The sequence below is a fragment of the Pleurodeles waltl genome, chromosome 9 (assembly GCF_031143425.1).
Source record: "Pleurodeles waltl isolate 20211129_DDA chromosome 9, aPleWal1.hap1.20221129, whole genome shotgun sequence".
Classification (NCBI taxonomy): Eukaryota; Metazoa; Chordata; class Amphibia; order Caudata; family Salamandridae; genus Pleurodeles; species Pleurodeles waltl.
This window is the reverse complement of record NC_090448.1, coordinates 666,329,758-666,473,936: the sequence shown is the minus strand read 5'-3', so window position 1 is coordinate 666,473,936 and position 144,179 is coordinate 666,329,758.

The window sequence follows — 144,179 nt, the reverse complement described above, 5'->3', positions numbered from 1 at the left end:
CTTCTGAGCTTCTAGTGCAGAGAGGAGGCAGACTACCCCCACAGCATGCACCACCAGGAAAACAGTCAAGAAGGCGGCAGGATCAGCGTTACAGAGTTGCAGTAGTCGTCTTTGCTACTATGTTGCAGTTTTGCAGGCTTCCAGCGCGGTCAGCAGTCGATTCCTTGGCAGAAGGTGAAGAGAGAGATGCAGAGGAACTCGGATGAGCTCTTGCATTCGTTATCTAAGGAATCCCAAGAGACAGAGACCCTAAATAGCCAGAAAAGAGGGTTTGGCTACCTAGGAGAGAGGATAGGCTAGCAACACCTGAAGGAGCCTATCAGAAGGAGTCTCTGACGTCACCTGATGGCACTGGCCACTCAGAGCAGTCCAGTGTGCCAGCAGCACCTCTGTTTCCAAGATTGCAGAGGTCTGGAGCACACTGAAGGAGCTCTGGGCACCTCCCAGGGGAGGTACAGGTCAGGGGAGTGGTCACTCCCCTTCCCTTTGTCCAGTTTCGCGCCAGAGCAGGGCTAAGGGGTCCCTGAACCGGTGTAGACTGGCTTATGCAGAAATGGGCACCATGTGTGCCCATGAAAGCATTTCCAGAGGCTGGGGGAGGCTACTCCTCCCCTGCCTTCACACCATTTTCCAAAGGGAGAGGGTGTAACACCCTCTCTCAGAGGAAGTCCTTTGTTCTGCCAACCTGGGCCAGGCCTGGCTGGACCCCAGGAGGGCAGATGCCTGTCTGAGGGGTTGGCAGCAGCAGCAGCTGCAGTGAAAACCCGGGAAAGGCAGTTTGGCAGTACCAGGGTCTGTGCTACAGACCACTGGGATCATGGGATTGTGCCAACTATGCCAGGATGGTATAGAGGGGGCAATTCCATGATCATAGACATATTACATGGCCATATTCGGAGTTACCATTGTGAAGCTACATATAGCTAGTGACCTATATGTAGTGCACGTGTGTAATGGTGTCCCCGCACTCACAAAGTCCGGGGAATTGGCCCTGAACAATGTGGGGGCACCTTGGCTAGTGCCAGGGTGCCCACACACTAAGTAACTTAGCACCCAACCTTTACCAGGTAAAGGTTAGACATATAGGTGACTTATAAGTTACTTAAGTGCAGTGTAAAATGGCTGTGAAATAACGTGGACGTTATTTCACTCAGGCTGCAGTGGCAGGCCTGTGTAAGAATTGTCAGAGCTCCCTATGGGTGGCAAAAGAAATGCTGCAGCCCATAGGGATCTCCTGGAACCCCAATACCCTGGGTACCTCAGTACCATATACTAGGGAATTATAAGGGTGTTCCAGTAAGCCAATGTAAATTGGTAAAATTGGTCACTAGCCTGTTAGTGACAATTTGAAAGTAATGAGAGAGCATAACCACTGAGGTTCTGGTTAGCAGAGCCTCAGTGAGACAGTTAGTCATAACACAGGTAACACATTCAGGCACACTTATGAGCACTGGGGCCCTGACTAGCAGGGTCCCAGTGACACATACAACTAAAACAACATATATACAGTGAAAAATGGGGGTAACATGCCAGGCAAGATGGTACTTTCCTACAAGCACCATTTCAGAAATTACATAATAAAGAAACAATGTCGCTTTGCAATACTGAGAGAAGATAATCATCATCTTTTGAGAAAAGTGCCCATGACCAAAAAGAAAAGAAAACACACGTGTAAATTGAGAAAAGTTGACTTGGCAAAAATAAAAGAAAGTGAGCTCTAAAAAATAAACCTTTGCAATTTTTGTTGTCAGTCACAAGCCGCCTTTTTGCAGGGCATTAGAAGTTAAAAAGAACAAAATAGTATCTGAATCACGTCAGGAGCAGCGGAGGGGCACAGATTAAGTAGAATCAATCAGTGCTTGGTACCTGCTCCACACAGAGGAACGGAAATGATGCTTGGCTTACATTGACAAATTGCAAGACTGTAGAGAAGAGTGCCACGCAAGGTAACAAATAGTAAGTGACAGGCAGGCTCCAAGCCCTTTACTGTACACAACAGAGTCTCCCAAGCAAGACGCAGACACTAGCACATGCACTCACAGGCTCGACCCTAAAAATGTAATCAACAAAAAAATATAAGGAGTTGCAGTTCTTCTCCATTTCATGTGCACACCTTGTCATAATATAGTGAGTCAGGCCCACTGGAATGTTGTTGTATGGGAGGGACTAATTATATGCCGAAGATGAGGAAATTATGCAGCAAGAAAAGGCAAATTAGGCAACATAATGCAGCACATTTTGTGATAGCATTATAAGCCATAGAAAGATGACAAAAATTGCCTTCCACTGCGTGTCTTCATGTGGCGGTGCGTTTTAGTAACATTTGAACCATTTGAGCTATAAACAATGTATTTTGGTTGCAGATTTTCGGTTATGTGGCAAATCTATAACTATGCAAAAATGCTGCGGCCACTCAATTGCATACTTTTAGTGGCCCTGAATATAGTGCATTTTACAAACTGGAGCCACAGTGGGAGCTCATCAAACAGACTAAATTCAGGTGTGGTTTGCTTAGTTCCAGGATTACTAATGCAACAGTGACTTTAGCCCATCCATACCTCTGGGTATTCCTTACAATAACAAGCTACCTAATCTGTGACCTACAGTACAGAGTACAGCATTTGGCACTTATCCTTGTAGTGTTCTCCAGTCTTGCAGCATGTTATTAAGGCTAGGCATTTTGATTATTCACAGTGCAGTTCTAAATCGGTCAATTAAAAGGACAGTATATAAAAACAAATAACCCAGTTCAGAAAACACTGTAGTTAGAGAAGTGCAAACTTCTCTAAGAAAATATCTAAAAATGTATGAGCCAAAAGCATCTTTGCCTCCCAAACTGCAAGTACTTATGTTAATTGCCCTTTATTTATAGTCTTTAAATCATACGGTCCACACCGTGAGGGTCCCAGAGTCTTTAAGAAAGAAAACAATTGCTGTGCCATCTTAACAGCTGTGCACAAGTTAATACAAGCAGAAGGGGTCAAACACAACCAGGGAAATAAAGCATGAGTGACATTGAAAGAATGGAGAGACATCGTCCCCTTCTCCTTATAGTGACTTTTCCAGTTTGGGATAGCGGAAGTGACATCCTATTCTAGATGATCACACATGATGTTCAATTCCATTACATTTTTAAACACTTTGTCAAAGTTTGTATTCTGAAGAGGGTCCTCCTTTTGTGTTTTTGTTAATTACAGGGATTCGTCTGTAACTCTAATTTCATTGTCACCAACTCTGTTATCCTCTTTTCCTTGTTCTTTTGCTTATTATGCAATCCTTAATTCCCCCTTCATTTGATCTCGTGCTGCAAATTTCCCTTACTACACTGTTCAAGGAAAGGAAAGTTTTGTTTTCAACATGCTAGGAATCACCTGCACTCCAAAAATCACTGAATCACTGAAAGTGCGACGTTTGATATTTTTTAAAATCTTGTTTTAGTTTTCTGGAATGGCGTTTTTCACAGAATTGCAGAATAAGCAACCTATACTAGCCTGACAAAATGTAGGCCATCATCCACACTTAGCAAAATTGCAGCATGTAAGGATTGGGGAATTTTAATATAGTGTGCAACAGCTAGGCTTGCTGTTCTTTCACAAGATAAAACATTGAAAAGACAAGAAAAGAAGAATGCTACTAGGCTCCAGTGTAGCGTGTGATTTCTCTACAGCCGCCCACCTGCAGTACTTCCACATTATCTAAACTCTAGCACGGCTCCATCATACATGCCAACATTCTAGAAAAGGAAAGTGGAAGATTAAAAAAACATATAATCATGAGAATGTATTTCTCGCACTCATTTCTACGAAAGCAGAGGCAATTTCCCAGACGAGAGAGCCAATATAAAGCCATTTTATGCTTTGAAAACATGGAGCCTTCCGCCTGAATCGCAGTCTTTTGGCATGTATGTTCCATTCAGCCGTAACTAAGACTCAGGGTTGGAGGTTCAGTGTTAATCCTGCTGTGCAAAGCCTCAAGACTGGGCAAGGTTTAAGGAGGCAGCACAGCGTATGGTAGTAACTGCCACATCTGCATAAGAGCACACCAGTTGACATGTATTCCAGCAAAGCTTAAATCGTCACTTGTTCTGCCTTTCAAACATGTCCTTCAATAAGTTGCCTTGGTTTCCATAGTACAAGTGTCTTGCGCTGAAAACAAATATTGACAGTTTACCAAGGAGCTCCACAATAAAAATGTGTTTTTCAAATCTCCTAAATGCAGGACATAAGTCCTAAAAAAAAAAGAAGTGCGGGGACTAACCAAGTGGGGCAGTATTCAAGTGACATCATAGTGAATGACATCACAGCTTGTTGTTTCCGGTGCTGAAAGGGACTTTATTATACGTTTGTTTTAGCACTGCACTAAGCAAGTGCCAATACATACGTTTAAGGGCATGTAAGCCAAAAATACATTATGTTTTTTCGGGTGCTATTGTGGACTTGAAATTCAAATAAGATACATAACACTAAGAAATAATCTGTCGCAAAGTAAAATGACTGTGCCATTGTTCACTTAAAGGATTAAAAGGTTAAAGGCCAGATGTAATATTGTATTAGTTGCAAAAATTGGTCACAAATTACACATCAACTTTTTGCGATAAGGATCTGATTTTGTGAACTACCCCACATACTATTAGGTTAAATTGCAAAAACACAATATGCACAGTAGAAGAGCTGCCTAATGAAAAATAAGAAAACATGTCGCAATTTGTGATCCTCAGGGACAGCTGTCCACCATCCTGATGTTTGCACTTTCAAATCCATTCCCATAAAGAAGATGGCACTGATTCAAAGAGAAATGTTTTACTTGTTGTTTCCGGTGCAGAGCACCAGCACTTATTTTTTAGGCTGGCGCTTATTTTTCTTTCTAAAGCATTTACTGCGAGTAAAAGACACATATGGGACAGACGGAGGAAGAGAAAAACAAAAAAGTATCACAATGGGAGAAAACAGAAAGCTGCAAGAGTGAGCTGAAGGGACAGGGACTGAATGGATTGAAGAGTCCCGATATGGCTTTAGGAGTTTGGTGCCTTAGTATTCCGTGTTCGCACATTTAATTGCAGCAGCCGCATGCTTAAGAAGAGGGCTTTGGGCATGGCACTTTTTTTATTTACAAATTACACACTGGAGAGAACACAATGCGCACTTTAAAGGGAACATTGCCCTTGGTGGTTCATAGTAAATTACGACATCTGTTTTTGTAGAATTTGTAAGAAATTGCTCATTATTTTCATTACTGATTGTTGAAGTAGTTGTAAATGGAACCAATAAAAGCTCATTTTATACCCTCCCCAAGCTCGGAGAAGTATCAACGTTGCTGTTGTAGACTTGTAGCGGGACATCCTGGTCTGTAGAGGGAGGGATTCAAGCACTACTCAGGAGTCCCCGAGGAGTCCTCTAGGTCTGCTGTGCAGGACTGGCCACATGGTGCAACTTGACATTGTCGATGAAGACGAAGCAATTTTCTTTAGATCCGGGCAGCGATGGTAGAACCACAGTTCTGGTACAGTGTATTCACAGGACTGGAACTGGTGCACGATAAAAAGGACCAAACTCCTTTTTCACAGCAATCTTTTCACGTACTAGATCACAAAGTTTAGGAATCTAGCCTGTAGATGTTACTGGTACATCCCTAATTTCAGAGGAGGCAGCATTAGCAGATGTGTTGTCATCACAGAACTGTTGTAAGTCCTGCAAGACAGTGAGACATTCATTTATGCCAAAAGGTGCATCTGCCGCCTCCACACCAGGATCATCAAGATCTGGAACATACATTTGAGATCCAAAGAGGCATTCGTTTGATGTACGCCCCCCCCCCCCAGGACCTTCTAGACAGATTGTTAAGTGCTCTCCGGACTCCATATAGGTGTGTAAGCCAGCTAATTCCATGCCTAATACTCTAGCTGTTAAGGATTGCTTTAAATCTTGGTTTCGTCACTCCACAACACTATTTCCCTCAGGATGAAATGGAGACAAGTAATGCAGTTGGACCCCTAATGAAGCCATGGTGTCCCTGGACGCCTTTGAGGCAAAGGCAGGGCCCGGTCCGAGTGGAAAACCGCAACAGCATATGTGCTGATAAAGACTTGCAAATATTTAATAACAGTTTGAGCGTCAGCTGAGCATTGTGGCCATACCAACAGAAGTCTGAAGCATGAGTCAACAGTGACTAGGATGTATTTGTATGCACTATCTGGTGTCAGGGGACCACAATGGTTCAGTTACCAACATAGAAAAGTATTGTTGGAAATTAAGAGGGGTGTCTGCGGTGGTTGTTTCACAGTGGACCCTTTTATTTGCTGCCAGATGTCACAACAAAGGACATACTGCTTGGTCTGTTTGTAAAGACCTGGCCCCCAATAGCATGATTGTAAGATTGAAATTGTAGCCGCCACACCCGCATGAGCAGAAACAACTCCCTCATGCGCTGCCTTTATTAAATCAGGTCTTAGGTCTTTATTGGGAATTACTCAAACTCCCACACCTGTTATTGTTACTTGTGCATCAAACAAGCCTACCATCCGATAGGAATACTTAGCAGGATATGCTTTAGGTATAGGTGTGCCATCAGCTGAAGCTTTCACGGCTGCCAGTGTTTCATCATCCACCTTAAGATTAGAATGAGTTACTGCAGCAACAGAAGCCAGTACTACTATTTGGCTGCCAGAGTGTTGTCTTCAACATGTATTCCAACCTGCGGATGTCCTAGTCTATGCACAACATGGGCATTAGGTAGCGTTTCTTTCAGATCTGCTACTTTCTCCTACAGTAGTCTGTGTTTAACAGTGTTACCTTTTGAATCTCTGAACCCATTTTGGTGCCAGTAAAGCATATATTAATTGAAAGACTGGACACAATAGCACGAATCACAAACAATCAACATCATCTGTTAAGGATCCGTATGTTCCAGTGCCATCACCGGAGCCTTAAGCTCTGCAATTTGTGCAGTGCAATCTCCTAGAGTCTGTGTGTAAGTATTTTGTGGATGGAACTTGCCATCCTTCACGTAACCACTCACGACTGCGGAAGCAGTGGAGCATTGATGTTTTGATCCTATTGCTGGTTGGGCTGAACCATCATTATACAAAATTCTCTGATATTGTTCAATGGGCAATGTATTTTCTGGAACTGTATACTCAAGTTCATGTTGTAAGAATTCTTGGGTCTGTAATTTAGAGTCAAAAATATAATCAACATCAGTGGCTGTCAGAGATATGGCCCATTGGATCCAACGTGGATGTAATGCTTTAGCATTTGGAATGCTTACTTTGGTAACAGCCTCAAGGGCTGGAATCAGGGATGCGACAATAATGCTCTTCCCCTAGGCAAGAGGTTTCTCTTTAAGGACCGCCATCTGAACAGCAGTGAGGATTTATTTTTTCAGTGGGAGTAAAGCGTTGTTCAGCTGTGGTATAAAAGGGCGATTTGTATGTAATTGGGACGGTCTCAATTGAATGTCACATAGGTAAACCAATGGCTCCATCAATTACTTTGAAGACCAATTTTTTTTTATTGCCCCATTGTTGGACCTGGCTTTTTGACAGGGTCATCCCCAAACTTTTTGCCTCCTTCCTCCTATTTTTTCTGACCTGTTGTTGTTGGCTTTTGAACTCTGGGCACTTTACCACTGCTAACCAGTGCTAACGTGCATATGCTCTCTCTGTAAATTGTACTGTTGATTGGTTTATCCATGATTGGCTATTGATTTACTTGTAAGACCCTAGTAGAGTGCACTGTAGATTAAATGCTACTAGTGGCCCTGCAGCACTGGTTGTGCCACACACTTCAGTAGCCCCTTAACCTTGTCTCAGGCCTGCCATTGCAAGGCCTCTGTGTGCAGTTTCACTGCCACTTCGACCTGGCATTTAAATGTACTTGCCAAGCCTAAAACACCCCTTTTTCTACATATACGTCACCCCTAATGTGTGCCCGAGGTAACCCCTACAGCAGGGTGCTGTGTGGGTAAAAGGCAGGACATGTACCTGTGTAGTTTATATGTTCTGGTGGTGTAAAACTCCTAAATTCGTTTTTACACGACTGTGAGGCCAGCTCCCTTCATAGGCTAACATTGGGGCTGCCCTCATACATTATTGAAGTGCCAGCTGCTGATCTGAAAGGAGCAGGAAGGTCATATTTAGTATGGCCAGAATGGCAATACCAAATCCTGCTGACTGGTGAAGTCGGATTTAATATTACTATTCTAGAAATGCCACTTTTAGAAAGTGAGCATTTCTTTGCACTTAAATCTTTCTGTGCCTTACAATCCACGTCTGGCTAGGTTTAGTTGACAGCTCCTTGTGCATTCACTCAGACATACCCCAAACACAGGGTACTCAGCCTCACTTGCATACATCTGCATTTTGAATGGGTCTTCCTGGGCTGGGAGGGTGGAGGGCCTGCCCTCACATGAAGGACTGCCACAAACCCTACTGGGACCTTGGCAGACAGGATTGAACTGAAAGGGGACCTGGTGCATTTCTTAGCCACTCTTTGAAGTCACCCCCACTTCAAAGGCACAATTTAGTATAAAACAGGGCCTCTGCCCTACCTCATCAGACACTTGCTGGAGAAGAAACCTGAACCAGAACCTGCATCCAGCCAAGAAGAACTGCCTTGCTGCTCAAAGGACTCACCTGTCTACTTTCTACAAAGGACTGCTGCCTTGCTGTTCGCCTGCTGCCTTGCTGAACTCTTGTCTGGCTGTAAAAGTGCTCTCCAAGGGCTTGGATAGAGCTTGCCTCAGGACCAAAAAGACTTCTCTTTTTCATTTGGACTCTTCGTGCGCCGAAAATTTTGACGCACAGCTTGCTCCGCGGTGAGAAAATCGCTGCACACCGACGCTGATCGACGCGACGCCTTCGGGGCGACCGGAACTTCGACGCACGGCCTCGCAAGTACAACACCGCCCGACTTCTAGAGGGGAAATCGACGCGACGTCTGCCGTGAGAACGAAAATTCCACGCACAGCCTCCCGGAACGACGCGAAGCCGGAAAACAAGCCGAAGAATCCACGCACAGACCCCGGGACATCTGGTAATCCTGCGAACCACAGAAAGAGACTGTCCACGCGCCGGAAAATGACACACGACTTCCCCGCGTGAAAAATAACAACGCAAGTCTGTGTGTGCAGGGGAGAAATTGACGCACACACCATTTTTCCACTTATCTCTTCTTCTGCGGCCCTTTGCGGAGATTTTCCACTGTAAACCAGGTACTTTGTGCTTGAAAGAGACTTTATTTGCTTTTTAAAGACTTAAGACACTTATGGCCAGATGTAGCAAACTTTTGCGAGTCGCAAATGGCCTGAATCGCTATTTGCGACTATGCAAAATCGGAAATGGGATTCAAAAACCCAATTTCCGACTTGCAAAAAGCGATGCGAGCCGTTTGCAACTCGCAAAATTTGTGACCCCATTTTGCGACCCGCAATTAGCAAGTCGCATTTTGCGAGTCGCAAAGCTTATGCAATTGCAACTCGCAAATTGCGACTAGTCGCAAAAAGCCCATTTTGCACTTGCAATTTACCACTAACTCAGAGCAGGTGGTAACCATAACCAAAGTATAAAAGGAGACCCAGAAAGCATCTGGGTTACTCAAGATGGCGGAGATATACCTGATAGCAGTGAGGAGGAGAGTCCACGCCGCACAGCAGAGGTGGAGGAGGGGCCACAGACAGGAGAAGATATATAGAACAAGGCAGACTCTTTTTCAGCAAACTGAGGAAGAGATATACGATAAATATCGCCTTAGCAGCGCAGCCATACTAGAATTAATTGATTTACTGAAACCACAGCTAGAACACCAGACTCTGCGTGGCTTCGCCATCCCTACGCATGTGCAAGTGCTATGCTCACTGCACCTCTTGGCCTCAGGGAGCTATCAGGGGGTCATTGCTGTGGCAGGTGGGGTATCCCAAAGTGCAGTGTCAAGATTCCTCAGGGCCTTCCTAGATGCCTTAGTCACACACATGTCTCACTTCATATACCTACCAAGGAATGAGGCAGAAATAAACAGCACCAAGCTGGACTTTTACAGGATTGCAAACTTTCCCCATGTCATAGGATGTGTAGATGGGACACATATTCAAATATGCCCCCCTGGAAACCTGGAACATCTTTTCCGCAACAGAAAGTGTACCCACTCACTGAATATTCAGGTTGTTTGTGACGCCCATTATGTCATCACTGACATTGTAGCTAAGTTTCCAGGCAGTACCCATGACTCATACATTTTTAAGCATAGTGGGATACATCAACGCCTGGAACGTGGGGAATTTGGAGACGGATACCTCCTAGGTAGAGCTACAGACACCTTGCAGAAATACACACAGGTCACTGTGCACACCAACCAGGACTTCCTAACAGTGTTCTTTTTGTGCCCAACAGGTGACAGTGCATATGCTCTAAGGCCATGGATCATGACTCCGTTTTTAACACCCAGCAATAAATGTGAGAGGCGATACAACAATGCACATAAGAGGACCAGGAACCTTATCGAGCGCACCTTTGGACTCCTGAAAGCAAGATTCAGATGCCTCCACCGCAGTGGAGGTGCCCTCCAGTATACCCCCATTACAGCATTCACAATTGTGGTCGCATGCGCCATCCTCTACAACATAGCCACCCAACGTGGGCTACCTCTCACCCGTGCAGACCCAGATCCTGATGATGAAGAGCAAGAGCAACCACATCGCCATCATGGGGATCGGAGTATAGCTAATCAAGGCAGACTGAGACGGGAACACATCGCAAGCCAATACTTTGGAAGGTACGTGTCAACTCCAACCATACTCACCTATTGACCAAAAACACCATTTGTTAAGTGGAACAAAAAAACTATATAATTAGTGCAGAAATAGAACTATATACAAGTAATGAATGTTCATGGGCATGAAAATGCAAACCAGGCATGTGGCACATTGACGTCATGTGCCACTTCAACAGGACCAGGGTAATCTCTATGTCCTTCTGCGCCTCCTGCCAGCCTGGCTGGTCCCTGGTGCTTCTGCTGTGCTCTGCCTGGTACTCCTGAGCACCCTATTGTCAGTGGCAGAGACACTGCTCACTGTAGAGCCCTCCTCACTGTCCTGGGGTGTTTCCCCTGTGCCCCTGGACAGATGCCGTGCCTCCATTAAGTCTATGACGTGGGTGAGACGTCCCAGGCCCCTAGCCACATCCCCTGCGAAATGGCCCATTTCACCCTGGAGGCCAACTGTCCTCCTCGACAGGCCTGTGGTGTTCATCGCCAGCCTGCCGATGGATGTGGCCATCCTGTCTAGTCTGTGCAGGAGCTAATGGTCCCTGCGCCGCCCACCCTCGGCCTGGGCCAGTAGTCCTGCCGCCAGTCCCCTCATGGCTAGGGCAAGGTCCCCAGTGTTTGTCACTATCATGTCCATCCTGGAGTTCAGTTGCTGCATGCTGGCCTCGTTAGTGTTCACGAAGCGGTGCAGCACACCACTAATCCTCCCTAAAATGTTATTTTGTAGGCGCTGACCACGCAGCAGCTGTGCCTCACTGGTGCTGGGATGTAGTTGGCCGGATGCAGACTGCAGCCCTGGTGTCCTGGACCTGCGTCGCCTGCGCAGCGGTGGCTGTCCTGTGTGTTCCAATGTCTCACTCCTGCCTGTTGCTGGCGCAGCCTCTTGGGACACAGTTGCAGCAGGTGTGGATACTGCAGGGATGATGTTGGCCGTGCAGGTGTGAGTGCTGGCGGGTCCTGAGGTGTCCTCATGGGGCTGGCTGATTTGAGTTGTGGTGGTGTCTTGTGGGAGACCTGTGGGACATGGGGAACAGACTGTCAGTGTCTACTATCTGTTGCACACTTCCTAATAAACAATTGCCTATGAACTGCCTACTTGACTACATTTCCCATAATGCATCATTATGGTGTTTGCTACCCTGAAATGGAGCTATCTTGGTTGAGCATGCCCCTGTGTACATGGTGGGTGGGGGTATGGCATTGATAGGGGTACAGGCATGTCACATGGTACTCACCGGTTGATGTGCTGGGCTCTGAGGTGTCCAGGTCCCCAAATCCTGATACTGCCTCCTGCTCCAGGGTTTCCTCCACCCTTTCTTCCAGGGGTGTGGGTGGTAGCACTGACGATGGTCCCCCTCCTGTGCCTCTCATCTCCCAGAGCCTTTCAGCCACCCTCTCCTTGGTCCGGGAGCGGAGGTCATACCACCTTTTTTTGATGTCATCAATACTCCTGTGGCTCACCCCCAGGGAATTGATTTTGTCCTGGATGTCCTGCCACAGCTGCCTCTTGGTGGCTTCTGGCACATTTAGGGCTGCCTTCCCAAATAATTCGTCATAGTGCTGACAGCATTCGTCTGTCAGCACCTCCAGCTCCCTCTCTGAGAACTTCAGTTTTCTCTTCCTTGGAGTTCCTTCCATGGCAGCTGCTGTTTCTCCTGTGTGCAGTTCAGCAGTTATAAAAGGGTGTGGTCCTCCCTCCTCCCAGGTGTATTTGTAAACTTCCTGGCTGTGATGTCATCATCATGTGCCAGGAAGTGTTTCCAGAGTGTTCTGGAGTGGTTTCTGGAGTGTTCTGCAGCACCTGTAAGCAATTAACAAGCTAATCGCAATTTGCGACACCCACTCGCAAATTGCGAGTTCGTTTTTTGCACGGTCACAAAAAGCGACCTCGCAATCGGCGGACTCGCTCACTGCGTTGCGACTCCGGTTGCGAGTCGCTATTTCGGCCCTGTTATTTTACCTGCATTTCGATTAGCGACTCGCTTTTTGCGAGTCGCATCAACTCGCAAATTGCGAGTCGCAATTTTTTTGTTTCCTACATCTGGCCCTTAATATCACTTTTCAGTGATATCTCTACAATTTCACATTGCATCTTCATTCGTTTTGACCTACAATTATCCAGATAAATATTCTATATTTTTCCAAGCCCTGTGTGGTGTATTTTTGTGGTGCTATATGGTGTTATTGTATGATTTCTTGCACAAATACTTTACACATTGCCTTCTAAGTTAAACCTGACTGCTCGTGCCAAGCTACCAGAGGGTGGGCACAGGATAATTTGGATTGTGTGTGATTTACCCTGACTAGAGTGAGGGTTCTTGCTTGGACAGAGGGTAACCTGACTGCCAACCAAAAACCCAATTTCTAACACCCATGTATGCAAGTGTTTTGCTTAAAAGCATGTCTTTTTGCAAAGCTTTTAGAATAGTGAAATCAGGATGCATTAAGTCGTACAATGGTTTAATGCGTTGTGCATAATCTGGGATATATGTTCTGCCAAATTTTTAAAAGCCCAATACTGACTGGAGCTTTTTTATTGTGTTTCAAGGTTGTAGTTGCACGCATTTTTCAAAAAATTGGGGCACCATGCTCCTGCCTCCATCCCACAATTCGTACTCCAGAAACAGGGCACTAAGGATGGCCATTTTAGTATTTTTTAAATTTAATTGTAGCCAACTTCGGCAAATCCTTCAACAATGCGGGCTACCTGTTATAATGTTGCATGAGGTCATCGTCTGTGAGATACATGTCATCCACATATGACAATGCCACGGGTCAATGTTGTGTACAATAGATGTTACACGAGCTGAGAAGAGTCCTGGGCTGTTCTTGTAGTCTTGTGGAAGTCGGCAGAATTTTTCCTGAGAGCCAAGGGTGCTAAAACCTGTTAGGTCCCTACTTTCAGGCACTATGTTCTGGCAGAAAAACCCATTGGATATATCCAGAGTCATCTTATATTTTTTTGCACACTGTATTGTTCATAAGAGCTGTGATGTCTGCATTTTGTATGGCAAATGTTTTTGTATGACTGTTTAAATGTCTGAAGTTTAAGATTATTCTATATGAATGGTCGGGTTTAGCGACTGGAAATGATGGATTATTCATGGATGAGTCCGAGGTTTCAATGGCACCCCGGTACTCCAATTGGTTGAGGATTTCCCTCACAGGTGCTTTTGCATCCTACTTTATTGGGTATTGAGGTTCGGGTTGGGATTTTATTGGTATTACGTGGTAGGGTGAATCTTTGTCCTATCCTACATCATTGCAATATAACGCAGGTGCCTGCGCCACTGCCCAATCAATGGCGTACATTTTTACAAGCTTTCTGGGAACAAGTGGCAAGACTGATTTTTCAATTACATCCACTCCATAAGGGAGATTGGGGATTGATCTGGCGGCCAATTTTTTTCAGCCAGAAAAATATCATAAATAAAAAACGACACTGTCCCAAAAGATGACGTCTATCCTACGTTCATGTCTCCTGCTAACTGAATAGTCACTCTGTACACCCTATTGGGTGTGGAGTCACTCATGCCCGCAGCCTCAACTTGTAAGAAGTCATCAGTTGCTTTCACCTCCAGATGCTCTTGAAGATCCTGGCAAACTATTGTGACTTCTGCTGCACTGTCGAGCAGTGCCAGTGCCCACTTCCTGTTCTTCAGTAAAGCCCTCTTCTTGAGTGGCATGTTGGACTGTGACTGCTGCCACTTTTTTTTTTAATTGGGGTTTTCTTGCAGAAGTTTGTCTTTTTTTTTTAACTGAAACTTCAGATGAGCGTTGTGAGTGCTTTCTCGGTTTCACATACTCAGTTCGCTGCTCTGACCGTCCACCTCTCTCACTACGTTTTTTCTGTGAGTCCTGAAAGGAACAAGATTGACGTGTCAGTATACTGGTATCTGTCAGGCGTTTTTATGCTATCCCTATTTCTAAGGTTATACCTGTTTTGTGGGGTTTCCACATGCTGAGACTCTCCCCTTTCTTTTTTAAGTGTTTGTTGTGTATTATCCCAGCTTTTTTTGGAACCTTCAGGCACTTGCTTGGTATTGGTATCTTTATTAAAACTGCATTTAAATTGTGGTTTAATCAGTGTGGGCCCCAGAGTGTCTTGACCAATACTAGAATAGTCTCTGTGATAATCTTTGGTAGCTCACGTTCTTGATCCTGTACAGGAACGTCCAGGAGCCGCATTTGCACTGCTAATGGAACTGCTTTCCCTTTAAGGTTTCATAATACTTAATATGATTGAGGATACTGTGACAAAATTGCCCATTAATTGCATGCCCAAATCCAGGGCCGGGTCAGCCCAGTATTCATCTTGAATTTGTCTTAACACCTTATGGCAGTTATCAACTGTGGGAACCATCCCGAATGGCAAGCACAGAGAGAGAATTCTAAGTTTATCCTGAGGTCCCATATGAGGAAAAACTGCTTCCAGTGCATTTATTTTTTTGGGCTAACCAAAACAGAATTTCCTCCCACTTGGTGGGTACCTTACCTATTATCGAATGTCCAGTTGCAAGGTCAATGCCTGGCGTGACTGCATGTTGTTGCACTGGGGCAGCACGTGCTGTGTTAGTATTTAATGTTTGCATGACAAACTGTACTAATAGTCTATATATTGTTGTGAGCTCTATATATAGGCAGCAAACCTCAGCTACAGCTAAAGTTGCTGCATCAGGGTGTGGTGTATATGTGGCCAATAAAGGCCAGGTCAGGCCATTGTTGCTCAGAGGACCTAACCTAACATGTAATATTGTATGTGGTAGGGCGCCATCAAGCCAGGTATTATGGTTTTGATAAGATAAAGGAATTTCTAAATATGCATAAGCTCTGTATTGTGCAGGTATGATTGCAGGTGTGTAGTGTTGAAATGTATTTGTGCTCCCATCCACTTCTGGAAAGGTGGTCCAAGAGTAAACAAAATTCTGTTCTATAGGCTGGATAAGCCTCAACATTAAATGTAACCGGACCCCCCTGGGCCATTAGGCGGCCGTTAGCCAATAAATGTGAAGTGAGGGGTGGTCATGTTTACTGCAATTGCTACCCGTTGTTGGGTTCGCCATTTTAATGGTAGATGTATGTTCAGAGATGAGGACACCAAGTGGGGATGGTCCTTTTAAGGTTCAAGGTTAAACAATCTACAGCTCAGGATAGGTACTACCTATCTAGCTGAGGAGGAAATACTCAATACCACGGATGTCTCCATATATAGTATCTGGGTGTTTTTAGCCTTAAATGAGACAGGGATACTCAGGAGGATCTGAATATTAGTGCCTGACCAGATGTTGGGGGTGCCATGTCGCGTAGGTTCCCATTATGCTAATGAGGCTACAGGATTTGGGAGACAGAATCACATGGATTGTGGCTACTAAGTATGATCCCACACCACATGACACCTGTCGGACTAATCCGGGTTCTCTGGCTAACTAGCAGCACCGCAGCTCTGGCTGAGATGGTGGTGGCAACCGGGCGCATGACAAGAAAGACTGCTCAGGGGAATCGTAGTCAATCAGATCCCATCCCATTCTCTCGGTTACCAAAAAGTCTCATACAGGCAACAACAAAAGAGGCAGAATATAGTTCAATAAGGATTTATTGAAGTAACTGCATCTTAGGTAAAGAGACATGTATTGCAATAACTAAGATGATAAAACACAATAAAAGCAAACAGGTGACTGACAGAGTAAAACATAATAATCCCACCATACTGTCACTATCAGGGATCCATATATATTTTCCCTACCTACACTATGTTTGACCACAGCATAATAAGCCTAATCTGCCCTTCGGGTTTCCCCCAGGGGGTATATCATCCCTCATACCTGGCGGAAGAAGTCTGTGGTCTAGATAAACACCGTCCCCATATGGATCAGGGGTCCTGGTCATCTAAGCAAGTAGCTGCAGCAAAGCAATCAGCAATCAGCAATCAGCATGCAGTCGTGGTCATCTGGCCGGAATCTCCCTCTAGCATGTCTAGGACAAAGGAGTGTTTTTACATTAAAACAACTGACTCTAAGAAATGGTTCCCACGTATGAGTGCATGTTTTCTATGAATGTTGGAGACACATCGTACCACGTTTGTCGGCAACCCTAGCTGACTGTAGCCTTGGAGAAAGCACAAGGTGAAATAAATGTCCTGCTAAGAACGTGATGCTTTCCTAGGTGAAAGTACAATGAGATTAAGAAATAAAACAGCACTGCAAATGTGACTATTGCTAGAAAAATAAAGCAGTACTGAATACAATGTAACAGGGTTAAAGTGCACAGCAGCAGTCCTCATTAGCTTAAAACAACGTGTCTAAAATATGGCTAAAATAGCTATACAACAAGAGGAGATGGCCTTGGCCATCCTGCATCCTGAGGGCTTGACAGGAATTCCTGGGGGAGTGGCGTTGGTAATTCACAACATAAAAGACATGTCACCTAAATGTATTGTCATGCATGCACACTGATCACCGTTACTCACCTTCAATGTCCCCACAATCATCAGCCCAGTCACCACCTGTCCAAAGACCACTGTACACCATCTCACATGGACACTAGACTCACCTGGGGGAACCATATCTCTGTATACTGTGTGAAGCACAGGGAATGACAGCACCACAATTCCCAGCAAGCACTGATCTACTATTACAAAAACCAGAACAGTGTAGAAAACTCAAAATTACCTTGTTCTGCAAATCCAAGGAATGCCAAGGCCAGGGGGCAGTAGTAGTGTTCCCTCCTAAGCCAACACAGTGCACCCAGATACAAAACACCCTTATCCCCCTACTCACTCCTTGAACTGTACTCACATGAGAGGAGGACAACTGTACAGTGTGTGTGTGATACAGGGAGTGAACTGGATAGAACTCATAGGAGGATCCCTCATTCTCAGTCCAAGCAACAGTCCACTATGTAACTGCATTTTTTGTGAATTCACACTTGAAGTGCATACACCGGGGGGAATTACATCGAAAAACTGCATGTAGTACAGGGAGTCACATGATAACAGAGGGCTCTGTCTACCCAATCCAATTTCCCAGGCCACTCTGCATATGTTCAAATATCCTTGTTGGTATACTTGCAATGGAAGTATACTCACCTCAGAAGATTAACAATCTAAACTGTGAGTTGTGTTTTGAGTAATGTCAATGTAAATCCCAGGAGGGCAGGCCATGCAACCTCAAACACCAGGGCAGTGTCCCTATGACATTGTGCCACTCTCCGTGAACTCACTCATGAAGTTAATACCCTACGGGTAAGTAGCGTGCTCTAAAAATATGCGTTTGATTGATTGAACACACCTGGGAGGGACACGGATACAGGTCATGGTACACCCTGTTATGTGGAAACACACCCAGATCCATCTTGAGCAGCTATGCCAAGATGAAAATAGTGTGGACAGGAAGTACAGCTCAAAATGTTTGTAAAGAACATCTAAGACAGATCAAAGACCCCACGATGTGTCATCTGAATGACATTGGCAGCTGTCAAATCCACAATGCACTGACCACAGGATGACAACTATCACATATCATCCAAGGTTCTGCCATTGCCTGCATAACAGACAACTAGGTCTCAAGATGGCCCAAACAGCATCCTGCCCAGCCACTGTTTTGTCTGCACTGCTGGCAAGATATGAGTCCATGACTATCCCTCCAACAGCCAAACAATCCAGACAGTCTGAGGGTAGTTCACTAAAATGGAATTGGTATGTAACTCCAATGTCAGCGCTGTGCACATGATAATAGGTGTACCTGTCACATGAGGTAAATCAGCAAATCCAATATGAACATGGCCCTAGTCTAATGTCACTGTCAACTATTGGAGTTAGATGTCACAATACAACCTGTAACATTGTATCTCTCACATCAACAGGTTGAGCAGCCACTGCAAATACCGAATCCACTGAAGTACCCATCACTACACCCACTAATGAAGCCCTCAGTGAGGACACCGCTCCTGGACCGGTGGAAGTTGGGGATGGTTCTGGCCCATTTGGGCAACCTGGTCAGACAACACCAGTGAGCCGCAGCCTGACCACATTGACTCCTCCCAGACCTGTGGCCTCTACATCTCAGGCAGCTTAATCGGCCCCAAACCTGTGTCCTGAGGAAGTTCCAAACATCTTGTGTCCCCCAATCCAGGTTCCTGAGTCACAGCCAGCCAACTATGACAATGAAGGACTTGGAACCAGTGGAAGGGGGCAGGCTGCACTAAGCGCATAGACACATGGGGAAGGGTGCTTGAGGGAATGGTGTGGCTCAGCTGCAAGAGGCTTCTAGTGATGCCACTGGCCATGACACTATCAGCCAGGTCTTGGGAGCCTACCAACATTCCAGAGGTGTGATGGGCCAGGTACTAACCAAATACATGAAAAACAAGGAGCTGCAGAGGGTCTTCCATCTGGAAATGCATGAACAGTGGGAGGCCCACAATACCAACATGGTCTCCCTAACAGGGGTGTTGAGGGACATAAACACTACCCTGAGCACGGATCGACAACAACACTCCACCCCTTCCTTTGGCACATCTACACCAGGCCCTTCATTGGTGCCAGCCACTGAAAGGGAGGCCCTGCCAGGGGAAGCACCCGCCTCAGATACCCCTGCCTCTGTAATTACTGAACTCCACGCAAGCGGGGACGTCCACCCAAGACTCTAGGAGCTGCGGATGGCAAGATACCACCCACTGCCAGCAAGTGACCACTTCTTGATGCCACTCCTTTGTGTGCCACAGTTTCACTCTGTCGACTGTTTCCTAACCACTTTCCATTTTCCATGGTAGTAAGCCACTGGACTTTGGACTTCAAGTGTTGTGGTATCTACCCTATTAATTACATCCTCCATGACTGATACCTTCACCTTACTTCTTGTTTTTCACTACAACAATTATTTTATGTACATATGTAAATAAACACACCTATCATTAAACCACTGCCTACTACCTCTTCTTTTAACTTTCTGAAATGTTGAATGGTATTCATGTGTGAAGCACATAAGTAATACATAAGAAGGTAATGGAAGTAGGGAGATGTCTCAGGCAGTGTCATGCTGAGGATGACTAGCAACACAATGTCACAAGTGTCTGATCACACTGTTGCGTAGGCTCTCATTATTCTAATGGGACTACTGGATTTTGAGCTGCAGAATCACCTGCGGTGTGGGAGACTAAGGCGGTTATTATGAACATGGCGGGAAAGACCGCCGACCGCCATGTCGGCAGTGAACAGAATCCCGCCATTGGCGGCGAATGGAAACCTGCCATATAATGATTGAAAAACTCAACCACGCCAAAAATTCCCAGACCACCACTCCCCGCCAGGACCCTGTCAGCGGGAATCCCGGCCCACCCCACCCTGCCACCGCCAAGCACACCCACATCCCGCCCTCCAAATAATGATGCACAAATCACCTCGGCGGACAGTGGAGGACAGACGACCATTGGCGGCTGCGACCGCCACAGGCGGCAAGTGGACACAACAGCAACAAGAGCACACATTGGTTAGGCGTATCACCCACATACCTGACACACATCCAGAACCTTATAAAAGACCCCCAGACACACCCCACAATCCCTTGCAACGAAACCAGGACCAGAAGACGGAGAGAACCAGAGCCTTCGAGCAAACGCCAGCATACAGGACACGCATATCGACCCACACAGGAGCACCCATACCCCGTCCTCAGTTCCAACGCCATCCACCACACTCACCAATCCCCCCCCCAAAAAAAATCCACGCTTCACCAAAAGGGAGCTAAGGACCATGGTGGACAAGAGTCTGAAGGTGGAGCCACAAATATTCGGGTCCGAGGTGCAGCAAACACCCATTGCGTGGAAATTAAAGCTGTGGCAGACCATTGTCAACAGGGTGAATGCAGTGGGACACCATCCACACAAAAAGGACGACATCTGGAACAGATGGAACGACCTGCAAGTGGAAGGTCAGGGCCATGGCATCTAGGCACCACATGGCAGTGCAGAAGACTGGGGGAGGACCGCCACTAACACCACCGGACTACACCGACTGGGAGGAGAAGGTCCTCGCCATCCTGCACCCAGAGGGACTCACTGGACTCACTGGAGGAATGGACTCGGGTAAAGTCATCTACAATTACCCCATATACAACACATCTGCAATGCATGCACCACCCCACCCCACCCACACCCACCTCAACCTACACCCCACCCAGCCATTACCCACCACATCCACCACCCGCCATCACCCACAACCCACTAACAGGCCCACATCACTCCCGCTGTGCACAGCCACCCACCCCTGCACGTACCCACAATGGAATAATACCCTCCACCACAATGCAACCCCACCACTGCCACTAAATGTAATGTCTACCTCACAAAGGCACCCTGGAAGGCCACTGAGAGTAACACCAGCATAAAATAGCCCAGTTCCGTACACCTCAAACTTTCAGGCATATGTAACAGACATGTCTATGTCCCACAAAAGGCACCACCACCCATGCAACCCTAATGGAGGGGACAAGGAGTGCCACAGCACTCCAGGGAGAAGAGGCACATCACAAGGCTTTGGCGAGGGATCCCTGGACACTGATGAGCAGGCAGGCCCCTCACACAGTCCTGGATTCTCACCATGCAGCAGCCCCACCCAGGAAACCACTGTCACTCCTAACAACCAGTCAAGACAAGCAGGCTAGGTGAGGCATACCCACACCAGTGTACCCAGGGCACAGACTGGTGGAACACAGCTACAGAGGCCACAGTCTACCACTCCCAACATGCAGGAAGGAGTGGGCCCCAGTACAAGTGGCACGTCAAGACCTGCGTAGAGGACACAGTCACAGGGGGCTAGGGCAAGTTCAAGTGTCCCAGTGGGTCAGGGGGTAGGGCACCGGATGGATGCAGAAGCCCAGGACGTTATTGCAGAGGTATTGGGGGCCTACCAACATACCCAAGACAGGTTGGCACAGATTGTGTCCACCCTGGAGCAAAGTCAGAGGATGCAGCTGGAACAACACCAACAGGCCATGGAGCAGTGGAAAGAGCACAACGCCACAATGGCCACCATTGCTGGAGCACTGCTGCAGTTGGTAAACAAACAGTCTGACACCCACACCAGACAAGAAGCCCCCACAACAGCCCTGGACAATCAGCAACAGATGTCCCAAGCAGCAGAAACATCACAGGAAATTTCCTCCCAGGAATCACAAGGGCCAACCATGCCACCCAAAGAAGCACCACAGCAGGCACCCAAACGTAGTCTTAGGCCAAGGTATGGCACTGGAAACCCAGCCAAGAGCAAGCCCCCCTCCAACAATTGACTCTGCTACTAATACAAAGCAACCATCCCACCCATTCACCAACAACACTTAGCTGAGGGCAAATTAAAGTACAATTCTACAAAATGAACCCATCTAAGACAACCAACAGGACTGCCACCAAGTAGGTTTTGAGGACACCCAACCCTTACGTCTCCCATCAATGTATATAGCACAATTCACTCTATTCTACCAGTAAAACACATTTCACACCTGTAACACTGTCCTCTGTCTTCAATGTTGAACAAAGTGGAGTATGGATGCAACTGGCAGAGAACAACTTTATTGTCAATTTGTGCTTGATGGTGGTACTGTGTGTTTTAAATTAGGCAAGGAGGGAATGCATATATTGTCTGTCAGTACCATGCAGAAGCGGTCCATGTATCGCCTATCATGACCAATTCTCCCTTTATGACAGAGCACACTGACAGTATCAGTCACTAACCCCAATGACAGGCTTAAGTCCCACACAGGTATTGGAAGAAGAGTTGTATCAGTTGGTTCCTGGAATTCACATCTTCCCCTTCCTCATCCTCACCATCACTCTCCTCACCTCCCTGAGGGAGCTGATCAGGACCTATAGCACCCTCCACTTCCAAAAGGGGGATAGCATGTCTCACTGCCACGTTGTGCAGCATGCAGCAGGCCATCACTATTCTACACACCTTATCAGGCCCATAGGCCAGAGAACCCCCATGGATATGTAGACAACGGAATCTAGCCTCCAGGAGACCTATAGTACGCTCTATCACCCTCCTAGTGCGTCCATGGGCCTCATTGTATTTTCTCTCTGCTTCCGTCCTGGGATTCCTCACTGGTGTCAGGAGCCAATGCAAGTTTGGAAATCCAGAATCGCTTAGAAAATGGTTAAATACAGAGTCGTCATTGTAATGTCCCTTAGTCAGACAGGCTGGTTTTCTGCAATGTGTCAGTTAGTGACAGGCAAACTTACCTATGATCCACCCTCTGTCCTCTTGTAGTTGTTCCATCTTCTGTGGCACACTACTGTTCCTCAACACAAATGAATCATGGACTGAACCCGGAAACATGGCATTCACATGGTAAATGTACTGGTCTGCAGTACACACCAAATGGATGTTAATGGAGTGAAAGTTCTTCCTGTTTCTTCACACCTGTTCACTCACTCTTGGGGGGATGATGGGTATGTGTGTGCCATCAATGGCACCTATGACATGGGGAATGTTCGCAAAGGCATAGAAGTTAGACTTGATGGCAGGGAGGTCATCACTTTGGGGGAATCGCACATAGGATTGCAGATGTTGTACAAATGCATTCAGAAATCTTGTCAGTACCTTACTGAACATTGGCTGTGAGAAACCAGCGCCCATGCCCACTGTCACTTGAAAAGAGCCTGTGGCCAGGAAATGGAGTGCAGAGAGCACCTGCACCTCAGTTGGAATGGCATGCTGATTAGGATTTCCGGGAGTCAGTGCAGGATCCAGTAATGCACATAGGTCCTTAATAGTTGCAGGTGTGAGTCTGTAAGTGATAATGATCTGACGCTCCACCATGGTCCCCATATCCACAAGTGATCTGTACACCGATGGTGCCCTTCCTCGCCACAAGGGTCGGTACCTACGAGGGGTTACAAAAAGGAGTGATGTGCACACATACGTATGCTAAATTTGCAAAATACATGCACTGCATTGTTCATAGTAGTGTCTGTACAATAACTGCTACCTGACAGATGTACATGTATATCACTAGTAGGGAACAGAGTAATTCATGTGTGCTACTATACGGAATGGATAGAGGCCTAGGTGCTTCATGTGCCTAGTAGGCCCTGCATTGTGAGTAGTATGAATTTCAAGATGCGTAGGTGATGGCAAAATGTCTGCCCACTGTAGTTCTGCCTCTTCGTTGTGGAAGTGACCTAATACCGCTAGCGGTTGACGTACCAGCAAACGGCGGTGTTGACCGCTGTTCGTACCATCATTGGCTAACATGGATGCCAATGGGGAATCCTGGCGTATCATGATAGCCGCCGGCGGTGATGGTGCATACCGCAGCGGAACGTACGTGCGTTCGTCATCGTTTGATCACTTGACTCCCTGATCTGGTGCGGACAGGTACTTCACTCTGTGTACTGCTGTGGCCTGCCTCTGGCTATGGATGTTCCACGTGGTGCAGGGGAAAGGGCCCCGGCCTTCACCCAGGAAGAACTGGAGAAGCCAGTGGAAGGGGTCCTTCCCCTGTACGGCAGACTCTACGGACGGCCAGAGCTACAGGTGAGTCTGGGTTTGGGGGGCACTGTGTGAGTAATGGATGGTGTGGATTGCACCTATGTGTGCTCCTCTGAGCCTGGAGGGGCCATGGTGCATGGAATGCTGCGTGCCACTGTCCTGCATGTCTGAGAGTACTGTCAGTCTTCTAGGGCACATTGGCATACCATCTCCAAGGAGGTACGGACCCTGGGGGTCTACAACTGGCTGAGCACCCACTGTCGAAAGAGGTGGGAGGACCTGCAGCGCTGGGCGCGAAAGATCACTGAGGCCCAGCTGGGGAAGTCCTCCCAACGTGGAACGGGTGCCCGTCGGGCACTGGCCCCACTCATGCGACGGATCCTGGTAGTGGTGTACCCAGATCTGGATGGGCGCTTGAATGCTGCACAGCAGTCACAAGGGGGTGAGTACTCACTGACCATACTTCAGTCTGGAAGGATGACTGTGTGTACGATAGGGCTTACGCTGCTTAGAGCAGGGAATTTGACTGGTGTCCATCTACGGTATGTTCCCCAAAGGGTGTAGGGGTGTCCCTGTCAGGTTTCACCTACCTCAGCTCCAAAAGTATTTCATGGGATGGTTGTAGATCAGTATTCTGGTAAGTAGTCAGGGGCATTGCCATGGGCATAGTGCACAACGCTGCCTGTAGGGTGTGTTTGCTGGGTGGGTGTATGTCTGCCCATTGTGTAGCAGCATTCAGCTATTTACAAGTGTCTCTCCTGTTTTGTCTCCCCATCCCTGTTCTCTTGTTTTGGTTTGGTACAGCATCAACATCAGGCGAGGGAGCTGAGGCATCGGCAAGTGGGGAGGCAGCGGCCCACGGATCCTCCAAGGCAGAAACAAGGACGCCCAAGGGACCAGTGGGTGGGAGGGCGAGGGGACTTCCACGTGGAGGTTACTACCACAGAAGGTAGGGACTCTGAGACCTCCTCTGATGGGGGTCCTCCGGCGGTGGCGAACCCTAGTGCACACACCACTACCGTGAGATCTTCCGCCACCTCCCATACCATCACCACCCTCCCTTCTGCTCCCCACTGAGTTGCCCATGACCGCCCACCTTTCTGGGTCTCCTTCGCCCCAGGCACCTCCTCCCCTGCCCCAGTCAGCCCTGCTGCCCTCACAGAGGAGGCTATTGACCTCCTGAGAACCATCTCTGTAGGGCAGACAACCATGGTCAATGCCATCTAGGGTCTGGCATCAGAGGTGCAGCAGACCAATGCCTATCTGGTTGTTATTCACGGTGCCGTGTCTGCCCTACAGAGATCTTTTCAGGCTCTGGCCTCCCCTCGGATGGCAGCCAGTTTCCCTGGCCATTCTGTCCCCTCTATAACCTCCTCTACCCCTTACAGCACCCCACTCCCTTCACCTATCCAAAGCACACAATCAGACCCACTTACGGGCACATCAACACACAAGAAGCACACTTCAAAACACAAGCACCACACCTTCCACCACAAGCATTCACACAGCCAACAGACACCTGCACACACAACAACGTCCACTTCCCCCAGTGTGCCCACCTCTTCCCCCTCCCTGTCTGTCCCCTCTACATCCACACCCTCATGCACTGCACCTTCACTCACTGTTACTGCTCCTCTTCCTGCACTTACCACAATTGCAGACAGCCATACATGCACCCCATACACACCTGCACTCACCACCTCTACTGTAGTTGACACATGCAGCACACTCATCAGACTTGCAGACACTCACCCAACATACATCCACACTAGCTGTCTGTCTTCTCCCACTGTGTCCACCCCCACCTCCCAAGACACAGAAACGCATAAAGACACCCACCCATTGACATCCACCACACCACAGCATACTGAGCAGTCTCCTGCACCCACTACATGCACACCTACACCCCATACATCAATTCCCTCTGCCTCCACTCCCAGGCCCTCATCCATGCCCACACCAATTGCTCCCAAAAAACGTTTCCTCTCCCGTGCTGAACTATTCCAACCCACTGGCCCACCCCGTCTTGTCCCCAAATGTGCCCACCTCCTTGCCCTTTCTGCTCCATCCACGTCACAGCCCACCCCGGTCGAGCCTTCCCATTCCTGTGTACCTTCCCTGGTGAAGAAGAAGGCCTGGTCTCAGCCTAGCCCATCCAGCTCCACCCGAGCCAAACAGCCCCACCCCTTCAAAGGAGAAGCCCACCCCCCTCCAACCTCCACAAGGAAGTCAAAGTTCCACCCCCGGACCGCTCCTTTGTTGGCGGTTTCTACCGCCACCGCCGGCATAGCGGAGTGGACCGCCATGTTCATAATGAGGGCCTCAGTCTGACCCACTGTAGGTGACACCTGTCGCTTCAATCCGGGTTTTGCTCCAGCTAACTAGCAGTGCCTCATCTCTACCCAAGGGCAGGGATGACTGGGCAGCCGAGTGCATGACGTAATTGGTTTCTCAGGGAAGCCATGGTCACTCAGGTCTCATCCGTTTCTCTCAGTTTATTGGTCTCATATATACAATGACAAACAGAGGCAGTATATGTTTCAATAATGATTTTAATGAAGCGACTGCATCTTAGATAGCAAAGCATGAGCTGCAATAACTAGGACGACACAGCATGACAGTATTAAACGCTACCATATTGTCACCACAGTTAATAGACTAATTTGTATCCAGACTATGGGGGTCATTACAACCCTGGCGGACGGTGTTAAAGCTGCGGTAATACTGCAAACAGGCCGGCGAAAAAAAAAGGGAATTATGACCGTGGCGGAAACCGCCAACATAAATAGCCACTTTAACACTCCGACCGCCACGGCGGTACAGACAAGCAGCGCGGCGGTCACCGCCAACAGACAGGCGGAGGACAATGTACCGCCCACACTATTACAACCCACCAATCCGCCACCTTTTCCGGGGTAGATTCACTGTGGATAAAAACACAGCGGAAACAGCTTTTGCAATGGGAAAACGCTCACCTTAACACACTCCACGAGGAAGGAGGGCACCATGGAGCCGGAACTCCAAATGCTCCCTGCGCTTGTCTTCCTGCTCCTCTACGAACATCAGCAACGGCGGCGCCAAAGACAACGGTGAGTACTGCACCTACGACATAGGGGAGGGGGAGGAAAAAGTTAGGGACACACACACCAAACCCCCATCCCCAACCCGACCCTCGCACACTACAACACACACACCAATGCATTTCCAAACATCACAGTAACAACCCCCAACCCCCCCGGAAGAATGCAAAGACAAAAGGAAATCAGTACAACCATTGTAATGTATCAAAATACAGTAAGCTCATATATACAGAAATATATACACATTCCAAATATATACATCACTATTAGTAGTGCAGGTATGCACAATTCAATGTCCGTGGACCACTGGGCCCACAATGCATGGGCGAGGCCCACACATGATACCTGTCCACAAACGGAGAGAACACTGCAGGGGCATCAGATAGAAATACAACAGGCACCTCAGGGGGAAGGGAAGGGGGGGCACCTCAGCCGGATGACAGCACCACGCCAGATCCACGACGGGGCTCCATGCCCATTGATGTATCCTGGGGAGTGCAAAGCCACAGTCTCTCAAGTCTCACAAGTGGGAGGTTTGCCCACTGTACCATCCTGGGGAGTGCAAAGCCACAGTCTCTCAAGTCTCTACAGTGGGTGGTTTGCCCACTGCTTTAAACTGGGGAGTGCAAAGCCACAGTCTCTCAAGTCTCTACAGTGGGTGGTTTGCCCACTGTACCATCCTGGAGAGTGCAAAGCCACAGTCTCTCAAGTCTCTACAGTGGGTGGTTTGCCCACTGTACCATCCTGGGGAGTGCAAAGCCACAGTCTCTCAAGTCTCTACAGTGGGTGGTTTGCCCACGGCTTTATCCTGTGGAGTGCAAAGCCACAGTCTCTCAAGTCTCTCCAGTGGGTGGTTTGCCCACTGTACCATCCTGGGGAGTGCAAAGCCACAGACTCTCAAGTGGATAACAGTCTCCACTGGTTCTTGAGGGGGACTGGTGCCCAAAGTGCTTCATCCTGTGAAGGATTCAGGTAGTGGATGCAGTTCTCCACTGGTTCTGGAGGGGGACTGGTGCCCAGAGTGCATCACGCTCCCGTGACGGTCCCAGTTCCGTCACTGTCCCAGCCGCACATGGGCTAACGATGTTTGAGTTGGCGGTGCTTGCCCTGTTCAGTGGTGCTTGCCCTGTTCAGCAGTGCTTGCCATGGTGGTCTTTGCCCTGTTTAGCGGTGCTTGCCATGGCGGTCTTTGCCCTGTTCAGCGGTGCTTGCCATGGCGGTCTTTACCCTGTTCAGCAGTGCTTGCCCTGTTCAGCGGTGCTTGCTATGGCGGTCTTTGCCCTGTTCAGCGGTGCTTGCCATGGCAGTCTTTGCCCTGTTCAGCGGTGCTTGCCCTGTTCAGCGGGGCTTGACTTTGCTGTCTCTGACCTGTGCAGCGGTGTGTGGCATGACGGTCCCTCAGTGCCCAGCGGGGCTGTGGCTGCCGGGGCCCTCCAGGGCACTGACGCTGGCGGTGGTCTCCGGACTAGTGACGATAGTGCTGCCCTCCAGGGCACTGACTCTGGCGGTGGTCTCCGGACCAGTGACGATAGTGCTGCCCTCCAGGGCACTGACTCTGACGGTGGTCTCCGGACCAGTGACGATAGTGCTGCCCTCCAGGGCACTGACTCTGGCGGTGGTCTCCAGACCAGTGACGATAGTGCTGCCCTCCAGGGCACTGACTCTGGCAGTGGTCTCCGGACCAGTGACGATGGGGCTGGCGGTGGCGGTGGCGTCCTGGCCAGCGGGGAGGATGGCAGCCTTCTCTGCCGTGCTGCTCTTACCAGACTTTGGAAACTTCTTCTGCCCCTTCACCACCTTGGGAGGAGTCACAGCTGACTCGACACTCCACCTGGGACCCTTGTGAGCGGCTTTGCCGGCAGGAGTCTTCCCCCTCTCCTGTTGGGCACTGTCCAACTTCTGGTGCTTTACAGGGGGTGGACTGGTAGTGCTTTGGCTCCGTGTCACACTGGCTGCCCTAGTGCCCGGTGCACTCCACATGCCTCTAACATGCACCACTGGTACCAGACTTTTTTTGGCTGAGGTGCTACTACGGGACCTATGAATTGGAGGGGGGGTGGTGGGACAGAGGTCAAGGTTGCTCAGGAAAAGTTTCTGATGAACACTGGGACGGGTAGCTGGAGGGGGTCTGGGGGCGGAGGAAGAGGAGGTGGTTGTAGGAGGTGTAACTTTAGATGATTTGGGTGCAGGTGCATGTTCTGGAGGCTGTTGTGAGGTGGATGGATGTTGGGTGTGTGGGTGCCCGCGTTTGTGTACTTTGGGAGGGGGCATCACAGACACACTGGGAGAGGACACAGGGAACGTGTAAATGGTAGTGGAGGTGGTGAGTGCAGGTGAGCGGGGTGTGCTGCTGGGTGTTCTGGTGCGAGTCCTAGTGGCTGTAGTGGTAGTGCATGCAGGTGAGAGTGTAGACAACACTGGGAGGGAGGAAGGAGACAACGAGGAGGGGGACACAGTGGAGGCAGTGGATGTTGCTGTGTCTGTATGTGGGTGATGCTTGTGTGAGTGCCTGTGGGATGTGTGGTGCCTATGTTTGCCTGAGCTGCCCTTGTGTGTTGAGGTGTGTGCAGCCTGGTTTGATGGTGTGCTTGGGATAGGCTGGGGTACAGGGGATTGGGTCTGGGTGGAGGAAGTTGGAGGGGGGAGGCTAGAGACAGGGACAATGGCTGCCATCAGTGCTGAGGCCAGAGATTGCAGGGTTCGGTGATGGGCAGCCTGACCAGAATGAATGCCCTCCAGGAATGCATTAGTGTGTTGCAACTCCCTTTCTACACCCTGGATGGCATTCACAATGGTAGACTGCCCAACAGTGAGTGACCTGAGGAGGTCAATGGCCTCCTCACTGAGGGCAGCAGGGGTGACAGGGGCTGAGGTGCCTGGGGCGAAGGTGATGCCCACCCTCCTGGATGAGCGAGCACGGAGCGAAGGCTGAGGGGCTGCTGGGAGGGCGGTGCTGGTAGGGGGGGTGGCGGCTGTACCTGTGGAAGTGAGGGGCACAGATGGTGCCGCCACCACAAGGGAGCTCCCATCGGAGGACGAGTCTGTGTCGCTTGTTGCTGATCCGGTGACCGACGTGAAGCTCCCCTCGCCCTTCGTCCCACTGGTGTATTCTGAGTCCGTGGTGTGGCCCTCCATGGCCATGTGGGATGCAGCCCCCTCGTGCTCCGGTGCCACTGTAGCTCCGCCTGATGATGCTGATGCACAAAAGAACAGGGAAAGCACAAAAAGGGGTGGGGAAACAGAAGAAAGACAGGTTGAGTGCATGGCTTACCGCTACCGTTGGCGGACAATACAGACACAGCAGCCCACTGCACTACGCCGTGCTCTTGGCCTCTACAGATGCAGTTCCTGGGACATGGCCTACATGGCTATGAGTGTCATCTGCCCACATAGATGACACAGGGGCATGTATACCTGTACTTGGCACTCTACAGAGGTGGGGTGGAGTGGCACATGGCCTGCATTCCGGAGGGGCCTAGCCTACGGAACTCGCCCTGGCCTAGGGAAACCCACAGCCCTCCTCCCCCACCCAGACTCCTCCACTGCGCGCAAAGTCATCAGAATGTGAGTGTACTCACCCCATTGTGTCTGCTGTGATGCCCTCATGCGCCCATTCAACTCAGGGTAGGCCACCGCCAGGATCCGGAACATCAGGGGGGTCATGGTGCGACGGGCACCCCTCCCACGTTGGGAGGCCATCCCCAGCTGAGCCTCCGCTGTCTTCTTGCTCCAGCGGCGAATGTCCTCCCATCTTCTCCGGCAGTGGGTGCTCTGTATCTGGTGGACCCCCAGGGTCCGGACGTCCTTGGCGATGGCACGCCAAATATCCTTCTTCTGGTGGGCGCTGACCTACATGACATGTACAGGGGAAGAAGAGAAGTCATTAGCAACAGCACCGTCGAAGTGAGTGGCCCACATCCCTGCCCTTGCCATGTGTCACATGCAGTCACACTTCTTCATGCTTGCAGAACTCTGCCCCATTCCTACTGACATCCAGCCCTCTCCACCCATGCATAGCCCATACAACGTGCTCCCTGTGTACTTACCTGTTGGTCTGGAGGACCGTAGAGTAGCGTGTACTGGGGGAGGACCCCGTCCACAAGCTTCTCCAACTCCTGTGCAGTGACGGCAGGGGCCCTTTCCCCAGACGCACCAGCCATTGTCTCTTCCAGACCGAGGTCACAGCAGCACTTGCAGTGTAGGTCCTCTCCTGTCGAAGATCAGGTATCGAGTGATTGAACAGATAGAAAATGGCGGTCACATCCACGGCGGTGACGTCCGCGGCGGTGCGTATCATCACTGCCGGCGCACTTCACCATTGGCTCCTGGGACCCATAGGGTCCAATGTTAACCAATGCAGCATTGCGCCGCAGTCTACGACCGCCTACCGCGACGGTGTACAACGCCAGCGCAGTTACCTCACATCCCATTGTCCCAGTTTAGAGGTCAGGCAGCCGCCATTTCAGGGGCCCACATGGCTTCATTTACAACTGCGTCACACATACCTAGGCCTAGACTCAACACACATACAGGAAGAATTTTGTATTTAGTGTCGTGTTCTGTGTAGCTGTGGGTACATACCTCAGAATTGGTTGACTCTGTGGTCGCTGTTGTCCTTCTTAGGCACCGTCAGCTGGGACATGTGAGGAGATGGCGGAATCCTCCGGTGTACCGACCGCTGGTGGACCTGTTAACAATGGAGGAGCGACATTTAATCATCACCTACAGGTTTCACCGTGCCACAATCCAGGAACTGTGTACCCAGTTGGAGCCAGACCTGATGTCACCAATCCGCCATCCCACAGGAATCCCCCCTCAAGTGTAGGTGCTATCAGTGCTCCATTTCCTAGCAAGTGGGTCATTTCAAACAACAGTGGCCATGGCATCAGGGATGTCCCAGCCTATGTTTTCCAACGTGTTGTCCAGAGTGTTGTCTGCCCTGCTGAAACACGTGAGGAGCTACATCGTTTTCCCTCAGGTGGAGGATTTGGCTACAGTTAAAGGTGACTTCTATGCCCTGCGACATCCCTAACATCATAGGTGCCATTGATGGGACCCATGTGGCTTTGGTCCCCCCCCACAGGAGTGAACAGGTGTACAGAAACCGAAAAAGTTATCATTCGATGAATGTACAAATGGTATGTTTGGCAGACCAGTACATCTCGCAGGTAAATGCTATGTTCCCTGGCTCAGTGCATGACGCCTACATCCTGCGGAATAGCAGCATCTCGTATGTGATGGGTCAACTCCAGAGGCATCGTGTGTGGCTATTAGGAGACTCTGGTTACCCCAACCTGTCATGGCTTTTTACCCCAGTGAGGAATCCCAGGACCAGGGCAGAGGAACGCTACAATGAGGCCAATGGGCGGACTAGGAGGGTGATCGAACGCACCTTCGGCCTCCTGAAGGCCAGGTTCAGGTGCCTCCATATGACAGGTGGTTCCCTATTCTACTCACCAAGGAAGGTGTGCCAGATCATCATCGCCTGCTCTATGCTTCACAGCTTGGCTTTGAAACGCCAGGTGCCTTTTGTGCAGGAGGATGGTCCAGATGACGGTGTTGTGGCAGCTGTGAAGCCTCTGGACAGTGATGAGGTGGAAGCAGAGTAAGAAGACATTGACAACAGGGACTCTGTCATACAGCAATATTTCCAGTGACACACAGGTGAGAACAATTTTTTTACTATTACATTTACTTTCACACTTCTACCTCTATCCTATCTGTCAATTTGAGGTAGTATTTGCTAACTGAGTGATACATTTCCATTACGGTTTCACAGGTGTGGTTACCAACATGTGTCATCTGCTTGCATCCTTCATGGGCTTGTGATGTGTAACATAGGTATGTTGACATTACATTTTCGAACGTTTTTTGTCATTGTCATAGATAATACAAATTTTCAAAATCACAGACTGACTCCAGATTGTTTTGTGCTTCAAGGGTGTTTATTGAAGTGCTAATTATTGGAGGGGGTGGCAAAATGGTGATGGGTGATGGTGGAGGAATGTCCAAGGCAGAGTCCAGTCTATTAGTCTCACAGGTGCATTGCCCATATGGGCATAGGAAGTGGAGCTGGGGCAGTTCCAATCTGGCAGGGTAACAAAGTGGGAGGACAATCAGGGTGGTCTCATTTCCTGTCGGGGGTCTTGCCATCTTGCTCTGTCCTGTTCCTGGATCTCAGGGACCGCTTGCGGGGTGGTTCACCGTCTGCAAGGGGTGGGGTGGTGGTGTGGTGGTCCTGTGGCGGGGCGTCCTGTCCACTAGCGTCGGCGGAGGTGGTGGGCAGTTCATCGTCCAGGCTAGTGTCAGGGGCCCCTTGGAGTGCCACGGTGTCCCTCATGGTCTTTTGTATGTCCTTCAGCACCCCTACAATGGTGCCCAGGGCGGAGCTGATGGTTCTGAGCTCCTCCTTGAACCCCAAATACTGTTGCTCCTGCATGCGCTGGGTCTCCTGAAACTTGGCCAGGACCGTAGCCATCGTCTCCTGGGAGTGGTGGTATGCTCCCATGATGGAGGAGGGGGCCTCGTGGAGAGTGGGTTCCCTTGGCCTGTCCGCCCCCTGTCGCACAGCAGCCCTCCCAGATCCCCTGTGTTCCTGTGCCTCCATCCCCTGGACCGTGTGCCCACTACCACTGCCCCCAGGTCCCTGTTGTTGTTGGGGTGGTGGGTTATCCTGGGTTCCCTGTAGTGGTGAACACACAGCTGATTGACGTGTCCTGGGGACGGAGGTATGGGCCCGCTGGGTGGGTGCTGTGCTGGTGTTACCAGAGGGTGGAAGGTCAGTGTTGGGCTGTGCCTGTGCGTGGGGAATCGAAAGTCTTGAGGCCCACGATGGTCCGGGCTGGTCATTTGGATCCAGTTGGCCAGAGCTGCTGTCATCACTGTGGGCCTCTTCTGTGGGTGGCGTGGAGATGTCTGGACCCTCCTGTCTGGTGACGTTACATAGTGGTCCTGCAGGGGTATAAAAGCATGATTATTGCATCTGTGTGTGTCATGGTGTGCAATGTGTGGGTGTGCGTGTACCCCAGTGCAAGCATTCCTGTTTGGGGGCTTGTGTGATGATGGTTCGGGGGTGTTATGGGTATGTGCAGTGGGCATGCTTTAGTGATGGGTGTCCATGCTTTGTTGTGTCATGCAGGGCTTGGTGTTGGGATGGGTGGTTTGTGTTATTAGTACATTAGTGAGGAGTTGGAGTGATAGGGGAGGGGGTGAGGGTGGGGGTGTGTGATAGTATGCAAGTAGGGTGGGGGATATGATAGTTAAGATTTGACTTACCAGTGTCCATTCCTCCACCAACTCCTCCGCGGCCCTCTGGATGCATAATGGTCAAGACCTGCTCCTCCCATGTTGTTAGTTGTGGGGGAGGAGGTGGGGGTCTGCCGCCAGTCCGCTGAATCGCGATGTTGTGCCTGGAGACCACTGAACGCACCTTCCCCCATAGGTCGTTCCACCTCTTCCTGATGTCCTCCCGATTTCTTGGGTGCTGTCCCACTGCGTTGACCCTGTCCACGATTCTTTGCCATAGCTCCATCTTCCTAGCTATAGAGGTGTGCTGCACCTGTGATCCAAATAGCTGTGGCTCTACCCGTACGATTTCCTCCACCATAACCCTGAGCTCCTCCTCCGAAAACCTGGGGTGTCTTTGACGTGCCATGGGGTGGTGTAGGTGATGTGTGGGGTGGAGTATGTGTTGATGAGTGTGGTGATGTGTAGTGGTGTGGGGTGTTTTGTGCGTGGATGTTGTATGAGTGATGGTGTTGTGTGCCTCTGTGTGGTGGGGTTGTCTATTGCTGTGCTCTCTCTCTGTTGCCTTCGTCTCTAATTTGTGGTCGTAGGGGGTTTGTGAGTGATGTGGGTGTGTTTTATATTGAATTGGGTGTGTGGGAGTGGTGTTTGTATGTGTATCAGGTGTGTGTATTTCAAATTGCCCAATGTGGCGGTGTTTTGGAGATGTGTGTGTATTTTGAGGGCGGCGGTGTGTACTGCCAATGGAATACCGCGGTTGAATGACCGCCGCGTGGATTCGTGGGTTGTAATAGCATGGGCGTATTTCTGTTGGCGTGACGGTGGAGGTTTTGTTTTCGCCAGTTTATCACTGACCTTGGTGTGGCGGACTTGTGTGGGTGTCTGAATTTCAGCGGATTCCGAGCAGTGGGTTTTAATAGCTGTGGCGGAATTCCGCGGCGGTGTATTGGCGGTCTTCTGCACGGCGGTAAAGAGGCTTTTACCGCCAATGTTGTAATGAGGGCCTATAATAGAGCACAGCGTGTTAAGCTCTAGTTCTGCCCTTCAGATTCCCCTGGGAAGACATCATCCCCCATACCTGAGCAAAGGCCTGAAGTCTGCATTAGCATCTGTAGCGAAGCATTCAGCAATCAGCATACAGTTGTGGTTCTCTGGCTGGAATATCCCTCTAATGTGTAAGGGACAGGGAAGTGTTTTTATAATAAAACAGCTGATGTTCTGAGAAAATGTCCCTACATAAGGGTGTGTGTTTTCTACGAATGTCGGATACAAAACTTATACCACGTTCACCGGCAACCTATCTTGCTGCAGCCTTGGAAGAAGCACAGAGTAAGCAAGAATGTCTTGTTTGAGAAAAGAATGCTGGCCTAGGCAAAACAGTTAGATAGATAGAAAATAAAACAAGACTGTAAAAGTGGCTATTGCAACAATAATAAAATAAAGCCGAATAAAATATATCTAGGTTAAAGTGCACAGCTGCAGGCCTAGTATGCTAAAATAACCTGCATGGAGCTATATAGCTAAAATGGCTACACAACACCCTCCCCTTGTCGGTTGAAGTTGCTTCATAGTCTTATTACTTATAAAATGCTACTACAAGCTCAACCTAAGACATACATTTAAAAGAAAAATGTCAATCATGACAAGTTAAAAGGGAGCATATAAAAGGACAATTTAAACATAAACATGTGGCATAAAAAGGACCACATTTCAAGAGTAACAGTTATTTTTAGAATTTCTAAACGATTCCAGGAAATCTTCCACTTCGGCAGGTGATAAAATTGGAAAAGGGTCGCCGAGAAGGACGAAGGAGAAGTCGTGTTCCATAGCCTGAGCCTCAGCCAAGGCGGCATTCCGTGGTGTGCCCAATGATGAGTTAAGACCCACATTCCCCAGGAAGGGCAACTCATAAGTAGCTTCCCATAGCAGACGCACCCTCAACACGCATGCCTGGTAATGAGCCCTCACCGAGAACATCAACAGATCAGCGTCCAATGAAAGCAAGCGCTGTGTAGAAAGACAGACTTCCGGTGCTTGTTCGAAAAGGCACCAGAGGCACTGAAACACGAGCTGCACACAATGGAAAACCAGTCTGAATGTCAGGGACCAGTCACACTCCAATTGCTCCAGGAGTGCTGCTCCAAAATACTGCATCCTGCGTTCACGAAAGAGCTGTGCTGATGGAAGCGCTTTCATTACTTCTTGTTGTGGCAGGACAGTGATTGCGCATAAAAAATAGCAACAGCAAAACGCCAACTATTATAGCCAAAGTTATTGGAAATCCCCTGAAAATACTGGAGAATATTGAGTGGATGGCTGATGGTATTAAACCGAATAGATGTGAACAAAACCAGAACCAACAGCCTTAAGGAAATTTGCGATTCCAGTAGTACAGGACGCATTAAATATCTGTCCCATGAGTTCATCAAAGTGTCTCGGAAAGTTGGTACTAAAAGGGACTGTATCTCGGCTGACGACCTTGCCACATGAAGTGCGTAGGTCTTGCGTGCTCAACTTGTCAAAATTTACATTAGAAGTAGCAATATGAGTTCAAATGTCCGCTACCTCTGTTATTTTAGTGGGAGGAAACAGTATGTTCCTGCAGCATGTAACAATCTTAGAGACCGAAACAACATAGACTATTCCGGCTCGCATCCCACAACAGTCTTCACCATTGAGGAGGACGCAGCTTCCATTTGAAAGCACCTGGAATGTAGGCCCTATCAAGGGGACTGGAACTCCCTTCAGATAACAAGCCAAATTTTCTGCAGACGCGTTACACGCCCCATGCAAAGACAGCTGTTTACAAATGAATGACAGAAGTCTCGCACTCACTCCCACTAAGAAAGACCTCTTTCATGCCACTAATACATTTGTACGAGAAGGGAAGCTCTCACACCTCATGAATGTAACTATCTCCCAGCCTCTCATATCTGCCGACTGGAATGTGTTTAGGAGGTGAATTGAAGCGTAGAAATAGGCAGATTAATGACCCTGTGCATTAACCTCTCAGCAGATGGTATTTCAACCACAGTAAAAGGCAACTGTGACAGGCCGGCTTCTGATCGCCCGCACATGGACGGGACTAGTGCTGGCTCTGCCACTTGTGCTCCAGACATTCCCGGCCTCCCGTCCCGTGATTGGTGGAAAGGACAATGGGCGCAGGATGCCGGGAGGTCAAATACCCCAGTGTCAGAACCTACAGGACGAGGAGGAAGAAGAGACGGGACCGTTGAGCAGGAGGAAGACGGCGAAACCCAAGGAGAAGAGGAAAACAGAAGCTGGACCCGCGAGAGGAATTTTGGAGACGGGGAATCCAGTTCTTACCGCGGAGATAAGTCCAGAGAAATCCGACAGGATCCCTGACAACAGGCAACCGGGAAGACGGAACGCTGTGCCCCGCCCGGCCACGCTTCTGGAGAAGCGTGGCAGTTCCAGGTGCGTGGGCCACTGCCCGAAGCGAGAGAGAGGGAACGGGGGGGGGGAGAAGGGGGATTCACAGACAAGGGAACGTGAAGGAAAGGGGGGGGGAGAGTGTGAACTGGGGAGCACTATCACCAAAGCACACCAAATACAGTATCACCTATAGGTATCACCCAAGGCACCGCACGCATGATCTTAGAGCCACAGAAGACGATAGAACATGTATAGAACCAGATAAGAAGGAAAAGGAAAAGACGAAAGAGAGAAAAGAATAGCTTAGAAAGCACTTTTAACGAGAGAAACCAGAGAACGAGTATCAAAGAAGACAAAACCACAAGGGAGAGAAAGCAAAGGAAGCTCACCAAGAAAAGAGACAGGAAGAGAGAATAATAGGACTTACTGAGTGTCAAACCCTGACCACTTACCTCTGTTGTTCTGTTCTCTCCACATACGCTTCCCGGGGAAACCTGTGAGACTAGGAGACAAGAAAGAAGAGTGAAGAACAGACTACGAGAGTTAAACCCACCCTATCCATGTCTGGAGAAGAAAGACTTAAATCTACCTTGACTGTAACCTACAGAAACCTGCTAATAAAACACCTTATATATAGAACACGTGTTTCCTGATTGATTCAACCGCGCCAATATGTTTACAAGTGGTGTCAGAAGTGGAATTTTGAGGAACCGCTGCCATGGAAGAGAAGACATCAATGGCTGACATAATAGCACAGTTGGCAGAGGGGCAGCTACACCTCCAGTTAATTTGGGAGCAACAAATAAAAGAAGCCAAAGAGGAGTGTGAGGCGTTGCAGACAGCTCTTAAGAGTCAGGCAACAATTATGGCTAACAACCAGCTGGTACATGAAACAGCTCTGGGGAAGCTTACGGACACCATTGCCCATACAAAAGTACCCCCCAATGTACCAAGTAGTGTGCTGCAACGTTATCAGGAACAGGAGGACCCAGATTCTTTCTTCACAAACTTTGAGAGAGTTGCCAGCACAGCTAATTGGCCAGAGGACAAATGGGGCCAATATATCGCCCCCCTTCTCATCGGCCACTTGCAGTCAACTTACCAAGCCATTAATCCCAGTGGTACCCTACCCTACAGTGAAATCAAGAAAACCATTTTAGAAAGAGTTGGGTTAGACAGTGAATGTTACTGCATCAGGTTCCGACAAGTGAAATGGCAGCATCAGGAGAATCTTCGCACCTTATATTATAGAGTCCAGCACGCAGCAGGGAGGTGGTTACATCCCACGGAAAAAAACTGAGAGGAAATGTTTGACGTTGTAGTTTTACAACAATACTTGGATGCCTTACCATCTACCACACGAAACTGGGTAAGACAACATCCCGGGCTCAGTAATGAAACAGCAGTGGATCTGGCCTGCGCTTATCATAGGGGTCCAGACTTCCAGGCTACTGTTAGTTGAGCCCCTCCACCTCCTGTTCGACAGGTCATGACTAGAATTACCACCCATCGGCCAGTATTAATCCATGTCCCTGACCGGTCCCAACCAGCTGCCCCGGTGGCTTCCGGATACTCAGGCACCGGACCTCCGTGCTATAACTGCTCAGAGTGGGGACATATCGCCAGGTTTTGCCCCCATAAAAAAGACGCAGAAGAACCCATGGAGATTGGAGTGACCAGAGAGAGAATGTTCTGGTCTGGAGGGAAAAACCCCAAATATACCCTCCCCATAATCATCAATGAAGTGGAACGAACAGCCCTCATTGATTCCGGGTGTAGCCAGAGTGTGATCAGGAGGGATCTGGTATTGCCTGGTCAAGAGGATTCCGAAACACAGGTCCTAATCGCCTGTGTGCATTGCGATCAATGGTATTACCCCCTGGCCACCATAAGGTTGAAGTGGAGGGACAAAACCGAGACCCTACGGGTTGGGGTACTTTCCCGATTGGATGAGGACATAATCCTGGGTACTGATTATGAGGATTTTCCCTCTCTATTAGAGAAAGCCGGGCAAGAACATCTTTTGAGGACCTGGTGGAAGGAGGCAACCAGTGGATTGGATAAGGAAGAGCCCAAAGAAGCACGGGTTATCCTCAGTAAGCGACAGAAACGGGAACAATGACGTTATTATGCACAGAACCCTCTTCCACAAAACGGTTGCATAGTTACTGGGACAGTTTGTACGATTATAGGTGACTTCGGAAGGAATCAGAATGAGGATCCCACTTTGAAAAATGCATGGCAGCAGGCAGTATCCAGGGCAGCAGAAGGGGTAGGTCCCAGATTCCTGATTCGTAATAACCTTTTGTACCGGAAACCCACCGAAAAAGGGGGAAAAGAATTACAGTTAGTCGTACCTAGAAGTCACCGTCAACAGGTGTTACATTTAGCCCATGGGGACAACGGGGAAGGACATTTGGGGAGGGAGAAAACCGAGGAAGCAGTGCTTAGACGATTCTATTGGCCTGCGGTTTTTGGAGAAATTCGCAAACATTGTTCCGAGTGTCCCAAATGTCAACTGTATAACCCCTCTCCACATAAACCCGTTCCTCTCCAACCGCTTCTGGTTATAGATGTTCCATTTACCAGAGTTGGGATGGATATCATTGGCCCTCTCACCCCCTCTATTCGGGGCCGGCAATACATCTTAGTATTGGTGGATTATGCCACCCGGTATCCGGAAGCCATTCCCATACCCAGTATGCACACCAAAGCCATTTCACAGGCAATGATAGAGTTCTTTTCGAGGGTGGGTTTCCCGAAAGAAATATTGACGGACCAAGGGACCCCTACATGTCTAGACTGATTACTTTAGGTATGTCGATCGCTAGGGGTGAAGCAAATCCGTACTTCGGTATATCACCCACAAACAGATGGGCTAGTGGAAAGATACAATAAGACCATTAAATCCCTTCTAAGAAAAAGCATATCAGAGGCTGGTAAAGACTGGGAAAAAAAACTACCTTTAGTTTTATATGCTATCCGTACCCACGTGCAGGCCTCCTAGGACATAGCCCTTTTGAAATGTTATTTGGCCGACAGCCACGTACAATGCTGGATATGTTAGCCGAACAGTGGGAGGATACTGAGGAGGAAATAAAGGATCTCTTAACATATACACAAGACTTGAGAGAAAATCTTCATACAGTATGGGAAGAAGCCCACACTTCTTTACGTGAGGCACAGACCAAGCAGAAGCAAGTGTATGACGCCGGAAGCATAGTTTGTACTTTAGCTGTAGGAGATAAAGCGCTGGTCTTACTCCCTAGCACTGAAAACAAATTATTGGCTCATTGGCAGGGACCATTTGACGTTATTGCACAAATAAACCCCACCACTTATAAATTGGCCATACCCCACGGCAGTGGAAGGGAACAGATATACCATATCAATCTTCTTAAAAAATGGTTAGACCCCTCCGGTGGGCATTCCATCCATTACATCACCCATGATGTTACTGAAGACATCCCTTATCCCTTCCTCCCTACCCAAAATCTTTCCAACTGGGCCACACCTTGGATCAATCCCACTCTCACAGGAACTTGTCATAAACAATTAGTCACTTAGTAGATGTAAATCAGGATGTCTTCTCTAAGTACCCTGGGAGAACCACCCTAGTCCAACATCCCATTAGGCTCAAATTAGATAAAGTATCCTGACAGAGGCCATATCGCATCTCAGAAGCAAAACAAAAGATTATAGAAGAAGAAGTCCAGACCATGTTAGCAGCTGGTATTACATAACCCTCAGCCAGTCCTTGGTGCTCGCCGGTTGTATTGGTACCCAAACCGGACGGTAGTACCAGGTTTTGTATAGACTGTAGGGGGTCGATAACCTAACCCACTTTGATGCCTTTCCCATGCCTCAAATTGATGAACTTATTGAGAGATTGGGCCAAGCCAGATATTTATCCACACTGGATCTTACGAAGGGATATTGGCAAATCCCCTTGAGAATGGAGGACAAAGAGAAAACAGCATTTGCCACCCCTTCGGGATTATACCAATTCACTGTCCTTCCCTTTGGGCTCCACTGAGCCCCTGCCACTTTCCAAAGACTCATGGATGAAATCTTACGGCCCTATAGGCAATATGCTGTGGCCTATCTTGATGATATTGTTATATATGGCAAAACGTGGAATGATCACATGTCTCATCTAGATGCCATTCCGCGAGCCCTGAGAAAAGCCCAGTTAACCGCAAATCCGGAGAAATGTCGATTAGGACAGACCAGTATCAAATACCTGGGTTATATAGTAGGGGGTGGAAGGATTAGCCCACAAGTGGAGAAAATAGAAGCCATCACGCAAATTACTTTCCCAAAGAAAATAAAAGACATTAGGGCTTTTCTGGGTTTAATTGGCTATCATAGGCGTTTTATTCCCCATTTCTCCACGGTGGCAGAACCCCATTTCTCCACAGTGGCAGAATCCCTTACTAACCTGTTACCGAAGGCGTGTCCGAATACCCTTTGTGCGCATACGTTGTCTGAATTACGTAGCTTTGACAGCCTGCAATCGGCATTCACTTCAGAACCAGTGTTATGTTGCCCAGATTTCCGCAAACCCTCTGTTTTACTCACTGATGCCTCTGAGGTGGGCCTTGGGGCTGTACTGTCCCAGCCACAGGACGATGGAATGCTTCACCCCTTACTTTATATCAGCAGGAAACTCCTACCACAGGAAAAACATTATCCAGCTATAGAAAAGGAGTGTTTGGCGATTAAATGGGCTGTTGAATCTCTCAGGTATTATCTGTCTGGCAGGACTTTTACCCTGGTTACTGATCACGCTCCTCTCACCTGGCTCGCTCATAATAAGGACACTAATTTCTGTGTTCTGCACTGGTTCCTTTCCTTACAGCCTTTCTTGTTTCAGATTCAGCATCTCCTGGGAAAACTAATGGTGACTGCTGATTTTCTATCCAGTTTTGGAGCGTCCCGACCGGCCGCTCTCTAGGGGAAGTGTATGTGACTGGCCGGCTTCTGATCGCCCGGACATGGACGGGACTACTGCAGGCGCTGCCACTTGTGCTCCAGACATTCCCGGCCTCCCGGCCCGTGATTGGTGGAAAGGACTATGGGCGCGGGATGCCGGGAGGTCAAATACCCCGGTGTCAGAACCTACAGGACGAGGAGGAAGAAGAGACGGGACCGCTGAGAAGGAGGAAGACGGCGAAACCCAAGGAGAAGAGGAAAACAGAAGCTGGACCCGTGAGCGGAATTTTGGAGACGGGGAATCCAGTTCTTACTGCGGAGAGAAGTCCAGAGACGTCCGACGGGATCCCTGACAACAGGCAACCGGGAGGACGGAACGCTGCGCCCCGCCACACTTCTGGAAAAGCGTGGCAGTTCCAGGTGCGTGGGCCACTGCCCGAAGTGAGAGAGAGAGAGAGGGAAAGGGGGGAAAGAAGGGGGATTCACAGACAAGGGCACGTGAAGGAAAGGGGGGGAGAGAGTGTGAACTGGGGAGCACTATCACCAAAGCACACCAAATACAGTATCACCTATAGGTATCACCCAAGGCACCGCGGGCACGATCTTAGAGCCACAGAAGACGACAGAACATGTATAGAACCAGATAAGAAGGAAAAAGAAAAGACGAAAGGATAGAAAAGAATAGCCTAGAAAGCACCGTTAACGAGAGAAACCAGAGAACGAGTATCAGAGAAGACAAAACCACAAGGGAGAGAAAGCAAAGGAAGCTCACCAAGAAAAGAGACAGGAAGAGAGAATAATAGGACTTACTGAGTGTCAAACCCTGACCACTTACCTCTGTTGTTCTGTTCTCTCCACATACGCTTCCCGGGGAAACCTGTGAGACGAGGAGACAAGAAAGAAGATTGAAGAACAGACTACGAGAGTTAAACCCACCCTATCCACGTCTGGAGAAGAAAGACTTAAATCTACCTTAACTGTAACCTACAGAAACCTGCTAATAAAACACCTTATATATAGAACACGTGTTTCCTGATTGATTCAACCGCGCCAATAAGGTTACAGCAACTTTTCTAATTTCTTGATGTTTAGCATGACATAGGTTGCTTCTTTCTTAGACATTAGTTGTTGTTGTTGCGTTAAATTAAAGGAAGAAAATATTTCCCTCGTGCTGACATGTTGCCAGGGAATGCGACCTGACTTCAATGTTTGAAGTGTCCAACCCAACTGCATAATGGACCATAGATGACTCTGTTCATGGTGTAATGAAGACATATCGGTTTGTATAATGTCTATAGCAGAAGAGACAATGTTATTTAAGGTGTATATCCGGTCAGACAGGGTATTAATCCCATTATCTACAACAGCTAATGCTGGTCTAGTTGCCTTAACCGAGCAGCTGTTTCCTATTAGGAAAGCTTCCAAATTTCATTATATACTTCATATAAGAAACGCTTTCTGCAATGTTTTCTGGGGCCTAATAGGAAGTCCTGTACATCGGTGTTATTAGAGTGAGGTGTTCTCTAACCGCATCTAGTGAGGAAGTTCTCAATCATTGCTGGCATAGTTTCCCTACACTGTATGTTGTTACTATACTTGCATGTTCGGAAGAAATATAGCGAGGGTCCGGCCTATTAGTTCTAAAACCCCTGAGGAGTTGATAAAACATTTGTGACACCCATTAGTTTCTATTGGCCACAATAACCACCCACCAGGACGTGTCAGTGAAACATTAAATATACCATTCTGGGCCCATTCTTCGAGCTCATTTTCAGTTGCATTTGTAAATGTTTGCCATTTATAAAATGTTGCAGGGGCAGGTATACTGCGTGTGTTAACCGGTTCTGTGCCTTGGACGTGGTGACCTCATCCAAGGCACCAGTTCCCATGTGCCTTGGACGAGGTCACCTCGTTCATGTCACAGGAACTGGGGGGAGCGCTAGCTGTGCTCCCCACCCACCCCCTCAAGGCAGGGATGGAAGGGGAAGCCCTTCCCCTTCCACCCCCGACCCCCCCCACCCCCGTGACGCTGATTTGTCACAGGGCCTCCCCCATCGCGCTGGAAGCTCAGCTTCCAGCGCGATCGAAAGAGAAATGCTTTGCATTTCTCTTTCGATCACGTGGGGGAGGCACGGAGAGGCTTCAAAGGGAAGGAAATGTATTTCCTTCCCTTTGAAGTCTCTCCAAGCATTTCAAAAGCCGGATTGCTTGCAATGCGGCTTTTGAAACGCCCACGAGACACCAGGGATGTTTTTTTTTTTTTAAATAGACATAAGGGAGCGACCCCTTGGGCAATTTATTATTAGGCCGATCTGCCACCGGGGGGCAGAAACCTCTAGGGCACCAGGGATCTTTTTTTTTTTCTATTTGTTTTTTTTAGGTGGGGAGCGACCCCTTAGGCAAATTATATTTAGGCCATTTCTGCCCCCCCTTTGGGGCAGATTGGCCTATTTTGATGAGGCCAATCTGCCCCCAATGGGGGCAGAAACCACTAGACACCAGGGAATTTTTTTTGTTTTCGTGAATTTCATGCAAGTGGAGCGACCCCTTAGGCAAGGGTCGCTCCCCTGGGGGGGGGAATTATTTTAGGCCATTTCTGCCCCCCTGGGGGGTAGATCAGCCTATTTTGATTAGGCTGATCTGCCCCCAAGGTGGGCAGAAACCAGTAGGCATTGGGGATTTTTTGTTTTTTTTGTTTTACAGATGGGGAGCGACCCCTGGAACAAGGATCACTCCTGGGGGGAGGATTGGGGGGGCAAATTTAGTTTAGGCCATTTCTGCCCCCCTGGGGGCAGATCGGCCTATTGTTATTAGGCCGATCTGCCCCCGGGGGGGCAGAAACCACTAGGCACCAGGGCAAATTTTGTTTGTGTTTTTTTTTCGTTTATTTGTTTTTTTAGAGATGGGGAGCGACCCATTAGGCAAGGGTCGCTCCCCTGGGGGGCAAATTGTATTTAGACCATTTCTGCCCCCCCTTGGGGGCAGATTGGCCGATTTTAGGTCAATCTGCCCCCAAGGGGGCAGAAACCACTAGGCACAGGGGATTTTTTTTTTGGTGCCAATGTCACGCAGGGGGAGAGATCCCGTAGGCAAGGGTCGCTCCCGGGTGGGGGTTGGGAGGTCGGGGGCAGATTTATTTTAGGCCATTTCTGCCCCCCCGGGGGCAGATCGGCCTATTCTTATTAGGCCGATCTGCCCCCAGGGGGGGCAGAAACCTCTAGGCGCCAGGGCATTTGTTTTTTTTGTATGTTTGTTTTTTTAGAGATGGGGAGCGACCCATTATGCAAGGGTCGCTCCCCTGGGGGGCAAATTCTATTTAGACCATTTCTGCCCCCCTTGGGGGCAGATTGGCGGATTTTAGGTCAAACTGCCCCCAAGGGGACAGAAACCACTAGGCACCGGGGATTTTTTCTTTGGCGCCAATGTCACGCGGGGGAGCGATCCCGTAGGCAAGGGTCGCTCCCGGGGGGTAGGTTGGGGGGGCAAATTTATTTTAGGCCATTTCTGTCCCCCCGGGGCCGGCTGAGCTAGAGGCCAAAATCCACAGGTAGGCACTTTGCAAAAAACACCTCTGTTTTCTGTGAAAAAATGTGATGTGTCCACGTTGTGTTTTGGGCCATTTCCTTTCGTGGGCGCTAGGCCTACCCACACAAGTGAGGTACCATTTTTATCGGGAGACTTGGGGGAACGCTGGGTGGAAGGAAATTTGTGGCTCCTCTCAGTTTCCACAACTTTCTGTCACCGAAATGAGTGGAAAATGTGTTTTTTTAGCCAAATTTTGAGGTTTGCAAAGGATTCTGGGTAACAGAACCTTGTCAGAGCCCCACAAGTCACCCCATCTTGGATTCCCCTAGGTCTCTAGTTTTCAAACATGCACAGGTTTGGTAGGTTTCCCTTGGGGCTGGCTGAGCTAGAGGCCAGAATCTACAGGTAGGCACTTTGCAAAAAACACCTCTGTTTTCTTTTTAAAAATGTGATGTGTCCACGTTGTGTTTTGGGGCATTTCCTGTCGCGGGCGCTAGGTCTACCCACACAAGTGAGGTATCATTTTTATCGGGAGACTTGGGGGAACGCTGGGTGGAAGAAAATTTGTGGCTCCTCTCTGATTCCAGAACTTTCTGTCACCAAAATGTGAGGAAGATGTGTTTTTTTAGCCAAATTTTGAGATTTGCAAAGGATTCTGGGTAACAGAACCTGGTCAGAGCCCCACAAGTCACCCCATCTTGGATTCCCCTAGGTCTCTAGTTTTCAAAAATGCACAGGTTTGGTAGGTTTCCCTAGGTGCCGGCTGAGCTAGAGGCCAAAATCTACAGGTAGGCACTTTGCCAAAAACACCTCTGTTTTCTTTAAAAAAATGTGATGTGTCCACGTTGCGTTTTGGGGCATTTCCTGTCGCGGGCGCTAAGCCTACCCACACAAGTGAGGTATCATTTTTATTGGGAGACTTGGTGGAACGCTTGGTGGAAGGAAATTTGTAGCTCCTCTCTGATTCTAGAACTTTCTGTCACCAAAATGTGAGGAAAATGTGTTTTTTTAGCCAAATTTTGAGGTTTGCAAAGGATTCTGGGTAACAGAACCTGGTCAGAGCCCCAAAAGTCACCCCATCTTGGATTCCCATAGGTCTCTAGTTTTCAGAATTGCACAGGTTTGGTAGGTTTCCCTAGGTGCCGGCTGAGCTAGAGGCCAAAATCTACAGGTAGGCACTTTGCAAAAAACACCTCTGTTTTCTTTCAAAAATTGTGATGTGTCCACGTTTCGTTTTGGGGCATTTCCTGTCGCGGGCGCTAGGCCTACCCACACAAGTGAGGTATCATTTTTATCAGGAGACTTGGGGAAACGCTGGGTGGAAGGACATTTGTGGCTCCTCTCTGATTCCAGAACTTTCTGGCACCAAAATGTGAGGAAAATGTGTTTTTTTAGCCAAATTTTGAGGTTTGCAAAGGATTCTGGGTAACAGAACCTGGTCAGAGCCCCACAAGTCACCCCATCTTGGATTCCCCTAGGTTTCTAGTTTTCAGAAATGCATAAGTTTGGTAGGTTTCCCTAGCTCCCGGCTGAGCTAGAGGCCAGAATCTACTGGTAGGCACTTTGCAAAAAACACCTCTGTTTTCTTTTTAAAAATGTGATGTGTCCATGTTGCGTTTTGGGGCATTTCCTGTCACGGGCGCTAGGCCTACCCACACAAGTGAGGTATCATTTTTATCGGGAGACTTGGAGGAACGCTGGGTGGAAGGAAATTTGTGGCTCCTCTCTGATTCCAGAACTTTCTGTCACCAAAATGTAAGGAAAATGTGTTTTTTTAGCCAAATTTTGAGGTTTGCAAAGGATTCTGGGTAACAGAACCTGGTCAGAGCCCCACAAGTCACCCCATCTTGGATTCCCATAGGTCTCTAGTTTTCAAAAATGCACAGGTTTGGTAGGTTTCCCTAGGTGCCGGCTGAGCTAGAGGCCAAAATCTACAGGTAGGCACTTTGCCAAAAACACCTCTGTTTTCTTATAAAAAATGTGATGTGTCCACGTTGCGTTTTGGGGCATTTCATGCCGCGGGCGCTAGGCCTACCCACACAAGTGAGGTATCATTTTTATTGGGAGACTTGGGGGAACGCTGGGTGGAAGGAAATTTGTAGCTCCTCTCTGATTCCAGAACTTTCTGTCACCAAAATGTGAGGAAAATGTGTTTTTTTAGCCAAATTTTGAGGTTTGCAAAGGATTCTGGGTAACAGAACCTGGTAAGAGCCCCACAAGTCACCCCATCTTGGATTCCCATAGGTCTCTAGTTTTCAAAAATGCACAGGTTTGGTAGGTTTCCCTAGGTGCCGGCTGAGCTAGAGGCCAAAATCTACAGGTAGGCACTTTGCAAAAAACACCTCTGTTTTCTTTCAAAAAATGTGATGTGTCCACGTTGCGTTTTGGGGCATTTCCTGTCGCGGGCGCTAGGCCTACCCACACAAGTGAGGTATCATTTTTATCGGGAGACTTGGGGAAACGCTGGGTGGAAGGACATTTGTGGCTCCTCTCTGAGTCCAGAACTTTCTGTCACCAAAATGTGAGGAAAATGTGTTTTTTTAGCCAAATTTTGAGGTTTGCAAAGGATTCTGGGTAACAGAACCTGGTCAGAGCCCCACAAGTCACCCCATCTTGGATTCCCCTAGGTCTCTAGTTTTCAAAAATCCATAGGTTTGGTAGGTTTCCCTAGGTCCCGGCTGAGCTAGAGGCCAGAATCTACAGGTAGGCACTTTGCAAAAAACACCCCTGTTTTCTTTTTAAAAATATGATGTGTCCATGTTGCGTTTTGGGGAATTTCCTGTCACGGGCGCTAGGCCTACCCACACAAGTGAGGTATCAGTTTTATCGGGAGACTTGGAGGAACGCTGGGTGGAAGGAAATTTGTGGCTCCTCTCTGATTCCAGAACTTTCTGTCACCAAAATGTGAGGAAAATTTGTTTTTTTAGCCAAGTTTTAAGGTTTGCAAAGGATTCTGGGTAACAGAACCTGGACAGAGCCCCACAAGTCACCCCAACTTGGATTCCCCTAGGTCTCTAGTTTTCAAAAATGCACAGGTTTGGTAGGTTTCCCTAGGTGCCGGCTGAGCTAGAGGCCAAAATCTACAGGTAGGCACTTTACAAAAAACACCTCTGTTTTCTTTAAAAAAATGTGATGTGTCCACGTTGCGTTTTGGGGCATTTCCTGTCGCGGGCGCTAGGCCTACCCATACAAGTGAGGTATCATTTTTATCGGGAGACTGGGGGGAACATAGATTAGCAAAACAAGTGATATTGCCTCTTGTCTTTCTCTACATTTTTTCCTTCCAAATATAAGAGAGTGTGTAAAAAAGACATCTATTTGAGAAATGCTTGTAATTCACATGCTAGTATGGTCACCCCGGAATTCAGAGATGTGCAAATAACCACTGCTCCTCAACACCTTATCTTGTGCCCATTTTGGAAATACAAAGGTTTTCTTGATAGTTATTTTTCACTCTTTACATTTCAGCAAATGAATTGCTGTATACCCGGTATAGAATTAAAACGCACTGCAGGTTGCAGCTCATTTATTGGCTCTGGGTACCTAGGGTTCTTGATGAATCTACAAGCCCTATATATCTCCACAACCAGAGGAGTCCAGCAGACGTAGCGGTATATTGCTTTCGAAAATCTGACATTGCAGGAAAAAGTTACAGAGTAAAACGTAGAGAAAAATTGCTGTTTTTTTTCACCTCAATTTCAATATTTTTCTTTTTCAGTTGTTATTTTCTGTAGGAAACCCTTGTAGGATCTACACAAATGCCCCCTTGCAGAATTCAGAATTCTGTCTACTTTTCAGAAATGTTTAGGTTTCTGGGATCCAGCATTGGTTTCATGCCCATTTCTGTCACTGACTGGAAGGAGGCTGAAAGCACAAAAAATTGGAAAAATTGGGTATGTCCCAGTAAAATGCCAAATTTGTGTTGAAAAATTGGGTTTTCTGATTCAAGTCTGCCTGTTCCTGAAAGCTGGGACGCTGGTGATTTTAGCACCGCAAACTCTTTGTTGATGCCATTTTCAGGGAAAAACCACAAGCCTTCTTCTGCAGCCACTTTTTCAATTTTTTTTAAAAAAAATGGAATTTTCACTGTATTTTGGCTAATTTCTTGGCCTCTTTCAGGGGAACCCACAAAGTCTGGGTACCTCTAGAATCCCTAGGATGTTGGAAAAAAAGGACGCACATTTGGCTTGGCTAGCTTATGTGAACAAAAAGTTATGAGGGCTTAAGCGCAAACTGCCCCAAATAGCCAAAAAAAGGCCTGGCACAGGAGGGGGAAAAGGCCTATCAGCGAAGTGGTTAAATTCCTTAATCTTTGCAAAGCCTAAACAACTCGTTTGTTGTACAGTTTCATTTAAAAATATCATTTGAACAGGTATCAGGCATGCTCTAAATAAAGCTTCCTCCCCCGTATTTGCCAATGTCTAGTTCCCCACACACTTTTTAAGTCTTAAGTTAATCGACTTCAGCCAATATTCATAGCCTTCTACGCTCAACCGGGAAACAAAGGAATCCGAATATCTAAATTTCATATTTGTCAATAATATACATATGTTTTCCGTAGGTGGCAATTTAAATTAATACAACTCAGCATTTTTAACATCATGCCCAGAAAAATATGTAAACTTTTCAGAATACATTTTGGAACTCCCTTGTGGTGGAGTCGGACAATGTTCCTATTGTGTATAAATAAAAACAGTATTTGGACTGCTCGCTCTGTGTATGAAATGCTGCCCACAATAATTATAGCAAAACATATCACCATAACTTTCTTTATATTGATAAAAATCTTCGTATTCAAATACAGTATAATACTGCAATTCAGTCATCATAGAATCAACTGTTTTCACATCCCAATCATCAGAAACAATGCCTGGTATTATTATATCATTCATTGAAAGTTTGAACACATATGGTATTTGAATGACCTCCGTAGGGCCAAATATATCAAATGTTACTTTATCCCAAACAATCCCATCAGGAATTGGTATAGCGGAAATGTCCACACAAGACAAGTCTCTGCGGACTTTGTGTGATGAAAAATGTGGTTTTAGAACCTCATTCACCAGTTAAACTGTTGATTTTTCAGGAAGAAAATGACCATGTATTAATAAAAAGAAAGTGATGACAAACCTGATCCAAAGCAGGAAGGCTAGTACAGTCAAAGGAAGCCACAGATAGTTCCATGGAAGAATAAAGTAAGTTACTTTAAGCCAGTTTATCAGCTTTCGTGTTTTTGACAGTTCAGGTGTTGAAGAGGCGAATGAGTCTGAGATGTCATCATTGATGTCGGCAAAATATCCAAAAGCAGTTCCTGCAAAAACTGGAGCTGTGTTAGTTGGTGGAGTTGGTGTTTCCCGTGGTGGCACAGAATAAATAGCACCATCCGTCTGTGTTGAAGCTGTATCAAATCGATCAACTATTTCTGTATTCGTTGTTGTTAGTGGAGCCAATGCAAGATCATTTTCCACCTGCCCAAGCTCAGAGAGGTGTCGGTGTTGCTGCTTAGAACTTGTAGGGGAACTTCCTGGCCAGTAGTGAGAGGGATTTGGGAACTACTGGTTGTTCCTCTTGGTCTGCTGTGCAGGATCGGCCACATGGTGTAGTTTGACATTGTCGATGGAGACAAAACAATTTTCTTTGGCACCTGCCAACAGTGGCAGAATAACAATTCTAGTACCATATATTCCCAAGACTGGGACCGGTGCACAATAAGAAGGACCAAATTCCTTTTTCACAGCAACCTTTTCATTTACTAGATTCCCCACTCTGGGAATTAAGCCTGTAGGCATTACAGGTACATCCTTGATTCCTGTGGATGCAGCACTGATAGAAGAGTTGCTGTCACTGAATTGTTGTAATTCCTGTAAGACAGTGACACGTTCATTTATGTCAAAGGGTGTTTCTGCTGCCTCCACGCCAGGACCATCAAGATCTGGAACATGCATTTGAGTTCTGAACAGGCACTCATATGAAGTATGGCCCCCCAGGGACCTTCTAGGCAGATTGTTAAGAGCTCTCTGAACTCCATACAGGTGATTAAGCCAACTACGACCTGTACCTAAGACTCTGGCTGTTAAGGATTGCTTTAAATCACAGTTTAATCATTCCACAACACTATTTCCCTCAGGATGAAATGGATACAAGTCCTGGAGTTGGACCCCCAACGAAGCCATGATGTCCCTGAATGCCCTTGAGGTGAAATCAGGGCCCTGGTCCGAGTGGAAAGCCGCTACCGCATATGTACCGATAAAGACTCGCAAATCTGTAATAACAGTCTGAGCGTCAGCCGAGCGTTGTGGCCACACCCATAGAAATCTGGAGAAAGAGTCAACAGCAACTAGGATGTATTTGTATGCGCTGTCTGGTGTTAGGGGACCACAATGGTCCGAGTACACACATTGCAAAGGTTTATTTGAAATCAAGAGTGGTGTCTGCGGCGGGCGTGTTGCAGTTGAAACTTTAATTTGTTGGCAGATGTCAAAACAGAGGACATGCTCCTTGGTCTCCTTGTAGAGTCCTGGCCACCAATAGGCGGCTTGTAAAATAGATATTGTGGCCGCCACACCAGCCTGGGCAGATGCTACCCCTTCATGCGCTGCTTTAATCAATTGTGGTCTTATATCTTTGTTGGGAATATCTTTCACCCCTATGCCTGGTATTTTAACTTCAGCATTCAGGCAGCCTCCCATTCAGTAGGAATATTTGTCAGGAAATGCTTTTCTATAGAGCGTACCATCAACCGTAGCTTTTACTGCAGCCCATATGTCTGCGTCTGGTTTCATACTTAAACGAGTTACTGCAACAACAGCAGCCGTAACTACTGCTGACTTTGTGGCTTCATCAGCCAGTGTATTCCCAGCAACATGTATTCCAACATGCTGGTGTCCAAGTGTATGAACAACATGGATATTTGGTAGCGTTTCCTTCAGATCTGCTACTTTCCCCCCACAGAAGTCTGTGTTTAGTGGTGTTGCATTTAGAATTTCTGAACCCATTCTGGCGCCAGTAATGCAGGTATTCATTGAAGGACTGGACACAATAGTACGAATCACAAACAATCAGTGTGTACTGTGCAGGATCCGTATGTTCCAGTGCCATCACCAAAGCTTTCAGCTCTGCTAGTTGTGCTGTGCAATCCCCTAGGGTTTGCGTAAATGTATGACGGGACAGAATTTATTGTCCTCCATATAGCCGCTTACGACTGCGCAAGCAGCAGAGTATTGATGCTTTGTGCCAATTGCAGGTTGTGCAGAGCCATTAGTGGACATGACTCTATGATATTGTTCAATAGGCAGTGTGTTTGCTTGAACTGGGTACTCCAGTTCGTATTGCAAAAATTCTTGAGTTTGTGATTTTGGGTCAAAAATGTAGTCTACATCAGTGGCTGTCAAAAACGTGGCCCATTGTATCCAATGTGGATGTAATGGTTTAGAGTTAGGAACTCTTGCTTTTGTAACAGCCTATAGGGCAGGGATTGGAGAAACGACAATAATGTGTTGCCCTGGGCTAGAGTTCTTTCTTTAATGACAGCCATCTGAACAGCAGTGAGAATTTTCTCAGTGGGAGCAAAGCGTTGTTCTGCTACTGAGGACAAGTGTGATTTGTAGGCAATCCGGATGGTCTCACCCTCATTAAAGGTTACATAGGTGAAACCAATGGCCCCAGCAATTATTCTGATGACCAAATGTGTTTTGTTGTCCTTTGTGTGTAGGTGTTGTGCTGCAAGCATGTCTGTCTGCCGTTTTAGTTTTTTAAAAGTTGAATTTGTAGCCAAGTTCAGCAAATTCCATAACAATGGGGCTACCCGTCTTAAATGTTGTAGTAATTCCTCCTCTGTGAGATAGATATTATCTACATAGGACAATGTTTCATGATCAATTTCGTGCAAAATTGCAGTCACACAAGCTGCAAACAGTCCTGGGCTGTTCTTGTACCCCTGAGGTAAACTGCAGAATTGTTTCTGGGAGCCTAGTGCGCTGAAACTTGTTAGGTCTCTACTCTCAGGCGCTATATTGTGGCAGAAGAAACCATTGGAAATATCCAATGTTGTTTTGTATTTTTTGCGCACTATGTTGTTCAATAGTGCCGTGCTGGGTGAGTTTAGTATAGCATATGTGCGTGTATGACTGTTTAAATGTCTGTAGTCTAAGACTATTCTGTATGAATGGTCCGGTTTAGCTATGGGGAATTAAGGATTATTCACTGGGGAGTGACCCCTGACCTGTTTTAATGTTGGGATTCGCTCCCCACACCACGCAGCTCCACCTGACTGTGCCTGTGCCCTCTACTCCGCCCTCACTGCTGCTGCAAGTTCGAAGTCCTCCACCACCTGCAGGCTCCCGCCGGCACCTCATTCCTGGTATCTAGTGGTGCCGTAAGTATTGTGTGTCTGTCTTGTGACTGTCTGTTTATCTTCTATTTTTTCACTGCTTTTTGTCTTCTTTTTCTGCCTTTCCCTTCTTTTTTCTAAAGCCTTTTAGTCTTTTTAGATGTTTTTTGCCTCTTTTTAGCTGTTTCTTGCTTTCCCCAGCCTTCGCGCTCTGTCCCCCCTTCCCTAATCCCGCCGCTGCATCCCCTGTGGCCCGCCCCCTCCTTGCGCCCCCATTGGCCCACCGCTCCCGCCTCCCAGCTGCTCCTCCCTCCCACCTCCCCTTCTTAATGTCGGCCACTGCGCGGTGCAGAGAGTGACCCCTGACCTGTTTTAAGGTCGGGATTCACTCCCCACGCAGCGCAGCTCCACCTGACTGTGTCCGTGCCCTCTACCCCACCCTCGCTGCTGCTGTGAGTTCGAGGCCCTCCACCACCTGCAGGCTCCCGCCTTCGCCTCATCCCTGGTATCTAGTGATGCCGTAAGTATTGTGTGTCTGTCTTGTGACTGTCTGTTTATCTTGTATTTTTTCACTGCTTTTTGTCTCCTTTTTCTGCCTTTCCCTTCTTTTTTTCTAAAACCTTTTAGCCTTTTTAGCTGTTTTTTGCCTCTCTTCAGCTGTTTTTTGCTTTCCCCCACCTTGGCGCTCTGTCCCCCTTCCCTAATCCCACCGCTGCATCCCCTGTGGCCCCGCCACCCTCGCCTCCCCATTCGCCCACCGCTCCCGCCTCCCAGCTGCTCCTCCCTCCCACCTCCCCTTCTTAATGGTGGCCACTGCGCGGTCCAGCGAGTGACCCCTGACCTGTTTTAAGGTCGGGATTCCCTCCCCACGCAGCGCAGCTCCACCTGACTGAGTCCGTGCCTTCTACCCCACCCTCGCTGCTGCTGCGAGTTCGAGGCCCTCCACCACCTGCCGGCTCCCGCCGGCACCTCATTTCTGGTATCTAGTGGTGCCGTAAGTATTGTGTGTCTGTCTTGTGACTGTCTGTTTATCTTGTATTTTTTCACTGCTTTTTGTCTCCTTTTTCTGCCTTTCCCTTCTTTTTTCTAAAGCCTTTTAGTCTTTTTAGATGTTTTTGCCTCTTTTTAGCTGTTTTTTGCTTCTCCGCCTTCGCGCTCTGTCCCCCTTCCCTAATCCCGCCGCTGCATCCCCTGTGGCCCCGCCTCCTTGCATCCCCATTCGCCCACCACTCCCGCCTCCCAGCTGCTCCTCCCTCCCACCTCCCCTTCTTAATGGCGGCCACTGCGCGGTGCAAAGAATGACCCCTGACCTGTTTTAAGGTCGGGATTCGCTCCCCACACAGCGCAGCTCCACCTGACTGAATCCGTGCCCTCTACCCCACCCTCGCTGCTGCTGCGAGTTCGAGGCCCTCCACCACCTGCAGGCTTCCGCCTGCGCCTCATCCGTGGTGTCTAGTGGTGCCGTAAGTATTGTGTGTCTGTCTTGTGACTGTCTGTTTATCTTGTATTTTTTCACTGCTTTTTGTCTCCTTTTTCCACCTTTCCCTCCTTTTTTCTAAAGCCTTCCAGCCTTTTTAGCTGTTTTTGCCACTTTTTACCTGTTTTTTGCTTTCCCCAGCCTTCGTACTCTGTCCCCCTTCCCTAATCCTGCCGCTGCATCCCCTGTGGCCCCACCCCCCTCGCGCCCCTATTCACCCACTGCTCCTGCCTCCCAGTTGCTCCTCCCTCCCACCTCCGCTTCTTAATGGCGACCACTGCTGGGCTGCGCGCAGCGGTCACGCCCCTTGTGCACCAGAGGCAAACCTGTCTGTGCCCGTCAGCGCCTGGACCGCGTATACCACCAGACTCCCTGGCCCCCGCGATCCCCACACCACCCGATGCTGCTACAGTGCCAACGACCTCCAGGCCCTCAACACCAGCCGCTCATCCACCTGCTTCCAAGCCACTCCGAAGCTCACCCATGGACCCTTCTCTTGCCGGAACTGCAGCTTCACCTGCCCCCAAGCAGCTGAGAATCCCGCCAGAACCAAACGCAACCACCTCAGTTGGATCCTCCTCAACACCCGCTCTGTCCACAAGCACACCGTAGAACTTTGGGACCTACTCACCTCATCATCCCCGGACGTCACCTTCCTAACCGAAACCTGGATGAACTCCTCCTCGGAACCCGACATCGCCATATCCATCCCGGAAGACTCTAAGATCACCCACAGAGACCGCACCAACAGACCGGGAGGAGGGATCGCCATAGTCCACAAAAACACCATCAGAATCCCGACCAACACCGAAGACGCCCTCGACGCTGCCGAACACTTACATTTCCAGATTCACATCAATGCCAACACAACCCTCAGAGGAGCTCTCATCTACAGACTCCCCGGCCCCTGGCCGCAGTTCAGTCACTCCACTGCCGACGTAATCCGTGCATACGCCCTTGCTTTTACAGACTACATCCTCCTCGGCGACCTGAACCTTCACCTCGAGAACGCCAACAACAGCAACTCCACCGCCCTGCTCGACATCCTTAACAACCTTGGTCTCAAACAACTTATCACGACACCCACCCACTCTGCCGGCCACACACTCAACCCCGTATTCTCCGCCAGCAGCCAGGTCACCTTCAGCCACACCATCGAACTCCACTAGACCGACCACCTTTGCGTCCACTTCACCTTCAAGAAACCCACCACACACCACCACCCACAACAGATCCCCCGCCGCAGCTGAAACAAGATCACTGAAGACCAACTGATCCCAAGCCCCGCTACCCATCACCACCGACCCTAACACAGCCGCCCTGAACCTCAGACAATGGATACCCTCACCCCGCTCAAGAAACCCTCCAACAGCCGCACCAGCACTAAGGCCATCTGGTTCACTGTGGCCTTAGGCGTTGAATCGGTATGCCAAAACTTGAGAAGAAGTGGTGCCACGAACGAACAGAGAGCAACCACACCGCCCTCAAGAACTCCATCCACAAGCACCACCAGCTCATCAGGACCACCATGAGATCCTTCTACAAGGAACGCATTGACAACAACGCTCATGACAGCAAAGAGCTCTTCAACATCATTAAGGAACTTGCCAACCCCAGGTCCTGCTCCAACGACATCCCACCCTTGCAAGACCTCTGCGACTCCCTCTCCACCTTCTTTCACCGTAAGATCACAGACATCCATGACAGCTTCAACACCTCGACCCCCACGACAGCCGCTGTCACCACAAACCCTGAATTACCAGACCCCAGCCACACCAACCTCCTGCACTCATGGACCCACATCAACAACGAGGATACCATCAAAACGATGAGCGCCATCCACTCCGGCTTTCCCTCCGACCCCTGCCCCCACCATGTCTTCAACAAAGCAAGCTCCATCATCGCTCCCAAACTCATATGATCGTCAACAGCTCCTTCGAGACCGCCACCTTCCTGGAAAGCTGGAAGCACATCGAAGTCAACGCCCTGCTAAAGAAACCCAAAGCAGACCCAAGAGATCTCAAGAACTACCAGCCCATCTCCCTACTCCTCTTTCCGGCGAAGGTCATCGTAAAGATCGTCAACGGCTAACTGACCAGCTTCCTTGAAGACAACAACACACTGGACACTTCTCAATCCGGTTTCCGTAGCAACCACAGCACCGAGACTGCCCTCATCGCTACGACCGACCACATCAGGACAATGCTTGCCAAAGGCGAAACTGCGGCCCTTATCCTCGTAGACCTTTCTGCTGCCTTCGATACCGTCTGCCACCACACCCTTCGCACACTCCTCCAGGATGCAGGGATCTGCCACAAAGCCCTGGACTGGGTCACATCCTTCCTCTCCGGCAGAACCTAAAGAGTCCATCTCCCTCCCTTCCTTTCTGAAGCCACCGAGACCATCTGCAGCGTTCCCCAAGGATCCCCACTCAGCCCGACCCTTTTCAACATGTACATGGCATCGCTCGCCAACATCATCTGATCTCACAACCTCAACATCATCTCTTACACCGATGACACCCAGCTTATCCTTTCACTCACCAAGGACCCCGCCACCACCGAAACCAACCTCCACGACGGAATAAAGGTAATCGCTAACTGGATGGAGAGCAGCCACCTGAAACTGAACTCAGACAAGATGGAGATCCTCATCCTCGGCTCTACTCTCTCTGCCTGGGATGACTCCTGGTTGCCGGCCACCCTAGGAACCGCACCGACGTCCACCAACCACGCACGCAACCTAGGATTCATCCTGGACTCATCGCTCACCATGACCCAGCAAGTCAACGCCGTCTCATCTCCCTGTTTCAACACACCATTCTTTCCACCCGCCGGCCCACAGGAATGCCTGGCCGGGACATTGACCTGCACGATAGGGCACTGCACCGGGGCCCCTGCACTGCCCATGCCAAGTGCAGGGGTCCCCAGGGGTGCCCCGGTGCACCCCTTCCGCCAGCCTTGAAAGGCTGGTGGCTGAGGAATCATTATCCGAGGGGCAGCATCACTGCCCTGTCGTATAATGTTTCCTAATGCCGCCAGGCTGCCTGATTGCCTCGGTCAGGCAGCCTGGCAGTGAGTTAGGGCTGCCGATGGCGGCCCTCATGGGGTTCTTTATGTGGCGGTGTGGCCCGCCATGCCGGCTGGCGGTTTTACCCACCACTGCCGCCTTGGCAGGCCACACCGCCAACTTCATAATGACCACCTAAGTCTGACCCACTGCAGGTGACACCTGTCGCTTCAATCCAGGTTTTTGCTCCGGCTAACAAGTAGTGCCTCATCTCTACCCAAGGGTAGGGATGACTGGGCAGCCGAGCGCATTACATAATTGGTTTCTCAGGGAAGCCGTGGTCACTCAGGTCTCATCCGTTTCTCTCAGTTATACTGGTCTCATATATACAATGACAAACAGAGGCAGTATATGTTTCAATAATTATTTTAATTAAGTGACTGCATCTTAGATAGCAAAGCATGAGCTGTAATAACCAGGACTACACAGCGTGACAGTATTAAAATTGTGACAAGGAGAGATAAGCATAAGAATAACGCTACCATATTGTCACCACAGTCAATAGACTAATTCCTATCCAGACTATAATAGAGCATAGCCTGTTAAGCTCTAATTCTGCCCTTTAGGTTCCCCTGGGAAGACCTCATCCCCCATACCTGTGCAAAGGCCTGAAGTCTGCAATAGCATCTGTAGCGAAGCATTCAGCAATCAGCATACAGTCGTCGTTCTCTGGCTGGAATATCCCTCTAACGTGTAAGGGACCGGGAAGTGTTTTTGTAATAAAACAGCTGATGTTCTGAGAAAATGTCCCTACGTAAGGATGTGTGTTTTCTACGAATGTCGGAGACTAAACTTATACCACGTTCACCGGCAACCTATCTTGCTGCAGCCTTGGAAGAAGCACAGTGAGCAAGAATGTCTTGTTTGAGAACAGAGTGCTGGCCTAGGCAAAACAGTTAGATAGATAGAAAATAAAACAAGACTGTAAAGCTATTGTAACAATATTAAAATTAAGCCGAATAAAATATATCTAGGTTAAAGTGCACAGCGGCAGGCCTTTAGCTAAAATACACAACAACACCACAGGACAGATTTAAGAAAAGTGGTGCTGCACCCAGTGCAGTACCACTTTTCTTGCACCCCGTAGCGCCCCCCCCACAGCCGCAATGTGTGCGAGGTATTTGAAATACAGCCCACTATAGCACAGGGTAGGGGGCAATTGATGTACTATTGAGGATTAGCGCCAAAATGCATGCATTGCGCAAATTTGTAAATCAAATCTGGACTCATTAGGCCACAGTAGCGTCAAACAAATGATGCTAATGTGGTGCAAGGAGACGCTATGCCCTCTTAAATCTGGGCCCAAATATTTTATTGCACTGTACTGCACATAGGCTGTTAAAATATCTGGACAGTCATAGCCAAGAATGTCTGAGTAATATTGAGTCAGGCCAGATATCCCAAATGTACCGTCCCCCAGAAGACACATGAAAGGGCTTTGTGAGGTCCTGCTCAGTAGATTAGGCTAACAGAGGAGTGGATATTCTCACCAGCTTGACCCTTACCACATACCAAAAGCAGGTCAGCCAACTTAACATACGCCTTGGCACAGACAGAGGGAAGTACAACATTCCCTGATCCTAGGTTCTTCCCATTACAATGAGCAAGCATCTGGTAGAATGTTACAAACCTGTATCAGTGTTGGCACATTGGCCTGCTTTGAGGAAACACATCGACAGCCACAAAAAGATCTTACAGGATTAATGTCAACATAGTGTGACTGTAGAATGCATGGCTTGCACAGAATGACATGTTTCAAGGCCACATGATCACAGACATACGACCACTGGAGCAACACACCACAGCAAACAAGTGTATTGTGTATTTCAGATTCCTACTCACCCACCATCCAGGCTGCTTGGGCACAGGACTCATACACCCCATATATGTGACCACCATTACCAGGATTAATCCATGTCCACTTCACATGTCAGACCAGCAACAGCTACCTGCTAATGACACAACTCTGAAATGCCCACATGAGGATGGCATGGTGGAGACACCTGGAAGAAGGAATAAAATACAAGGAGTTCAGGCAGGTAAAGGCATTCATATGACCCAATTATCTTTTCAAACTTCAGTTGAACCACTGACAATGCAAGGAGACGGAGAATATCATCAAGGTAGTCACATGTTAAAGTCTGACTTAGCTAGCAAACCATGCCTGTATAATGATGAGCATGAGACACCCTGTCGCTTGGAAAAACAGATACCTCACTCACCAGGTCCTGACCCCTATAGTTCCCCATACAGTCACAGTAATCACATAACATCACATACTTACACTCAAGTGAAATAGTGATTGATGAGATCTGCCCGCGTGTCTCCACCTTCATCCTCATCACTGTCATCCTTACTTGGCATTTCAGGAGGCTCACCTGGTGGCACTGCAAACTCCCCCTCACCTAGAATATATGGGATATTTCTCCTCAGGGCAATGTTGTGGAGCATGCAACAGGCCACAATGATCTTACACACTTTTCTGGGTGAGTAGAGGAGGGCTCCACCTGTCTTGTCCATAGAACAAAATCTGGCTTTCAGGAGCCCAAAAGCCCGCTCCATGACATGCTGTGTCCTTCCATGAGCCTTGTTGAGGCGGACCTCCCCTGGCATAGTTGGGTTCCTTGCTGGTGTCAACAACCATGGACGGTTTGGGTATGCAGAGTCACTTGTAAGGGAATGTGACATATGTGCAACCATGAGTTCCAAGCATTGTCTCTCTAGAAGCAGACATAGCATACCAACAAACAGGATAAATGTGACTTACCAAACAGCCAGGCTCTCTCACAGTACAGTTGTGTCATCAGTTATGGACTAGCGCTGCTCCACATGATGAAGTCATCATGGACTGAACCCAGATAAATGGGCACAGACCTGGAAAATGTAGAGATCCGCCAAACAATCAACTTGGACATTGATGCAATGGAAGTTTTTCCTGTTCCGATAGACTTGTTCATTGCCATGCAGTGGAACCAAGGCTACGTGTGTACCATCAATGGCTCCCACCACATGTGGGATGTGTGTCAATCCATTGAAGACAGCCTTCACATGGGCAAAATCCTCACATTGACGAAACTGGGTTGTAGCTGTCCAGGTGTTTCAACATTGCTGAGAGTACATCCTTCAAGACCAGACTCAAAGAATATACGGGGACATCCCAGCAGATAGAACCACTGTATTTTGGAAGGACTCTGTGGTCAGGAAATGCAATACTGACTTGAGTGATAGGAGGTATGCTATTTGGATGACTGATAGCTGGCATCAGATCTGGCTCTTACTGACGACAAAGATCCATGATTGTCTGCCTATCCAGGCAGTATATCTGGATGATGTGTCTGTCCACCATTGCCTGAAGATCTGCCAGTGGACTGTACACAGGAGGTTGTCTAATCCTTCCCCTCCCAGAGTAACTATGTAGGACAAAAGGAGTGTATAGCCCTCATTCAATGTGTTGCTTGCAAGATACATAATGCATGTCATAGACGAACAGTGACATGGCATGTGAGCAGCAGAGGACATGATGCACAGTACACATCACCACTTCCAATTACACAGAAGTAACACATTTCCCCCTTGCATTTCCACAAATGTGTACACATCATCTATCTGGACAGCAACAATATGTGCATGTGACTTGCCACTCGGTCTGTGAGTTAATGCCCAAAAACCAGCATTGCCCTGGGGGGAGGGGGGGAGGCCTGTGCCCCTAATCATGTTGTCATAGGTGCTTGGTGTCATACCAAAATTATATCAAATTTGATTGACCTACTTCAAAGGACAATGCCAGCGCTCATAATTCGCCGAACATTTTCGGATTTGTGACACATCTAAAACAGCTAAAAATGGCATAGGATGCCTCTAAAATGACAGCTGTCTGGCCTACTCCACTGGACATTAGGAACCACCCGCGACCGCAGGTGAAAGCTGTTATGGTGGTAGGTGGATGCTACCACGGCAGCCACAGCCATAGGTTAACGTTGTTGCCAGTGGCGGTATTCGCCCATTGGCTGTGTCCGCCGGGAGTGATGGTCGCGTACGTGGTGGACGCGACTGCCATATTCTACAAAATCCATCACTTGACTCCTGAAACTGCTGCCAACAAGACCTTCACGAGCTGAGCTGATGTGTACTGCTTCTGGGAGCATCATGTCCAACAAGTGATAGGACCCCTGGGTTCTCCCCGGGGAAGCAGGAAAAGCTTGTGGAGGACATCCTGTCCCTGCATGAACAGCTCTATGGTGCACAAGAGGAGCAGGTAAGTGCCCCATGAGCACAGTTTTCTCTGTACTTCGACATGTCTTAACTTCAGACAGTCTAGAGTTTGGCCCAGTTTGTCAGGCTGTGTAGTCAAAGTCCTATAGGTGCTGTCAGTGTGCATCAATGGGTGAGTCAATGGGCATTTTTTTGTGTCAAGTGACAGGTACTGAGTTCTGAAACATTGTGGTGAGTGTGTATTGAGTGTTCCCTCACCCAGCTTGTGTTGGATGCATATATCTAGGTGTGGTGTCATGACAGCCATCCCCAGACATCTCTTACCAAAAGATGTCATCAATGTGCGATCACATGTGATTGCAAGACAGCAGGAGCGGAGAATGCATGTTGTGTGTGTCAGTTAATTGTAAGTTGAGCTCTGTGTATGTTCTCAAACCACATCTGGCCTTGTTATACTTTTGTTCTGAAGACAGTTTATTACTTACTATGGCCCTTAGCTCAGGACATAGGAACCACATGCCAATTGGCTGTTGGCAACATGATGTACTGTTATGCACGTGACTGTCAGATATGATCTTTCATGTAGGTCTGTATGCTCAGCCTACAGAGACTGGGGTCTGTCTAATGTTTCTCACAGAATCTGTCATAATCTAGATTGATATTTAATCCCTTCTGCTAAGCAAGTGTGACACTGTGCCCATGCCCTGTATCGCTGCACAGCGTGATCAGATGAACAATCATGCCTCAGTGCCCATATGCAGCTTATTGAGCCTATTTCCACTTATTAGAATGGAAATGGTATTAGGGGCAGACTGGTGATCTGTGACGGGTGTGCTGTTATCATCTTTGTCAATGTGTGTTACACAGCCTTGAGAGTTCCCTTGACCCCACATCACTGTTCTCTCCTTCATCCCGGTCACATGTGTACTGTGCAGGGTCATTGCATTTAGGTCATTGCATAAGTGGAAACAGTGTGTTGCTTAATGAGGAGCCATGAAATGTGACTCTGTCATTTGAGCACATAGCAGGACATGTACAATGCATGCCTATGTCTTTCCAAAGGTACCCTAGGTTAGGTGAACACACATGTGCAGAAGTGTGTTTTGTGTTGTTGATGACACACGACACACCCACCGATAATGTGTCATGTGCCTGCATCTGTATCTGCAAATGTCCACACATGGACTGGTTTGACTCTCTGTGTGCCTATAAAGCTACTCTCTTCATTGTGAGCCATGGGCAATAGTGGAGCTTGTAGGCTGACTGTGGCCTGTAGGGACTGTATGCTGTGGTTGATAATCTGGGATAGTGGATGTTTATGTGCATTCCTGGCTGAGGGGTTTACCTGTCAGTAGCCACTGGTGTGATGTGTCTCATATTGTTTCCGATCTCTGTCAGGTTCCTAAATCAGGTCCCACAGAAGTCACAGTTGACCTACCTAGTCAATGCAGGGCCTGAGCTAGGTGGTGTGTAGGGCAGCATATTGGGAAGTGCTTGTAGTCATATTCCTGTGTCCAATGACTGCTATGTGCCACACGTGGGCCGTATGGTCAGGACAGGATGTTCGTAGCTTGGCACACTGAAATGTATGTGACTCAGCCATCTTGTATGGGACTTTTTGACATAACTTCTTTTCTTGTCTTTTGCATTCATGCAGATCAACGCCCATCAGAAGAAGTGGATTTGGAGAGCCATTGCCAAGAAGGTGTGGACCCTGGGGGTCCACTGCCAGTGGAGTGCCCACTGTCGCAAGAGTTGAGAGGACCTGAGACGATGACCCCGGAAGATCGCAGAGGCCCAGCTGCGGCTGTCCTCCCAATGTGGACGGGGTGCCCGTCAGACAATGACCTCCCTAATGGCCTGCATTTTGTGCTGGCCTACCCAGAGTTGGATGGGTGTTTGAGGGCAGCACAGCAGCCACAGGAGGTTGAGTACAAGTCAAATTCCTGCTTCTCCCTTTGCCAGGTGATTGTGTGAAGTACTGACTGCTCTTCCTGACAGTGAGGGATGTGTCATTTGTCACAGATCATATTGGAGCTTATTTGTGCACACAGGTCATGTGTTTTCAACTGGTGTGCTTTTCCTTTTGGACCTGGGACTAAGGACAAAACTATGGGGAATCCTCAGACCTATTGCTTTGCAGGGACCACAAATGGCTGTGTGAAGTGAACACATATTTCCCATTTGTTCTTCTAGTTATCTCTAGCAGATCACACCTCCCAAATGTTACAGGCCAAAGGTAAGTAGGTTGTGGATCACTGTCCTCTGCCATGTGTCTAGGAATATGTGTAGGTTGACATCTGCCACCCAGGAGCTAGTTATCTTCAGTGTAAGATGGGTACTGGCGCCTCACTGCAGTTTGTGATGCATATGTGTCCATCATACATGTGACATGACTTAAGTGTCTAATTGTTGGCAGCTGTAGCTAACTACTTTCCCTGGGTATGTTGGGAATGTGCATTGACATGAGTGATGTGTCATCACTGTAGCCAACAGACCTTGTGCCTACAACTCAGCATGTGCTCCATTCTCCTCCCAAGTTCAAACCCAAATACCTCCTCCAAAACTCGATCCCCCCTGCCCCCACCCCCGGATAATCCCTGAGGTGCATGCCTGTCCCCTTGATGCCCCTTACAGTGGAGGTTACATGGCAGTTAGGAGTCAACTTTGGGCACAACAAAGTGCCATTATTTGGACAACATATGGACTGGCCTATGGCCTTGAACTTACAACCTTTTGTTTAATAAACCCAACCAGTTGTTGGCGCGTTGGGTACACCTTTGTCCTGCAATTCCTTTCCTAGATTTCTGTTGTTCCAGAGTGACTTTGGTTGTGTGCCTGTAGTTGTGTGAGTTTGTGCCTGCTTGCTGCTCCATGTGGTGTTGTTTGCAGTATGTGAGTTTGTGTGCAGTGCTGTTGTCCCCCAAGAGAAGGATATCTGTTGTGTGTGTAGATGCAATACTGGTGTCATGCCACTGTGTAGTGTTTGTTATGGAAAGTATTTATTTTTCTGTAGGCATGTATTGTGTTGGACGTGTTCCCCTGAAATGGCTATTGTATACATGTGATGTGTGTCTTCTTGGGTTTTGTTATTGCAGACATGGAGTGTGTTCAGTTGTGTTAGGTTGGTTTGCATTTGAGTATGCATGTGTCCATTTAGGTGGTGTCCCTTGCAGCTAGTTTGTGTAGAGGTATGTCCCATGGTGTAGAAGTTGTATGTGCTTGTATACTTTCCCTTCCCAATTGTGTAGCTGTGCATGGCAATTGAATTTGGCGTTGCTTGTACCTGGGATCCATGTAGGGACATTTTCTGAGTGCATGTTGTTTGAGGGCCCTGTTCAATGTGATATGTGTCCCAGTCCATCCTCCCCCCATCTATGCTTCTGATGCTCCCATCCCAACTCTGCAGGTATTGTTGTTCCGGTGCACTTCGCCTCTTTGTCTTTTTGTCTCTCTGTGTTTTGTGCATGCCATTGTGCTTCCATTGTGCTGTGTGTGTGTGTGATGTGTGTGTCCAATGCAGGGTTGTTTTCATGGTGGTGTTGTATGGTTTCCATAGATTTATATGCTAATTTTCCAACACTTTGAATGGGATAACATTACAGTATAAAACACTTTTCAAAATATATAAATATTAATAGCACAACATCATTAGAAGAGGTGTGCAAAGAAGGGTATAGAAAGTGGGATTCAGGTAGGGCAGAGAGGGCAGTGTGATGTTTAAATTGAAAGAGTAGGACTAGAAACAACAAAATATGGTGCCATTTGAAGACAAGTTGCATCACACAAGAAGTTAAGGGTAAGACCTTGTAAATACATGTATAGAATCAAAACAGAGCTGATGAACTGTTAGTAAAGAAGAAGAGGAGCGTTGGAAAAGAAGGTGGATCTTAGAATTAATGGTGGACTGAAGCAGACTTGGGCCTGATATACAGTCTTGATGGATGGGATACTCTGTCACAAAGGTGAAGGATATCCCCTCTGTCATATTACAAATGCCTTAGGACATCATACACTTGTAATACCACTGACCAGATATCCTTCAAGTTTGTGACAGAGTTTCTCATCTGCCAAACTCATAATCAGGCCTTTAGTATGGAAATACAAAGGTCAAGCAAAAAAGAGGAGTAGTAGGTTAGATAGCCATAACAAGTGTGATCATGAGGTATTCGGTGTGAGAAAGGTTTATCAAGTTGGCGTCTACACATGCATAGAAACAAAGAGATGAGAGCAGAGAAGGCAAGTGATCTCAAAGGTGACTTCAAGATGATGTGAAGAGCTAGACAGTGGGCTCGATTATAAAAGAAAATGAATAGACAACTGACATTTTTTTCACTGTTCTCGTACAGTAAGTGGTTCCAGGGCAATATTCCTAGTAGGTGCCTCATTTACCATTAGCGCCTCGGGGACTTGGATAATGGCGGGTTGGTCGATCAGTCAAGACGTACCCAGGAAGTGGTGTACTTTTTGTCCCAATGCATTATTGCCTAGCTGCGTTTTACAGGATTACACTTCTTTTGAATTCCATGCGTTTGATTAATCAATGCTACTGTTTATTTACTGTCTGGGCCAGATTACTCACCAGAAGAGTAGGGTTTCATGAAGGCAACTCAGCAAGTTTTCTAAATCCACCCCAAAGTGAAAGTCTAAAATAAAGCAAGCACTGACAAAGCCAACCGTGCTAACAGGTGCAAACAAAGGCACATACATTGCTGTTTGGATGCATTAGCACATTAAAGCCAGACCTATTAGCTTTGCCAATGCTTGTTCGAGAAGTAGCAGCAATTTAAAAAGCAATTTTTTTTTCCTGCGGAGAGAATATAAAACGCAAGGACACACCGGTTCCAAGTTAAAGCTCGAAAGGAGAGTTGCATAAGTCCCTAGGCTCCACAATCTTTGCAAAACTACGTGCTTACTGTAGGGTGCTAAATAATACTAGGCCTGGGCAACAGATCAGTGGTTTTCTCCCAAGTTGCACAACTAAGCGGTTAACATTTCAAATAAGAAGGGTCTTCCACAATTTAGTGTTTGCATTTGTTTATTTTTGTTAATAAACAACCAATAATTTAATATAGATGAGTTGCATCCCCAAAAGAAAACGTTTTCAGGTCAAGTCACTTTGAGGAGATTCAGTATTTTGAGTAAATACATCTAAGCTGCAGAACCAGGGCCACAAGAATGGGAATCTTAAATAATACCACTACTGGGGACACCATAGCTGCCCAGCTGATCGTGGGCTTGTTTGGAGCATGAGGAAGGCGAGCGGAGGGGCGGGGCTCCACAATTCAAGTGCGTAAAGTGCACAGCCGCCTCGCACTGCCCGGGACACCATTGCTGCCCAGCTGATCGTGGGCTTGTTATGAGAACGAGGAAGGCGAGCGGAGAGGCGGGGCTCCGCAATTCAAGCGCGAAAAGCGCACAGCCGCCTCCCGCTGCCTGGGACATCATTGCTGCCCAGCTGATCATGGGCTTGTTTGGAGAACGAGGAAGGCGAGCGGAGGGGCGGGGCTCCACAATTCAAGCGCATAAAGCGCACAGCCGCCTCCCTCAATGCGGGATGCGCATGGGCGCGCCGAGCGAAGCCCGGGCCAAGGGCGGGCCCGGCCTGTGCCCGTCAGGGACCGGAGGGGGCCGGGCCGGACCCCCCCCTCTTACGCCTGTAGTGAAAAGATTCTCCTATTGATATACATGATATTTATGAGGACCTAGACCGACTATCTTCACTGAAGCATATACATGGTTACTACTTCAACCCAGTCATTATTGTTCAGTCCTTATAGTCGTCTCCTTCAACAGGCTGATTCTGATATCTGAGCTGCTGCTAGTTGCTAAGTGGGACAGACGCCTGTTAACGCCCAGAAGAGGCCAGATAGGGCCCAATATTCCAGCTACAGGTTAACCAACACACAAGTAAGGGAACTTCCTTCCTTATTTCTTTTTGTATTTATTGTCTTGTCATTATTTGTTCACCATGGGAAAAAGGAAGGCCGTTGACATACCTGCGCAAACCAAGGGGACCAAAATAGCAAAAAATCGTTCATGTAAATCTTTAAATCCGGGACCCCTGAGCAGGTCAAATCCACTTGATGAAATAGACTGTTTACTTGAAGAAGTTGAGTCTATACTGGGTACACAATCAAAGGGAGTAAATCCCTTGAAGAAAGGTCCTAATAAGGATAGGAAAATCCCGGAAATATTTAATAAGAAGGGGACGAGGCACCCCTTGGATGTAAAAACAGAGGTTGATGGAAATGGGGGCCCACATACTTGTAGGAATCCTATTACAAGTTGCATATATAGCACAGAAAGTCCCCCAGTATCTGAGAACGGTTCTTTACCCATGTCGCATACACCGCCATTCTCTCCTCTAAGCCCAGTGATTAAGGTGGTCCCTAATTTACTGTGTACTAACCGTTTTGAACCACTGTTGGAAAAAGAGGAAATGCCTGTGCCCATGAGTGTACCTAAGTCTTTACCTAGAATTGCTACCCCTAGTACCAACGTATCAAATCCCCAGCTTGACCTGGTTTTAGAAAGAGTGGATGAAGTCAAGGGGTTGATTTCAGTATAAATAGATCTTTTGAAGGGAAATTCTGCGTACCAGCGTGAATGTATCCACACATGCCAAGGGGCTTGTCGGAAGACCAGGGGAAGTGAAGTAGTTTCCTTCATTGATCCAACTACGAGGGCTGGGATGAGGGGAATCTCCGATTTCCCCAACGGTGGGGGGGTCAATTATTTCAGGGAGTGAGGACCATCTTCTCAAATATACTAAAGCCAGCCAGAAACACAAAAGGGTGCCTGAAAATGCACCCAGTTGCAGAGAACGGCAAAGAAATTGGGCAAGTAATCCTGTCCACCACAATGATGATAATGATAGAGGTAATGATAGAGGTAGGGGCAGAGGAACTAACCCCCTGAAAATAGACCGCGAGGTCAGTCTTCGTTCCATCAGGCCATCTAAAACCTCCCATCCAAATAAATTCCCCCTTTGTGTCTTGGATCAAATAAAATCTATCTGACTGACGTTCCCAAATTGCCGTCAGGGTCGGTTGAAAATCGAGTCTCCTTGACCAACAAAGTAATACATTGGAAACGCTCCCGACAAAACTGCCTCTCTGTTATTTGTTCTGATATATCATCAGTTGAAAGAAGTAGTATACCGGGAACTAATTCCGAAATAATCACTATTCACTTTGGAGACAAGACGCTGGTGACTCAACTAATGGACCTTGACTCCTGTACCTGTTCGAATAGTGTGATACCCAAGGGGAGGATAAGACTTACACTGGATCCACTTAACTCTAGACAAGATGTGGGCTCTGATGGTCCAAATAGTCCTTGTGGAAGTGCCTTACCTACGGCAGTCACCAACCACTGTCTGATCCTCGACTCTGCATGACAGGTTACTGAACCTATGGAACATATGGTGACCTATCCTAAGTTCACTTACTATAAGGGGGAAGACAGGGTATTACCTCCAGATATTTGCAGTAATGATTTGGCCTTGAGGGACACAGGTTGTCCAACCCCGGCAAGCAACCCAGACAAATGTACACTGGAACTGATGTCCTGGAACATTGCAGGTTTGGCCAGAAAACTGGATGATGTACAATGGGTTAACTTTATTAAAGACATAGATATTTGCCTGTTCCAGGGAACTTGGGCAGAGGACGTTATAAACGTAGATGGATTTCTTTCATTTAGCGTTCCTGCCCTACCTCCAGTGAAGGGGTTGGGCCGGGCCAGAGGTGGGCTGCAACTGCTTTTAAACAAGAAATTGCAGTGTGACCATAATCATTTGGAAATTGATTCTGTTGATATAAAGGCTACACGCATTACGTCCAAGCAGGGTTTATCAATTGTTATTGTCAGTGTTTATATAAGATCAGTCTCACGTAGTTCTGAGTCCCACACTTTGGCTATACTGACTGAATTTGTAGGTAATCTTCACCCTTCGACTATTTTAATTATAGCTGGTGATTTTAACTGCACATTTGAACCCTCTACTCTACTTGGTGGCTTAACTGATGAAGAAGATGAGCTGTGGGGGGTCCCACAGTTATCTACCACTCGGCCCTGCACAAGTTCACGTGTGGCTATGCAATTAGTTACTTTATGTTTAAAACATAGCCTCAGGGCTTGTAATGGTAGAACATCATCTGATTTGAACATTGCACCAACATTCAAAAGGGGTATGTCTATAAGTACCATTGATTATTTTCTGGTAGATGTTAGGTTGTGGCCCTACTTGGAAGATATGAGAGTAGAAGTAAGATGTGATAGTGATCATTTCCCCTTGCTCCTTACCCTGTCTGGGGCAATGTTTAGGAAAACATTAAATAATCATGTCACAGTGGTCCCATCGCAATGTTGGAATAACAATTTTACTAAAGTTACTTGGCCTAAAGTGATGTCTAATCCCTATTTGATATGGGCAATATACCAAACCTTCTTAGACAACCTGACCGAATATGAAGACCAGGCTGTGGAAAATATTCCGATACTTGAAATACATGACAGCCTGGCCATCCAGCTGCAGAGCTTTTTTTACAAAGAGGGCCGGGCAAGGCCCGGTGAAGAGAAAAGGGCCCGTAAGGGATGGTTTGATGAAGCCTGCGCCAGGGCAAAGTCTGGACTAAAAGCTGCAGTAATGTCTGGTTCTCAGGAGGAGATCAAGCAAGCCAGGTGCATATATAAAGGAGCCTTAACCTCTGCGAAGAAGCAGTGGGAGGATTCCCTGTGGCAGGAACTGCTAGTTGCCTTCAGATCGAAGAATAACAAGCACTTATGGGAACTTTTGTCAAAAAGAGAAAATGGAGGCAGGAATCACCCTAATAATCACATACAACCTGAAAGTTGGGTAGAGCATTTCTCCAGTCTTTACGATTTACCAGAGGGGTTAACAGATGCTAACTTAGTTCTTCCTTCATCTGTGCCACATGAATTGAACACTGGTTTGTCCCCCCTAGAGGGGGACCATAGTGCTTACAAAGGTTGTATTATATTTACTATAGAAGAAACCCTTAAGGCCATAAATAGTTTAAAACCTGGTAAAGCACCTGGGCCTGATAAACTTCCTGGGGATCTCTACAGATCGGAACCAAACATTTGTTCTTGGTATATTAACGCTATTTTAAACAGCATTGCTGCAAGGGGACAAATTCCAGGCACATGGAAGGGGGCCAAAATCATACCAATCTATAAAAAAGGCAATGCAAATTCTCCAGCCAACTATAGGCCAATTAGCCTTATAGATAATCTACAAAAGACTTTTGCCAAACAAATTTTACAGAGGCTATTTAGTTGGGTTGAGGACCATCAAATTCTTTCTTCTCTTCAGGCAGGATTCCGTGCGAAAACCAGCACAGTTGACCAGGTCTTTAGGTTGGCTATACTGTATTGGAAATATGTCCTCATTGCAAAACAGTGCTTATATGTAGTATTCATAGATCTGCGATCTGCCTTTGATCTGGTCCCAAGAGCTAAGTTGTGGGAGGTGTTGGGTAAATTGGGAGTTCCAGGGGATTTATTACTCTTGTTAAAATGATTACATGAAAACACCTATGCGCAAGTGAGGTGGGGCAATCAAGGTGAACTGACTGAACAGATTCCAACCAGAAGGGGAGTTCGCCAAGGTTGTGTGTTAGCCCCTTTATTATTCACTTTATTCATTAATGAAGTGGTGAAGGCTATGACCACATGCCAGAATGATGCCCCTTCTTTGAACGTAGAATAAATTCCCATTCTCCTTTTCGCAGATGATTCACTTCTCATTTCAAAGACACCAATGGGGCTGCAAATTCTAGTTGACCAATTCAATTTATTTTGTAGTGAACATGGGCTGGAGGTCAACATCAATAAAACCAAAGTGATGGTGCTCTGCAAAGGCCCAAGCAAAAGATGCTCCATTCATTTGGTGGAGTCCCCTTGAAGAAAGTCAGCTCTATAGATTATCTGGGGGTTAGGATAACTAGCGAACTAACATGGGAAGACCAGATTATAAAGAGTGCAGGGTTGCTACAACATAGAGCTTCATCTATATTGCGTTTTTATCAAAGTTCTTGTACAAAAGTTGTATCCCCAGCAATTAAAGTCTATATAGCTAAGGCACAATGAGCAGCCTTGTACGGAGTGGAAGTATGGGGATTTTCTAATTGCAACAAGATAACAGTGGGCGAAAATAATTTCGCAAGGGCCTTGATTGCGTGTCCTCAGTCCACACCCCTGTTTCCATTATTTTCTGACTTGGGTTTTAGTCGAGTAGCTGACCTAGTCATTTTAAGACCTCTTCTTTACTGGATTAGGGTATGGACCACTCCTGAACTAGATATATATAAGACCTCATTACTTGATTTACTGAAACACCTAAATGCTAAAACACTCCCCTGGATTAAACACGTGTCCCACTGGTTTTATTTGTTAGGTTTGGGTGATGTATGGGAAAATCCTCACAACTTAGAGAGACGTCACAAAAATGTTTTAAAATCAACCTATTGGTCTTATGTTAGGGATAATGGTGTAACCTGCACAACACATGGCCGTTTAACCAATTCTTTTATTGATTTTAAATGGACTACGAAGTTTGAACTCTATTTGGATATTATACCAGATTTGCAAGGTAAAAGCTTGTACGCAAGGTTCCGGTTTGGATCCCTGCCCCTGATGTCATTGACCCATAGCTGGGGGCAGAGCAGTCTTTCCAATACATGTCCTGCCTGTGGTGACATTTCAGAAATCGTTGAACACTTCATGTTTTTCTGCCCAGCATTTGTGATCCCGCGGTCAAAATGGATCCGTAAAATTTGTAGGGCCTTGGGATTAAAAAATTGTTTCTTGGCCATACGGGTTCTAAAAAGCCATAATTCAACTGATGTAATTCTTGCAGTAAGCAAGTTCTTAGTGGCTGCATGGCACATACGTTGTCATTTTTTAAAGTAAACAAGGATCTATATCCCTGTTTTAGATGGGACCTTTTAGATTTTTATGTGCAAAAATTGATTTTATCTTATATTTTATGTTTATACTAACTTATAGATGTTGTATTTAAATGTGATTACCTATTTTATCTACTATTTATTGTTCTTGCTGCTTTCATGGTCAATTGATCGAATAAAGCTGATGATGATGAACTACCACTACTGATGACAAAATCTACCACTTTGTATCGTGTGAGGTCTACTAGAACTGAACGTACACAAAATGGCCTGAATTACAGATCAATCCACTGTCCCTTTCTGTGCTGGAAAGGCAGATCATATTGTTCAAGCTGGTGATTTTTCTTTCACTGCAGATCGTAGACCTGACCTCCTTTTCAGTGTGAATGCACTTGCAAAAGGCGGGATGCCTCGTGGTCTCTGGGACCACTGTGTCCATGTCACGGTGGTTGCCCTCGGTTCACTGACTTGCAGTATCACAACTCCTGGCAGATTTCTGGCTTCAACACACTCATCTGCAATATGGTACATACGCAGTTTCCTCTTTTGCACGCAGCTATGTCCCCACGTAAAAGAGGGAATTTCCTTTGTTATCTCGCCAATGCAAATTTTGTGCTGCACTATCTTTATTACAAAAGGGTCTGCAAAAGAAGCTGTGGCCCCTTCTGTAATACCAAAGTACTCTTGGGTGCAAAAAATGGGTGCAAACACCAGTTGTGACCCAGGCTACTTTGTTCAATATCACTCTTGTGGCAAATTGTTTGAATCTGCCCTATATTTTAGACATGCTACGGAATCTTGGACAAAGTAACTTTAAATAAATGTGCATGCAAATCGGGACACACTTACAGTGAAACCAATCAATTTAGTGTAAAAGGTCATTTATTTAGGACAGGATTTAACCAAAATACATCATATAACTTTCAACGTATACCCCAACATTAAAGAACCCCAACTCTTCAATATTACCTTGCTCACCTTGTCTCTTCCAAACCCGCTCTTCGCTTCCCCTCCCCTAGACACTCCCCTATTCCTTTCATGCCCTACTTGCTTCGTGCATCCCCCCCCCACTCTGCTCCTTCACCTCCTTGTTTTTCCCCTTGGAAGGGTGGTCAAGCCCGCATCTGGCTCTCCACCCTCCCCCATCTACTGCCTTATCGAATCTCACCATCTGCCCTAACTGACACCCAACAACCCCTCTTAGCCCCCTCTTGTAGCACTCCGTGCCGCCATTACCCCTCCTATCTCTTCCAAATGCCGGGTGGGTGGGTGACCAAATTCCGCCCCGTACAAAGGTCGGCGCGGAAAGAGGTCGATCCTTTCTCCCTCCCCCCTTTTAACCCCTTTGCCTAAAGCCCTCCCCCACTTACCTGTAACCAATCCTGTGCCTATGCGCCACTTCCTGTTTTCCGAACATGCCCGCGGAGAGACTAGAGTGGGTCTCTCTCTCTGCGGTTGCCTCCATCGGGACACACTTACACTGACACCAATCAATTTAGTGTAAAAGGTCATTTATTTAGGACAGGATTTAACCAAAATACATCATATAACTTTCAATGTATACCCCAACATTAAAGAACCCCAACTCTTCAATATTTCCTTGCTCATCTTGTCTCTTCCAAACCTGCTCTTCGCTTCCCCTCCCCTAGACACTCCCCTATTCCTTTCATGCCCTACTTGCTTCGTGCATCCCCCCCACTCTGCTCCTTCACCTCCTTGTTTTTCCCCTTGGAAGGGGATCAAGCCTGCATCTGGCTCTCCACTCTCCCCCATCTACTGCCAACCAGCAAAACCCGCTAGGCGTTTTGGTGCCCCACCTCGGGAAAAACAAACATTATTATTATTTTTTTTTTTTAAAGCCACTGCAGCTTGAACCATTTATGCCTGTTCCCTGAACCACAACTTTTCCCCCCATAACTCTCCTAACAACAACCTCAGCTCTGTTAAGTAGTATGCATTTCCCAACTGCGACAAGTGCACCCCGTCCGCTCTGAACAGTGCCTCATCTTGCTCTTTTATGTCTGCATGCTTCAAAACCTTAATCCCTTGTTCCCAGCAAAACACCCTCATCGCCCTGTTCAATTTTTTGCGAGCCCGCTCCACGGCTCCATGTTTGACTGCCCCTCTCCAGACTCTTCTGGCCACAAATTCCGTCCATACCAAACAGGTACCATGTAGTTTCTGTTTTAGCAGTTCAAGATGTCTCTGCATATGCTGTATTAGCGTCAGCCCTGATAACTTCACCGTGTCATTCTCCCCTAGGTGAATCAGCAGCAAATCAGGACATCCCCATTCTGGCAAGTTAGCAGTGATAAACGGAAGCAGACTTCCCCACCTCATAACGCTTTTGCCCCACCATACAACTTCATGACGTCTGCTAGGGAATCCCATCGCCCTGCTGTAAATTTGTTTCTCTGCAAACTTAGCCGCCCAGTGAATGAAGGAATGGCTGACCAGCCACGTCACCCTCTTGCCCTTCTGTGGCCCAGCCACACATCCTGCAAAGAAAAAACACTGTAAAGGCTGCCTCAGCACGACCATACCCCACCTCAATGTGCCTCAACATACAACGCTTCCTATTATCCATGCACTACCTTACTGCCTCACATAGCGCTTGCAGCATCTAGATTTCCATCTACCTATAGCCTTAATTCTGGCCCAGTCCCACCCCAAATGGGCAGCCGCTATAGCTGCCCCAATCCTAAATGAATGCGTGCCAAAATCCATCGGTCGGCGACCTATCCGTCTCAGAGCCATCCTCAAAACCTGTAAGAACTGGTAGCTGGTAAGCTTTGCCCCTATCTTATGTACAAACATGCCATTCTCCCCTGACCAAAGTAACCTTTTCTTAAAGGCCATCCATACTATCACTGGGCACGCCAATACATCCCCCCCAATCAAGCCATACCCATTTCCCTTTCCCCAACTGATCAGTCTTTGACCGCCTGAGCCAAATACCCAGCCTGTCCCCATGCATGCAAACCTCCTTGACCTTCACCCACACCGCTTTACCTACCCCCAACAATTCAGACACTCGGAACGCCCCAAAAAAATCCAAACCATACACAGGTGGAATAATGCCAACTCGTACTCATCCGTGCAGCACACCGGCAACACATGCAAGCGCTCTAGAAGTAGCTCAAAAGTGATGGGCTCCCTGGCTGCCTTACCCGAACTGGCCCTAACCCTACCCCAACCTTTCAACATCTTGCCCAACAGATCATTACGCGCTGGATCAGAACCAAAGAAAAGTTTCCCATAAAAGGAAACCCCAGCCAATTTACCTCCAATTGTCGCTGGGGATAAGCCCTCCTCAATCATAAAAAGCACGAAACGCAACGCGCGTGCCTCGAGATCCTGCGGTCCTTGTGACCAAAAACCGCCTAAACACAACTCAAAAGATTGAAATTCCAACCATGCAAGCCTGTAACTCCGCCGAGTGGATACCGCTAAGGACATCTCCACCAGCCCAGTGATCATCATGCCCCCCACTCCCAAATGCCTGCCGAGACCGCAGTCTTGCTCCATTCCGCTCCTGGGGTCAATTTGCAAAAACGTTGCCACTGTGAACGAGACAGGGAATCTGCAATCTCGTTGTACACCCCGGGTATGTGTGCAGCTTTGAAAATAACATTTAAAGATAAACAACGAAGCATAAATTGATGCAACAAGCGCAGTACCCTGAGGTCCCTTGCTCTCTGTCTGTTTACTAAATCGACAACTGTCATATTATCCACCTGAATAAGCACTGTCCTGTTGGCTAACTCTTGCCCCCAAACCACTAGCGCCACCAGTAGCGGAAAAAATTCCAGGAAGGCAATACTACTCCCTTGTTCCAGCCATTGCGGGGGCCATGTCTCCGCGCACCACCTCCCATCCCAGTACAGTCTGAAGCCAGAAGCTCCTGCTGCATCAGAAAGAATTTGGACTTGCCAAACCATGTCAGAGTCATTGAACATCATGGATACTCCACTGAAATCTGTCAGAAAGGCTTCCCACACCTTAATGTCCTCACTCAAGGCCACCGAGACTCGTATCCTGACATGGCTAACCCCAATTGCCTACAGAAAGTCCTTCCACCCCTCAGAACCCTGCACGCAAAATTAAGGTAGCCCAACAGCTTCTGCGCCGTCCGCAGGTCTATCTTGCGAAGCACCCGCACACTGGCCAGAAATTCCAGCATTTCCGTTACTTTAGTCGCCGGCAACCTAGCAACTAGAACGTTCGCGTCGAACTCTATTCCCAGAAAGGTTAATACCGACAAAGGCCCTTCCGTCTTTTCCTGAGCCAATGGCACCCCTGTACGTTGAGCTAGACCTTGAAAGGCTTCCAAAGCCCGCCCACAGTCCCCAGAAGCGGCTGTCCCTATGAAGAGGAAATCATCCAGGAAGTGAGTCACCGACCGGTGGCCACTTTGCTTGACAAAAACCCACTGTAAGAAAGTGCTGAAGGTTTCGAAAAGCGTGCAGGAGATAGCACAGCCCATCGGCAAAACCCTATCCACATAAATGGCCCCATCCAGCTGCATACCCAGGAGGTCAAAATCAACTGGATGTATCGGTAGAAGCCTAAAAGCTGACTGGATGTCACATTTTGCCATCTCCGCACCTCGCCCACACCTTCTGACCAACTTGATGGCATCATCCACCAAGGCGTAGACCACCTTAGTGTCCTCTGGTGCGATAAAATCATTAATAGACGCTCCTTCCGGCCATGACACATGGTGAATCAGCCGGAACTCACCTGGTGCTTTTTTGGGCATGACCCCTAGAGGCGATATCATCAGTTGCATGCTTGGCCAGTCATAAAATGGCCCTACAATTCTCCCCAGTGACACCTCTTTCGCCAATTTGTCTCGCACCACCTGTGGCTGTTCTTTTGCAGACCGCAAGTTGTCCGCCCATCTCCTACTCCGAGGACCTTGGTAGCCCACCCGAAAACCTTCTAGAAAACCCCACTCCAACTTCCTAGCCTTATCAGAATATGGATAAATGCGTAACTAAGGCAGCAGAGTCTCTAGCCTAATTGGCGTAGGACCCTTTTGGCGCAGTAGCACCTTGTGCGCCCCGTCCTCTAGATGCCCTCCATTGTTCCGCTGGACTGGAGAGGGAAAAACATTGTATGACTGGATGACGGCTCCGCACTTGGAGCAGTCATGTTTAAAACAATATTGTATTGTTATATATATTGAACAGAAGCCTTTGTTGAAATTCCAACAAGCCGCCGTGGTGGGGACCGGGGTCTTGTTACCCCCACCTGCCCCTCCTTGGGCGGGACACAACTGAAAAAGCTTATAGACAACCGGCAAACCGCTTGCCGTGAGTGTGGACGCCGAGGCCATCCATTGCAGCCATAGCTCTGGGTCTACATCCCCCCAAGGCTTGTCAGGATTGACGCTCACCCTAGCCCTGAATTCCTCGTCATAGCTCAGCCATGCAAAACCCCCAAAATGCATCTGCACCTTCCGTATGATGTCCATATATTTGAAAAGCGCTATGGCTCTGTCCGGGTATTTTTCGCATTATGTACTAGCAAAAATCAAAAATGCTGACGTCCAATTGTCCACTGTGATTGGGACCCTGGGCCTGTGTGCTAACTCCCACTCTTCTTCCTTTGACCCCTCCTTTGCCTGTATATCCCTCTGTAGGAGCTTAAAAACATCTACACACTCATACTTCCAAATTCTCGATTTAGTTTTGTCCGCCACATGTGACCCCAGTGGCATGGCCAGGCCCATGTAAGGGAGCCGCTTCCGATGGATTCCCCCTTCCTTATCCTCTGTCCCCCTGACTTCTCCTGACTTCTGCGTGACCGTCTCTGTATCTGTCGTGGAAGGGGCTTCCTTAGCCTTAGTCATGTCAACCTCCTGACCTGTCCCACCCATAGCTGTCTCCAACACTGACATGTCGCCCACCCCAATGGACTTGCGCGTGCATGAGCCTTTTCCGCCTGCCCCATCCCATCAAACCAACCACTAACTCCCTTTACCTCCCTCCACAGTCCCCAACGACCTAGCCGCCTTCTTCAATACACGACCATGCGCCGTCATGTGGCGCCTTCCAGTTGGCCCTTCAGCTGCCCCGGTATCCTGTAAAACAAGAACAGAAGAAGAGGTTGCGTCGCTCTTGTGCCCTCGCCCCCCCCATGTGACGCCGATCACCTTGTATTCCCGAATCTCTCCTTCTTCCCAATCATCCCCTTCTTCATCATAATCGAGTTCAATCTTGTCATCTCCCTCCCACTCACACCTATTCATGCCGTAGCTCTTTGATATCGCTGACATCACCGCTGTGGCTTACTGACCCACATGGCGCAAACCATCTGTGTGGTATCCACGATCCAGCGGTGTAGAGAAGGCCGCCGAAGACCCTCTAGTGCTTCAGACCAACGTGATGGGGCAGTGTTGCACCCCGTTGGCATCGCCTTCCGCCTGCCCGCCTCCACTGCTGGCATTGACCTGCTTCTCCCCCCGTGGCCGTGTGCACCACTGGGGCTTCCCGCACCGGCAGACCCTCCAGCCGCAAAAGCCTCCTGGCCTCTCCCTGTTTCTACCTGTGGCACCCAAACCCAACTCCCGGCACCTGAACTGGATGGCTGTGGCCCCCTGGCGTCAAAACCCTCCCTCGACCTCTTGCTCATCTCACCCCGGGCCCCTGACTCATCCCGGTCCCTGCACAGTTGTGCCCATCTGGCTTCAGTTTCTGCGACGACCCTGCGTTGCTCCCTGATCCTGGCCTCAAGGTCCCACGCCTCAGCGTGGTCCCAGCCATCTTGAACCAAGGGGCCCAGGGGCATGGGGCCCTTTGGCCCCTGCCCCCCTTGGACTTGGAAGTCTTGCCCAGCCTGGGCACTGGCTTGGGTTTGTTCGCCCCCCCCTCTGCCTTTTGTTGCATATTTTCCACGGTTTTTGGCTGTGGCCCCGGGGCCCCCAGTGGGGGAAGGGCCCCCCTTAGGGCAGGACAAATCTAAAGGTGCCCTAACACTGCTGGGCCCAGGAAGGGGTGCCCCTCTGCCACTATATGTAAATCAGGGCCCTCAGCCCTGTCAATGGCTGTTTGGTCATTTGGGGGCCCCTCTGGCCCTGTAACTTGGGCCACGTCCCCTGAGGTCCCAACCACACTCTGGCCCGTGCCCCTATCCTCATCTAAATGGGGCTGAGGGCTTGGAGCGCCTCGCGCTCGCCCCCCTGAGGTGCTGCCGTGCTCAAGGCCGCCCCCTCCTCTTCTGCATCTGTCCCTGGAGATCTACAAGCGGCAATGGCAGCCGCTACCCGGCTCGACGCGGCACGCGTCGGGCGCGTCATCCCGACCCAGGCCTGGTCCAAAACCCCAGGCCTGAGCAGGTTGGATCATCCGCCTTCGCCTAGAACGCGAAGCGCGGCCTTTACCGCTTCAGCGTCATGGCTGGTTGCCATGGCACTGAGCGGTGACAGCGACGGGAGCTGCGTCTATTCAAATCCAACGAAGCCACAAAGCCTTGCGGCCCCCTGCAGCACCCTTAAACATGTGCGCCCTCTAAATAAATAAAACTCTCCCTTACCGAAAAATAAATAAAACTCTCCCTTACCGCGACGTGCACTCGGTGGTGAAGACATCTGGAACTGCCTCAGCACCCCTAATAGGCCGGAATACCTAGAGGGCCCACCCTTAAAAGAACGCGTGCACACTCGCCTGCACTAAAAAGGACACACCAAATTCCGCCCCGTACAAAGGTCGGTGCGGAAAGAGGTCGATCCTTTCTCCCTCCCCCCTTTCAACCCCTTCGCCTAAAGCCCTCCCCCACTTACCTGTAACCAATCCTGTGCCTATGCGCCACTTCCTGTACCCGAACGTGCCCGCGGAGAGACTAAAGCGGGTCTCTCTCTCCGCAGGCCCCTCCATACTGGTGAAAGAAGAAATGTTTGAATACATTACTCTCCATTTAAATGATCTCTAAGAAAGGTGTCAGGGTGTGCTTAGATGTTGCCAAGTCTTTTGCTGTGATGCCAGTTCCTGTTTAAACCCTATATAAAGGACGTTTTATGAGAGGAAGATACATTGCAATACACTTTGTTCTTTGATTTTTTGTCATAATCTTTGCCCCTTTCTGCTACTTTTGTGGCTGATGTTTCACTTCTAGAAAGTTAGGTTGATTTCCTTCTAGATTCATATTTGGGATAGCTTGGCTGTTTTCTCCTTCATGATATCAGGAGAGGTGTTTTTTTGTCTTGCTGATTTTTCCAGAGCTATCTTCTTCATCAGTCAAAAAGTACAAGATTGCCAAAAAAGGTGTTTACTTCTTGTGTGTGTTATTGCCTAACTATGGCCCACTTCAGGAGACACTAGTCATCTTTCACATGTATTATCTATGTAGGTTGGCACTGTGGCTATTGGGAGGAGCTGCCTTTCCCTCTGGCATTCGTAGCGCCCTGTCCTTGGCAGATTGTACCACCACCTTGTCCTTAGGTTTTGTAATACTATGACTTCTTCAGTACAAGCAATACAGCAAATGTGCCTTGAGAATTCAGAGCTTAGAAAGACCCTGGTGCCACCTCTACTGACAAATCCAGTAGTCCTACTAAGTGCCCCAGGTTTTTCGGGGATCTACTTAAAATAAGAGTGTTTTCGGGTTCTCGTACGGTGCATTTTGCTTTTAGTCTTACACAGTTTAGTCAAACTCAAGCCAATATAGGATATCTAATTTGTTGCTGTACTGGAACAGCACTGGATTGGGGAACTCCATTACTAATCAACTAAGGTACTTATTTTATTACTTAATATTTAAGCAATTGAATCGATATTTTTCTGATTTTTTTATTTAGGACTCTTGATTGAACACAGATTATTGAAGGGAAAAAAGAAAGTTTACAAGAAGTCATTCTAATTTCCCTAGAGTTTTGTTGTCTGCTTGATGAGAGAATTCTGTCTATCCGTTGTCTATGTATGTTGAAGCAGTGAGGGATCCTTGAGTGAGAATAAGATAAAGTGTTAACATGAGGCTGGTTTATATATATATTGTGGTGGAGCTGGGCATATGATTCAAGCCTGTCCTAAACAGCCTTTGAGGAATTTGGGAGTTTTCATTCCTCTCCTTTGAAAAGAAGAGTGCACTTGCTTCCCTTTATTAGCTCCTCTGTGAATAATGCTGAGAATCATTTGTTTCTCTTACTGATTGTTATATATATATTCAGAGGATGGAATGGGTGTCACCACTTTTGCCATTTTGGCTAATGGTACCTATGGATTGTTTATTGATCAATATTGGACCATAAAGAATATTTTTTTCTGAGACTTAGGAGGATTATCGCAGTGCTTTGAAAGGTTGATGGCACTCCATTAACCTTGCATCCAATAAGATCTTCATTGCAAATCTCTTTAAGCAATCAGAGACGTGTTATCTTTAGACCTTATTGCATATAAAGTGTGATGCCATTTCATTAATTCCGTAGTTAAAGAAGTATAATCCACTTGTTAGTTGGTCAATCCCAGTAGTATCCTTGGGCCAGATGTAGCAAAGGATTTGCGCGTCCCAAACGGCGAAAATCGCCGTTTGCGAGGCGCAAATGCCTCTTTGCTATGTAGAAATGCATATTGCGAGTCGGGACCGACTCGCAATATGCATTTCAGAATCGCAAATAGGAAGGGGTGTTCCCTTCCTATTTGCGATTCGGAGTGGCATGCAATACCATTTGCGACCGCATATGCGGTCGCAAATGGTATCGCAGTTACCATCCACTTCAAGTGGATGGTAACCCACTCGCAAATTGGAAGGGGTCCCCGTGGGACCCCTTCCCCTTTGCGAATGGACCCCAAAAAAAATTTTCAGGGCAGGTAGTGGTCCAAGGGACCACTACCTGCCCTGAAAAATTCCGAAACTAAAGGTTTCGTTTTTTTTAAAAGTGCAGCTCGTTTTCCTTTAAGGAAAACGGGCTACACTTAAAAAAAAAACTGCTTTATTGATAAAGCAGTCACGAACATGGAGGTCTGCTGACGACAGCAGGTCTCCATGTTTACGAGTGCCTGGACTCGCTATGGGGCCGCAATTTGCGACCCACCTCATTAATATTAATGAGGTGGGTCATTGCGACCCCATAGCGACTCGCAGACGGTGTATGAGACATTGTACTTCATACCAATTTGCGAGTTGCAAATTGCGAGTCGCAGGGACTCGCAATTTGCAAGTCGCAAATTGGCATTTTCCTACATCTGGCCCCTTGTCATCACAGTTTTGTCATGACCACTGCAATGCTTCTAGAAGTTTTTGGTTACCAACTGATGAGATACAAGATGCCACATCCAAATTATTAGTGGAAAACTTTTCTTATGTGCTATAACACTATCATGAATGTTTTCCAGTTTTTCAAAAGTGGATGTCAGTTCACTTCCTTGTCATAGGGAATATGATTGTGTAGAATCAACTGAACTTGATGCCATTGTTTATTTTGGATATATTTAGTCTCTAACTGAGAAAACAGGGGAGTCTGCAGGTTTATGTATAGAAGAATTAACAAAGTGAATTATATGTGTGTAATGCTACCTGTATTTAATCACCGACTCCATCTTGACCACTGGCTCCATTTTGTACTTAGCTTAGCTTAGCTTCAGGTGTCTGCCATCACATTGGTGGCACAGGGTTTCCCCACACAGAGCTTGTTTTCCACATAGAACATGTTTGTGCTTCTTCCCACCAGTACCGGGTTGCAGTGTGCAGGAACATAACATGGGGGATGTGGACAGTAGAGGTGATAAGACAGTCATAGCTTGGGAATGTTTTCAATGTTTTCTTTACGGAAAAGTACTTCTCCTCTGTCTCTGGAATGTGCATCAGGGCAGGGCCTGTTCCTTTGCATGTTTTCAACGCAGACTGAGTACAGCCAGTGCTTGAATTTCATAACATACTTAAAAGGAGTGGGAGGTTGCCAGAATCTTTCTCTGGGTTTCATTAAGGTATATAAGGTGGAGAACATTGGCACTGAGGCAGAAGGAACTGAGTTTGGGGGTGGATGCACTGCCCAAATCAATCCCCTATCAGGGAAGATTCTCCTGTCTTGGCTGTCCACGGTTCCTCATCTTGACGATCCCCATAATGATGCATTTTTATTCTTAATTATCTAGCTTGGCTGTGCAATACATTTACTTATCTGTATATTCATTTCATATATTCATTGTTGATGTATTGCACCTTTTATGTCTGTCATTTTTTTTTTTACTGTGAGTATTTTGACATTTACCACATTCAAGTTAAATGCTCATGTTTATATTTTCATGTGCTTTTCTTAATAAATGTTTTAATAAATGTATTACTCAAACTAGGAGTGCTGCATTCCTTGGCATTGTTTTCCTCTTAGTTTGAAGCAAAGCAGAACGGTGTGCTATTTTTTTCACCTTCTTCTACACCTTTTTTGTACCCAAGTATAACCAAGGAGAAGATTTAAGAGCCCCTGGCAATTCCTTGCGCCACATTAGCATCATTCTTTTTATGCTAATATGGCCCAACGAGGGCAATATAGCCACGCCAAATTTACAAAATGGCACATTGTATGCATTGCACCACTTTGTAATCCTTTACGCTACATAATGCCTGCGCCACGCAGAATGTATGAAAAGGGGGCATTCCCCAGTTGGGGAGGCCAAAAAATGGCACAAAGAAATCTAAGATATTTCTTTACATCATTTTTTTCAGCACTTTTAACACCTGCTCAGAGCAGGCATTAAAAGGAGGCACACCATTGTTTACAATGGGCCTCAATGGGATTTGCAGATTTAGCATCAACATTTTTTACGCTAATCCTGCAAAGCTCCGAACTAGCGTCAAACATTTTGACGCAAGTTCCCTAATTACTGCCATAGTGCACCATATTTTAGATACGGCGCACAATGGTGGCATTATGGGGGGGCGCTAAGGGGCGCAAGAAAAGTGGCGCAGCACTGGGTGCAGCGTCACTTTTCTTAAATCAGGCCCCAGGATCTTTGACCATGTATGGATTATAGAGGCTTAAATAAGATCTCTATTAAGGCTAGATATTCTGTGCTCTTATGAAGGATATCTTGGAGTCAGTCCATGAAGCACAAATCATATCTAAACTTGACTTAAGAAGGGCTTATCTTCTGCTGTGTATAGAAGGTGGCAATGAGTGAAAGACTGCTTTCTGCCCTCCTTTAGGATGTAAAGGCCCAGATACTTGTGTATGAGCTGAATGCAACCACTTGTTGCCCATCACCTTGGTGCAGAAGCCACAAGATGGTCTCAGACAGCGAACTGCCACAAGATGTGGGAAAAGGGAATAAGGGAGGTGACTGAAGAGATAATTAGGTCACTCTTTTATCTTTTCTTTCTATTATACATTCACTATAAATAATCAGAGCCATTAGAATTATGAAGGAGTAGAGGGTCAAATTATGCGCCAGGAATGAGTAAATTATGAAGAAAAGAAAGGCAAATTATGTGGCGTGATGCAGCACATTTTAAGATAGTACTACATTATTATTTTGTCATTTCTACACTTGTTAACTCTGTCTGGGCATTGGTTGCACCTCATTAGTTCCAGTTTAATACTCAAATATAGCAATAAGCAACAAAGGTGACCAGTCATGCATTGCAGAGGGACTTCTACTGCGCTGCAACATGTGTGCTGCATTTTTTGTAACTTCTGAACTGTGTGAGCTGAAAAGAGTTTTGTTATTAAAATCTGCATATTATGCATCAGATCCTGGATTAAGTGGCAAATGTGGCAATTCTATGACTATGCGAAAAACAAATGGGCGCACAATTGCATAATTCCAGTGGCACTGTCAATCAATCAATCATTTCTAAAGTGCAGCTAATCACTGTAGGGTCTCAAGAAGCTGTTTGTGGCGTGCTGTAAATAGTTTGTGTAAGTCCTACCTTGTATTCGATGTTGCTTTGACATGCAACTGCAATGAGACAACCATACCTGCACCCCGTAGATGACTGAACTTCTAGGGATGGATTAGGACTATGAAGGAGAACACTGAAAATAAATACCACAGTCACTAGGAGAAATTACAGGCTAAATACAATGCCACAAGTTTCTCTGTTATTCAAATGCACCTGTTTAGTCTCATTTCTATTTCAGCGTAGATTCCTTACTTCAGGAATCATGAGTGTTCAGACTAATATTTTTTCACAGAAGTGTTTCTCTAGATTGTTTTACATATGACATCTTTAAACAAGAGCAACTCTACCTGATTATATTTCTTTAGTCTCAAAAAATAATCTGCACAATTTGCAGTCCACAAGATCTGACCAGATCTTTCTTCATCAGAAATCCCACAAAAGTTCCTGCCACACCACTACATTGCTAGGATCTATGCTGAGGACCCTATGCTGGGATATGCTCCAAAGGCAAGCCCATCTGTACCGGTCCCCACATCGAATGTGCACAGTGCCAGCCTTGCTTCCGGTTGTGCCCCAGGTGTGGGGGAGTTCAATTATGTTCATATGGGACCAAGGCTCTACTAAACAAGAGATCAACTGCTCCACGTCAGTAAGCAGTGTAAGCAGGGCAATAACTCCTTTTCTTTACCCACTACTAGCAAGGCAGAACCTAAGCACTCCCCAAGTGGCTGTGGCAAGAAGTCTACTCACCTACTACGTGGCCTACTTAATGCTAGATCACTAGTAAAACACACAGAGGAAATCTATTTGCTACTGGAGTCAGGGGACTGGAATGTACAAGTCATAAAAGAGACCTGGACTACCCCTGACTCAGCTGCAGTTCCGGGCATGACATGTCCATTAGGGTTTAAAGCATTCCATAAACCACGCATTAATAAGAAGGGAGGAGAAGTAGGAGTCATTTATAATGAAAGGCAGAAATTCTCAATGCTTGAACTCGATGAGTCAGGTGGCCCTGAACTTTTGGGTTTTGCTCTAAAAACTGAGAAAGGCAATGTGTAATCAGGCATCCTGTGCTATAGACCTCCTGGTCTTCAAAATACTCTTCCATACCCTTTGATTGAAGTAATTACCAATATGGTGCTAGCTCACTCAAATGTTTTCATTTTGGGGTACTTTAATCTATGGGCACAAGTTGATTCTTCATTCCTGTTTAAAGAATTGCAGAGGTCATGTGATGCCTTGGGTCTTCATCAACTAGTTCATGGCCCTAGTCGCAAAGTAGGGCACACTTTGGACCTTATATGATGGGCTTATATCTTTGAAAGAAATGATACCATTGCACTGGACTAACCATGCCCTTAGATCATTACACATACTAGTGAAGAAATTCTGTCCCCTCAGACCAGCCTCGGGCCTAACAAGGAAAGGGAGGGCATGGTATAAATGGAGTAGACCAACCACAAGATCACTCCTGCACCTTTTCTAACACCTTTGATTCTAGGACATCAGTTGAGGCTAACTGTCTAGCATACGAGCAGGGGATTCTTGAAACTTTGTACAAAGTAATCCCCCTCATTATTTTGAAATCATGCTATAGACAATCTGTACCTTGGTATAACAAACCTCCAAACAAACTCAAACTGGCATGTAAGAAGCTTGAAAGGAAGTGGTGCAGTGGATATTCAGAAGCAGATAAAATATGTCTTAAGAGTGTGATAGGTGCTTATAAAAGAGAGGTTGGTAAAGCCAAAGCCAACTTTTAAGCTAATAGCATTCTTGTAGCTAACAATCGGGCAAAGAAGGTTTTTAAGATCCTTCAGGAATAAACAAACTCAGACTGTTTAAAGCAAGAAGTTCCTTCTTCCCAGGAACTCTGTGATGATCTCACTGATTTCTTTGACAAGAAGATCAGCAAGATCCTGGAGGAGATTGGTATCCCTATTCGAACAACATCCCCTGAAATGAATACTGCTTATAATCTAGAGACACTGCCTAGAGTGACTAATAGTCAGAGTTTTATTGAATTAACAGTGCTAGGTTCCACAACAACCCCAAAGGGAATTGATGCTGGTGACAGACCCATTTGTAGGCGTGACACCTTTGGTACTATCATGGAAGAGACCTTTGTAGATATTGCTAAGTCCACTACCTCGGGCTCTCCCTTGGACCCCATACTTCTGAGGATATTGAAGGAGCTGGGAGATGTGCTTTTTCTCCCTACATTGCAGTTGTGTAACCAATCCTTGAAGTTGGGAAGAGTACCCCAGATCTGGAAGGAAGCAGTTGTTACCCCACTCTTAAAGAAATCATCAGATGATCCATCCGTTCTGAGTAACTACAGGCCCATTCCTCCCCACCTCTTCCCAGTGAAGATTCTGGAAATATATGCTAGAAGGCAGCCACGGAATTGAGGGACCCCTCTCAATTTTGGAAGGTGGTTAATCATTCATATTTTTCAGGACAGGCAAATAGGGAGGATGACTGTCTGATACCAGAGGGGGTATGGGCAGAACACTTTTCATCTGTATTTCAGTCCGCAAATAACCCTAATTATGGTGTGGAGGTATGTGGCCTCTCATGTCTGGCTACTTCCATTCCAATTAAGAGTAGAATTTTACTTGAGACACATGAGATCACGACAGCAATAAATAAAATGAAACTAAGGAAAGCCCCTGGCCCCGACTGGGTTCCAGTGGACTTATTCAAATCTTTACCTGACTTGTGAGTTCCGCTAATCACAAACGTTCTGAATAGTGCTATTCAAAGTTCTATCCCTTCCTCATGGCTAACGGCAATAATTGTCCCGATATTCAAAAAGGGTAATAGGCTTGACCCCTTTTGCTATAGACCCATTTCTCTCATTGACTCCACGGCAAAGATTCTGGGGAGTGTCATTTTGAATCGGCTTGAGTAGTGGGTGGCAAGGACAAACATTCTATCGCCAATTCAATATGGGTTTAGGCCTGGATTAGGCACAGTGGATCAGGCCCTAAACTTACACCTTATCCTTAGCAAATATGTTATTGCAAAAAGGGAATCTATCCACTTAGCCTTTATAGACCTGTCCAGTGCATTTGATATGGTGAATAGAGTAAAATTGTGGGAAATAATGGACACAATGGGGGTTGAGCAAGATTTGTTGGATCTGATCAAACATTTATATTCTGACCCTACTATCACAATTCAGTTTGGACAACATGGCGAAAGATCCCATCCCCTTGCATCCAATCGGGGTGTTAGACAGGGCTGCACTTTGGCACCTTTTTTATTTCTGTTGTACATAAATGGCTTGTATAGCTATTTAGCTCAAAATGGTAAGGATTTCCCAAGGATGAGTTTTAGACAATTGCCGATTTTATTGTATGCTGACGATGCCATTTTAATTGCCTGCACGGCCAATGGCCTACAGACCCTTTTGGATCTTTTTTTAATGCACACACAAGAGCTTGATTTGAAAGTTAATTTTAAAAAGTCACATGTTATGATTTGCGGTCCTAAAAAAACACGCACTAAATGTTTTACAATGGGGGGAACACCTTAACAAAGGTAAAAGACTTTTGCTATTTAGGTTTGTACCTAAGTTCCTCTCTGTCATGGAAATTCCATTTGAATTTTAAGCTCCAACAAATGGAAAGAAATGTTGAAGCAATCTTTCGCTTGCCCGTAGATTGGGGCATAGACCAGTTCATCAGATCATCACGCTCTATAAATCCAAATGTGTCTCGGTGGCGATTTATGGGGGTGGCCTCTGGGGATATACCAGTTCAAGTATATTACAACGGGCAGAGAATACATTGCTACTTATGGTACCCAAGAATGTAGCGAATATTATATGCCATGAGGAGTTGGGAATCCGCTACAAAACAGATTTGATAGATATTGCCCTCCTTTTGTTATGGATAAAAGTATGGTCAAATCCGGCGGCTACTTTAACACATGATTGTGTAAAAGACTGTATTTCGTTAGCAAACCACAACAAAATTCCATGGTTACATTTTGTTCATAACTGTTTCCGAAACTTGGACTTGGAGTTTATGTATTCTAAACCAGAGCTCTTGCCCGCCAATGCGAAGGAAATTGTTAAATTCCGATATAAAGAGTACGCTACGAATCTTAGATACCAAGTGGCAGAGAAATTGAGTTCTTTTGATTCATATGTACAAATTTCATCATCAAATTCGATAGAACCTTATTTTGTTTGGTTTCCGATCCCCTCCTTATACTCTTTACTTGTACTTTTTAGACTTAATATGATTCATTTTAGAGTGGCGTTTCCAACAAAATGCGTGTGGGAAAAAGCATTACCGCCATGCCCTTGTGACAATTTTTCGAAACAAAGTACTTGTCACTTTATTTTATTTTGTACACTCTATTCAGCTCCTAGGGAAACCTTTTTATTACCTATTTTGCGTAATTTGCACACTCTTTCTTATAAAGAAGGATTGATTGGCATTCAAAGCCTTTCATCCAAACAAATGTGCAGCTCTATTTTAAGTTTTATCAAATCCGCCATCACCATTAGGAATCGATATGAATTAGCAATGTGACTATTTATTAATGGAATTCAAATACTGTTTTATTGTTGTATACGATTTTATAAGTATTTATTATTATATATTGAATTAGAAGGCTTAAGTGGTATGCTTAGATTTTATAGACTTGCAGATCGAAGAGTCTTGCCTTTTGAATTATGCAATAAGTACTGTACTCTATGATGATTTATATGTATGCATGTGTACTTTTATGGCAATGCGCCGAATAAAGTTATTTTAACTTGACTTGACTGCTAGAAGGAGATTATCTCAATATCTGGAATCTCACTTTCTCCTTGAAGATGAACAATTTGGTTCAACCTGGACATGGTACAAAATTAGCCTTACTTGTCGCCTTGCATGAGTTATGGATGCAGGTGGATAGAGGGCAGTCGACAGTCTTGATCATACTTGATTTCTTGGCTGCCTTTGACACGGCTGATCACAAAGTTCTTTTGTCTAGACTATCCTTAACTGGAGTCGGAGGCATAGCGCTGAAGTGGATAGAGTCCTATCTATCAGACATATGTCAGGCTGTTGCCTTGTCTCCCTATCCTTCTGAAGTTTAAAATCTATGTCAGGGAGCGTTGCATGGCTCAGCACTCAGACCTACTTTGTTCAATATCTTTGTGAGGCCACTTATTACTTTCATAAAGGATCATGACATTAAGTTATTCAACTATGTTGACGACACCCAGCTGATTCTGTCCTTTATTAATAATCAATAGGAGACAGTAATGGCATTTCAGAAAGGCATGCTGGACACTGTCAGTTGGATGAATGCAAATTCACTAAAATTAAACTAGGATAAAACAGAATTTCTGTGTTGCTCAGCAAGTAAGATTCCAATGACTCCTACCTCTAACTTCTGGCCCCTCTCACCTGGAGATGAGATGTTGCAATAAGACACAGATCAGAACTTGGGGATCACATTTGATAACAAATTATTGTAGGAAGGTGGCTCTGTATATACTATCTCAAAGTAAGAGATAGTGTGCACAGGGTCCAAGGCAACCCCAAAGTTACCACACCAGCAGCTCAGTGCCGGTCAGGTGCAGAGGTCAAAGAGATGCCCAAAACACATAGGTGCCTATGGAGAACAGGCATGCTCCGGTTCCAGTCTGCCAGCAGGTAAGTACCTGTGTACTCAGGGGGCAGACCAGGGGGGGTTTGCACAATAGTGTGACTGGCACAAGTGTCTCTCAGGGCAATGGCTGGGATTCCATTCACCAGTAGGTGGTGGAAGTATCTACTTCCCTCTGGAATCACCAACTCACCTGTGGGGCCCTTTTTCCAGTTGAAGGCTATGAAGACCTCCTTATCTGAGGAGTCATCCCCAATGGCTACACTTGTCACCCCTGGAATTTTGCTAGGGGGTTTGTTTTTGGGACAAGAAGTGTCCTTGGTGTGGTGCCCTGTCAGCCTACAGTTTTGGCACCATGCCTTAGTGGCATCCCAGTTCTTACCCTGTTACCCACCTTTGTTTTGGGTTTTTTCTTAGGGCCCACCCACCTGGTCTGGTTTTTGGGGGCCTACAGAGAACTCTTTTTCTTTGTTTCTAGTGTCACCCACTTTCACCTGGGAAGGCTTTGTAACCCCTTTCTTTTGGTCACCCCGAGTGGAAGCTTTGGTTACCCTAGTCTTGACCCAGTGGTCTGCCTTCTTTCCCAATTCTGGGGGAGAAATTGGACCTAGGTCTACCAGATACTAATGCAACTTTTCATTGAAGCAGTTACTTAAAATGTGTTCTTTCATAAACAAATTATAAAGCCCAACATAGTCATGCAATTCATTTCCAGTTGTCCAACCATCCAGTGTTTTCACTGAGTAGTCTACAAAATCAACCCAGGTCTGGCTCGAGGATTTTTGAGCCCCCCTGAACCTAATCCTGTACTCCTCAGTGGAGAATCCAAAGCCCTCAATCAGGTTAGCCTTCATGAGGTCATAAGATTCTACATCTTTACCAGCAAGTGTGAGGAGTCTATCCCTACACTTTCCAGAGAACATTTCCCAAAGGAGAGCTCCCCAGTGAGATCTGTGTACTTTTCTGTTTGCACAAGCCCTCTCGAAAGCTGTGAACCATTTGGTGATATCATCACCATCTTCATATTTTGTTACAATCCCTTTGGGGATTTTTAGGATGTCAGTATTCTCTCTGACCCTATTTAAGTTGCTGCCACCATTAATGGGACTTAAACCCATCTCTTTTCTTTCCCTTTCTATGGCTAGGAGTTGCTGCTCCAAAGGCAATCTTTTGGCCATCCTGGCTAACAAGAGGTCATCTTCATTGAGGCTGCCCTCAATGCTTCCAGAGGAAGAACCAGTCTCTCTGACTATGATTTCAGGAGTCAGGGTTTGAGGGACCCTGTTCTCCTTATTTAGGACAGGAGGGGGGAATTCATCCTCCTGTTCACTAACTTCCCCATCTGAAGGATTATCATCAGAGGGGTGGTCCCTTTTGAACTCTGCCAAAAGCTACTGGAGCTTTACTTTGATAGGGTTGGACCCAGTTTTTATCTTTTTTAGCTTACAGAGAGTCCTTAACTCTGACATCCTTAGATGCAGGTAAGTAGTGAGGTTGGGTTCCACCACCATCTCATCTGTGCTAGACATTATCACTCTAAATGTTGGGATTACTTTTTAAAGAATCTAAAAACTACTTCTAGAACTTAAATCCAAACTTTTACAAACTTTTAAACTTTAAAAGAAATGTTAACAGGGACTTACACAAGACCCTAGCAGGACTTTTAAAAATTTAGAAAAATAGCTACAATTTCAAAAATCAGTTTCTAATGACAATTTTTGGAATTTTAGACGTGTGATCAGGTATTGGCTGAGTAGTCCAGCAAATGCAAAGTCTTAGACCCCACCGCTGATCCACCAATGTATCTTAATATACTATCTCAAAGTAAGAGATAGTGTGCACAGGGTCCAAGGGTTCCCCTTAGAGGTAAGATAGTGGCAAAATTAGATAATTCTAATGCTCTATTTTGTGGTAGTGTGGTCGAGCAGTAGGCTTATCAAAGGGTAGTGTTAAGCATTTGTTGTACACACACAGGCACTAAATGAGGAACACACACTCTAAGTCTTTACTCCAGGCCAATAGTTTTTATACAGAAAAATATATTTTCTTAATTTATTTTTAGAACCACAAGTTCAAGATTTGAAGTAAATACATAAAATGCAAGGTACTCCACACAGGTAAGTTAGGAACTTTGAATTAGAGCAATAACATATACAGTTTTTGTTAAAATGGCAATAAGCTATTTTAAAAGTAGACAGTGCAAAAATCAACAGTTCCTAGGGGAGGTAAGTATTGGTTAGATTGTGAGGTAAGTAGTTCACTTACAAGTCTCAGTTCCTGGGCATAGGCAGCCCACCGTTGGGGGTTCAAGGCAACCCCAAGGTTACCACACCAGCAGCTCAGGGCCGGTCAGGTGCAGAGGTCAAAGAGGTACCCAAAACACATAGGCGCCTATGGAGAACAGGGGTGCTCTGGTTCCAGTCTGCCAGCAGGTAAGTACCTGCGTCCTTGGGGGGAAGACCAGGGAGGTTTTGTAGAGCACTGGGGGTACACAAGTAGGCACACAAAACACACCCTCGGCAGCACAGGGGCGGCCAGGTGCAGTGTGCAAAGGAGGCATCGGGTTTTGTATTGTTTCAATGGAGGGACCAAGGGGTTACTCTAACGGTGCAGGCAGGGCACAGGGGGGCTTCTCGGGCCAGCCACCACCTGGGCTAGGCAGAGGGTCAGCTGGAGGTCACTTCTGCACTAAAGTTCGGTCCCTTCTGGTCCTGGGGGCTGCGGGTGCAGTGATTGGTCCAGACGTCGGGTCCCTTGTTACAGGCAGTCGTGGTCAGGGGGAGCCTCTGGATTCTCTCTGCAGGCGCCGCTGCGGGGGTCCAGGGGTGGTCGTCTTGGGCTACTCACGGGATCGCAGTCGCCGGGGAGTCCTCCCTGTGGTGTTGGTTCTCTGGATCTCGAGCCGTGTGCGTCGGGTGCAGAGTGTGAAGTCTCACACTTCCGGCGGGAAGAGTGAAGTTCTTTAAAGTTGCAAGAAAGTTGCAAAGTTGTTGTTGAAGTTGAGCAGAGCCGCTGCTCATGGGAGTTTCTTGGTGCTTAGGTTCAGGGCTCTCCTCTGAGGCTTCAGAGGTCGCTGGTCCCTGTCGGATGTGTCGCTGGTTGCAGGTTTTCGAGTCAGGAGACAGGCCGGTAGGACTGGGGCCAAAGCAGTTGTCGTGTTCCGTCCTCTCTGCAGGGCTTGTAGGTCAGCAGTCCTTCTTCTTTGTTAAGGTTGCAGGAATATGATTTCCTGGGTTCTGGGATGCCCCTAAATACTAAATTTAGGGATGTGTTTAGGTCTGGGAGGGCTGTAGCCAATGGCTACTGTCCTGGAGGGTGGCTACACCCTCTTTGTGCCTCCTCCCTAAGGGGAGGGGAGCACATCCCTAATCCTATTGGGAGAATCCTCCAAAACCAAGGTGTAGGATTTCTAATGGCAGGGGTCACCTCCACTCAGGACACCTTAGGGGTTGTCCTGACTGGTGGGTGACTCCTCCTTGTTTTTCTCATTATTTCCTCTGGCCTTGCTGCCAAAAGTGGGGGCTGTGTCCAGGGGGCGGTCATCTCCACCAGCTGGAGTGCCCTGGGACATTGTAACACGAAGCCTGAGCCTTTGAGGCTCACTGCTAGGTGTTACAGTTCCTGCAGGGGGGAGGTGTGAAGCACCTCCACCCAGAGCAGGCTTTGTTTCTGGACTCAGGGGACACAAATGCACTCACCCCAGGGGGTCAGAAACTCGTCTCTCAGCAGCAGGCTGGCACAGACCAGTCAGTCCTGCACTGAAGAACTGGGTAAAATAGAGGGGCATCTCTAAGATGCCCTCTGTGTGCATTTTTTAATAAATCCAACACTGGCATCAGTGTGGGTTTATTATTCTGAGAAGATTGATACCAAACTTCTCAGTATTCAGTGTAGCCATCATGGAGTTGTGAAGTTCGTTTTGACAAACTCCCAGACCATATATTTAATATGGCCACACTGTACTTACAATATCTAAGAATAGACACTGTAGGGGCATATTGCTCATGCAGCTATGCCCTCACCTGTGGTATAGTGCACCCTGCCTTAGGACTTTAAGGCCTGCTAGAGGGGTGACCTACCTATACCACAGGCAGTACTTTGTGGGCATGGCATCCTGAGGGGGATGCCATGTCGACTTTGCCTTTTTCTCCCCACCAACACACACAATCTACAATGGCAGTGCGCATGTGTTAGGTGAGGGGTCCCTTAGGGTGGCACAACATATGCTGCAGCCCTTAGGGTCCTTCCCTGGTCACAGGGCCCTTGGTACTATTGGTACCTTTTACAAGGGACTTATCTGTGTGCCAGAGGTGTGCCAATTGTGCAAACAATGGTACATTTTCAGTGAAAGAACACTGGTGCTGGGGCCTGGTTAGCAGGGTCACAGCACACTTCTCAGTCGAGTCAGCATCAATATCAGGCAAAAAGTGGGGGGTAACTGCAACAGGGAGCCATTTTCCTACAATTATCCTTAGAAAACCATGTGACAAAAGTAGCAGGCACATGTTTTGCACTTTCACGTAGTCTTACAAACATGCTACCATTGTTGCCTTCTCAAGCTAAATTGCTTGTAGTGCATAGCGTCACACTCAGTAGACTGGACTACTGTAACACCTTGCTAATTGGGGCCCCTGACTATCTGCTTAATAGACTATACAGAGTCCAAGTGGCAGCAGCCAAACTTGCCTTAAACAGACTTCACGGATCCTCAGCATCCAATGCCATGAAGGAACTACACTGGCTGCCTCTGAAGCAGAGAATCCTCTTCAAAGCCATGTGCATTGTGTTGAGAGCATTACTATAATGAACAATAATGAATGATAACAATGAAGACTGAAGGGGTATACTCCAGGGCAACATCTTTGCTCCAGCACTGCAAACTTAGTTTGTATTAATACGTTTTGGAGGCTAGACAAGGTCAAAGTGGCCCAATTATGGAACAAGCTGCCACCATCCCTCAAATCCATAACAAATCTGCTGCAATTTAGGAATGCCCTGATGACCTGGCCTTTCCCCAAATAATTATTCCTCCTTGACGGTTATATGTTTGGAAGTTTGCGCTTTAGCACTAGGATACCAGTTTGGAGACAGTTTGCGCTCTACAAATTATATAAATAAATAAAGGCCAGGAGCTTACCAGAGACTGCCTGAGTTCCAAAAAAGAAGAAGCTTGTCACGCAGTTTCCATCAATGCATTGTCGGACCGTGCACAGGCTGCAGCTGAGCATCCTATCAGCATGGGTCATTCCAGGGCTTCTGTGCTCACCATAATGGGAGGGATTTTCTGTAAGCCATTCTGTAGAGACAAAGTGCTGAGGGCACCACTGGAATTCGGGGTTCTGCGTAGAGTCAGCTGTCAAACTAAGGTTTCTTCTTTGTAGCTGGAGGAACACCACGAGCTTCTGGAAAGGGATGAAAACAAACTTCATAAATAGCCCTTTCCTAGATGGCAGTCTGTCCATTGGAGAATATCTGGGTTTCTCAATCCAGCATGTTGCAGAATCTTTTCCGGTGGATGTCAGTCTCTGTTTAAAGCAGATACAAAGGAGCTTTTGTGAGAAGCCGTGACACAACACATTTCTTTCCTTAATTTTTCACGTCTATCATCGTCCTTTGCTAATTCTTTTGTCCATGATTTTCACTTCTATCAGGTTGGGTCGTGTTCCGTCTGCATTTCATCTCTTGACATAGTCTGTCTCTTTTATCCTTCCTAATGTCCTCCAGTGCTATTTTTATCATTAATCATGAATTACAAGATTTACAAAGGAAGTTTTTTCTTCTTTGTGGGATTTTACCTTCTAACTTTGATCCGCTTAAGGAGACACTGGTCATCTTTCAAATAAATTACGTTTTGGATACTAGCACCATAGTAACGGGGAGGAGTTATCTAAAAGGGTACTCAACAGACCTTCTGAGTGTTTAGTCCTTGACAGAAAATTTGGTTTGGAAAAAAAAGCAATGATAGCTTGTCAACACGTTTGCATATACCATAACCCACAGCAGGTACATTCTATACTGAAACTAGAGCCAGCACAATGACCTTCTTTCCTGTTATACTGGTCTGTTGTGCCTTGGATCAGGGGTCTCAAACATTTTTCCTGTAATCCATTGGTACTTATGTTAAATGAAAATTATCCTGACCTACTAAATTATCACTGTTTTTATAGTGTCTAAATCAGAAACAATTACATTAGCGGCAACCATATGCAAGAAACGAACAATGATTACCTTAACTCATCAGGAGTGGTTGCCAGCACTAATATAAGAAAGGCTTTGTCAGTGTGGAATGTGTCTGCCTGGGTAATGCATAACAGCCATAGCTGCTATGGCCCCGGCACCAAGGTAATATTAGTACTCTGTCTCCCCAACACCACATGAGTTATCACTCAGAAATGTGCTTTAAATATATTTTGGCAATTCATCAATTTTTTTTCTCCAAACATCTTTTTTTTAAGTTCTAAAATGACACACTTTTTTGCCTCAAATACACTTTTGACTATTTTTGTATATATACATTCATTCAAACAAACAAAAGATTCTAATTTATAGACTGGGCTGCACAGTGGAAAGCTTCTTATAATAAGCTGAAGACCTATCAGTAGCTCATGAGCTACTCATAGGAGAAGCCTGACTTTGGGCCTGATTTAGAGTTTGGTGGTCCGTTCACTGCCATGGCGGCGACGGTCCGACAGCCATCGGCTTGGCGGTCGGACCATTGTATTATGATGTTGGCGATCCGATAGAGCAAAGACTGCCGCAGTCCCACCGGCACTGCCGGTGGGACCGGCAGGACAAACTGGGCAGCTGAGCCAGTGTTTCCACCGGGCTCATTATCATGTTGCACACCGCCAACGTGACCGTGGCAGTCCAACCACCAAGCCCAAGCTGGTGGAAACAGAGAGCTTAAAGGAAGCAACTCAGCTGCAGGCAGTGTTACATGTCCTGTGCTGCCATGGAACCCATCACACATGTCCTGTGGCTGCTCATCCAAGGTACCCAAAATCCACGCCACTGTGGACGCCACCAATGTTAAGTACACACACCTACCTGTGTCATTAACCTTAACAACAGTTTGTTGCGATTTCGTCCACATGATATGGGGCAAACACTATGGGCACCAAGTACACGTGTCATTGTTGCCACAGTCGGAGTCAGTCATAAAGAATGACACATTCACAGCCATTAAACATCCCCTATAGGCAAGTCACTGACACTGCACCGCAACACTCCACAATAACACAAATCAGCCCATCTCAGGGGCAGGGATAGCGAAGTGTACACAACATTGAGTCACACAACAGCAACAACATATCAACATCACATCTACCAATACAACTGACACCCTCACATTGCACTCATGTCATGGACCTTCGTCAGATTGAACACACATATGTATGGTTAGGCCATGGAACACAAACACCCCTCCCATGAAAAAGCCCTGGAATGGAACCACACATCAACCGCATTGCAACACAATGGAAGAACAATGGGATGCACATTACTTTCAGAGATACATTTCCTAAGCTCACTGTGCAAACAATACCTGCACAATAGGGGTGGGGGCATCAGGAGCACTCATGGAAGGATGCTGTATTGGGACACATTACACTTTGCACATGGCCCCTAAAACAACATTTGCTCAAAAACTGGCCCTTCAGTTATCTCTAGAAAAACAATAGTAGAGCCTAGTGACATGCCTAACTGCATAATGGTGAAATGCAAGTCAGGAAAGCAAATACAACTGCAACAGCATGGGCCATACATCTAGATGAAATAGCTGCAAGGTACACACATAAAATTGACACATGCACAGTCAAATGCAAAGGCAGCTAGGACACCTGAAAACCATCCATGTGAAGACAAACACAACTCAAGCTTCCACACATAAGACAAATGAACAATCCATATCAGGGGGACAATTCTACCAACATACATGCTGACATTGGACAATACAAGATGAAATACTTTCCATACCAAACATAACAGAATGCAATGACAACCATTTGGATTAACACCCACATATCCATACAGTCAACATCTACCTTTGTCTCGGGTGACACCAGCACTTCCGACAAAGTCAGATATTGCAAATAACAGCAAATGGATCAGCAATCAGGCTGAAACACACACAACTGTAGGCATACAACACAAATTACTTGGGAACAACATAAAAGTAGAAAAGGAATTGCAGAACAAATGTGTACCCAAAAAAACAAGAACTTGGGTTTATTAACTCAAAATGCACAATAGTAAATGCCATACAGATATGTCCAAGCACATCACTTTGCCCAGACTTGACTTTAATCACTGCCAAGGCACCTCCACAGGAAGGGGCATCAAGTGAGCAGACAGTCACCTCAGGGATCATCCTTGGGTGGGGTGGGGTCGGATGTGGGATGGGTGTCTTTGGGTTTGGGAGTGGGGGAGCTTCTTGGAGGGGTGGGCTTCTTCTAGGAGTCAGGGCTATGGGTGCTTTTGGGGGGTGGGGGTGACAGGGGAGGACTTGGATGTGGAAGGGATGAGCTGGGATGTGGGTGGGGGCCCCTTGGGCTTGGGAGGGTGTTTGGAGGTAATAGGGAAAAGGGCAAGGATGAAAAGAAAACTCGCTTTGGGAAAATTAGTAGGGTTATCAGAAGTGGTTGGGGATTTGGAGGTTGAGGGAGTGGTTGTGTGTGGGTGTATATGCCTTGGGTGTGTGCATGTATGAGGTATGCATCTGTTTGGGTGGTGTCTGTTGAGTGTGTGAGTGTGGGTATTTGCATGCCTTGGGTGGCTGGGAGGTGGAGGTGCTGGGTGATGTGGGAGTGGTTTGTGTATGTCTGTTGGGGTGGTGTCTGGGGCTGCGCTGAATGTTGTGGATTTGTGTGTGTCTGTTGGGGTGGTGTCTGTGGGTATGCTGGGGTGGTGTCTGTGGGTATGTTGGATATGGTGGATGTGTCTGTGGGTGTTGTGGTGGTGTCTGCAGGTATGGTGGATGTGGTGGTTGTGTCTGTGTGTGTTGTGCTGGTGTCTGCGGGTATGGTGGGTGTGGTGGATGTGTCACTGGCTGTTGTGGTGGTGTCTGTGGGTATGCTGGATGTGGTGTGTGGGTTGATGGGGGTGGTGGAGGTATCTGGTGAAGTGGTAGCTGAGGTCGTGTTTGTGGGTGGATGTTGAGTACCTGCATTGCCAGTGTGTCTTGTGGTGTTTGTGCTGATGTGTGCTGCTTGTGTGTGTTAAGGTGGGTGCATGTAGATGTGTCTGTGTGCTTGGGACAGGTAGGGGAATAGCGGATTTGTATTGGGAATAGAGAGGTGGAGGGGAATGAATGTGGGGGTGACTGGCTACTGTCAGTGAGCAGGCCAGATCCTGAACAGCTCTCTATAAGGCAGACATGGCACTGTAAATGCCTTTTAGGAAAGCATTGGTGTGCGGACGTTGGCTGGACAACCCCTGGATGGCATTCACAATGGCAGTCTGCCCCACAGAGATGCTCCTCAGGAGGTCAATAGCATCTTCACTTAGCAGGGGTAAAAGGGTCTGGGGCGGAGGTGGCTGTGGCAAAGGAGACGCCCAACCTCTGGGGTGAGCGGGCATGGCTTACTACGTGGGGAGCAATAGGGAGGGTGGGGATAGAACGGGGGTTGCAGACAAAGATGGTACAGGAGTAGGTCCTGATGGGTCTGCCACCACTAGGGAGTGGCCACTGAAGGTAGAATCTGATGATGATGATGTGGATCCTGTCTCCTCCGTGGCACTCTACTCACCCTCTGGGCCATTGGGTCCCTCCGTGTCAGTGGTGTCATGACTGGAGGTACTGTGGCCAGATGCTTTTCCACTTGGTTGTGCCCTGTCTCCTTCGCTTGCCTGGGATGATGCTGCAAATACAAAGAGAAAAACGGTCACTACATGTTCCTGATCACAACTGAACTGCTGTGATTAGCAAACAATACCATGAGATCAAGTAGGCCCCATCAACAAACTACATCAAAGTGCTTCCTACATGTAGCATAACAGATGCATGCACGCCATCTGATCTGTCAACAGCTGCCCACAGGAAAATCAAGATCTCAGACACTTACAATTGCATGGCTGAAGTTGTGCAATCACAGTAACCATTGAACAAGTAGGAGACAACATCATCTTCAATGCTTTGCCTCATGGAGCATACCTTAGTTACCTGTAGTCATACAATAGTAGGCCAATGCCAACTTAATTCCCACAGATCCCACACAAGGTCATGCAGACATCTATTTGTCACATAGACAATAACACAAAAATAAGACACAATGCTCCTAACCTGCCATGTTGCTGACAACAATACAGTAGCTTGGAGAAGGGGACATGGAACTGGAAACATATCAACAATGCACAATTCACCATGGGAATTTTTTTTCCTAGTGTTAATGTTGATCAGATATGCTACACATTTGGCATGGGAATGTACACTGTAAACAAAATGTGCAAAAATTCAGGGAGATATGTCTCTAAAATCCACAACACAATGAATCAGCAAGCCCCTGGGAAATCACCACTAATGTTTAGCACCCCCTACAATGACATACTCAGATTGCATCAGTAGACACCATTAGTCCTTTGTATGTTAGAAAGGCTCAGAGATTTGCAAGTACTTGTAGAAGGCCCTCAACTTGCTTTGCCAATGGGAAGCTACATCACTGTCTCCATTTTGGTCCTGCGAACCAAGATGTCTGTGGATGAACAGTTGTATCCAACCACATATGATTCCAACATAACTGAAAGTCACTCCATTAATCATGCCAACAGTCAGGTAACAAATCTTACCCATTACACATGTGCCATGAACTTTTCCACATGATGCCACATCAATGGCATGGAAATGCACATTGTGTGTAAAAAATCTAGGCCCATCTGCCATGTCCCTCGTTGCTACTGCAGTTGTACATGCTAAATGACATGCTATGTTGGGTAAGGGCATGTGTCAGCCAACAATCAAGGGTGACACATTCCTGTCTGTGGCACCACATGAAATATAGCCCTATTGCAAATGTCCTATTCTAAACACAGGTTGCCATGTACATAGATGTGAGGGAATACAGACATCAAGCCATGAACACAGGTACACCATGCCTGAAACAGCAGAGTACACATTTTGCCAAAAGAGAAAGGGACACATGCTAACGTGTAGGCACAAGGAATGTTGGCAACAGTGATGGCACATAAATCATGGCAGTGGGCATGCCCCACTTACCAAGGGAACGTATTGATCTGTAGCTGACCCAAACAACAATGTATGCTCTGTCACGTGTATGATGGCCACCTTCACACTACAGGCAGTAGTGAGGCACCCGCACTTGTCACACACTGAAGACAAGTGGCCTCTGTGGGGCAGATTCCAATTTACTCATTTGACCAGACACATGACTAAGGACAGTCATCCATCACTTCTTTTCCTTTGGCCTGTAACACTGAGGAGTAGTGGTCTGCAGCGTAGAATTTACACCCACAACAACAAATATTACTTGATTGGTCAATGTACACAGCCATGTGTTGTCCCTGGAGAGCAAATTGTTTGTGGATTGTACACAGTTGTGTCCTTGGTCCTGGGCAAATAGGCAAGGCAAATCAGTATGCACCACATTACATATCTACACAAACAGTTACTCATCTACTGTGTACCACATGGCTCATCCCCAATCCTCAAAAGGAGATGTCAGAACCTAACACATTAACTTGGCAATATGACAGGCAGGAATATGCCCTGTACTCACCTCCTTGTGGCTACTGTGCTCCACTCAAATGCCAATCAAGTTCTGGGTATGCCACCGCCAGAATGCGGGCTATTAGGGGGGTCATGGTCCGACGCGCACCTGGCACACGTTGGGAGGACAGCCCCAGCTGGACCTTTGTGATCTTCTGGGCTCAGCGTCTCTCTGTCCACCTCTTGCAACAATGGGCGATCCGCTGGCTATGGACCCCCAGGGTCCACACCTTCAAGGCAATGGCTCTCCATATCTCCTTCTTCAGATGGGCGTTTACCTGTATGAATTGAAGAGACAAATCAAGCGATTACAATCACAAGTTTTTGCCCAAATGGTTGTGTCACAAACATGTCAGAAACACGAAGCAAAATATGATCGATTTCTCAAAACACCACAAGCGTAAAGCCCACACGCCAATAAGTATAGGGACATGAATGCACACTTTTGTATCTATCTGCAGACTAACCCACTACCGTGCTCATGGCCTATAATGACTAAGCAAACGCACTGACATCAGGTAGCCCGTGCTCCAGCAATATGTACTGTGATGTGAGCCACAATGAAACACTACACACCTCTGTGGCTTCTGAAGGGTAAACTACTTAGGCTTGACGGGACCAACACATTCACACTTTGCGAGATTGACTCACTGCATAGAGTCCCTACAGGCAACTTCCATAGTACAGACTTCACCCTTACTCTTGCATGACCATGAATGGGCTAGCATGGTGGGTACATAAAGGCCCTCATTACAACCCTGGTGGTAATACCGCCAACAGGCCGGCGGTAAAAAAAATGGGATCACGACCACGGCGGAAACCGCCAACACAGAAAGCCACTGTAACACTCGGCTGGGCCACCGCCAGGATGCGGAATATCAGGGGGGTCATGGTGAGATGGGCACCCCTTCCATGTTGGGAGGCCAGCCCCAGCTGGGCCTCCGCCGTCTTCTTTGACCTGCAGCGCAGGTCCTCCCACCTCTTGCGGCAGTGGGTGCTCCGCCTGTGAAAGACCCCCAGGGTCCGCACCTCCTTGGCGATGGCATGCCAAATACTCTATTCTGTTGGACGCTGACCTGGAGGGGAAAGACAGCAGAAAAGGAAATAACTCACCCATCCAGACCGTCATACCCATTGCCCACCAGTTCCCACCCATGCCCTGACGCACATACAATGACCACCTTACATACTGCACTCTGTCCAGGATGCCTCAGCACCCCCCAACATGTGCCTTACATCCACGGCACTCTACACATTCATGGCCTACGCATCATGCTCACAGTGTACTCACCTGTTTGTCTGGAGGACCGTAGAGTAATTTGTACTGGGGTAGGACCCCATCCACCATTTTCTCCACCTCCTTCGCAGTGAAGGCAGGGGCCCTTTCCCCAGACACATGATCCATTGTCTCTTCCAGACACAGGTCACAGCTGCAGTGTAGGCCCTCTCCTGTTGAAGGGCAGGTAGCAAGTGAGTGAATAGTTAGAAAATGGCGGTTATGTCCGCGGCGGTGCAGGCCGTCAACCCCAGCTTACATCGCCATTGGTTCCTGGAACCCATAGGGCCCAATAAAAACCAATGCGAAGTTGCGTGGCAGTCATCAACCGCCTACCGCGACGGCGCACAACGCCTGTGCAATTACCTCATTTCCACTTGTCCCTCCTCACAGGTCAGGCATCCACCATTTCATTGGGGCACAAGGCATGGCACTTTACTGCGTCACAGCAGACATTGGCACATCAACTGACTCTTGAGTTCACATACTGCTTCTGTAAAGTAAATTATTCAACATTAGTGCAATAGATGTGGAAATATGACCCTCTGCTCACCGTTCTCTTCCATAGGCTTCAACCGCTGAGGCAGAATATGAGATGGCAGCATCCTCCGGTGTACAGACCCCTGGTAGACCTTGCGACAATGGAGGACAGACACATTATCATCACATACAGACTTGATCGTGCCACAATCCAAGAACTGTGTGCCCAATTGGAGCCAGACCTGATGTCAGCTATCCGCCAGCCCACAGGAATACCCCCTCTAGTGCAGGTCCTGTCAGTGCTCCATTTCCTGGCAAGTGGTTCCTTCCAAACAGTGGCCATGGCATCAGGGATGTCTCAGCCAATGTTCTCCAACGTGTTGACCAGAGTGTTGTCTGCCCTGCTGAAACACATGCGCAGCTACATCGTGTTCCCCCAGTGAAAGCTGACTTTTATGCCCTGGGACATGTCCCCAACATCATTGGTGCCATTGATGGTACACATGTAGCATTTGTTCTCCCCCCAGAGAAATGAACAGGTTTACAGGAATAGAATAAGCTATCAATCGATGAATGTGCAGATGGTGTGTTTGGCGGACCAGTACATCTCCCATGTGAATGCCAAATATCCTGGCTCTGTGCATGATGCCTTTATATTGAGTAATAGCAGCATCCCATATGTGATGGGCCAACTCCAGAGGCAACGGGTGTGGCTAATAGGTGAACCAAAGGTCCCCACCCAGTATATGTTGATGTCTGGGTGTGGGATTGCCCCTAAGGGTTAGTGTGTGTCTAACAGTTGCCACCCTATATTTACAGGTGGCTCTGGTTACCCCAACCTCTCATGGCTACTGACCCCAGTGAGGAATGCCAGGACAAGGGCAGAGGAACGTTACAATGAGGCACATGGGCGTGCAAGGAGGATTATAGAAAGAACCTTTGGCCTCCTGAAGGCCAGGTTCTGGTGCCTCCATATGACAGGTGTTCCCTGTACTATTCACCCAAGAAGGAGTGCCAGATCATTGTTGCATGCTGCATGTTGCACAACCTGGCCTTGAGATGCCAGGTGCCTTTTCTGCAGGAGCACGTGCCTAGAGATGGTCTTGTGGCAGCGGTGGAGCCTATGGACAGTGAGGAAGAGGAGGCATAGGAAGAAGATGTTGACAACAGAACAAATATAATACAGCAGTACTTCCAGTGACACACAGGTAAGACGCTGTAACTCCACTTAACATTTCAGTAATCTGTTGGACATTGTTCAAGGCAGCCTCTTACCCTATGTCTATGGCCACTGACTGTTCCCTTTGGATTCTCTATTTTCAGATCTGTGTGCCCCATTCTGGCTCCTGCTATATGTACTGCTGCCCACCAAAGGTCATCCTGTAGTATATTTCACTGTACATATACGTTGCAATGCTTTGATAATGTTATACCAATACATTTGTGAATCATTAGACTGACTCCAGATTGGTATTTGTTTCAAGGTTGTTTATTTAGGTGCTAATAAGTATAGGGGTATGTGCAAGGGGCTGGGGTGATAGTGGAGGAAAGTCCAGGATAGAGTCCAGTCTCTTGGTATCACAGGTGCATTGTCCAAGGGGGCATAGGAAGGGGAGCAATTAAAGTTCAAGGTGGACAGGGTAACAGAGTGGGACAGAAGGGTGATAATCAGGAGAGTCATATTTCCTGGCGGCGGTCTTGGTAATGTTCTCTGTCTTCTGCCTGGATCGCAGGGACCGGTTGCGGGGTGGTTCTCCTTCTGCAGGGGGTGGGGTGCTGGTGGCCTGTTGGTCCTGTGACGGAGCCTCCTGTCCACTAGCGCCAGCAGAGGTGGAACGCTCTTCCTCAGTTTGGCTAGTGTCTGGCGCCCTTTGTTGTGCCACTGCCTCCCTCATGGTCTTGCCCATGTCAGCCAGCACCCCTGCAATCATGACCAGGATGGTGTATATTTTTGTTAGGTCATTCCTGATCCCCTGGTGCTGTCCCTCCTGCAGCCGCTGGGTCCCCTGCAACTTGGCCAGTATCTGGCCCATCGTCTCATGGGAATGGTGGTATGCTCCGAGGATGTTTGAGAGTGCCTCCTGGAGAGTGGGTTCCCTGGGCCTGTCCTCCCCCTGTTGCACAGCAGTCCCCCCAGCTTCCCTGTAGTCCTATGCCTCTGTCCCCTGAACCGTGTGCCCACTGACCCCAGGTCCCTGATCGTCCTGTGTTTGTGGGGTTGCCTGGGGTCCCTGTAGTGGTGGACACACTTCTGATTGACATGTCCTGGGGTCAGTGGCATGGGCCCGCTGGGTGGGTGCTGTGCTGGTGTTTCCTGAGGGGGGGAGGCTGTGTGGTGGGTTGGGACTGTGGCAGGGGAACCGACTGTCCAGAGGCCCATGATGGGCCAGGTTGGTCATCCTGATCCAGGCGTGCAGGGCTGCTGTCGTCACTGTGGGCCTCTTCGGGGGGGCTGGATGTAGCTGGCACCTCCTCTCCGGTGACGTTGAGTAGGGGTCCTGTTAGGATGCAAATGCATTGTTAATGTGTCTGCGTGGGCCATATTGTGCATGGGTGTATTTCCATCTATGATTGTGATTTCCCTGTCGGCTTGCCCTTGTGTGAGTGGTGATTTTGTGGGCTGGGTGAGTCTCTCTACTGCGCATGCTGGGGTGATGGGTGTCCATGCAGGTCTGTGATGGGGGTCCATGCATTGGTGTGGCATGCAGGGCTTTGTATTGGGATGGGTAGGTTGTGATGGTAGGGTATATGTGAGGTGTTGGAGTAATGGGGGTGAGGGTAGGGGTAGGAGTTTGTGATGGCATGCAGGTAGGGTGGGGGGATGAAGTAGTTCAGATTTGACTTACCAGAGTCCAGTCCTCCTGCTACTCCTGCGAGGCCCTCAGGATGCATGATCGCCAAGACTTGCTCCTCCCATGTTGTTAGTTGTGGGGGAGGAGGTAGGGGTCCGCCGCCAGTCCTCTGTACAGCAATCTGGTGTTTTGCTACCACAGAATGGACCTTCCCCCATAGGTTGTTCCACCTCTTCCTGATGTCATCCCTGGTTCTTGGGTGCTGTCCCACTGCGTTGACCCTGTCCACTATTCTCCGCCATAGCTCCATCTTCCTAGCAATGGACATCTGCTGCACCTGTGATCCGAATAGCTGTGGCTCTACCCGGATGATTTGCTCCACCATGACCCTTAGCTCCTCCTCAGAAAACCTGGGGTGTCTTTAGGGTGCCATGGATGTGGTGCGAGTGATATGTGTGAGGATGTGTGGGGTGATGTGTGGAGTGATGTATGGGGTGATGTGTTGTGGTGTATGCTGTGATGTGCGTGAATGGTGTATGGGTGGTGGTGTTCTGTGCCTCTGATTGAGTGGGTGCTCCTTGCTTGTCTCTCTCTGCTTGCTATCTTTTTTTTTGCTGTAAGGAGATGTGGGTGATGTGGGTGTGTGTTTTATATTGGATTGGGTGTGTGGGTGTGGTGTGTGTATGTGTGTCAGGTGTGTGTAGTTTGAATTGTCCAATGTGGTGTAGTTTTGTAAGTGTGTGTGTATTTTGAGCACGGCGGTATGTACCGCCAATGGTTTACAGCCAATGGTTTACCGCAATTGAAAGACCGCCGCAGTTATTCATGGGTCGTGATACTGTGGGCGTATTCCTGTTGCCGTAACGGTGTGGGTTTTGCTATCACCAGTTTATCACTGACCTTTGGTCTGGCGGACTTGTGTGGGTATCTGTATAGTGGTGGATTTCTATGTGTGGGTCATAATACCCGTGGCGGATTACCGTCGCGGTCACGGTATGTTGGCAGCCGTCAGCACAGCGATAGGCGACATTTACCGCCAGAGTTGTAATGAGGGCCAAAGTCTCTTCCCTGTGCATGTGTGGACATGTGGCCTACCAAATGCAGACATGTCACTTCAGGGTGGGTTTCTGTGGTATCTACCTGTACCACAGAACACTCCTTTGGTCATATGTGTCTAAACTACAGAGATGGCATCCAACATACAAATGGTATGCATTGTTCAATGTCTGCTATGTGACCAAGCTACTGAGTCACATGTCATGGCATCCCAAGAGACTACACACTGTCTGCACTGTGGGTCTGTCATTTGTGCAATAACCCTGTACAGAACAATTATGACTTATGTGAAGGTGACAACAGAGCAGTGGGAGTAAGGGACCTGTCATGAGTCAAAGACACACATTGTCAATGATGCAAAATTCACATATGGACTACTTCTGGGATGTTCCTCTGTACCTATTCCTAATCTAGTCAACAGACTAAGGGTTTCAGGGCAAGTTTTGATACTAGAGCATCATATTGGCCACATGACAGGATCTGCTGGTGTACAGGGAGTGGGAACAGTGCCACAGTTGCATAGCCACAGTGACTCTCCCACAGCCTGGACTATGTCCCATACTGGGAGATAAATTTGACAGACCTGTGTCTCTGCAGGCTGAGCTTACTGAACTTACATGCCACTCACTTTCCCATCACTTCCACGCATGACAGTACATCATGTGGCCATCATCAATGTGGCTTGTGGTTTGTGTGGCAACCTGAAGGGCAGAGTGTGTCATGATATGTCCTTCCATACAACAGTTTTGCAAGGTCATCTGTAGGCTGAATAATCTGTGGCACTGTACACATTGTTTACAAGATCCTCAAATGTCTCAGACAAGATGCATACACAGCCCATGCTGTCATGCACATACATGTTGTCTAACATGTATAACCATCATAGAGAAGGAAATGTCATTGGATGGCAGTAAAGTTGCCTTACCTAGTTATGCTCATCCAACATGAGGATCTAGGACCTCAAAAAACATCACACAACACAATGTTAATGAAGGTAACATATAGTACTGGTCATCAATACCTGCACCATGTACATCCCATTGATGCCAAACACACTGCAACAACAGGTAAACAAGAAATCTAATTGGCACACAGGGGCATATTGTAGCCTGTGAGAAGGGAACGGATGGTGTTGAACAGAGTCAATTGTGCACATGAGGTACTGACCTGCTCCTCTGGTGAGCCATAGAGCTGTCCATACAGGGTACGAATCTCATTCACAAGCCTCTCCAGTGCCTCTGGAGAGAGGCAGGGGTCCTATCACCTGCTGGATGTGGCATAATTGCTCCCAGCGGCAGCACGTAGCAGCTCAAGTAGTGGAGGTGTGGCTGGCAGCAGCATCAGGAGTCAAGTGAGTGAATTTGCACAACACCACGGTCACATCCGCCACGTAAGCGGTCATCATCGCCAACGGACTGTGAACGCTACAGGCAACAATGTTAGCCTATGGCTGTGTCTGACGCGGTTGGAACCGCCTACCGCGCAGATGACTTCCGCTGGCGCTCAGGGGTGTTTACTAATGTCCAGTGGAGTAGTTCAGGCATCTGCCATTTTGGCGGTCTGAAATACTGTATATGGCTTTGTGAACTGCATCACATTTAAAATATGTATGTTGGATCATCACAAACATCCTTATTCTGTCTTGTTATATATGTCCTACTACACAACCAGCAGTGTAGTGTGCTGCACGTCACAGATGGCATATGACGGCAGTGCATGTCCACCACCGCCATCAGTATTTTTGGAGGTTGGAAAATACTGTCACATTTCCAGGGGCAATTGTGTAACAGATAGTTGGGTTTCACCTGAATCCATGTTGTGGACACATGTGTTGACAACCATGGGTTCACATGAGACCCTTGTGTAGTTGCCAGCAGGGATGTGTACTGCATGTCATGCCTATCCAGTCAGAAATGCCTTGTCACATGATATTGTTGGCATGCATCATTTCTGTTGCTGTGGCTGTGCTGTGTTGCTGTTGCTATGACATCTTCAAGGGGGCATTTCAGAGTTCTGAGATTGGCAGGTAAGTGATGCTGTTCTGACATACGAGGTAGACATGGATTGTTCCAGGTAATGTAGGTCACAGAGTTTGTGTGAGAGCTGTGCCAAGACAGCTTGCACAGTGTTTCAGTGGAAGGTCGGAAGTGCCCATTGGACTTGTTTTATGTGTTGTGGTGGGACTGATGCATCATGTGTGTCATCATGTGGGCATCAAATATGTAGTCCGGGACCACGACAAGGTAATTTTTCCTTCACATTGGCTAAGCAGTCTTTTTGTATGACCTGTATGTAGCTGTAGATGTGTTTCATCATTATAGGCCACAGTGCCTGTGCCACAACACTGACATATGCTTATGTCATACCACCAGATGCATGGGCATTCAATTATGATGGCCCTGTGATCAGGGTCTGCTGTACTGCCATCTGTCTGTAACATGAATTTTGTGATGTTGAATTACTTTAGTGTGGGATGTGATAAGGTCAAGCTTATGACATCAACTACATCAATGTTTGCCTATGCTACAGGACAATGTCTGACAAATCCCTTCTTTCCGTGGCCTGGGGGTCTGTACATGTCAATATGTTAATTTCCTCAGTATGAGACAATCAGTCATGATTTCCAATAGTACAGACTTGTTTGTATGTGTGTGGGAGGATTTTAACCCAGAGCTGGACCCTGTGTACATGCAACATTTCCCATCTTGAACAAGTAACTTGGATCATCATTGTATGGTTCACATGGTCTGACATACCTACATGGCTAATTATGAATTCAAAATCAGCAGGCAATGGGGCATATTTACAAGCCCCTAGTCCTACTGGAGTATCACTTTTTGTGATGCTCCAGTGGCACTGTACACTGCGCCGTATTTACAAGGCAGCATTAAGCCACTTTTTGTGGCTTAATGCCACCTTGTAAATATGGCTCCTTAACATGCAGCACTTTGCAGGTAAGGGGCGTGCAATGGGTGTTGCTGTGGGTTCAGGTTTTAGGTTCTGGTTTTTATTAAAGATTTAGATCTTCCATCAAGATCTGGAGCATACTAAACAATTCAGTACAAAGTCATAAAAGAATTAAAACATTTTAAAAGTTTTCCACATATTCATTAATTTACCTGGTAATTTAACAAATCCAGAGCAGCCTTCGCAGTTCTTACTCCATACCTTTTAAATAATGGTTTTAAAAATCTTTGTTGTAGTATCCTTAAAACTGGACAAACAAAAATAAAATGCTCAATAGTCTGTATATCTGAATGACACAGGTTTCAAATTCTTTATTTGCTAGGAAAGCCCCTTTAAGCATCAGTTATAATCTTTACCGGCATACAATTCATCCTGAAGAGCAACATACACCTTCGTAACCTACGCTCCAAATTCCAGATTAAATATGCCTGAGGGATAGGTGGAAGACATGAATGAGTCTAACAAAACTAGTTTTGGCGTTACAAACCTTCATATCATACAGCATGGAAGAATTCTTCACATGACATTTTTAAAATGGCTTAAGATGAACATAACTCATATTCTGAAAGTCAAATTTTTACAATGTAAAGCGCTCCAGTGCAAATTGAATGTTAGATAGAAATGACCCAGAACGTGCATAGTCAAGAAGAATTTCCAAAGCTATAAAGCCCCTTAAAGTATTAGCATTAGCATGTAAAGTACAATGATACCACCTCAAGATAGCTGCTAATCCTCTAATATATGTACTCACCAATCCTAATTCTAATTGTAAAGCTTCTATCGAGGCCATGAAGTGCAAATAGCACATCAAATCTTATCTTCCACCTTATGCATAAAATGCCAACTGCTAACTTTAATCATTTTAACAGCATAAAGAAGAGTGGGAGGAACCTTCATTTTATATACTGTTGAAAATGCCTATAACCTGTTGCCCCATAGAGTGATGGTAGTGCATTTCCATGGGGATACGCCTTATTTGAAATATGGGCAATATGGTCCTAATCTGCCAAATTCGCTGAGATAATTCTGCCCAGATAGGGGTGCAATTTTACTACTTCTAAACAAATATTTTTAAAGGACCAACTATATTCTTTATCCCTCAAACAACTTTTTACCGAGCATCTCATAACTTTAGTCTTACTGATATTGACCTTCAGAAACTGGGCATCAGAGTAGGTTGATAAATGCTCCTGAAGGCCTTTAGGAGTCAAATCTAATAAGACAATATCATCTTCGTAAAGCAGAGTCCCCATAGAGTGACCACCTAATTTCGGGGCATCCCCACCAATCTTACTCAATGCCAATGGTCAATCCGCCATATATAACAAAACAAGTAAAGCGGCCAGTAAACAGCCCTGTTTAAGCCCGTTTCTAGTTGGAATTTTCAGTGTCATGCCCTGCCTCCCTCCTAACATGACATGACACCATGTGTCTGTGTGAAGGGCAATAATAAGTTTTAAAAGGCCCTCAGGAATACCCATGGCATTCAGCTTCTTCCAGAGAATCGGCCTGTCTTCGCAATCAAACGCAGTTGAGAAATCTAAAAAGGCCACATAGACAGGCATTTTCTTTAACTTCACATATTTTTCCAGCAGCAGATGAATCACTGTTATACTATCGAGGGTCAAGTACCCAGGTCTAAACCCAGCTTGTTCCAATGGGATGATATTGTTTTCTTCTGCCCAGTCTAGCAAGTTATTTGAAATACATCTGGCAAACATTTTTCCTGTTGCATTATCATAGGGTGAACTGCTTATAATAGCTTGGAGAATTTATAGATCCCTTCTTATTGAGCGGCAATATAATGGTTCCTCTCCATGAGCTTGGAACCTTCCCAATGGAATAAAAATAACGAAAAGGCACAGATAGATAGGTGGCCCAACATTCCATACCTAATTTTAAAATAGAAATAGACAATTGATCGGGGCTTCTAGCCCGTGTTTCTAGCAGCCTTAAGGTGGCGCAATACTTTCTGTTGCAAAGGGGGCAAAAGGGAGAAAGTTCTCTTAGCTACCTCCTCGTCTTGGAACTTTTCAATACACCCTACAGAGGACTGAGAATTCATGGCATATAAGGAAATTATATAACCCTGCCATTCCATCGTAATTATGGTATTCATTTTTGGTTCAACCAGAGAGCCTGTGTTTTATCTTACAATTCTCCAAGAAGCTTTTGAGTTGTTGCACTTTGCTGCCTCCATTAGCCTAATCCAAAAATCATCACAACTACACCTTGTTTGGATTCTTACCATCTAGTCCTTCTTCTTTTAAGACATGCAACCCATTTATTTTTCTCTTTGGAATAATGGACAAATTGCCTTCTTTAAAGATGCTTAAAAAGCCTATTAAAGGCGAACCATTCATTAAAATTATTTAACTGCATTAGGTATCTCTTCCTGATGAGGCCTTATGGGGTTGATGGTCTATGGACACATTTCCTCCTATCCTCCTCAAATGCATGGATTGGTAGCCAACACGAGGAGGACACAGACTCAGTAATTTTCCTTAATTCGGAGGCAAACCTATGTTTATCTTCCACAGACCATAACACCTTACCATTCACAATAACAAATAACACCTCCTCCTTGTCAGATATCTGCAAGAGGCAACTAAGCTCTGGATTCCATAGGATAGTAGAGAGCATTATGTTATGGTCCCTTCAACCTTTTTTTATTACTTTTAGATCAGACACCCAAGGAAAACCCAAATAAGAGCTAATAACACCATTGCAGAATTTGCAGAGGTGTGTGTATAACAAGCCAGAGTGTCACTCTGAAGCCTCCCATTAAGAACAACAAAAGTGTGCTCCCTACAAGCACCCAAGAGAAGAGCACCCCTTCTATTTGTCCTAGAAGTCTGAGGGAACGCAGAAACCAAAATATTTAACGCCTGCTCCCTTTTCTTGTCTGCAAAAAGAGCAAGAGGGTGATGGTAAATAGTGACATTGAAATCTCCCATAATTAAGACCCTAGAAGTCCCCACCTTAAACATTACCAGGATAAGGTAATCAACAAAATCATTTAGCAAACAAGTATTTTGATGACTTGGTAAAATATACAGATTGGCTAAGATAAAAGGAGCAAGGCGACATCTATCCCAGTTCTGTTCAGGGAAAACAATACAATGTAACAGATCCGAGTGATGATTAAAGACTTGATACACCCAAGAAAACTTTGTAGACAGACGTATTGCTATACCACCACTAGCATGGCCACTTTTGATTTTTTTTACTTGACATCTAATATAATAAAAATGTTCAACCTCAAAAGAGGCAAGAGCCCAAGTTTCTTGAAGACAAATTATTGCGATATCCCATGCATCTAGATTCCAGATGTTCCCTAACTAAGTTCAGCAGCCAGCAATATTCCATGATAGTATTCTAATATTATCCAACATACTACTAAACACCCCTCTTCAAAACCTTCGAAGTAAAGGGTTTTCTTGTATTTAAACAGCCAGCAAGCCAAGCCCACTTATAAATATTTTCAGTTTTTAATAACGAACCTGACTTTTGATTAGTGCATTCAATCAGTCGCCTGCCATCTTTACAAGAAATGACAGTCAATTTAGCATTAAGCTTAATTTGTTCTTGAGACACTGAACTCTCCTCAAGAGCACACTGCAATTGAGCACACTTCCCCGCCCCCTCCATCAAACCTTCCCACTGAAGTGGAGAGGGAATAATATCAATTCCTTGAGGCAAGAAAAAGTCACCATTCATCAAAATCAAATTTACAATGACAGTAGACTTGAAATTAACCCTTGTTTTCTTCTCCCTACCAGAACCTAGCAGTTCTACCAATTCTAAATCACTACTCCTAACCAATCTAAGTTGATGTACCTGGGTTAGAAGATTTAACACAAACGAGCAATGAAAAAAAATGAGTCATCATCAAATAAAGCAATAAAATCTAAAGATGTTATTTCTTTTAAGTTATTAAAACTTGTACTTTGAGAAACTTGATAATTTTGTTTGCTATTAATTGCCTTCTCTGGTGTGCTCTGAGACACCAAAACTGGAGGGATGGAATCCATAGTCACCAGAGGAGACCTTACCACCTTTTTAGGGCCTTTCCAATCCATTAGTGTTAAAATATTTGGTATAATAGCCGAAGTTTTGAGAGGGTCAATCTCAGATTCTTTAGCCAAAATGAATTCCTTTTCCACCCTAAGCTCTCCAACAGCAACACCCACATTTTCATTGTTGATATCGCCCCCACCACCTTTCACAGAACGAGTAGCCAATTGTATCCCCTCTGCTCCGGGGTGGCCTGCACACTTTCCCCAGGAACTGCTAACAAGGAGGACTCATCTGGGAATTTAAATTTCTTAAAGCGTATTACCTTTCTTTAAGCCTTTTTCCCAACTTTTTTTATCTTTTCCCTGGAGCTGCACCAAACTCAGAATAATTATGATTTGTTTCCTTCATGATTCTCTTTGATTTAAAAATTGGGATTTCTTTATTACCAATGGAATAAGTGCAAGGGGATTTTAAATTCCCTATGCCCTCTAGAACATCAACAGGGGAACAATCTTTCTCCCTTAAAAGGAGCTCTAGAGATGATAAATCTATCTCACCATTACCATTCCCAGATTTAAGCTCATCAACTCGAACTAAGAGTTTCAATGTTGGACAACCAACTTGTACTGCTACATCACATTTAACAAAACCCAGCTGTACACCAGCAGAAGCATCAATCCCCTCACATTTAATTGGAAGCTCTTTCAAGATTATTGTTAAGATGTCCAGCATATGATCAGAGCTGTCAGTCATTTTTTCCAGAAGCTGCAAAATAGAAGACAGAATTCTCTCGAGTCACTGTAGGGTCCTAGAGAAACAAACATAGGGGGTCATTACGATTTTGACGGACAGAAAACCCTGTCTGCAAAATATCCTGACAGGGAGGTTGCCGCCATTGTGGCTGCCTCCCTCCTGGCCCCATTGCGGGTTTCCCGTTGGGTCAGCAGGCAAAAATCACAGTTTCCGCCCCTGGCCCATTGGGAAACAGCCTACAGCATTGTCTCCAGCTTGTAATCGAGCCAGCGGCAATGCTGTTGTGTGCAGGGTGCACCAGCACCCTCGCAATGTTCACTGTCTGAAAAGCAGACAGTGAACATTTTGATGGTGCTGCCAGGGGGGCCCTGCACTGCCCAGGCCAAGTGCATGGGCAGTGCAGGGGCCCCTCTGGGGTCCCTGCACCCGTTCTCCACCAGCCTTTTCATGGTGGTGCTACCGCCATGAAATTACTAACAGAGAACAAAGTCATAATCATCAGGGCAGAGCTGCTTGCAACACTGCCCTGGCAGATTAGGACCACCAGCGCCGCCAGGCCGTCGGGACGTTGCAATCTGGCGGTGCTGGCGATCCGACCATGGCACTGCCGGCGCAGTTGTAATATGGCGCTCGGACTGCCCCATTAGTGATGGTCCGACCTCCACCACAAACCTGGCAGTCAAGAGACCACTAGGTTTGTAATTGGGCCCAGAGTAACTAGACAGATTCCCAGCTGGATTAAGCGATAGCTCAGGACAAGAGCCTGAAAGGAAAATCGACCTGGAAGAGAGATTAATACTAGGTGTACTACTAAAGAATTCCAGTGACTTTCTCTTCCTTTAGAGGGTGGCACAACATTAGTAGTAGAAGAGGGAGGTGAAGGGGGGCCTGCCTTGCAGGGTGATATCACTGGGAGAGAGTAACCAAATTTCAGCTATGCCTCTTCAAGGCACGATACTTGTGGAGACAGCTGGTTCCTCTCACACATAAACCCAGAAACATCCAGGCCTGGAGGACCAACACTAAGATGCTCTTTGGTCATCATTATATGCTGATGATTTTTAATCAGGGGGGGGTGACAGAATATTGGATAGAGCCTTGTCTTCCAGAGAGTTATTAAAAGAGCTATGAAGAATCACCATCTGTTCTGCTCCCTCTTTTACCGGTCCGCTACTTGGAGATGATAAATCAGCTTCTGTTTTACCCTGGGACTCTCCAGGGCACAAAAAATAGGATTGAAGCAATGATTTCTCCTTTATGATTCCAAAACATGGTGCAGTGTGGTGTCGGCCTCCCTGGGTTTCCGTGCACGTTCTGACCCTTGGCTCAAGTTGGCTCTGACCGCAACACCGCTGCAGCACCAACACCGCCACAGCAGCACGCTGAGCACAATTCTAAGCTGTGCTGAGAGCGCACTGACAGCACTTCTGGGGCAGCAAGGGTTCACTCCCTCAACTCAAGCCTCAGAAGCAGTTTCACAGCAACATCCACTTGGGTATATTTACAAGCCCCTTGTGCCTCCTTGCAATACAATAGCATTATTCGTTTTATGCTAATGAGGCATTAACAAGGCATATTTGATGTGCAACGCATGCTTTGAGCCACTTTGTAAACCTTCGTGCCACATTATGCCTGCACCAGGCATAATGTATGCAAGGGGGAAGTTCCCCTGAAAGAAGGCTGAAAAAAATGGCACAGTGAAATCTACAAGATTTCACTGGGCCATTTTTAACATCATTTTTAATGCCTGCCTTAGGCAGTCATTAGTGACACTCCCATTGTTTGCAATGGGCCTCCCTTGACTTTGGTGAATGAGCCCCATAATTTATGGTGCTAATCCACCAAAGCACCACCATAGCGTCAACATTTTTGATATGGCTATTGGCCTAACTCACACCATGATGCACCGTATTGTAAATATGGCGCACACGTTGTGTTGTTAGGGGGCACATTGGAGCACAGGAAAAGTGGTGCATCATCTATGATGAGCCCCTTTCTTGTAAATATGCCCCATTGCATTTTGATGCTGCCCCAGATTTATGAGATTTCATAAACCTGAGGGAGCGCCACAATCTAATGCCACTTGAGGGATGGTGTTAGCATGGTGCAACGAAGAGAAATACTTTCATTTCTCCTCGTTTTTTGCTCGTTCTATGTGTGCTACATTTTGCAACACATAGAAGGAGCAAATCACCATTAAAGATTGTTTTTGTGCAGGAAGGTGTCTCTTCCTGCACAAAATCAATCTCCCCCACAATGCTGCCATCCTTGCACCATGGCGCAAGGATGGCTGAGTTGGCGCTCGGCATCTAATTTAGTGCTGGCGCATGGAGAAAAACAGGGATGAGCTGTATTCTTTTAAATTTGGTGCATCCCTGCATTTTAGAAGTGACGCAGCACAGTTCTACCATTTTTGGCGCAGCAGGCGAGCTGCACCACTTCTAGTAAATATGCCCCAATGAGCCAGTGAATGGTGATTTATGGGGCAGCTATGATTAACATAAAATATATGCGACATGACTCAACAAAACTTCAAATGTGAAGAGGTCAACCATGATGAATGAAATCATTGGAGTAGATGCCTCACCACTGGGAGTCTAAAGTCCAGAGTACTCTTTCCATTGGAAATGGTAGGTGGTTCAGGATCAGCCCAGAGTCAATGTGTAACACCCAAAGGAGGTCCTTAAAGAAGAGGGTTATTACTGGCAGTGGTGGGTGTCTTACCACCGGCTCCTCCCAGATTCTTTGCTGGACATCCCTGCTTTCGTTGGGGGGGATCTGCTGCTGCAGAGGCAGGGGTGTCTGGGGCTTGTTGTATTTGTGACAGGGCCTCCCTTCCAGTGGTTGGCACTGATGTTGATGGGACTGGTGTTGATGAGTCAAAGGAAGGGGTAGACTGGTTTTGAAAAGCCCTGCTCAGGTGGTGTGTTTGTCCCTCAACATCCCTGTTAGGGAGGCAATGTTGGTATTGTGGGCCTCTGTCTATTCCTGCATGTCCCTATGGATGTCTCTCTTTAGCTGCTTGATTTCCCGAAGCTCAGTCAACACCTCGCCCATCACACCTTGGAACCCCAAGACATGGCTGATGGTGTCCTGGCCAAGAGCAGCACCAGTGGCCTTACCCTGCTGGCCCACAGCATCCCTCCCACGCACCCTACCCCCACAGGCTTGTGCCCCTCAGTGTCTGAAGTGTTGAATTGCACCTCAGGATCCAGGTCTTGGGGCACAAGATGGTAGACACGGTGCTAGGGATACAGGTTGGGGGGGTGAATGGTTGCCTGTAATGTTGAGGCAACAGGGCTGGACAGTGACGTTGTGGGCACAGTGAGACTCACTGTTGCCATCTGACCAGGTTGCCAAGATGAGCCAGAACTGTCCTCCACATTCAGATGTTCAGGAGTATCATCGTCCCGAGGGTGCCATCCGGGGGGTAGTGGTTACCGGTTGTATTGTGACATCTACCTCCAACGGTTTAGTGTTCCAGTAAGCAAGGATCTTGGCCAAAGGTAAGTTAAGGTTAATCCAATTGTAGCAAGTAACCATGGTATTAGGTGATTTGACATAACATGTGTAAGGCATGCCAACCCAATTTAACTCAAGCAGCTGCTGAGATGTGCAGAATCAGTTGCACTTTGGAATTAAAATGACATCTTCCCACAAGTGCAGCCAGCACAGTGTGGAGTCAAGTTATGGCTTTGCCATTTTGAGGCCTAATTGAGTGGTATCCAGGCATACCCAGGACTTTGTTGTAAAAGTGACTGGAGTCATCACGTGCACAGTACTGTGTCAATGTGTCTGCTGCTTCCAATCTGTTGATGCATCTTGAGGCTTTATGAATACTTATTGTACACACTGGGTAAGGTGTCATTCCTGTCCTCAATAGTTTCATTATGACATAGTAAGTCAAGATGGAGCTATGTAGACAGACACATCTCTGATTTTAGCATGATCTATGCTTTGTCACTCCCAGGTAAGTACACTTAATTTGTGAGTTGACAGACCGGGTTTTGCACAAGGAAACACTGTGCTGGTGTTTGGAGTTACAGGAACAGGGCCTGTTGGGATTTGCTGTCACGTAACTCTCTTTGCTCCCCAATACATGACAGATGTTCTACCCCCAGGAGAGTAAACTTCATTTGTGAGTTCACTTGCAGATGTATTTGGGAAAGTGAACACTGGGCTGATGGTTGGAGTTACAGACACAAGGCACCCTGGGAGTTGCAGTCATGCCACACCCCAAGGTGAGTAAACTTCATTTGGGAGGCGCCAGTCAAGTTACTCCCTCTACTACACACACTTGACAAATGGCATCCCCCAGATGAATACACTTCAATTGAGAGTTAACAAAGAGGTGATAATTGTGAAAGTGAACACTGGACTGGTGTTTGGAGTTACAGACACAAGGCCTCCTGGAAGTTGCAGTCAGGGTCACACTCTCTACTACTGATGTATTTGGGAAAGTGAACACTGGGCTGGACATTGGAGTTACAGGAACAAGGCCTGCTGGGAGTTGCAGTCAGGTCACCCTTACTACTAGAATCACTGTACAAATGGTATCCTCCGAGGTGAGTACACTTTAATTGAGAGTTAATAAACAAGGGTGATTGTGCAAGTGAACACTAGGCTGGTGGTTGGAATTACAGACACAAGGCCTCCTGTCCTTAGCAGTCAGGTCACTCTCTTTACTACACACACTTAACAAATGGTATCCTCCCAGGTGAGTACACTTCATTTGAGAGATAACAAGCAGGTGTATTTGGACAAGTGAACACTGGGCTGGGGTTTGGAGTTATAGATACGAGGCCTGCTGGGAGTTGCAGTCAGGTCACTCCCTCTACTTCACACGCTTGACAAATGGTATCCTCCCAGGTGAGTAAACTTCATTTAGGAGTTGACAAACAAGGGTCTTTGGGCAAGTGAACACTAGGCTGGTGGTTGGAGTTAGAGAAACAGGGCATGTTGGGAGTTGCAGTCAGGTCCCTCTCTCTACTACACATACTATACACATGGTATCCTCCCAGATGAGTAGACTTAATTTGAGAGATAAGTGAACACTGGGCTGGTGGTTGGAGTTATAGAAACAGGGCTTGCTGGGAGTTGCAGTCAGGTCACTCCCTCTACTACACACACTTGACAAATGGCATCCCCCCAGATGAGTACTGTAGGAAAATGGCCCTTGTTGCAGTTACCCCGCAACACCTTTTGCCTGATATTGATGCTGACTTGACTGAGAGTGTGCTGGGACCCTGCTAACCAGGACCCAGCACCAGTGTTCTTTCACAAACAATTTACCATTGTTTCCAGATTTGGCGCACCCCTGGCACACAGATAAGTCCAGTGGAAAAGGTACCAGTGGTACCAAGGGCCCTGTGACCAGGGAGGGTCCCTAAGGGCTGCAGCATGTGTTGTGCCACCCTAAGGGACTCCTCACCTAACACATGCACACAGCCATTGCAGCTTGTGTGTGTTGATGGGGAGAAAAAGGCAAAGTCGACATGGCATCCTTCTCAGGGTGCCATGCACACAAAACACTGCCTGTGGCATAGGTAAGTCACCCCTATAGCAGGCCTTAAAGCCCGAAGGCAGGGTGCACTATACCACAGGTGAGGGCATAGCTGCATGAGCAATATCCCCCTACAATGTCTAAGTCTATTCTTAGACATAGTAAGTATAGTGTGGCCATATTAAGTATATGGTCTGGGAGTTTGTCAAAACGAATTCCACAGTTCCATAATGGCTACACTAAATATTGGGAAGTTTGGTATCAAACTTCTCAGAATAATAGACCCACACTAATGCCATCTTAGAGATGCCCCCTGTATTTTACCCAGTCCTTCAGTGCAGGACTGACAGGTCTGTGCCAGCCTGCCACTGAGAGACGAGTTTCTGACCCCATGGGGTAAGAGCTTTTGTGCTCTCTGGGGCCAGAAACAAAGCCTGCACTGGGAGGAGGTGCTTCACACCTCCTCCTCCAGGAACTGTAACACCTAGCGGTGAGCCTCAAAGGCCTAGGCTTCATTTTCCAATGCCCCAGGGCACTCCAGCTAGTGGAGATGCCCAGCCCCCGGACAAAGCCCCACTTTTGGCAGCAAGTTCAGGGGGATGATTAGTAAAAACAAGAAGGAGCCACCACCTCAGCCAGGACCACCCCTAAGGTGTCCAGAGCTGAAGTGACCCCCTCCTTGCAGAATCCTCCATCTTGGTTTGGAGGATCAGGGCCAATAGGGATAAAAATATGCTCCCCTCCCCAAAGGAGTGAGCACCAGGAGGGTGTAGCCACCCTCAGGAACATTAGCCATTGCCTACTGCCCTCTGACCCCTAAAACACCCCTAAATCTTGTATTTAAGGGCTCCCTGAACCAAGATAGTCAGATTCCTGATGACCTCAAGAAAGAAGAAGGACTGCTGAGCCAAAAAACGCTCAGAGAAGAGAAGAAGACACCAAGTGACTTGGCCCCACCCCTACCAACCCCTCTCCTGCTTCAAAAAGCTGCAAAAAAGAAGTAACGCGTTCTGCAGGACCAGCAATCCCTGAAAAGCCTCCAGGGGACTGCCTGCATCACTGAGGACCAAGAAACTCCCGTGGACAGCGGACCTGTCAAACAAGAAGACAAAGAAACCATATTTAAAGGTACTCTCACCTCACTCTATAAGCGTGAGTCCAACTACTCTGCATCCGATGCCCCCGGCCTGTGTCCAGAGAAACCAACTAGCCAGAGGGGATCCCCAGGCAATTCTGACTATCTGTCCACCCTGGGCTGACCTCTCTACACCCTCATGACAATGCCTTAAGAGGGAATCCCAAACTGGAATGGCATGGGCAGCAAAAAAACGATGGATTTAGGCCCAGATCACTGTACTGGGGGTGAATGTTTGACAATGTTCAGCATTCCGTCCATCACTTGTTGTTTTTTGCTTTGTCGCCCTAAGTGGGAAGGGTATGCCCAGACGTGGGTCCCGTGCTTCCCATGCCACTGGATTCAAGCTAGCCTGGCTGATGAGGGGTGAAACCCCGAAACCGGTCCCAGGATGCTTGCTTCCAGTCCAGGGAAGACCTGGCCTAGCAGTTCGGGCTGGACTGTTCCCATGGGGAACAGGGTCAAGACTGATTTGCATATGGCTGGGTCCAAACTGGAATGGCATGGGCAGCAAAAAAACGATGGATTTAGGCCCAGATCACTGTACTGGGGGTGAATGTTTGACAATGTTCAGCATTCCGTCCATCACTTGTTGTTTTTTGCTTTGTCGCCCTAAGTGGGAAGGGTATGCCCAGACGTGGGTCCCGTGCTTCCCATGCCACTGGATTCAAGCTAGCCTGGCTGATGAGGGGTGAAACCCCGAAACCGGTCCCAGGATGCTTGCTTCCAGTCCAGGGAAGACCTGGCCTAGCAGTTCGGGCTGGACTGTTCCCATGGGGAACAGGGTCAAGACTGATTTGCATATGGCTGGGTCCAAACTGGAATGGCATGGGCAGCAAAAAAACGATGGATTTAGGCCCAGATCACTGTACTGGGGGTGAATGTTTGACAATGTTCAGCATTCCGTCCATCACTTGTTGTTTTTTGTTTTGGAATCCCAAGAACCCCCCTGACCACGACTGCCCGGGACAAAGATATCCGTCGCCTCGAGAAGCACTGCACCCCCAGACCCCAGTCCTGAAAGAAACCGACCACCGGTGCAGCAATAACCAGCAGGAGGCCCTCACCCTATTGCCCACTTGGTGGCTTGCCCGAGAAGCCCCCCTCTGCCCTGCCTACATCGCCTACTTGACCCCCGGGTCCCTCCATAGAGTTCTGTTGAGAACCCGATGCCCTGTTTGCACACTGCACCCGGCCGCCCCTGTACCGCTGAGGGTGTGGTTTTTGTGCCTACATGGGGCCCCTCCAGTACTCCTTCAACCCCCCCGGTCTGCCCTCCGACGACGCGGGTACTTACCTGCAAGCAGACCGGAACCAAAGCACCCCCTGTCTCCATAGGGGCCCACGTTCTTTTGGCTCCTGTTTGACCTCTGCACCTAACCGGTCCTGTGTTGCTGGTGCTGGGTGTTTGGGGTTATCTTGAACCCCTGACGGTGGGCTACCTATGCCCACGGAGAATGAACCCGTAAGTTTGTTACTTACATCAAAAACTACCTCCCCCAGGAACTGTTAAAAACTGCAGTGTCCACTTTTAAAATAGCTTTTTGCCATTTTAAAGAAAACTGTGTACATTGTTGATTCCATTCAAAGTTCAAAGTATTACTATACAAAGTACCTTTAATTTAATGTACTTACCTGCTAAATTAATCTTGTGGTTCTGGAAATAAATTAACAAAAGCATATTTTTCTATATAAAACATATTGGTCTGGAGTTCAGTTATTGAGTGTGTGTTTTCACTTATTGCTTGTGTGTGTGCAACAAATGCTTAACACTACCCTCTGAAAAGCCTAACTGCTCGACTATCACAAATAGATCATTAGTTTTATCTATTATTGCCTCTGCCAGGTCTCTTGGGGAACCCCTGGACTCTGTGCACCATTTTGATATAGTATATACAAAGCCAGCTTCCTACAAGTACACTTCAATTGAGAGTTAATAAACAGGGGATAATTGTGCAAGTGAACACTGGGCTGGTGTTTGAACTTAAAGACACAAGGCTTCCTGGATGTTGCAGTCAGGTCACACTCTCTACTACACACACTCTACAAATGGGTATTGCATATCTGTATGCAGACTGAGTTTAGGTTTGGGTATACATTTAAATGTTGAGACATTCCATGAGTTCTGGGATGATAAGAATATTTAATGTTGGTTAAGTGCATGAACAAGACAGTGGCAAACGGTGAGCTGCGAGCATGCAGGACATTGAATTTTTTTGCAATGTTTGGTGTTGTGACTTATCAGACTCTACTCCCCCAAGGATTCCTGTCAAGCCCTCAGGATGCAGGATGGCCAAACTTTCTCCTCCCAAGGAAAGCATATTAATGGGGCACTGGGAGGGCCACTGCTAGTCTCCTTGGCCTGCTGCTGGTGCCTGGAGACCAGATAATGGACCTTCCCCTCAAGTCGTTCCACCTCTTCCTAATGTCCTCTTTTGTGTAGGAAAGTACCATCTTGCCTGGCATGTTATCCCTATTTTTCACTGTATGTATGTTGTTTTAGCCCTTGTGTTACTGGGATCCTGCTAGGCAGGACCCCATTGCTCATAGTATGTGCCCTGTATGTGTTCCCTGTGTGGTGCCTAACTGTATCACTGAGGCTCTGCTAACCAGAACCTCAGTATTTATGCTCTCTCTGCTTTCTAAATTTGTCACTGCAGGCTAGTGACTACATTTACCAATTCTCATTGGCACACTGGTACACCCATATAATTCCCTTGAATATGGTACTTAGGTACCCAGGTTATTGGGGTTCCAGGAGATCCCTATGGGCTGCAGCATTTCTTTTGCCACCCATAGGGAGCTCAGGCAATTCTTACACAGGCCTGCCACTGCAGCCCGAGTGAAATAACGTCCACGTTATTTCACAGCCATTTTTCACTGCACAAAAGTAACTTATAAGTCACCTATATGTCTAACGCTCACTTGGTGAAGGTTGGGTGGCAAGTTACTTAGTGTGTGGGCACCCTGGCACTAGCCAAGGTGCCCCCACATCGTTCAGGGCAAATTCCCCGGACTTTGTGAGTGCGGGGACACCATTATACACGTGCACTATACATAGGTCACTCACTATGTATAGCGTCACAATGGTAACTCCGAACATGGCCATGTAACATGTCTAAGATCATGGAATTGTCACCCCAATACCATTTTTGTATTGGGGGGACGATTCCATGATCCCCCGGGTCTCAAGCACAGAACCCGGATACTGCCAAACTGCCTTTCCGGGGTTTCCACTGCAGCTGCTGCCAACCCCTCAGACAGGATTCTGCCCTCCTGGGACTGGGCAGCCCCGGCCCAGGAAGGCCGAACAAAGGATTTCCTCTGAGAGAGGGTGTTACACCCACCCTCTCCCTTTGGAAATAGGTGTGAAGGGCTGGGGAGGAGTAGCCTCCCCCAGCCTCTGAAAATGTTTTGATGGGCACAGATGGTGCCCATCTCTGCATAAGCCAGTCTACACCAGTTCAAGGATCCCCCAGCCCTGCTGTGGCGTGAAACTGGACAAAGGAAAGGCAAGTGACCACTCCCCTGACCAGTACCTCCCAGGGGAGGTGCCCAGAGCTCCTCCAGTGTGTCCCAGACCTCTGTCATCTTGGAAACAGAGGTGTTGGGGGCACACTGGACTGCTCTGAGTGGCCAGTGCCAGCAGATGACGTCAGAGACCCCCTCTGATAGGCTCTTACCTCTCTTGGTAGACAATCCTCCTTTCTTTGCAGCCAAACCTCCTTTTCTGGCTATTTAGGGTCTCACCTCTGGGGTATTCTTCAGATAACGAATGCAAGACCTCACCATAGTTCCTCTGCACTTCCCTCTTCGACTTCTGCCAAGGATCGACCGCTGACTGCTCCAGGACTCCTGCAAAAGCGCAACAAAGTAGCAAGACGACTACTAGCAACATTGTAGTGCCTCATCCTGACCGCTTTCTCGACTGTTTCCTGGTGGTGCATGCTCTGGGGGCTGTCTGTCTTCACCCTGCACTGGAAGCCAAGAAGAAATCTCCTGTGGGTTGACGGAATCTTCCCCCTGCTAACGCAGGCACCAAAAGACTGCATCACCGGTCCTCTGGGTCCCCTCTCATCCTGACGAGCATGGTCCCTGGAACACAGGAACTCTATACAAGTGACTCCCACAGTCCAGTGATCCTTCAGTCCAAGTTTGGTGGAGGTAAGTCCTTGCCTCCCCACGCTAGACTGCAAACCTGTGTACTGCATGATTTGCATCTGCTCTGGCTTCTGTGCACTCCTCCAAGGATTCCTTCATGCACAGCCTAGCCTGGGTCCCCAGCACTCCATCCTGCAGTGCTCAAACCTCTGAGTTGGACTCCAACGTCATGGGACCCTCCTTTGTGACTCTGAGCCAGTTCCGGTTCACAAATCTTCTAAGTGCCTGCTCTGGTACTTCTGCGGGTGCTGCCAGCTTCTGTGGGGGCTCCCTGAGTTGCTGAGTGCCCCCTCTGTCTCCTCCTCCAAGGGGCGACATCCTGGTCCTTCTTGGTCCCCAGCAGCACCCAAAAACCTCTACTGCGACCCTTGCAACTAGCAAGGCTTGTTTGCGGTATTTCTGCAGGGGAACACTTCTGCAACCTTCAGCACGCTGTGGGACATCTTCCATCCAAAGGAGAAGTTCCTAGCTCTCTTCGTTGTTGCAGAATCCTAAGCTTCTTCTATCCAGAGGCAGCTTCCTTGCACCTTCATCCGGGGTTTCCTGGGCTCCTGCCCCCCTGGACACTATTGTGACTCTTGGACTGGGTCCCCTTGCCTTGCAGGTCCTCAGGTCCAAGAATCCATCTTCAGTGCTTTGCTGGTTTTTGTGGTTCTTGCAGAATCCCCCTATCACGACTATTGTGTCCTACTGGGGTAGTAGGTGTACTTTACTCCTACTTTTCAGGGTCTTGGGGTGGGGTATCTTGGACACCCTGACTGCTTTCTTACAGTCCCAGCGACCATCTACAAGCTCCCATAGGTCTGGGGTCCATTCGTGATTCGCATTCCACTTTCGGAGTATATTGTTTGTGTTGCCCCTAGACCTATGTTCACCTATTGCATCCTATTGTAATTCTACACTGTTCGCATTACTTTTCTTACTCTTACTTACCTGTTTTGGGTTTGTGTACATATAACTTGTGTATATTACTTACCTTCTTACTGAGGGTACTCACTGAGATACTTTTGGCATAATGTCATAAAAATAAAGTACCTTTATTTTTAGAAACTCTGGGCCAGATGTATGATTCTGGCCCATTGCGATTCAGTAATTGCGATTTTTAAGAAATCGCAATTACCGACTCGCAAAGGGCATGTATCACATTTGTGATTCGGTAATTGCGATTTCTTAAAAATTGCAAATGCAATTACCGAATCGCAAATTGCGATACTGGCCCCATTCGCAGCTATGGGCCTGTTGGCCCATAGCTGCAAATTTTTTGCATTTCCTAAATTGCGATTTCTGAACCAGAAATCGCAATTTGGGAAATGCAAAAGGCCAGGGTGCTGGGGGTCTAAGGCCCCCTCTCCTGCACCCCAATTATTATTTTTTTACCATGTAAAGTACACACATGCCAAAAGGGCATGTGTGCTTTACATATGAAATTTAAAAATGCAGTTTTACTGCATTTTTAAATTTTGCACCAGGTTACCACCTGGTTGCAGACAATGGTATTTTGCATGTGCGAAATATTCGCAAAATCCAGGTTGCAATGCAAAAAATCACAATTTTTGCGATTTCTATTTTGTGGTCTGCGAATGCCTTTGGTGCATTGCAGACCACGATTTTGCACTCGCAAACGGCCGATTTAGCCGTTTACGAGTGCAAAATATTTTGATACATCTGGCCCTCTGTGTATTCTGTTTTCTTATGATATTGTGCTATATGATATAAGTGGTATAGTAAGAGCTTTGCATGTCTCCTAGTTCAGCCTAAGCTGCTTTGCCATAGCTACCTTCTATCAGCCTAAGCTGCTAGAAACACCTCTATTCTACCAATAAGGGATAACTGGACCTGGCACAGGGTATAAGTACCACAAGGTACCCACTATAAGCCAGGCCAGCTTCCTACATTGGTGGTGCAGCGGTGGGATAAGTACTTGCAACTGCTTTACCACTTTGTCATTTGGTACTTTTCATAAGAGAATCATACACCAAATAGTTCAGTGTATGTACACTTAACCAAAAAAGTTTACTTTTCTATTCTAAAACTTTTAACAAAGTTCTGAAAAGTTTTTGAAAACTTCTAAAGGTTTTCCCAAAGTTAGAAAAAGTTTTTTCTGTGCTTTCTAAAGTTCTAAAACTTTTTTCTTTCTCACTATCCTTAAACCTATACTATCATGTCTGTTGTAGAGCCCACTCCCAAAACTGTTAATGCAACATATGAGAGTTTAAACTATAAAAGTCTGAGGGGTCTCTGCCTGGATAGAGGTTTGAGTATAGGAAAGAACCCTACAAAAGAGTTTCTCTTTAACATGCTCATTGTAGATGACCAGAACCAGTCTGGCCCATCTCAGGAGAGGTTAGAAAAGGGAGAAGCTTCCCAGTCAGATTCAGAGGAGTCCCCTGGAGAAGCTGGGGAGGGTTCTTACAAGGGCCTGCTCCCTAGCAGGGCACCTAGTGATGCTGGTGGTGATAGAGGTTACCACAACAGTAGGGCATCCTTCATCCCTAGATGGCAGGTTACTAAGGTCCAGACAGTTAGGGATAGGTCCCCCTCTGAAACGTCCCACATTTCCTCTGTGTCAAAGCATTACCAACCCACCCGCCCTGAGGATAACTTGTTAGAAAGGGAACTCAAAAAGTTGAGGGTTGAAGAGACCAGACTGAAGCTTAAACAGCAGCAGCTGGCCTTAGATAGGGAATCCCTAGACATAGAGAGGGAAAGACAGAGGTTAGGGTTAGTTCTCCATGGTGGCAGCAGCAGTCTTCCTGATAGTAATCCTGTTAGAGAGCAAGATTCCAGGAATCTGCACAAGATAGTCCCCCCCTTACAAGGAGGGGGATGACATTAATAAGTGGTTTGCTGTACTTGAGAGGGCCTGTATGGTACAGTTGGTCCCTCAAAGGCAGTGGGCTGCTATTTTGGGGCTATCTATCACTGGAAAGGGTAGGGATAGGGTCCTTATTGTTAGAGAAAGTGAAGCCAATAACTAATAAGTTTTGAAAGATACACTCTTGGATGGATTTGGATTAACCACTGAACAATACAGGATTAAGTTCAGAGACACCAGAAAAGAGTCTTCTCAAGACTGGACAGATTTTGTGGACTGTTCAGTGAAGGCCTTGGAAGGGTGGTTGCATGGCAGTAAGGTTTCTGACTATGAAAGCCTGAATAATCTTATTCTATTTTGTGTCTGACTTGTTGCACCAATACCTAGTGGACTCTGATCTGACCTCTCCCCAACAATTGGGAAAGAAGGCAGACAAATGGGTCAGAACAAGGGTGAACAGAAAAGTTCATACAGGGGGTGACAAGGATGGCAAAAAGAAGGATGGTAAGTCTTCTGAGAAGGGTGTGGACAAAAGTAAGCATTTTGAGTCTTCATCAGGCCCACAAAAATCCTCTGGGGGAGGTGGGTCCAAATCCTCTTCTAATAATCAACCTAAAAAGCCTTGGTGTTTTTTGTGTAAAGTCAAAGGCCATTGGGCAACTGATTCCACTTGTCCAAAGAAAAACACCAAACCTCCCACAACCCCTGCTGCACATTCTAGTGCCCCTAGTAATAGCGGTGGTGGTGGGAAATCTACTACTAATAGCCAATCCAAGGGTGTAGCTGGGCTCACTATTGGCAATGTAGTTGGGGTTGGTCTTGTTAGGGAGACCACTGAGGCTGTTTTAGTCTCTGATGGTGGCATTGATTTTGCCACCTTGGTTGCTTGTCCCCTTAATATGGATAAGTACAAGCAACTTCCCCTAATAAATGGTGTTGAGGTTCAGGCCTACAGGGACACAGGAGCCAGTGTAACTATGGTGATAGAAAAACTCGTCCACCCTGAGCAACACCTACTTGGTCAGCAGTACCAAGTGACAGACGCTCATAACAACACTCTTAGCCACCCCATGGCTGTTGTGAATCTCAACTGGGGGGGGTTACTGGTCCAAAGAAAGTTGTGGTAGCCAGAGATTAACCTGTAGACTGTCTACTAGGAAATTATTTGGAGACATCAGCTTGGGCAGAAGTAGAGTTGGAGTCCCATGCAGCAATGCTGGGCATTTCTGGGCATATTTTTGGTTTAACCATGGCTCAGGCCAAAAAGCAAAAAGGACAGGTTAACTTGGATCCTGGAACAATGGACCAAGTGCCCCCTAAATCTAGGGGTAAGAAGGGTAAATCCCTACCCATTATCCCTCCCTCTACAGATTATTCCCCTTCTGAGGAAGAGGAATTTCCTCCCTGCGCAGAACCTACACCAAAGGAGCTGGCAGCAGACACTGCTGAGCTTTTGGGTGGAGGGGGGCCTGCCAGGGAAGAGATGAGTGTGGCACAGCAAACCTGTCCCACATTAGAGGGTCTCAGACAGCAAGCTGTCAAGCAACAAAATGGGGATGTCAGTGACAGTCATAGGGTGTACTGGGAAGACAACCTCTTGTATACAGAGTCAAGGGACCCAGAGCCAGGAGCTGCCAGGAGATTGGTCATTCCCTTGCAGTACAGAGAGTTTCTTCTCACCCTAGCACATGACATTCATTTGGCTGGGCGTTTGGGCCAGACGAAAACATGGGAAAGACTTGTCCCCTTGTTTCACTGGCCTCATATGTCAGAGGACAGCAAAGACTTTTGTAAGTCCTGTGTGACCTGCTAAGCAAGTGGCAAGGCTGGTGGCACTCCAAAGGCCCCTCTAATTCCACTTCCAGTGGTTGGGGTACCCTTTGAAAGGGTAGGGGTTGACATAGTTGGCCCCTTGACCCTCCTACTGCTTCAGGTAATAGATTTATCTTGGTGGTAGTGGACCATGCCACAAGATATCCTGAAGCCATACCTTTAAGGACCACTACAGCTCCTGCAGTGGCAAAGGCCCTCCTGGGAATCTTTTCCAGGGTGGTTTTCCTAAAAAGGTGGTGTCAGACAGAGGTAGCAACTTCATGTCTGCATACCTAAAAGCAATGTGGAAGGAGTGTGGTGTTACCTACAAGTTCACCACCCCTTACCATCTACAAACAAATGGTCTGGTTGAGAGGTTTAATAAAACTCTCAAAGGTATGATAATGGGACTCCCGGAAAAACTCAGGAGGAGATGGGATGTCCTGTTACCTTGCCTCCTTTTTGCTTACAGGGAGGTACCCCAGAAAGGAGTGGGCTTCAGCCCCTTTGAACTCTTCTTTGGGCACCCTGTAAGAGGTCCACTTACTCTTGTGAAGGAGGGTTGGGAACAACCTTTAGAAGCTCCTAAACAGGACATAGTGGACTATGTACTTGGCCTAAGATCCAGAATGGCTGCGTATATGAAAAAGGCCAGTAAAAACCTTCAGGCCAGCCAAGAGCTACAAAAGCAATGGCATGACCGGAAGGCTGTCCTGATCCAGTACCAACCAGGAAAGAAGGTGTGGGTATTGGAGCCTGTGGCCCCAAGATCACTCCAAGACAAATGGAGTGGACTCCATCTAATTGTTGAGAAGAAGGGCGAGGTTACCTATTTGGTAGACCTGGGTACTGCCAGGAGTCCCCTTAGGGTGATTCATGTCAACAGCCTAAAACCCTACTATGACAGGGTTGATCTCACCCTGCCCATGGCAACAGATGAGGGACAGGAAGAAGAGAGTAACCCTCTCCCTGATCTCTTCTCCACCACTGAAGCAGATGCCTTAGTGGAGGGAGTAGTTTTAGCAGATTGTCTGACTGCAGAACAGAAAGACAACTGCATTAATCTCCTAAGCCAATTTTCAGACCTCTTTTCACTTGTACCAGGTACAACATCCTGGTGTGAACACACAATTGACACTGGAGACAGCCTGCCTGTCAAAAGTAAACTTTATAGGCAGCCTGACCATGTCAGAGACTGCATCAAACAAGAGGTGCAGAACATTTTGGATTTAGGAGTGATTGAACCTTCTGAAAGCCCATGGGCTATCCCAGTGGTGCTTGTACCAAAACCTCACACCAAAGATGGATAGAGGGAGATGAGGTTTTGTGTAGATTACAGAGGGCTCAATTAGGTAACCAAAACTGATGCTCACCCTATACCCAGGGCAGATGATCTCACTGATACACTGGCTTCTGCCAAGTATCTTAGCACTTTTGATCTAACTGCAGGGTATTGGCAGATTAGATTGGCAGAAGATGCTAAACCAAAGACTGCATTTTCTACCATAGGAGGGCACTACCAATTCACAGTAATGCCCTTTGGTTTGAAAAATGCACCTGCCACTTTTCAGAGGTTGGTGAATACAGTCCTGCAAGGGTTGGAGGCTTTCAGTGCAGCATATCTAGATGATATTGCGTCTTTAGCTCAACCTGGGATGATCACCTGGTCCACCGGTCCTGGCCCGGAAGCAGAAGTCAGAGACGGAAGCTGTAGAGGCTTGACAGTGGGAATCTCACTGATGGAAGTCATACCGGCTGCTTAACTCGCTACCTTGTTTAGTCCTTGTATCCTGCTCTCCGGCAGACCCGGGCTGCAAGTGCCGTGTTTCGAGTACCTCCCCTGACTGACTTACCCTGACGTGAGGCATCCCAAGCGACATTGCTACAGGCTGAATCCACACTTTCAAGCCAGTAGAGTCTACTTTCCAGAAGTGTCCGCGGCAGGCTTCTGCGCCCAAGCGGCGAGAGAAAGGAACGGTACTGCTGACACTTTAACCAAGGGCAAAGGTGAGCTTAACCCTCCCACCTGGAAACCAAGGGAGGACACCGGATGCTACTGCTGCTAGACAAGGAGACTCAGGCCCCTCCTTGTCTTTAGCCCTGTGTGTGTTGTACACCGAAAAGGAGTTCTGGTGACCTACTACTCGAGGAAAGGCATAGCAGGTGCCAGTGCTTTGTGACTGAAACTGCTACGTTGCATCCCTAACTCAATTTTGAAAGAAACACCTTATTCATCCTGAAGTGCTAAATATCAAAGGAGGGCCACACGTGCTCATGCCCCTCAAACTCGAGGTGTGCCAGCGTATCTATTTGGCCAGGAAATAGAAAAGAAAAGCATTCAAGCTCCTGGGCCCCTCATTTGAAGATGCAGAGGCATCTTCCACTTTGTAAAAGCAAGGAAAAATAACAAAAGAAAAGGCAAAAATCTACATAACAGGAGGATGAGGTCCGGGAAAGAAAGGGCTTTTCAGCCTCAACCTAAGAAAATCAAGAAATCAACTAAACTCTCGTCTTCACCTACAACTCCAAAAGGGTAAGGGAAGTCAAAGACAATACACCAATCCTTGATCTCCCCCATAGCCCCTTTTTTTGTTAGGAAACAAAGATCAGGAAACGTTTTCAACAAGGCCGACTTCCTGAAAGACCCCTTGAATGTAATTTTCTCCCTACCTAATGGTGCTGCGACACTACCCCACCCAATTTCCCCCATAAAAAGCGAATGTAGTCTGTTAAATGAGCAGGATGACATAAGCAGACTCAAGGAAAAAGAGGGGACGGAGAAGACTACCTTGGGAGATAAAACTAACCAAATGGAAGATAACATCAAAGAAAATGGCTGGGGCTCATTAAGCGATCTGGAGTTATTGACCCTCCGGTCATCCTCACCTTCCCCCAATACTTCTAACTTACCTCCACTGGTAAACCAAACCGATTTCCCCGATCTAGGAACCAAACCCCCGTTGGAGGTAAACGTTATTATTAAAGGAGCAGCTGATTTCTTTCAAAGGGAATCTTCCCCAGGGTTACAAGGCCATTGCAAAACAAATGCAATAAATCTTCACTCAGAATCCGAATATAACCTGGAGAAACACCAATGTCAAGATCGGGATCTGAGCTCTACCATGCTCAATTGTAATAAGTCTTTCAATCACGATATGGGGGCGCTCCCGCAATTACATACAATTGGAACCTCCGAAATTAAAACAAATAGTTCTCTTTTTAGAACCAGATCCCCAAATGCATCTCTCATATTAAAAAGGTTAATAAGGGAAGATGAGGAGGACGACAACGAAAATACCCCTCCACCACCAAACACCAAGGACCGACTAGATCAAAATGCGGTATGGGACATTTTCTTCAAAACCTCACAGCTAACGCTGGATGCTTTAGCTTACCAGTCTTCAAAAATGGATGTCCAGGTGGACATACTGAATACTATGGCCAAATCCATAGCAGGCATTGATCAGGAACTGGCAAATTTAAACAATCTGATTAAGAGAGCTCAAAGTTTTGCTGAAATGACAATAAATGACTGCACCTGTGAGCCAATAATCAACAAGTTGGCTTCCCTTCCAGAAGCCCTAAACTCGTTGATTACGAACCTGAAAGACAATTTAAACATGAGACCTGATGAACAAACCACAACCGAAGTGCCACCCTTGGATCAGAGGGAGATAAGGGATTCCAGAAACTTGGGAGACGGAGCAAATGGGTGCCCGAGGAAACAAACTGACAAAGTGCCGCAAGCCCAGGAGGAATTTAAACGTGATCAGGTTGGAGACCATAAGGTAAATACAGGCCCCTCTATTCTCCCCGAATCAGTAGGGACTCTGTCTCAGCCAGTGAAGTCTCTTACAAAAAGACAAAAGAAACAACGAAGAAAAGCGAGAAACAAAAAAGCAGTAATTCCACTGGGCCCAACGGTAAAAAATCTGCGTCCCACCCTAAGCCTGGACACAGAAGACGATATGTCCAGATCAAATGACTCCTCGACAACTATAAAGGGAATATTAACAACAAATTAACCTTTTCCAATATTTAATACCAGAGCAGGCCAAACCACACGTATGACCCAAAACTTAAAAGGAAAAAATGAAAACGCACAATCTTCTACTGTGGGGGATATGATAATTAACGACCAGCAAACTACACTAATATTATCTGAATTAGGCCAATCAGAAATGGCTTCTCAGGTTACAAACCTATACCAGCAGGAGAACACAGACAAACAAAGCCCGACCCCTAAAATAAGCAGAAGGTCTTTTGAAGAAGAGGGCACAATAATCAGGATCACCAACTCGAGACATGCTTAACCCCAAGGGGCTCAAATTGGAACCCAACCAGCCCAATAGCGGGGAAAAAAAAGAGAAATGTCAAAACTACCTCGGGAGGATGACCACTCAAACAGATTATTAACAAAGCAGATGATCATAAAGTGAAAACGGCCTGACAGAGTAGTAGAAGATCTAAGGCTCGCCCAACTTGGTGAACAGGGGGACGAAATAGGCAGCCCTGACCCAGGCATGTCAAATGACTGTTTACAACTAATACTGGAACCTCAATACCAGTCTAGGGGCGATTTGACATTTTGAACAGTGGAAACATATTGAAGCTACTACAAGTTACTCCAACACTAAAAGATATAAAATCCACTGATATTGTCTCTATAGAGTTTGTCTCAATGGAAAAGACAAGTAAAGGAATCCTTAACGAAGCAACTCTGGTAACCTGGAGGATACCATTTCTGGTAAAAAGAGTGGTTGATGAAAAATCTGCCTTTCTAAAATGGGCAATTAAGCTCAGCACCCCCAAGCAAATTGGTTACCCCGATCCATTAGAGGAATACAAAAACCCATCACACCAACAAATATTAAAAGAGTCGGGTAAACCCTTTTCAGTTCTTAGGTCGGCAATTTGAAAAACCGGGGGTTACCCTCTAGGGGGCACTCCATTTAATATGTATCCTTTAGTACACTCTGAACCAGGCCAGATATCAGATCTAACTTATTTAGAAAAACGTCACTGACTAGTAAGTAGCAGGGCGCATAACATGCTAACAAACCGATATAATACCCCCTTTCAGGTCTGCTCATGGAATATAAACGGGGTCAGACTAAACACAAACCAAAAGGATCTATAAACCCTACTGAAGAATTTCCATATCATCCTCCTTCAGGAGACTTGGGCTACAAACCCTTTTGAAATTGATGGACATTTTGGGTTTTTTTCCCCAGCAATAAAGGAGAAAAAGTGTGGCCATTCAAAGGGGGGCCTTGTTGCGTTCATTTCAGCAGGTTTAAAATTATTGTGTACTCAAATATATGTCGAAAACAAAGATTTCCTGGTAGTGAAGCTAAATGGGTGGCATAGGGATCATTCAAACCCCCTCCTCCTAATCTATGTTTACATCCACCCAGATGCCCAATCCCAAAAATACATGTCATCGAAATTGATAGATATAATCGTAACTGCCCATCAAGATCTAGGCCCCCTGGAGCTTCTGATAACTGGGAAATTCAATCCAAAAAATGTAAATCTCTTTGAAAGGGATACACAAACCATTTTGCAAGATCACCTATGGGGTGTACCACAACAATCTTCGGGGGAAATCGAGAGAGGAAAAGCTGGTACGCCAGCACTCACTCTAGTAAAAGACTTTGAGGCTCTTGGGCTCAGAATTCTAAATGGGAGATTCCCTCAGGACACTCCGCCAGCACCTACCTGCTACGCTAACCAAACCCACACAATAATTGACTATACTGTGGTCTCACTATTTCTGCTTACTTTAATTACAAAGTTTTTTTATCATAAAATCAGACATGAGTGATCATGGCCAGCAATGTCTGGAAATAGGATATGATCCTCCTACTCATAACTCTGCACAAACCATGCCAGGAGACGTCACAACAATAAACCATAAAAAACTCTGATGGTCCGAAAAACTAAAGCAATCTATAGGGGTCCGATCAAGGGCAATTTTTGCACAATGTAACATGGACATAACGAGGGACCCAATAGAAACTTGGTCGCTCTTCCTAAACAATTTTGTGGTTAGTCTTCTTGTAGATCAACCGCAAAAGAGACATCGAAATAAGGCGCGGGGTGCAAATACAAACATAAATATAAATTATTCAGCCATATCATTAAATTAAGGAAAGAAAGAAATAAAGTATTAAAATTATACAATAAAGACCCAACAAATGGCTGTATTAAGGCTGACTTAAAAAATCTAAATAATGCATATCGGAAACAACTATGGGAACATAAACACCAGAAACATCAAGACCTCTGGGCAAAAGCCCTATTTCTAAGTAAAAATCAAAATACTCAGGGTTTTTGGAAAATGATCAATGAATTGAATAAGGCCCGAGCACTTTGTTTAGTTCAAATATCCTGGAACCCGTCTGGGTTGACTATTTAAATCAACACTTTGATGAATCCAAGCTAGTTGATAAAATCTTAGAAGTGGCTACAGAAAAATTAAGTCCAGGGAAAATGATTTCAAAATCCCTTTTCATCAAAAAGGAAAACAAAGAAATAACTTTCTCAGCAACAGAAGCTAGCAATTTAATTAAAAAAAAGTAGAAATGGGGGTGCTCCCGGCACCAATGGGATCCTGAATGATCTGTTTAAACTAGATTGACTTACTGGGGTGAAAATCTTGCCCCTACTTTCAATCATTGTATATCGTCAAGAAGTATTCCCAAATCCTGGAAAGGAGCGATAATTCACCCAATATTTAAAGGAGGTAACAAAACAAAACCTGAGAACTACCCACTAATAACTCTAATAGACACAGAAGCCAAATACTACGCAGGTCTCTTACTGGAATACCTCCGTAGCTGGGCAACGGAAATAGTATTATCCCTCCTAATCAGACAGGATTTATAAAGGGCCTAGGCACTGCTGCAAACATATAAACCTTATCAATGATTATTGACAAATGCAAACACAAAAAACAGCCCCTGTATCTGTGTTTTGTAGACTTTAAATCGGCTTTTGATCTGGTCTGGCGACCTCTCTTATGGGAGAAACTAGCTTCCTGGGGAATGCCGGAGACTTTATTAAAAGCCATACAGCAGCTACATACAGACACATGGGTAAGAGTCAAGGTAGGGGATGGCTCCTTCCTTTCAAGGAAAATAATGAAAAAGCAGGGATTGAAACAGGGCTGTGTGCTGGCCCCATACCTTTTCAATCTCTTCTTATCAGATTTATCTGTGGAATTAAACAGGGTAAATGGGCACTCTCCAAAGCTCAGCGATATGATTATTTCAAATCTCCTATACGCCGATGATGTGGTTCTCCTGAGCCAAACTAAAGTAGGACTACAGCGACTCATTGTTAAGATATTTGAATACACAGAGCAGAGTGGAATGGAAGTTAACCAGGATAAAACTAAAGTAATGAGAATTAGTAAAAAAATCCTTAAAAATCAAATGGAGCTCACAAAGGGGCCCTCTGGAACAAGTAAATCAGTACAGATACCTTGGTGTACTTTTTGATGAACGCAGCTCCTTTTTTCCCCAGAAACAGGAGTTATATAGAAAAGTCCACGTGCTATTATTCGCTTTCCAAACTTTAAAAAAATCCCTAACCGGCCCTAGCTATCGGCCCCTGCTTAAAGTCATCGCAACCAAGCTAATTCCAACTCAGGGATATGGAAGCGAAGCTCTGTGTGGGCAAGACGCTGCTATCCTAAATAAAATAATTGGAAAAGTCTTTAGGTCCCTATTTCAGCTACCGGGATACACCTCATTAGCAAAAATTAGGCTGGAGTTTGGCTATGTAAACCAAAGAATAGACAGAAAAGCCAGCTAGATCAAAGCCTGGAAACAGTTACAGCTGGCAAAGGAAAATCCGCTCTGTCGTGCACTTTGGAAAGAGATCAGCTCAAACACCGCAGCCACTGGGCGCCGGTACTTAGACCAGGCACTAATCGACCTAGGGGCAGTGGAGTTATGGGACTCAAATATCTCTTACACTTCTTTTTAAAAAAAAAATAAATTGGATTGTGAAAAAAAGATCACTAATCATGGACAAGGATTTACTAGCTACTAGATCACACTTGTGGATGATCATCAACGATTACAAACTTTTAAAGCTTCAGCCATACCTGGAGGCAGATCTTTTTATTAAATATAGATTTGGGATTATTCCGGGCAATGCCCACCTAGTCCCATGGGAACGCTCTCTAAAATCCCCACAGTGTAGGCTATGTGGTAACGGACATGAAGATATAATTCATTTAGTTTGTATTTGTAACGTTTTAAGAACCAAACGCAAACTTCTATTGAAGTCATTATTTAATCAGAGGGGTATACGGTCTTGCCGGCAAGCAGTGATTGCCTGCCTCAAACCCCAGGATATTGTTTTAAATGCAAAATTTTCGAAGTTTCTACGCTTGGTATCTCGAAAACTTCTAACGTTAGAGGACAATTATTATAAAAAATCTTTGCATAGGAGTGTGGAAACCCTTTTTAGATAATAACAGGTTTTGGTATGCTTTTGATCATCTAAACTGTAGAATGTAAAACTGATATTATGTATTGTATATTTATTATTTTTTTATAGAATAATGTGACGTATCGATGTATTGATTTTTTATTAATTACACATCAAGAATAAACTTGTAACTTGTAACCTGGTCCACCTGTGGAAAGTTTTGGAGGCCCTGCAAAAGGCAGGCCTCACTATCTAGGCCTCAAAGTGCCAGATAGGGCAGGGGAAAGTGGTTTATCTGGGCCACCTAGTTGGTGGAGAACAGATTGCACCACTACAGGGGAAAATCCAGACTATCATGGATTGGGTTCCCCCTACAACTCAGACCCAGGTGAGAGCCTTTTTAGTCCTCACAGGGTACTACAGAAGATTCATCAATAATTATGGCTCCATAGCAGCCCCTCCTAATGATCTCACTAGCAAGAAAATGCCTAAGAAGGTATTATGGACAACTAGCTGTCAGAAAGCTTTTGAGGAGCTCAAACAGGCCATGTGCTCTTCACCTGTCCTAAAAAGCCCATGTTATTCCAAGAAATTCATAGTTCAAACTGATGCATCTGAATTAGGGGTAGGGGCAGTACTATCACAACTGAATTCTGAGGGCCAGGATCAACCTGTTGCTTTTATCAGCAGAAGGTTGACCCCTAGAGAAAAGTGTTCGTCTGCCATAGAGAGGGAGGTCTTTGCTTTGGTCTGGGCACTGAAAAAGTTGAGACCATACCTGTTTGGTACTCACTTTATTGTTCAGACAGACCACAAACCTCTACTTTGGCTAAAGCAAATGAAAGGTGAAAACCCAAAATTGTTGAGGTGGTCCATATCTCTATAGGGAATGGACTATACAGTGGAACATAGACCTGGGAGTACCCACTCCAATGCAGATGGACTCTCCGGATATTTCCACTTAGACAATGAAGACTCATCTGGACAAGGCTAGTCTTATTGTCCTTCGTTTGGGGGGGGGGGGTTGTGTAGGAAAGTACCATCTTGCCTGGAATGTTACCCCCATTTTTCACTGTATGTATGTTGTTTTAGCCCTTGTGTCACTGGGATCCTGCTAGGCAGGACCCCAGTGCTCATAGTATGTGCCCTGTATGTGTTCCCTGTGTGGTGCCTAACTGTATCACTGAGGCTCTGCTAACCAGAACCTCAGTGTTTATGCTCTCTCTGCTTTCTAAATTTGTCACTGCAGGCTAGTGACTAAATTTACCAATTCTCATTGGCACACTGGTACACCCATATAGGTGCCTTGTATATGGTACTTAGGTACCCAGGGTATTGGGGTTCCAGGAGATCCCTATGGGCTGCAGCATTTCTTTTGCCACCCATAGGGAGCTCAGGCAATTCTTACACAGGCCTGCCACTGCAGCCTGAGTGAAATAACATCCACGTTATTTCACAGCCATTTTTCACTGCACATAAGTAACTTATAAGTCACCTATATGTCTAACCCTCACTTGGTGAAGGTTGGGTGCCAAGTTACTTAGTGTGTGGGCACCCTGGCACTAGCCAATGTGCCCCCACATCGTTCAGGGCAAATTCCCCAGGCTTTGTGAGTGCTGGGACACCATTACACACATGCACTATACATAGGTCACTACCTATGTATAGCGTCACAATGGTAACTCCGAACATGGCCATGTAACATGTCTAAGATCATGGAATTGTCACCCTAATACCATTCTGGTATTGGGGTGACAATTCCATAATCCCCCAGGTCTCTAGCACAGAACCCGGGTACTGCCAAACTGCCTTTCCGGGGTTTCCACTGCAGCTGCTGCTGCTGCCAACCCCTCAGATAGGATTCTACCCTCCTGGGATCTGGGCAGCCCCGGCCCAGGAAGGCAGAACAAAGGATTTCCTCTGAGAGAGGGTGTTACACCCTCTCCCTTTGGAAATAGGTGTGAAGGGCTGGGGAGGAGTAGCCTCCCCCAGCCTCTGGAAATGCTTTGATGGGCACAGATGGTGCCCATCTCTGCATAAGCCAGTTTACACCGGTTCAGGGATCCCCCAGCCCTGCTCTGGCGTGAAACTGATCAAAGGAAAGGGGAGTGACCACTCCCTTGACCAGTACCTCCCAGGGGAGGTGCCCAGAGCTCCTCCACTGTGTCCCAGACCTCTGCCATCTTGGAAACAGAGGTGTTGGGGGCACACTGGACTGCTCTGAGTGGCCAGTGCCAGCAGGTGATGTCAGAGACCCCCTCTGATAGGCTCTTACCTCTCTTGGTAGCCAATCCTCCTTTCTTGGTAGCCAAACCTCCTTTTCTGGCTATTTAGGGTCTCTCCTCTG